Genomic DNA, 105,000 nt, shown 5'->3' on the forward strand with positions numbered 1-105,000 from the left:
TGGAGTCAGCCTCCACCACATCACTGCCTAGTGCATTCCATTTACTAACTACTCAGACACTGAAAAAGTTCTTTCTAATGTCTCTGTGGCTCATTTGGGTACTCAGCTTCCACCTGTGTCCCCTTGTTCGCGTCCCTCCAGTGTTGAATAGTTCATCCTTGTTTACCCGGTCGATTCCCCTGAGGATTTTGTAGGTTGTGATCATGTCTCCCCTTACTCTTCTGTCTTCCAGTGTCGTAAGGTGCATTTCCCGCAGCCTTTCCTCATAACTCATGCCTCTTAGTCCTGGGACTAGTCTAGTAGCATACCTTTGGACTTTTTCCAGCTTCGTCTTGTGCTTGACAAGGTACGGGCTCCATGCTGGGGCCGCATACTCCAGGATGGGTGTTACATATGTTGTGTACAAGATTCTGAATGATTCCTTACACAGGTTCCTGAACGCCGTTCTGATGTTAGCCAGCCTCGCATATGCCGCAGACGTTATTTTCTTTATGTGGGCTTCAGGAGACAGGTTTGGTGTGATATCAACTCCTAGATCTTTCTCTCTGTCGGTTTCATTAAGTACTTCATCTCCTATTCTGTATCCTGTGTCTGGCCTCCTTTTTCCACTGCCTAGTTTCATTACTTTGCATTTACTCGGGTTGAACTTCAACAGCCATTTGTTGGACCATTCACTCAGTCTGTCTAGGTCATCTTGTAGCCTCCTACTATCATCCTCTGTTTCAATCCTCCCATAATTTTTGCATCGTCGGCAAACATTGAGAGGAACGAACCTATACCCTCTGGGAGATCATTTACATATACCAGAAACAGTATAGGTCCAAGGACTGACCCTTGCGGGACTCCACTTGTAACGTCTCGCCAATCTGAGACCTCACCCCTCACACAGACTCGTTGTCTCCTGTTGCTTAGGTACTCCTCTATCCACCGGAGTACCTTCCCTTTCACTCCAGCCTGCGTCTCCAACTTTCGCACTAGCCTCTTGTGTGGCACTGTATCAAAGGTTTTCTGACAATCCAAAAATATGCAGTCTGCCCACCCTTCTCTTTCTTGCCCTATTTTTGTTGCCTGGTCGTAGAATTCAAGTAACCCTGTGAGGCAGGACCTGCCATCCCTGAAACCATGTTGATGCTGTGTTACAAAGTTCCTTCGCTCCAGATGCTCCACTAGTTTTTTTCGCACAATCTTCTCCATCAGCTTGCATGGTATGCAGGTTAGGGACACAGGCCTGTAGTTCAGTGCCTGTGTGTGTGTGTGTGTGTGTTTGTGTGTTTGTGTGTGTATGTGTACTCACCTAGTTGTGCTTGCGGGGGATGAGCTCTGGCTCTTTGATCCCGCCTCTCAACCGTCAATCAACAGGTGTACAGATTCCTGAACCTATTGGGCTCTATCATATCTACACTTGAAACTGTATGGAGTCAGCCTCCACCACATCACTTCCTAATGCATTCCATTTGTCAACCACTCTGACACTAAAAAAGTTCTTTCTAATATCTCTGTGGCTCATTTGGGCGCTCAATTTCCACCTGTGTCCCCTTGTGCGTGTGTCCCTTGTGTTAAATAGCCTGTCTTTATCTACCCTATCAATTCCCTTGAGAATCTTGAATGTGGTGATCATGTCCCCCCTAACTCTTCTGTCTTCCAGCGAAGTGAGGTTTAATTCCCGTAGTCTCTCCTCGTAGCTCATACCTCTCATCTCGGGTACTAGTCTGGTGGCAAATCTTTGAACCTTTTCCAGTTTAGTCTTATCCTTGACTAGATACGGACTCCATGCTGGGGTTGCATACTCCAGGATTGGTCTGACATATGTGGTATACAAAGATCTGAATGATTCTTTACACAAATTTCTGAATGCCGTTCGTATGTTGGCCAGCCTGGCATATGCCGCTGATGTTATCCTCTTGATATGCGCTGCAGGAGACAGGTCTGGCGTGATATCAACTCCCAAGTCTTTTTCTTTCTCTGACTCCTGAAGAATTTCCTCTCCCATATACCTTGTATTTGGCCTCCTGCTCCCTGCACCTATCTTCATTATATTACATTTGGTTGGGTTAAACACTAACAACCACTTGTTCGACCATTCCTGCAGTTTGTCTAGGTCTTCTTGAAGCCTCAAATAGTCCTCTTCTGTTTTAATCCTTTTCATAATTTTGGCATCGTCCGCAAACATTGAGAGAAATGAATCTATACCCTCCGGGAGATCATTTACATATATCAGAAACAATAGGACCGAGTACAGAGCCCTGTGGGACTCCACTGTGACTTCACGCCTATCGGAGGTCTCACCCGTCACCGTAACTCTCTGCTTCCTATTGCTTAGGTAACCCTTATCCACTGGAGCACCTTACCAGCTACACCTGCCTGTCTCCCCAGCTTATGTAACCAGCCTCTTATGCGGTACTGTGTCAAAGGCTTTCCGACAATCCAAGAAAATGCAGTCCGCCCAGCCCTCTCTTCTTGCTTAATCTGTGTTACCTGGTCATAGAATTCTATTAAGCCAGTCAGGCAAGATTTACCCTCCCTGAACCCATGTTGTCGATTTGTCACGAAGTCCCTTCTCTCCAGATGTATTACCAGGTTTTTCTCACGATCTTCTCCATCACCTTGCATGGTATACAAGTTAAGGACACTGGCCTGTAGTTCAGTGCCTCTTGCCTGTCGCCCTTTTTGTATATTGGGACCACATTCGCCGTCTTCCATATTTCCGGTAGGTCTCCCGTCTCCAGTGACCTACTATGCACTATGGAGAGTGGCAAGCAAAGTGCCTCTGCACACTCTTTCAGTACCCATGGCGAGATCCGTCTGGACCACAGCCTTTCTAACATCCAGGTCCAGCAGGTGTCTCTTGACCTCCTCTCTCGTAATTTCAAACTCATTCAAACTGTGTGTGTGTGTGTGTGTGTGTGTGTGTGTGTGTGTGTGTGTGTGTGTGTGTGTGTGTGTGTGTGTGTTTGTGTGTGTGTGTGTGTGTGTGTGTGTGTGTGTTGTGTGTGTGTGTGTGTGTGTGTGTGTGTGTGTGTGTTGTGTGTGTGTTTGTGTGTGTGTGTGTGTGTGTGTGGTGTTGTGTGTGTGTGTGTGTGTGTGTGTGTGTGTGTGTGTGTTTGTGTGTGTGTGTGTGTGTGTGTGTGTGTGTGTGTTTGTGTGTGTGTGTGTGTGTGTGTGTGTGTTGTGTGTGTGTGTGTGTGTGTGTGTGTGTGTGTGTGTGTGTGTGTGTGTATGTGTGTGTTTGTGTGTGTGTGTGTGTGTGTGTGTGTGTGTGTGTGTGTGTGTGTGTGTGTGTGTGTGTGTGTGTGTGTGTGTGTGTGTGTGTGTGTGTGTGTGTGTTTTCCAGTAATAGTTAATCTTTAGAAGGTGGGACTGTATCCAAGTGACTTGGTAAACAATCCTTTTCTCAAGATTCAGAAACATTTATTTCCCATTCTACTGACAATTACATATTTGTTCAACCACATATAATACGAGAGATGACGTGATCATGTGTATTTTCAAAGTCATTAGAGATACATTATTATTCAAAAACATCATGTGTGGACTCCACCTTAGAGATTAAAAAAGGCAATTTCGTTGAGAAGGAAGAGTTTGCTTGTGTGGTCCCAAGAGTTATGTCCTGAAGTGTTGAGAAGAGAAGTGAACTATCAGTTGAAAGTACCAAGCCATTACCGCTATATAGCACAGGGAAGGGATCAGGATAAGGATTTGGGATGAGACAGGAGGAAGGAATGGTGCCCAACCACATGGACGGTTGGGGATTGAACCCCGACCTGCATGAAGCGAGCCTGATGTACACAAGAGCCTGATATAAAGAGCCTGAAGCTTGTTTTTCCCCGAGCAGCAACAAGGAACCCGAAGAAATAAAACCATGACTTTCCTGTAGGGCAGTTGGCTACGTCGTTGCCTGATGACCAAAGATCGCGGGTTCAATCCCCCAGGGCTGGACAGAGGCGATTGGGCGACCTTTTCCTCCCACCTGATGTGTCTGATCATCCTGCAGTGAATGCGTTTTCGAGAGATAGACACATGTTTTGGGCAGCATCTTGAAGGTTAGTAATAGGTCTAAGTTTACTTTGATAAGACTCAGGACTGACTGGGCCAAACAAGAGGGGCCTGAGAGAGAGAGAGAGAGAGAGAGAGAGAGAGAGAGAGAGAGAAGAGAGAGAGAAGAGAGAGGAGAGAGAGAGAGAGAGAGAGAGAGAGAGAAAGAGAGAGAGAGGGAGAGAGAGAGAGAGAGAGAGAGAGAGAAGAGAGAGAGAGAGAGAGAGAGAGGGAGAGAGAGAGAGAGAGAGAGAGAGAGAGAGAGAGAGAGAGAGAGAGAGGAGAGAGAGAGAGAGAGAGAGAGAGAGAGAGAGAGAGAGAGAGAGAGAGAGAGAAAGAGAGAGAGAGAGGAGAGAGAGAGAGAGAGAGAGAGAGAGAGAGAGAGAGAGAGAGAGAGAGAGAGAGAGAAGAGAGAGAGAGAGAGAGAGAGAGAGAAGAGAGAGAGAGAGAGAGAGAGAGAGAGGAGAGAGAGAGAGGACTTATGGTAATGAGAGATAAACACTCATTACCTTCATGTGTCAGAGGGAAGCAAGAAATACACTTTCATTGTGTCGTTAGCGAAGAGGGGAATAAAGGAGGAATGGAGGTAGTGGAGATTGACTCCATCTCTGGATCCACACTTGAGTACGAAAGAGCTCCAGTGGCTAGCAGTGAACTATGTCAGCCCAAGAGCTGCAGCTCAACCCCTCGGACACGTCTAGGTAACAGTAAGATGACAAACAATGTTCACACAGAACGCGAAAGCGATGGGAAAAAATACCTCATATCTAATGTTCCTGAACTCTGGAGAAAAAATAATATTATCAATAAATATTTTAAAAGGAATTACATCAAAGACCTTCGTGAGAGGTTTTGTTGTCATGCAGCTTTGTTCTGGCAACCCCACGAGTCTCAGCTGGGAGACTACACAGGGGGAAGAGCTCACTGAGGCTCTTGAAATAGCTTTGTGGTGAAGGAAAGCCTATGAACACATCCCCAAGGGCCGTGAGGAGGATTCGAACCTACGTCCTAGAGGATCCCAGACGTTGCCTTAATCGAAGCCTCTCTTAATGCAGCGTCTGTTCATCTATATTTTTTCCGAGTAAATGGTCGTCTGTGTGTCCATTGTGTCCCCAGAAAGGCCGAATTATTTCCCTTAGGTTTCCTTTCTTGCTGTAAGTGATTCAATACATCCAGTTAGTGCAATTGAAAGTGATTTTATACGTTGTTATGACCCCCACATACACCAAGTACGGCTGGTGTATGATGTGATCATACCTTAATATACGATAGGCAGTGTAGCCAAGCCAAATCCACAAGCGCCGTGACGAGGATTCGAACCAGCGTCCGAGAGCATCCCAGACGCTGCTTTAATCGACTGAGCTACGACATTAATCGACTGTGTGGGCTAGCCAAGTGTCTTAAAGATTCGATTATATGTAACACGCTGCTTACTGCGATCTTAAGCTGTCCAGAAGATCAGTAAATATGCTAATTGTGATTCCAACCCCCAAATCCCTTTTACCCCTTGCTTAAACCCCCAACCCCAACCCCCAACCCCCTTTATCACAACTCTTTACCCCCAACCTCATACCACAGCCCCTTTCCTCATCAGCATAACTCATGTTACCTGTGCCTCACTTCGCCTCATAACACTGCCAGGTGAGACAATGCCTCACTCTGCAAGATTACGTTTTCCTTCTCCACCAAGAACCTATAATACTCTGTTCTAAAATTAATCATGCTTTCCCCGTCTCACTAAACCCCCCTTGTTTTTGCATGTATTTAAAGGAGGGTTCAGTGCTGTGGCTGCATTAATAGGAGCGGGTCTCACATACGTTTATTCCTAATATGTAGAACTATCTTGATCTACCAGGCTGTTGACTTGTACTAAGACATTATGGCCCGAGTAATGACTATTGGGGAACTCTACTCGTTACCTCTCTGCACTCTATTAGTTCGGCTCTAATTGTGATAATTAATAGTTAATAATTATCACAATTAGAAATAGTTCTAATTGTCATAATTTGCTTCCTTCCTCAGAGGTACTTCCTCACCCTCTACAGCACTTCTCTAGGTGCTCCAGCCTGATTCTCAAGGTTGATAGTAGGGCTGGCATCTGTGGGACTGTATCAAATACTTCCTGGCAGTCGAGTAATATGCAGTCTACCCATCTTCCTCTGTCTTCTTCTTCTTCGATCTCTGTTATCTAATTATAGAACTCTAATAAGTTTTTTTTCGATTGTTATATACGCGTTGGTGTTGAAGGAGTAGTTTTGCTATTGATAGACCATCTCAGATCAATCTCAGCATCAGATCAATGCTCAGTATCTTGAGATGCTCAGCATATCAGCATCAGATCAATCTCAGATGTAACATGGTGGTAGAGGCTTCTGACTGATATTGGTTTATCGTTCAGCGGTTCCTAGCGTCCTACAGCCTAAAAGGTTCTCCTGTTTTAGTCCAGTGTACGGTTCAGTACTGTAGTGATGGGACTCCATGTTGCGTCTGTTGATTCCTGTAGTTTCCAAGGCGATATCTTTGTCTGGTTGAATTGCTTTTGTCACATCCAGGTGCTGTGGTTGTTTCCTTATTACTTCTAGTGTCAAAGCTATTGTGTATGTGTGTGTTTACTATTTGTGCCCGCAGAATCGAGCCAGTAGCTCTTGGATCCCGCCTTTCTAATTATCGGTTGTCTAGTGTACTGACTCCCTACCTTCTTTTCTCCATCATATCTTCTACATGCATTATTTCTCTCTCTCTCTCTCCTCTCTCTCCCTCTCCTCATCTCTCTCTCTCTCTCTCTCTCTCTCTCTCTCTCTCGTCTCTCTCTCTCTCTCTCTCTCTCTCTCTCTCTCTCCTCATCTCTCTGTCTTCTCTCTCTCTCTCTCTCCCTCTCTCTCTCTCCTCTCTCTCTCTCTCTCTCTCTCTCTCTCTCTCTCTCTCTCTCTCTCTCTCTCTCTCTCTTCTCCTCTCTCTCTGTCTCCTCTCTCTCTCTCTCTCTCTCTCTCTCTCTCTCTCTCTCTCGTCTCTCTCCTCTCTCTCTCTCCTCTCTTCTCTCTCTCTCCTCTCTCTCTCTCTCCTCATCTCTCCTCTTCCTCCTCTCTCCTCTCTCTCTCCTCTCTCTCTCTCTCTCTCTCTCTCTCTCTCTCTCTCTCTCTCTCTCTCTCTCTCTCTCTCTCTCTCTCTCTCTCTTCTCTGTCTCTGTCTGTCTCTCTCTCTCTCTCTCTCTCTCTCTCTCTCTCTCTCTCTCTCTCTTCTCTCTCTCTCTCTCTCTCTCTCTCTCTTCTCTCTCTCTCTCTCTCTCTCTCTCTTCTCTGTCTGTCTCTCTCTCTCTCTCTCTCTCTCTCTCTCTCTCTCTCTCTCTCTCTCTCTCTCTCTCTCTCTCTCTCTCTCTCTCTCTCTCTCTCTCTCTCTCTCTCTCTCTCTCTCTCTCTCTCTCTCTCTCTCTCTCTCTCTCTCTCTCTCTCTCTCTCTCTCTCTCTCTCTCTCTCTCTCTCTCTCTCTCTCTCTCTCTCTCTCTCTCTCTCTCTCTCTCTCTCTCTCTCTCTTTCTCTGTCTGTCTGTCACACACACACACACACACACACACACACACACACACACACACACACACACACACACACACACACACACACACACACACACACGGGGCCTCGTAGCCTGGTGGATAGCGCACAGGACTCGTAATTCTGTGGCGCGGGTTCGATTCCCGCACGAGGCAGAAACAAATGGGCTAAGTTTCTTTCACCCTAAGTGCCCCTCTTACCTAGCAGTAAATAGGTACCTGGGAGTTAGTCAGCTGTCACGGGCTGCTTCCTGGGGTGTGTGTGTGTGGTGTGGGGAAAAAAGTAGTTAGTAAACAGTTGATTGACAGTTGAGAGGCGGGCCGAAAGAGCAAAGCTCAACCCCCGCAAAACACAACTAGTAAACACACACACACACACACTGGCCAAATACAAGGTATCATCTGGGAGAGGAAATTCTTCAGGAGTCAGAGAAAGAAAAAAGACTTGGGAGTTGATATCACGCCAGACCTGTCTCCTGCAGCCCATATCAAGAGGATAACATCAGCGGCATATGCCAGGCTAGCCAACATACGACGGCATTCAGAAACTTGTGTAAAGAATCATTCAGAGCTTTGTATACCACATATGTCAGGCCAATCCTGGAGTATGCAGCCCCACCATGGAGTCCATATCTAGTCAAGGATAAGACTAAACTGGAAAAGGTTCAAACGTTTGCCACCAGACTAGTACCCGAGCTGAGAGGTATGAGCTACGAGGAGAGACTACGGGAATTAAACCTCACTTCGCTGGAAGACAGAAGAGTTAGGGGGGACATGATCACCACATTCAAGATTCTCAAGGGAATTGGTAGGGTATATACAGACTGGCTATTTAACAGAAGGGGCACACGCACTGGGGGACACAGGTGGAAACTGAGCGCCCAAATGAGCCACAGAGATATTAGAAAGAACTTTTTTAGTGTCAGAGTGGTTGACAAATGGAATGCATTAGGAAGTGATGTGGTGGAGGCTGACTCCATACACAGTTTCAAGTGTAGATATGATAGAGCCCAATAGGCTCAGGAATCTGTACACCTGTTGATTGACGGTTGAGAGGCGGGACCAAAGAGCCAGAGCTCAACCCCCGCAAACACAACTAGGTGAGTACACACACACACCACATCCCCCAGGAAGCAGCTCCGTAGCAGCTGTCTATCTCCCAGGTACCTATTTACTGCTAGATGAACAGGTTCATTACACACAGCTCAAGTCCCTGTAACAAAGTAACCTTTAAAGTCGAGTTGTTCAGGGAAGGACCGCCAAGGCTGCCGTCTAATGAGGGGAAGGAGGAAGGTAACTATTCCTCCTCATATCAAAGACGATACTTCTTACCATACAGAAAACTCGATTAAATATTTCCTGGCAAAAGGAGATAATTAATTTGTTGATTTTGCAATGTTATTCTTGACATAATTACTTCATCGATGATTAGAAGAACTATAGAAGTGCCAGTCTCTCTCTTGTTAGGAACGAGAGCCAATGGCCGTGCAACCCAGGAAAAAATGATGATATTGATAACTTTATCATAAACAAATGCCAGACTGAAATTAAATTAATTGTCTGAAACTGAATTAAGCTCTAAATTAACAGCCTGAAACTCTAAATTAAACCACAATTGAAAACTCTAAGCGCAGTCCTGGACGAACGCCCCTTTTTAGTAATTAGAGAAGAAACAGCAAAAAAAAAAGACTTTATTTGTCACAAAGTCACTTTATTTGTCGCACATATTTTGGTTACAAATAACCAAACCCCGCACGTAAGATGATGACCATCTCTCTGCTGGGTCACTATATCTCACAGACAGACATACAGGGGTCGTTGTAGTGACCTGCAGGTCATAGGTCATGAATGTAAGGAGTGGAAGACATAGATCATGTCTATGGACCTGTGTTTCCCACACTCATAGACTTCCCAAAGTCTATAAGTCAACAGGTCATGTATGCAGTATAAGTAATAAGACATATCTTTAAGTGGTGGAGGTCAAAGGTCACGTCTATAAGTGGTGGAGGTCGAAGGTCACGTCTTTAAGTGGATGTCACTGGTCTCGTTTGTTAGGAGTTGAGGACAAAGATTAATTCTGTAAGAGGTAGAGATTAAAAAGTTTTATTTGCAGGAATTGCTGGCAATTCCAGCAATTAGAATTACATATAATTACTTATATAAAATTGTATAGAATTAAATAAAAAGGAAGGAAATTATCAGTTGAAAGCGCTAAGTTAGTACGACTATATAGTGTGTTTAGTTGTAGAAGTTCAATATATAATTAAAAAAAAAAGCTAAATCTGGAAACACAAAATTTTTTTCACTACAATTCTCTTCCCCACAAAAAAGTTCTAAATGTTCTAAGTAATTTAACATTTAAATTAAGAGTTACATTTATGCAGTTGAGTCCCTGTAATAATAGTCCACAAAATATGCATTTGCATAAACTTTTACATTTAATTCCTTGCTCTTAACCTCAAATGATCCGTGATTTAAAATTGTTCTGAGGATTTAGTTCATTTGTGAAGCGAAATGTTTACTACTTACTCATTGCCCAACTCACTCACTCACGCAAACTAGTCAGTAGTTGAGTGCAAATGGTCAATGGAGTGAGCACACACTCAAAGTAATTAGTGTTTTTCCCAGTAGTAGTTGACGTTAATTCAAAACTTTTCACAAGTTTGTGCTTCTTGGACTTGTTTAGAACACTTAAAATACCGTGATCACATACGGTAGTAATGATTAATAGAAGCTGCATGTAAACAGATGTTTTTAACAGATAGTATACACGCCAGTTATTAATTATTCATCAGATAGTTACTGGACCAATCCACACTCTTTATATAGTGAAGCAAATACATGTTTAGGGCCACGCGAGTAACACAAAAATTTATTTGTGTTACCCAAATGGCCCCAACATGTGACGTCATTTGATGAAATATCTGTCCCCAAAATTGACCACCGAGTGCTGTCGGGGTTTGGGTTAAAGTTTCTGACGACTTCCACTTCTTTTGAACAGTCGTGGTGGTCTAGCGGGTTAGGTGCTGGATACGCTAAGGTGCATTGAACCCTGGCTGTCTGGGTTCGAATTCTTTAGGGGGTGAGAAATTTTGAATAGTTAGTGAGTGCTAAAGCGCTTTCAACCCGGAAAAGTACTTTCTTCAGTAGCAAATGACAGATTCCTGGCAAGGTTGTCTATATATATATATATATATATATATATATATATATATATATATATATATATATATATATATATATATATATATATATATATATATATATATATATATATATATATATATATATATTATTAAATATGACCGAAAAAGTATGATTAATAATTCTAACACGAATTTTCTCAATCTTTCGTACATATCTTTTCACTGTTGGAGGTAATTCAAAAATCAATTCTCCAAAATTCATTTTTATTTCTAGTCTGACGCGACACAAGCGCGTTTCGTAAAACTTATTACATTTTCAAAGACTTTAGTTTACAAATACACAACTGAATAGAACTTACGCATCTCCGATTTTGTTTATATCTACATTTGAGTGAGGTGGATGGGGTGAGGTGGCATTAATAGGGTATTAATTTCATCAACACAAGACAGAACAAGAGGTGGCATTAATAGGGTATTAATTTCATCAACACAAGACAGAACACGAAACAATGGGTATTGAAATGGAAGTGATTGTAGAAAGCCTATTGGTCCATATTTCTTGATGCTTCTATATTGGAGCGGAGTCTTGAGGTGGGTAGAATATAGTTGTGCATTAATTGGCTGTTGATTGCTGGTGTTGACTTCTTAATGTGTAGTGCCTCGCAAACGTCAAGCCGCCTGCTATCGCTGTATCTATCGATTGTCATTGATCTGGTGATCCAGAGAGGAACAGCGCCTCTGTGTGTGTGTATTGTGTATGGTGTTTGGCCCTCAGTGTAGGTATACAATGTCTGTATATCGTGAACTGTGTGCGTATTGTGTTGTGGTGGCGGCTGGCGTTCAGTTTAATTTGTCTAAAGGTGTATAATGTCATTCGGGAGATTACGGCGACTGTGTACTAAGTCAGGACACAACTGGTGTTCTATGGAGCTTGTGAGAGAAAGGAATGCCTCAGTGCTGGAGGCGCTCTGTGGACCAGGTCTTTGAACTGGGACTACAGTATACTGGTATACCGGTATTGGGAGTCTATATCATACCAGTATACCGGTGTTGGGACGCCACCATACCACTCCACTACTATCCGGGTATCGCTTAAAGCGTTATACGGCAAATATAGTTATTGTTGAGTGAATCCGCTTACCCATCTTTATTATATAGGTAACATTCTTTATTCTAGTATTTTTACAACTGTTGTTATTACTCCTACAGGTGTTATACTAGTCATTACTGCTACGGGTGTTATACTAGTCATTACTGCTACGGGTGTTTTACTAGTCATTACTGCTACGGGTGTTATACTAGTCATTACTCCTACAGGTGTTTTACTAGTCATTACAGCTACGGGTGTTATACTAGTCATTACTCCTACAGGTGTTTTACTAATACATGTCACACCTTAAATTGTAAACTGTTCTATACTTTGTCAAAATTTCTCAGTTTGATTTACATTTCTGTCCACCTGTTCGGCTCAGCCAGAACTGTAATTATTTGCGTTTGTTGTCACGAAAAAAGCCTTTGAACCTAGCTTAAGAATTTTAAGCTTCAAATGAAGCTTAAAGCTAAAGTGTATGTTGAATATTGGCGCTGTTTGCTGAGTGATGATAACATCAACAAGTGTTGATGATCTGAACTGAGACATGTTGACTCGGGAAGCGGTCAGGAAGGTGTGGACACCGCCATTGTGTATCCATGCTCCTCCAAGAGCATTCCAGCTTCCAAGCTTGAATACCAATCTCCTTGCAATTCAGAAACAGACTGTAGGGGCACCGGAATTCGGCGTCAAATAATTTCATCGGGTGAGCGTGCATGGAGGGATAAACATCACTGTCTTGGGAAGCTTATAGGCATTAGGAGATGTAAGTCATCTGTTGGAGAGTCGAGTGATGAGTATACAATTCTCGACTTGTTGCTATACGCGTGGAAGACGATTTAGGGGAATCAACCGGTGTTGCAAACGGTGACGTATAGGAGGACCCCCTGGAAGTGGGGGGAGGGGTCTTCTTGGATAAGGGGACCCCCTGGATAAAATGGACCCCTCTGGATAAAGGGACCTGTTGGATAAGGGGATTTGACGTTACGCAGATAACGCTATCTCATTGCGTTACCTGTTATGCAATGAGATACCATTGATCTTCCAGACGACTCCTCTCCCTTCTTTGCAACAAGAGCCAATTGCTTCGAGAAAATTTCAGTGTGCCTCAAATACTACATTTGAGTAAAAAATGATTTGCAGAAAAAATTCAAATTTTTCAGGCAAAAAAATTTTTTGTTTTTCTTTTTGAATCCTTTTCAAAAACGATTCAAACCTCACCCAAGCACCCCCAACAATATTACCTATGAACGCTGTTTCCAGCCTCAGGCAATACAATCAGATTGCCCTAATAGTTACAAGTGTGCCCAAAATGTTTCGCAACCTTAGACATAGCCCTAGAACACTAGCTAGTTGATATACCAGCCCAAAACTCCACACTTCTCCAACTATTTATAAACATTGAAAGAAACAGAAGCGTTATATCTTCAACATAAAACAAATGAGAAAATGTTCAGTTCAACTGAAGCAGTGTGTCAAGGTTCAAGGCTAACCCAAGTGCCCTGGGCTTAGAGCACTGGGCACTGGGATTGGAGCACTAGGCACTGGGCTTTGAACACTTGGCTTAGAGCACTAGGCGCTGGGCTGAGAGGACTGGGGCTCACTCATGTCTGCACCACGTGTAGGAGCGCCGTTAGTGAGCATCGGGGAAGCTCAGGTCGGCAATAACCTCGAGTGTGTATCAATATGAAGCCCAAGAGGAAGCCCACCAAACATACCTCTCTCACAAACATGACACCGTCACTAAGTTGCAGGACACGTGAACAAAGAAGCTTCACTAACTAAGATGCAGGACACGTAAACAAAGAAGCTTCACTAACTAAGATGCAGGACACGTGAACAAAGAGGCTTCACTAACTAAGATGCAGGACACGTGAACAAAGAAGCTTCACTAACTAAGATGCAGGACACGTGAACAAAGAAGCTTCACTAACTAAGATGCAGGACACGTGAACAAAGAGGCTCCACTAACTAAGATGCAGGACACGTGAACAAAGAGGCTCCACTAACTAAGATGCAGGACACGTGAACAAAGAAGCTTCACTAACTAAGATGCAGGACACGTAAACAACGAAGCTTCACTAAGATGCAGGACACGTAAACAAAGAGGCTTCACTAACTAAGATGCAGGACACGTAAACAACGAAGCTTCACTAAGATGCAGGACACGTAAACAAAGAGGCTTCACTAACTAAGATGCAGGACACGTAAACAACGAAGCTTCACTAAGATGCAGGACACGTAAACAAAGAGGCTTCACTAACTAAGATGCAGGACACGTAAACAAAAAAGCTTCACTATGATGCAGGACACGTGAACAAAGAAGCTTCACTAACAAAGATGCAGGCTTGAAGTCGAGTTTTCTTGTTATCAAAATGTAAAAAAAATTACGCCAAGTCTTAGAAATCAGATAATTTATATTAGATAAAAAAAAAGTTACTTCTGTAATAGATACAGAAAAAAGGGTAAGAATTCCTCTAGTGTCTGTCATCATAAGATTACCGTCGCCCCTGATGTCCCTCTGACAGCCAAAACATGACTTCTATTTTGTTTCCCGATGTCCTAAGAGGCTTAATTCATTTCCGCTTCGACCTAAAATAAGAAAAAAGACGCTTCACGGCCAGAAAGCAATATACCGCAGCCTCTGAGACAGATAATATCCATCCTCTTCTGGCCATCATTCAGGATGTCTTGGAGGAGGAGATATAGGCTTTAAGATGATCGTTGCCTAAGGAATATAACGTAAAGGTTTTATCCTGGGACAATCATGTAACGTGTCTTAAAGCCTCTGGCTCTTCTCCAGAGGAAGAAGACCTTAACATAATATTTTTGCAGCGAGGGGGTTATAAGTTTAGGCGTTTACAGGAGGCTGTGAGCCCTTTGGGGCTCACAGGCGAGGTTGAAATATTGTTCCTGTCATCTGTAAACGAATGGTGTGGTCTATGAGCTGAGAGGTCTTGGCACATTGAGGTTGTTGGTCTTCAAGGAATGAGGACAAATTCTTCAATTTATGTCTCAGATGAAAAGCTTCCAAGGGTCAGGTTAAGACTTCTGGTGCAATGTTAGACTTGTCTGAGCGCTTTTAAAGCCTGAGTGTATATGTTAAATTGTCGTTGTTTTGTTTTTGTTGGTAGAATTTATGTGATTACTGAGTAGCGTGAGTTCACGTGTGAATTTGTGTGTATGTTTGTGTGTGTATATGTGGGTGTGTACTCCTCTATTTGTACTCATCTATCTGTGCCTGCTGGATCAAGCGTTGGCTCTTGGATCTCGCCTTTCTGGCCTCCGTTTGTTTAAAGCATCGATTGTGTGCACACAAGTCACACACACACACACACACACACACACACACACACACACACATACACACACACACACACACACACACACACACACACACACACACACACACACACACACCTAGGATGCAGCCCGTAGCAGCTGTCTAACTCCCAGTCAGACTGTCAAACTAACAGTAAACAGATTCCTGTTTACTGTTAGTTCAACAGTGCCGAGAACCTGGAATTCTGGTGTTTTTTAGAATTATCCTGGCAACCCAGTTGAGTTTGAAGCCCGTGATTGGTGGCTTCAACCACAGCCTGTGAAGCCTGTGATTGGAGGCATGTTGTCACCTCTAAACTCGCTGGTACCCCCTCCAACCCCTTCATCCAAACCAATCTGCCACTGTGTGCTAGGCACACCAACGTGGTGTAATCAACACCCCCTTTCCCTTCACCATGTGTGAAGTAAAGGTTGACGGTTGTTAACCCCGCCTACCCCTTGCCTCCCCCCCCCCCCACTGTTTCAGGTACAATTGGGTGTCGTTACACCCCCTCACCCCCCCCCCCCTCGGGGTGTCAGGCAGTGTGAGGGTGTGAGAATAACGACTCGTTAGCTCCATAAGGCAAGCAGGAGGTGGCCCCCAACACCTTAAGATCCTGTCACTGTGATGAATTGGTGTTAGAGTGGCTCATTGGCGGCTGTTGGGTGTAGACGTGTCGTTCATGGCGCTCGCCAGTTCTACCCTAGTGGCTGTGTGAGGAGGGTGCCTGTGACGGCTGTGGGGGTGTTGTCCCCGGAGGAGTTGCGGGGTGACCGCCGGCCTAGTCGGACGTTCCTGAGGTCTCTCCGCACTGGCTAGTGTTTACGTTGGGTGATCGCTTGTTTGCCCTGCTGGTGGTGGTTTGCCACTGACGGGGTGACGTTTGCTTCGCCATGGGGACGTTTCGCCCTCCATTGCAGAGGACGCTGTCAGCTGGTCTGGCGTTTACGGTGCCGGTGGACCATCCATTGGTTGGTGTCGCCCTAGTGGACGTGCTGCATTTGGAGCTGTCTGACCTGGTGGGCATCCAGCTGCTTCAGGGCCACCGTGCTGTGGTCAAGTTCCGCCTCCAGGCTGCCTTTCAGGCGTTTCTCGAGCGGTGTGAGGGGCGTGTTTACCCTCTCCCTGATACTGCTGGCTCCGTTAAGGTCGTGAATCTTAGTGTCACCTTGACGTCTGTGACGGTGCATGGTGCCCCCTTCGAATTTCAGGACGACTTTTTAACCTCCTGTTTCGAACGGTTTGGGACAGTGTTAAGTGTTCGTTGGAACAAGGTCGTTGCCGGGCACTGTGTTGGTATGCTTGACGGCTCCCGCACCTTGACGATGTCGCTGAAGGGTAGTGTACCGTCGTCGTTGTCCGTGTTGGGATACACGCTCCGCTGCCAGTACCGGGGTCAACCGCGCACCTGTTATCGGTGTGGTCACGAGGGTCATCTGGCTGCTGCGTGCGACGTGGGAGCGACTGGTCGTGTGCATGTTCTTCGTGCAGAGAATTTTCCGCCCCTGTTGCGTTCGGGCGGTGTGGGTGCTGTGCCTGAGGCGCCTGACTGCCTGTCTGCTGCTCCGCCTGTTGAGGAGAGCTCTCCGGCCTGTGCGACACGTCTAGTGCCAGCTGTGGCCCCTGGGGTTGTTCAGCCGGTGTGTGAGGGTGTCGGGCTGTCGCCTGAGCTGTGTGTAGTGAACGGTGTCCCGGTGGAGGTTCATGTTCCGCCCCCGCCTGTGGATGTGTTACCGGCTCCCGGGGACGCGGGTTCTGCCGTTTTGGAGGGGGTGCTTCGGCGTGGTGAGGTGCCTGCCGTGCCTGAGTGTGTTGCCTCCTGTAGTTCTGCTCTTCCCATTCCTTTGCAGAAGCGTGCGCGTCGGTGTTCTGAGGCTGTTTCCGTGGATGATGTAGACAGTGTGGGTGATGTGGCCTCTGTGGACTCTTCGGACGGTGCGGGTGTTGCCTGTGTGGATATGACGGTGGAGGCTGTGCCCGCGGCGGGGCCTGCTGGGCGTGGTGTGGTGCGGCCTGTCTCGAAGCGTTCGCGGTGGGCTCGGAGTGTCTCCCCCCTTCGTGGTGTGCCTTGGGAGGAGGTGGGGGAGTATGGTGCTCAGCTGGCGTCCCCCGCCGAGGATGATGGTGCTGTGAGGGGCTCCGACGTTGCTCCGTGCCCCCCCTCCTGCGTCTCCTGCTGTTGGGTCCCCGCAGTGGGGGGTTGTCCCTGATGGTCGGGACCTCGTCGTGAAGTTGCGGAAAGATGTGCGCCAGGGAGCCTTGGCTCCTGTGCCCTGTGGTGGGGTCGCTGCCGCGCCTGCAGTTCCCCCTCCTTCCTTGCCCCGGTCTGGGGGTTGCCTAGTCCCGTCTGCTGGGGTCGTGCCCTGTGAGGATCCGGAGTTGGGCCCTTATCGGGATGCCCGGGTGCTTCCGATCCCGTGGTGCTCGTCAACCATCTGGGTGTCGTCAAAGAAGGAGTTTGTTTATAGGGTGCCGGATAGGATGTCTCAGCCGAGGGTACAGCCTGATGGCCGGCTGCCCGCCGACCTGTGGGTGGTTTGGGAAGCGTACCGCTTGCGCTTTCCGTACCGTAAGTTTCCGGAGAAATATTAGTTCCCGTCTTGCGCGCACCGCTACGCCGTGCCTGGATCAGCTGCCACCGTGACCATGACGCCCCGCCCCCCGGTGCGGGGAGTCTCCCTCTGACGTTCGCCTCTGTTTTCGTCGCCACTCCTCTCTCTACGGCCCATCACGTCTACCGCTTTTGACTTTCTTCTCCTCTTTACCATGAACGCGTCTCCTTACATCTGTCCTGGTGCAGTCATCGGGAGGGTTACCCCTTCATGCAAACTGCACCTATTCTCAAGAAGAAGAAGAAGTTGTCCCCCGGGTGGGCGTGGTACGCCTGTTGAGGAGACATGGGGTCTTATCGGCCTCCACTGAAGAGGACCTCGTCGGCTGGTCTGGCTTTTACGGTGCCAGTGGACCACTTGTTGGTTGGTGTTGCCCTGGTGGATATTCTATATGTGCAGTTGTCGGAATTGGTGGGCGTCCAGCTGCTGCAGGGGAACCGCGCCGTGGTCAAGCTTCGCCATCAGGCTGCATTTCAGGCGTTTCTGGGGCGGTGTGAGGGGCAGGGCTTCTTTACCCTCTCCCTGATGCCGCCGGTTCTGTTAAGGTGGTGAACCTCAGCGTCGCCTTGACGTATGCGTCGGTGCGTGGTGCCCCTTAGAGTTTAACGACGCTCTCCTAACTGCTGTGTTTGGGCGGTTTGGTACTGTGCTAAGCATTCGTTGGGATAAGGTACTTGCAGAGCACTGTACTGGGATGCTTGACGGTTCCCGCACCCTGACCATGTCTCTGAAGAGTAGTGTTCCGTCCTCTGTGTCCGTGTTGGGTTACACGCTCCGTTGTCAGTATCATGGGCAACCGCGCACCTGTTACAGGTGTGGTAATGTGGGTCATCTCGCTGCAGCGTGCGACGTGGGAGCAACTGGCAGGGTGCATGTTTTTCGTGAGGAGGACTTTCCACCCCTGTTGACTTCGGACGCTTCTGAGGCTGGAGTGAGTGCTGTGCCTGAGGCGCCTGATTGCTTGTCTGCTGCTCTGCCTGTTGAGGCGGTTACTATGCCTTCTACATCCGGTCTGTTACCTGCTGTGGTCCCGGAGGTAGTTATTGCGCCAGGGTGTAAGACTGTTGGGCCGTCGCCCGCACTGCGTGTGGTGATGTCCCAGTGGATGTCTATATCCCGCCCCCCGTCTGTGGATGTGGTACCAGCTCCCGGGGACGCGGGTCCTGTTGTTTTGGAGGGGGGCTTCGGCGGGAGGAGGTGCCTGCCGTGTCTATGTGTGTTGGCGACTGTAGTCCTGCTCTTTCCATCCCTTTACAGAAGCGTGCACGTCGGTGTTCTGAGGCTGTTTCCCTGGATGATGTAGACAGTGTGGGTGATGTGGCCTCTGTGGAGTCTTCGGACGGTGCGGGTGTGGCCTGTGTGGATGTGAAGATGGTGGCTGTGCCTGCGGCGGGGCCTGCTGGGAGTGTTGTGGTGCGGCCTGTCTCGAAGCGTTCGTGGCGGGCTCGGAGTGTCTCCCCTTCGTGGTGTGCCTTGGGAGATGGTTGGGGAGTATGGTGCTCTGGCATCCCCTGCCGCGGATGTAGGTGCTGTGAGAGGCTCCGAAGTTGCTACCTGTACCCCCCCCCCCTCCTGCGTCGCCTGCTGTTGGATCTCCTCAGTGGGGGGTTGTCCCTGATGATCGGGACCTCGTCGTGGTGTTGCGGAAAGATGTGCGCCGGGGGGCCTCGGCTCCTGTGCCCTGTGGTGGACTCGATGCCGCGCCTGCATCCCCTGCGGTTCCCCCTCCTTCATTGCCCCGGTCTGGGGGAAGCCTCGTCCCGCTTGCTGGGGTCGTGCCCTGTGGGGTTCGGTGTTGGGCCCTTATCGGGATGCCTGGGTGCTTCAGGTCCCGTGGTGCTCATCCACTGTCTTTGAGACGCGGGTGAAGGAGTTTGTGTATAGGGTGCCGGATAAGATGTCTCAGCCGAGGCCACCGCCTGGTGGCCAGGTGCCCGATGACACGTGAGTGATTTGGGAGGCGTACTGCTTGCGCTTTCCGATATACAAGTTCCCGGAGAAGTATTAGTTCACGTCTGATCAGCTGCCGCCGTGACCTTGTCACCCCGCCCCACAGTGCGGGGAGTCTCCCTCTAACGTCCCCCTCAGTTTTCGTCGCCACTCCTCTTTCTACGACCCGTCACATCTAACACTTTTGCCTTGCTTCTCCTCCTTAACGTCAACGCGTCTCCCTACATTTGTCCTGGTGCAGTCTTCGGGAGGGTAAACCCTTCATGCAAACTGCACCTATTCTCGAGAAGAAGAATTGGTGTTGCAAAGTTATTATGGTCTTGTATTTTCCCCTCTTTGATGTTTGTAGTCTCTCTCTCTCTCTCTCTCTCTCTCTCTCTCTCTCTCTCTCTCTCTCTCTCTCTCTCTCTCTCTCTCTCTCTCTCTCTCTCTCTCTCTCTCTCTCTTCTAATAAAACTGCAATCACAGACTTGCTATCATCGGGTCTCGAAACTCTAAACAGACACTAATTTATTGCATGACCTTATTAATATTGTCCAATGGGAATAGACTTTAATGCAAAATTACAAAATCATGTAAGTACATGAATCGTCTTTAGTGAGGCTATAAATACTCTTATGAATTTTCGGAGAGTAAGTTCTGATTCTGATTTCCCTTAAATTTCATAAATGAGTCTGAATTCAATACAAAATATATTTAAGGGTTCTGGTTGTCCCTGATCGTCTTCAATGCGTCTATACATTCCAAAATGTCGATTTTATAAATATTTGAATTTTGATTACAATTATTTTTTAGCGATTAATCACTAAATAGTTTTTTTAGCAGTGATTAATCTTTGCACTGTTCCAGTCTTCTCGCATCTATTGAAAGGATTACCTAAATGCCAGGGACCAGATTCACGAAGCACTTACGCAAGCACTTACAAACCTGTACATCTTTTCTCAATCTTTGGCGGCTTTGTTTACAATTATTAAACAGTTAATGAGCTCCGAAGCACCAGGAGGCTGTTTATAACAATAACAACAGTTGATTTGGTAAGTTTTCATGCTTGTAAACTGTTTAATAATAGTAACCAAAGCCGTCAAAGATTGAGGAAAGATGTACACGTTCGTAAGTGCTTGCGTAACTGCTTCGAGAATCTGGCCTCAGAAACGATTTTGGCAACACTTAAGTTACCTGGTTACCTGGTTGATACCTGGTTGATGGGGTTCTGGGAGTTCTTCTACTCCCCAAGCCCGGCCCGAGGCCAGGCTTGACTTGTGAGAGTTTGGTCCACCAGGCTGTTGCTTGGAGCGGCCCGTAGGCCCACATACCCACCACAGCCCGGTTGGTCCGGCACTCCTTGGAGGAATAAATCTAGTTTCCTCTTGAAAATGTCCACGGTTGTTCCGGCAATATTTCTTATGCTTGCTGGGAGGACGTTGAACAACCGCGGACCTCTGATGTTTATACAGTGTTCTCTGATTGTGCCTATGGCACCTCTGCTCTTCACTGGTTCTATTCTACATTTTCTTAAGTTGATTAAAAAGCTAAGGGGGCGTATTTAGTTCCACATCCTGTTCCTAGATGGCGCTGCCGACCGTCTCCGACGTTGGAACGTGACGTTTTTAGAGCCCTAATTTCCTGCCTTGGTCATAACAATGACAAGCTCTCGCAGAACGACACGGTTAAGGACTGTACGATTGAGATCGTACTGCGGAAACGGTGGTATTGTGCTTCGTCCTAATTGATGATCTAGTGATGATTATACGATGATGTTGATCATCACTGATGATCTAGTGATGATTATACAAGTGTTGTGAGTATTGGTGGACGGTGCGTACATTATTGTGTTCGTTTATTCACTGTATATTCTATTATTCACTTTTGCCTCACCAGAAACGTTCGAATATAGAAAACCACGCGTTCGATTCTGAGAAGACGTCAATATAACGGTGTTCGAATTTGCGTTACAACCCAATAATTTTTGGTGTGTTAGTTGTGATGTTTTTTTAAGATGAGTTGATGAGTTGTATCGGAGTGGAGTGATTTGCATTGATAAGAAGCAGCTTATCTGATTAGCAGATTAGCTCCGTCGTGATACTAAATGTGTTGAAATAGTGACCACGTGTTTGTTTTGTTGATTACTGATATTAGTGGTGATTAATAAGATAATAGTGAATGTGGTAATATAAGATTATTTTCCATATAACTGAAGCCACTGTTTACGTGCAAACTATGTGTGTGATACGTGTTTACTTGACAATAGACATATGTATAGTGACTCACATTTATGTTCTACATACGCATCTTTCACATTACATGAAATGCTAAAACTAGTAGTAGTGATATCCCAATATGTAATTAAAAAAAAAGGGATCTTAAATTTTTAAAATGGAATTTTCAAAAAATTGGATATGGGTTAAACAAAAAAAAAAGGCAGAAAAATTACCCCGTGCACTCCATCCGGCCTACCATAGTCAAACAACCAGTAACCCACTGTCAAACTACCAATATTACATCACTACAACTTAACGACGGTGAGTAGAAAATATATTTTTTAGAAATCTATTTTTTTGGGAAACCATTTTTTTAGGATAATTATTTTTTTGGTATATAATGCACACACTCGGGAGTATAGATGCCAGTTACTGAAGCCCTGCGGGGCCGGTGAGTAGGCCCAATTGGCTAATTTTTAAATTGATTTGTTGAATTTCTGAGTCTGTTGCTGTGTAAGCCACAGGGGGTCATGAATTTATTTAATCTTTCCCATTGTGGACCACGATCGTCGAGGGCTGTTAGCGTTTCCTGAGGGGGGCTAACTGCGTCGATAGTTGACGTAATTGAGGTTAAGATCTCGTAAACGGAGATTTTAAGTAGGCTCGTAAGTAGGCTCATAAGCGGTTTGTAAGTGCTACTTTATTCTTAGCTCGTATTTATCACATTCACCTCGTTTCTCGCCAAGATTTGTTTTTCAAGATTTTTTTTTCAAGGTTTGTAAATGTGCTCATTTCCAAGCCTTTCATTGGGACAATTTTAACAGCTAATATTATTCGTCTTCAAGCTATCGACGTGACATTTTTGACAAAGCTGTTACCTCATATGTATTCAAGTATCCCCTGAAAAAAAAAATAGATTTTTTTTTACATAGTGTACAAAAAAATCCTATGAAAAAATCAGACAGGAAGAAAATTACAGAAAGGGCATGAAAGCGAGAGGAAAAAATTAGGTGAAGAGTGTAAAAAAAAAAGATCATATGGGGGTGGGGGGTAGAAAAGGGTAAGAAAGAAGAGGGGGGGGGGGATGGTGTTGTGGTGGTTGAGAAGAGGTATGAAATTAACTGCAATTAACCACTAGTTCAAATGGTGATGAACTTGGATCCAGCCTCTGAGTTTTCAGTCCACTGGTCCAAGAACTTCGTTGGTCTTTGGTACAACATCCCTTTGTCCAGTAACGTCATAAACGTCATATATACGTTTGTTGTGTATGAAAGGCCCCTCCTCTCCCCCTCCCCCTACAAAAAACCCCTCTACTCTCCCTTCCCCCCCGACCCCATTCTAGCCACTTTGCCACATTGGACAGCTGTTGCTTTTGTTGTCCAGAGTGTATAATCAGGCACCAACAAAAGTCAAGGCCTGGAGTACACAATCACTGCAATGTTTCTCGTTGCACAATCAATAACGGGAGAGAACAATCGCCGAAACGCCAAAAATATATGTGTGTGCCGATTGTTGATACAGCAAGTCTTTGCAACCGATTGTTGCCGTGGGGGAATATTTGCCGATTTTGAGATTGGAATATGAGTGTGTGTGTGTGTGTGGGTGTAGGTGTAGTGACTGTTAGTGACAGTCTGTGACTGTTAACTGGGAAAGTTTCTGTGGTGGAAGTATTGATGTTGGGGAGTGTATAGGTTCTCCCTACAGCCCAGTACAGTACATTACAGTGGAGAGGATAGATGGAGCTGGATGAATGTGTACTCCTATGGAGCTGGATGAATGTGTACTCCTATGGAGCTGGATGAATGTGTACTCCTATGGAGCTGGATGAATGTGTACTCCTATGGAGCTGGATGAATGTGTACTCCTATGGAGCTGGATGAATGTGTACTCCTATGAAGCTAGATGAATGTGTACTACTATGAATGTGTACTCCTATGGAGCTAGATGAATGTGTACTACTATGAATGTGTACTCCTGTGGAGCTGGATGAAAGTGTAGTTCTGTGCATATCGATGATGACATGTACAACATTAATGTCCAAGTTTCCATAAACGTAAATATCAAATTGTACTTGATGAAAAAATGTGAGAGAGAGAGATTGAGAAAGTGAAAGTGAGACAGAGAAATTAAATACTTTCACAAATGCTCTCAGACCCGAAATAGCCCATCTGACATACGCAGGAGCAGAATATTTAATTACAAAACATTGAAAAATGGCTGGAAGGGGAAAACCCCCCAAATCCCTAGAAATATGGCCCAATCTTGGATGTGGGTTGCTAAAGGCTTCCTCCCCAGGTGAACGGGTTCAGGGTATCTGGGCTCTGACATTGATTAATGGTTCCTTACATGCGTCTCATTCAATGTCTCCTTGTCCATCATTTTTGTGTTTTTGGATATTTTAGCAGTTTATTGAATGTTTCCTCTTGCGTAACATATATATATTGTTATGATAATCTCCTTCAAGAGAGATTTGGCCTGCTCTTTCCTATCGTCATGTTAGTTCAGTACATCTACAACATCTAGATACTACAAGCAAGTGTAGTACATATTTAGTCAAATACGTTTTGCCAGGCACAAATGTATCATACACTCGCTCTCCACCTCCCCCCTCCATCGTCGCCAATCACTAAAACTAGCATTTCCAGCCTGCCCGCTTCTGATTGGTGAATCGACGTCTGCACCACTGCACTTCTGCACCTCAGCCCCATCTACCTAGCCGATGTCTGGGCCTGCACCAGCCATTGGAGTCAGAATATCCTGTGCTCTCAAGCTGAAACAACCATCTGATATACGCTCTGTCTATTAGTGGATGTTCTCAGCCAGCGCTTTATTCTCAGCACCTGTTAATTTCATTTTGTCTTTATCCATTTTAGAGTAACGTCACCACTATATTATTTTATGTTATTTATTTTGAATTTATAATCTTGTGAGTTGGCACTGTACATAGCCAAGGAATTGTCTTATTCAAAATTTGTTTTCAATTTAATTAAAGTTTCATTGTTCATACTATTTGTTTTGCTTGTTTTGCCTTACTTTGCCACAGGACACAACAGCTACGCAGTCATCTTTTTTTTTCTTAAATGTGTTAGGCATTGACACCAGCCATTGGGAGGACTGCAGAACACCTACACTTCTTTTTTCCATCACATTTAATAGGGGCCTGTCCTAGGAGCCTCACTCAGGTACTAGTACTACAACATCAATTTGTGGTAAGTGTACTTGGCTTTGATACAGTTGCTTTTCAATATTTTCATAACTTTTAATATTTATATGATGCTGTGTATTTTGTGCTTTCCGAGGGTAGCATATTGTGAGTGTTGGATAACTGTGGATTACGTGGTGACTGGAGGCCTCAGTCATTCTCTTAATTGGTCATCCCTTCCTCAGTGTTTTTTTTTTTTTTTTTTTTTTTTTTAGAAATATACAAGAGTTGTTATATTCTTGTACAGCCACTAGTATGCGTAGCGTTTCGGGCAGGTCCCTGGAATACGATCCCCTGCCGCGAAGAATTGTTTTTTCATCCAAGTACACATTTTACTGTTGCGTTAAACAGAGGCTACAGTTAAGGAATTGCGCCCAGTAAATCCTCCCTGGCCAGCATACGAACCCATGGCGGGCCGCTCCAAGCAACAGCCTGGTGGACCAAACTCTCACAAGTCGAGCCTGGCCTCGGGCCGGGCTTGGGGAGTAGAAGAACTCCCAGAACCCCATCAACCAGGTATCAGGTATCAACCAGGTACGCTGGTACTTTGATTTGTCTTCGGGCCAAAGCACCCTATCTTTTGCAATCCGACCACGGGAGAATACAGAGGGCCATAGTTCCTCTAGCACGGAGTACGCTGTTGAGTTGGGACCTCAACAGCAGTTCTCGTCACCAGTTGACACTCGCACCCCTACACGCGTCGGTCAGAGATGATGATATTTACTCAGGTAGGGAATTAGCTTTCTTTTTTTCAGAGCACAAAGAACGCTAATTCTGCAAGTATCATATAATTAAGTAGGAAACCCCCTTGCTTCTGTCCTATAGAGACGCGGCAAGGTATCCCTACATACTTGGACTATCCTTTTCACTTTTGAAACAATTACAAGTTTCATTTGTTTTCGAAACTATCGGTTTCATTTACTTAGTAGGATTTTCTTGCCTTTATTCTCTTACATTGAGTACCGGGTACAAGATTTCCTCCGATTTTGATTGACTAATCATTTACCATACTAATATTAACGTTAATTGTTAACGATTAAATTTCCACAGAATAGTTACCAGTTGCCACGTCATCCTGTTACTGACACTTATAACATCACAAGTATATTCGTTGTACACTTATTTGTTATTTCAAAATGTTTCGTCTCTCAACATTTCGTAGTGATCCAGCAAGTGAAGTAGGGAACTTAAGTCGTGCCAGAAGGACCGAATTACAAACTCTTGCACACGAGTATCAACTAGGTGCTCCCCCTGGAGCCAACAAAAATGACTTGCACAATATTATCTTGGATTACCTCTTAGATGAAGGAATTATAGACTCTGAAGCTCACGAAAACTATTCTATTGCAGATAAACATTCTCTGGCAGCTATGAAGCTAAAGCTCGAACTAACAAAAATCGAGCGGGAACAACAAAAAGAAGCTCTCCAGATAAAGGAACGTGAAGCTGCCCTAAGGAAGGAAGAACAGGAACCGAAGGTGGCCCTAAAGAAAGAAGAAGCTGCCCTAAAGAAAGAAGAACGAGAACGCTAGGCTGCCTTAAGGAAGGAAGAACAGAAACGCGATGTTGCCCTAAAGAAAGAACAACAGGAATGCGAGGTGGCCCTAAAGGAAATCGAGATAGCCCTAAAGAAAGAAGAGGCTGCCCTACGCCAAGATCGTGAGCGAGTACAGCTTGAAGGAAGAAAACGTCACCTGGAGATGCAACGTGAACACAATAAGAAGCAAGCTGATATGGCTCTAGCATGTCGTCAACAAGAACTCATCTTGGAAACTACACACCACACTCAGCGCCAACAAGCTACCGCTAGTCCCCCAGTAAGTTTCAATGTCTCCCATGCAAGTAAGTTAATGCGACCATTCGTTGAGACAGAGATCGATGTGGTTTTCACCACTTTTGAGGCCCAAGCTAAAAACCTTAGCTGGCCTGAAGATCAATGGTCTACCCTTCTCAGAGTGCATCTCACAGGTAGACCAGCGGTTACTCTCAATACCTTAGCGTCTGAGAATGACTACCAGAGCCTGAAACAAACAATTATAGACGCCTACCTTCTCTCCACCGAAAGCTACAGACGAAAATTCCGTGATTATCTATAGGCAAGTACAACCACCTTTTTAGAATTTGCCAATACAAAGAAAAGATATTTCATGAAATGGCTGGAAGCAGCACATGTCTCTACATTTGCAGAACTTATCAACCTCATGCTAGTTGAGGAATTCTTTAGACGTGCTCCCCCTTCCGTCCGTTTATATTTAGCAAACAAAGAAGAAACCGACTACATCAGATGTGCGAAGTCGGCTGACACCTACAGCCTCATACAACGGCTAACACCAAACCCACCTTCCAGTAAGAAGTCTTGGTATAGTTATGACAAAGTGAGTACCGATCAAGCGAGCTCTCAATTGTATTGTAAGTATTGCAAGCTCTATGGACATACCATAGATAAATGTGGAAAAGCTCAATACGAAGGCTATAGTGAAACTCCTAAACCCAAACCGACGCCTCCAAAGTTCGGTAAGCCTGTGATGATAGTTGGTGTTCCTGTTAATGATCTTTATCTCTTCAGCAAACATCTGTATCCTGGAAATGTCTCTGCCAACGGTACAGATTCGGAGGGACGTTTCAAACTGAAGATCTTGAGGGACACAGCGGCTCTTCAGTCAATAATATTGAAATCGGCTGTGCCTAACATCACCTACATCGGCGAATCCGTCCTTATCACTGACCTCACTGCTACCACTCCGTATCCACTCGCCAGAGTTCACCTGGATTGTCCTTTCGTGACCGGACCGGTGAAGTCCAAGTCGCCATCAGGGAAAAGCCTTTTCCCATGTCTGGAGTGCAACTTCTCCTGGGCAATGACTTGGCTGAGGATCTGCAACCTTCCAACCTGATCATCATGGACAAACCCCCGGTATGTGACTCTGAAGTGGACAACCCCATCTTAAAGTATGTTCCAGCATAGGTTCAAGAAAGTGATGAAGTTTCTCCTCCGGTTTTGGTGACCACCGTGCACAAGCTGCACGCCTGCAACCAGCTGACTCTACTGCAACCGCTGTCCCTCAAGACCATCAGAACCTACCACAGAATCTTACTATGTTGGAGTTCGGTAAGTTACAGAGGGAGGATCCTTCATTAACACCATTATTCTTCCAGGCTGAGACTTAACCTGACAGTATCCCTGGGTTCTTCCTAGAGAATCAGTTGCTCTACCGCAGGTACAGACCCAGTAAGCTGACGGAGGATGACGATTTGGCAAATGTCGAACAACTAGTGGTTCCCACCAGCCTACGGCCCGATATTCTACACCTGGCCCATGGAACACTTTCACACTATGGTTTTACAAAACCTCTCACGGAATCAGGCAAGACTGCTACTGGCCAGGTATGGTTAAAGACGTCAAAAGTTACGTGCAACAGTGTCATATATGTCAGATGACAGGGAAACCTAACATCCCAATTCCCAAGGCTCCGTTAATTCCCATCCTGGTGCCTGCGGAACCTTTCCACAGACTCATCATAGACTGTGTTGGTCCTTTACCCCGGACCAGTTCTGGCAACGCTAATATACTAACCATCCTGTGTCCAACCACCAGATTCCCCATAGCAGTTCCTGTAAAGAACATTACGGCTGCTACGGTGGTAAAACAACTATTGAAGATTAAATTTAAATTTTTTAAATTTTGCCCCGAGGGGCGAGTTTATTGGGCAGCGCCACTCATCTTGTGAGTGGACATACCGCCATACCAGCATGTACAACACTCCCCAATAGGAAGAAAACCTACTGGGTTGTTCATCCTGTCACTTGTACCCAGACACAGCTGGGATTTACTTAACTGTCTCAAGTGAACAGCTCCTCAAACAAGAAGATTAACATCTATCAACCCTTAAAAGCTTACGTTATCTTGCGGGTGGAAAATGGGGAAATCTTTTAAGAACAGTATTAATATTTGACAAATAGTGTTTTCCTAACTCAAACAATGTGTGGTTTATTATTGTACACATACTTCTGATGTCTCTCAGGTGTTCACATTCACGTAGATAGTGGTCAAGGCGGTGTCCATCACTCTCACCACAGATTCTGCAACTTCGCTGATCAACTGTTGTTTTCCATTCCATATCTCCATGGATATCTGTATCCAAGACGGATTCTCGCTATTACTGACTCTCTCCCTCGTCCTCCTCCTTTTCGGCCATAATGATTGGGATTGCCAGCTGCAACCATGTTGTACCATCATCGTACAGATTCACTGGTTTGTGCTTCTATCCTCCTTTCCTCAGTTACCTTGTCACGGTGATGTTGCCTGACAATACCTCTAATTTGTAGTAGAGTCTTGGGTATGAAGTATTCAATATGGTCTCCTTCAGCAGCCAGCACATCTGCTCGTTCATTTCCACATATTCCAACATGGGAGGGGATCCACAGAAACTTGATGCCTCTTCCCTGATTGGTAAGTACTCTCACAGCTCTCTTAATTTCAGCGACTATTTGTAAGATTTTCTGCTCGATTTTTACTTAGGCTTTGCAGTGCTGCCTTTGAATCGGTGCAAATCACTGCACCATTAGTGTTCCGTTCAAGAAACCTTAACGCCATAACAATGGCAGTTAGCTCTGCTTGCGTTGAAGAGGCATAGTTCTCAATACGTGCTTTTTCTTCATTTCTGCGTTGGAAAGTATTATCCTTGATTACCGTGTATGCTGCACCAGCCCTTCCATTGTCAGAATTAGATGACCCGTCAGTGTATATTTGATCTAGTTCATCTCCGGCTTCTTTATAAATTTCCTCGAGATACTTGTGCTTCATTTCTTGTGGTAACATGTTGGATTTTTTCATTGCCATTTCATTGATGATGATCTTGCATGAGTCATCCTTCCAGAGAGGTAACCTCTCTACAGGCAGGAGCTCACGGGCTTGCTCAAGCAGGTGAAGCTCTTCGAGGTAGCAGACTGATCTGTGATGCCATTTTTTGCTTCTCTTGTTTCCCCCTGAAAGTAGCACAGAGCTCAGTTTTTTCTTAGCAATATCATTGTAATGGGGATCTCTGGCTATCCTAATTGCAAGCTTAGCATTCAGCTCCTTAATTCTGCTTTTAACACTGGGAAGGGACAACTCCTCTCGTAGATTAGACGTTTTGGCAGTTCTTGGAACTCCAAGAATGATTGTCATGACTTCATTTTGAATGCTTTCAAGCCTTTTCATATCGCTTTGGGAGTAGGTGCACAGAACTGGTGCGGCATAATCTTTGACGGAGCGCACATAGGCTGTGTACATCATTTTAAGCACGGCAATAGAGGCTCCATGTCCATTCCATGTCATAGCTTTCAGTGCCCCGACTTTTGCATGTTCCTATGAGTTGATTGAGCTCCTCTTTCTTCCCCTTGTTGGAGCCGACAGTGACGCCAAGATACCGATAGTGGTCAACCCATTCAAGTGTTACACAATTAATTTGCAGTTCTTCATTTGCTCTCCACTTGTGATGAGAGTATGCCTTCGTCTTGTTTGTGGAGAGTGTGAAACCGAGTTCAATACATTTCCTTCCAAGGAGTTCAATGTACTGTTCAATTTTTCCCAAGGTGGGAGCTTGTATTAGGACATCATCTGCATATCCCACTTGTTGTGTTCCTTCCGAAAAATCAATATTTGCAATGGCGTTCATAAGCACAATGAATAGTGTAGGGCTTAAGACTCCGCCTTGGGGGGTCCCGAGTTCCATATTCATTGTTCGGGAGACTGTTCCATTGAAGCAAACCTTGGCTTTCCTTCCTGTGAGGTAGTCTTCAACCCATTTCATGAGTCTCCCCTTGACACCTATGCATGCAAGCTCGTCCAGGATCGCAATCCCTTGTGCTTTGTCGAAGGCTCCTTTGATGTCAACAAATACAGAGTACCTAGCCGTGTCATTAGCCAAGTAATTAACTATACAATTTGCTGTGCTCCGTCCTTTAACAAATCCATTGACCCCCTCCCCTAACCTGCCTATTTTGTGCAACAGTCGGTTTAGGATGATCCTTTCAAGCATCTTGCAAGTGCATGACACGAGACTGATAGGTCTGTAATTACCAGGGTCATTGGGCTTCGATATGGGAACAATTATTGCGTGTTTCCATTGTGTGGGCAACACTCCACTTAGGAATGACTTGTTAAACAGGTGGAGTAGTGCATTCCCAGACACTTCACACAGGGCACTGAGTATGTCGTAGGCGATGCCATCTTCACCAGGTGCTGTACTTTTACCCTTTTTCATAGCGCCCCTTACTTCTTGGGCTGTGATTGGTTCCCCATATTCGTCATCACTAGACAGTGCTCTTGTTATCCTAATCCTTCTGTCATCATGTCGCAGGAGCTGTGCCCTGCTGATTTCTGCAGTGAGGGAGGAGGATGCTGCTGCATCATTCCACTTGTGAATTAGTTCTTCAGCCTTACCCTGGGGGTCTTTGTGAGCCGCAGGCCGGGCTCTGCCCCCCTTAGCTATCTGAATTTTTGCCCACACTTGTCTTCCAGATGTTTCCCGTCCAATAGAGCTAGTGAACTCAAGCCATTGTCTTTCCCGCTCTTTAATCTTCTCTTCCCTGGCTACATGACACACAGTTTTAAACAACTCTTGGTTACTTTCAGTGGGATGTCTTCGGTACTCTCTACTCATGTCTCGCACATTTATTTGCGTTAAGCATCTTTATGTAATCATTCTCATACCTTTTTATTTTCTTCCTCTGAGGGTTACTTCGCCCAGGCGTACGGCGCAGAACTCTTAGACAGCTCTCAATTTGGTGATTAAGGTCATCAACAAATGTGTCAATGTCTTCTGGGATTTGGTATTCCGTGAACCAGTCACTCATCCTGTTTATGAAGTGCGGCCTCATATCTGGTCCGAGTGATAACCTTTTTCTTTTATTCGTCTCTTTCCTTCTCTTGCTCATGTCGACGGTGGTAATCAGTGCCCAATGGTCACTACATAAACTGTGTACAATGTGTTAGTACTGGCATCCGTGTCCTATGCATTCAGCAGGAGAGCATAGTCCAATCTTCCTCCTCTGAGGTGAGTTGGCTGTTCATCACCCAGGACTCTAAGGCTTTCACTTCCCCTGACAAAGAGTGACAGTTTCCGTCCATTGACATTGGGCTGATGACAGTTGGCACCAAAGTGTGGGTGTCTGGCATTAAGGTCACCGACCAGCAGGGTAGGTTCTTCATTAACAAATTCAGGCAATGATCAAGTTTACTCTGTGGCACATATAGGTTGATTATATGTAGGGCATTATTGTTTAAGTAAAGGGTTACTCCCAGTGATTCAAACTCATCCCCCATGTGCAGGTTATCCATAATCTGTGCGGGAATGTTGTTATTTACAAAAGTGATGAGACCCCGTTTTCTTTCCCCAGTGGACAGGGAGAACTTGCGATAACCGCTGAACCTTGGGTTGAAGTCATCACCTACCAGCGTCTCCTGTAGCACTATGACGTCAGTTTGGTGTTCACGAGCGTATTGTATGATGTCATTAATTTTATTGCGAACGCCATTGCAGTTCCATTGTAGGATAGTGATACTTTCTTCACCGTGGTTATCCATCGTGGAGGTGTTGGTCATCAGATGTGCTGTGTGCGGTGTTGTTGCTGGTGAGAGTGTGTGCACTGGTGGTGTTGTATGTGGTGTTGCACCACCGTCATTTGCTGGTGGTACTGTTTGTATGGGTGCCAGTGGTCAATGGTGGTGTGTACACTAGTGTCGTTGTGTTCACTGGTGGTGGTGTTGGTGGTGTTGTGTTCGTTGGTGGTGTTGTGTTCACTGGTGGTGTTGTGTTCACTGGTGGTGTTGTGTTCACTGGTGGTGTTGTGTTCACTGGTGGTGTTGTGTTCACTGGTGGTGGTGTGTTCACTGGTGGTGTTGTGTTCACTGGTGGTGTTGTGTTCACTGGTGGTGTTGTGTTCACTGGTGGTGTTGTGTTCACTGGTGGTGTTGTGTTCACTGGTGGTGGTGTTGGTGGTGTTGTGTTCACTGGTGGTGGTGTGTTCACTGGTGGTGTTGTGTTCACTGGTGGTGTTGTGTTCACTGGTGGTGTTGTGTTCACTGGTGGTGTTGTGTTCACTGGTGGTGGTGTGTTCACTGGTGTTGAGATGTTCACTAGAGGTGTTGCGTTCACTGGTGTAGATGTGTTCACTGGGGCAGCGATAGCACTGAATCTGCTGCTGTGTGCCGTGGCTCGTGTTGCATCCTCACGCACCAAGTTGCAACCTGCTGAACTCGCCTGAGACAAGTTCAGGCCCTGCAGAATTTGAAGTATATCCTCCTGGGTCTTCTTGGTTGTACGTAGGGCAATCTCAAGTTTATTTTGCTTGCTCATTAGTTCTTGCATGAGTGGGTGATTGTTTATCACGTGGGTAATCATTGCTTCCATATCGGGCGGCATTGTTTCATCTGGACCCAGTGAGGTGTTGGCTGGTGAGTGAGGAGGGGGAGTGGTAGGTGGGGAGGAAGGGAGGGTCGCCTGAGAGGCGGAAGAGCTGGTTGACTGGGAGGTGTTAGGGGGTATGGGTGATGAGGCAGGAATGGGGTTGTTGGGTGGGGTAGGATTGGGGTTAGTGAGGGAGATAGGGTTGGGGTTAGTGAGTGGGGTAGAGGTACGTGGGTTTGTGAGAGGAATGGGGTCTGGTTGGGCGTGTGCGGGATGGTGGTGGGTCACTCCACCACTACCCCAGGCTGTCTGCCTACTGTAAGCTAGATCCTGGCTTGTCTGCCTACTGGAGGCTGGACCCTGGCTTACTGTGGTACTGTTCACGGAGCCATTCCCGCCCCTGTTCACTGGTCCACCTGCTGTCTGCGTCGGCGTCCTTCTCAAGCCCTGCCAGTAATGCCTCTTGCTGCAATACCTGTTCCAGGCATGATTGATGGGGCTGCTTGCAGTTGACACATATAGGTGTTACCCCGCCACCCCTACCCGCTGCAAGCTTAGCTAGGCACTGCTTGGTGTCGTGAGAGCCACTGTAACACCCACACCTAATTGGGCGATCACATTGCCACGTTCTGTGATCCCACCGTTGACAGTTGCCACATAAGGACGGGCTGCCAATATACCTCTCCACTTTGCACTCCCTCATGCCTGGTATTTTAATGACTGAGGGCAGGTCTCCCTTCCACATAGCAATTTCTTGATTTTTGGCCAGCCCCCCTGGTCCAGTGTTGCGCTCGACCCAAACAATCTGTTCATAGTCCTTGAGAAATTCCACGTCAACATGAATTCTATAGTTCTTAATTATAATTTTAGTTTGTCTTGTCTGTGGGTTTGCTTCCAACAATTTAACATCCTTACCTTGATACTTGAGACTGGTCTCTGTGAAGTACTTCAGGGCACTGTGCCCCTGCACCCGTGCACTAACATTGCCACCTATACACTTGGTCTCTATGCGATACTTTCCTCTGTGGGAGTGGGCGGCCTCAACAATCCATCTGAACTTCTCTGGTGCTGTCAATCCCATTGCAGGAAAAAATTATGTTACGACCCTCTCGGGACGCAACGGGGTTCTCACTCTGATGTTGTTAGAGTCAGATATATATATCCGTTCCCAAGCCAGTAGTGGCTATCAAGGGATGAGATCCGTGACGCAAGTAACTTAAAGGGGGTAGGGAAAGAAAGCTAAGAACTTAATATTATAATTTTCACCATCTCCGATTAAATATATAAAATAAAAGAGTGCACAAGGGGGAGGGATATTAACACTTGACAAGGGGATTCTTCACAATGTAGTCTTCTGCTGAGGACTCTGGATCCAGAAGCTAGGCGCTGAGTCCTTGGTGCTTTCTTCGTGGCCACACAACGAATTCTTCAAAGAAGCTGAGCCTACCCTGGCCACAGGTCAGCCAAAACACATGTCCACTGGGGGCACCGCCGTGGAGGCCGTCAACCACTCGTCCAGCTGGTCTGCTGGCAGGTTCTGAGCCAACAAGGCTGGTACGGCCACTCCACGAACGATAAAAGGGGAACGCCCTAGACAGGAGCCTCGTGTGACACCACAAATCACTCTCCTGTCTTCAGTACCCCTGTGGATGATCGTCTCCAACAGTCGGTCCCGGGTAAATCCTTTTACTGCCACTCCACTGGCAGGCTAACACACCACAGTGTTCTTCCGGGGGGACGACTTCACAACAGCTGCAGCAAGGTTCAAGGTATGGAGACTGGCTGCCTCGGGTAGACTGACTCCACTTCCATCACAGCAGTCCCAGGTCGGCTCTGTAAGCAGACACGTCATCAATAACTGGGACACTAAAACACCTCACTTACTGGCTCGGGCACAAACACCTGACGTATCCAGTCCATAGATGGCGCTGTCGTCGGAGCACCACCTCACCAGAGGTCAGGAGCGGCTGTGTTGTGAGCTGCACAGGACTGGAAACTGGCCCTTGTGGCTGGTACACCTTGTCCTCACCAGGTGTCGTCGTCCGTTTGGCGGGGGTTTCGGGAGCTGGCCAACAGATGGCGTGGTCGTTACTGCTCCGTGCTCGGACGCTGGATCCGGGTTCGTAACAAATTAGGGTGTGCCACTCACTGTCTTCATCTTGTCCTTGTTGTTGTTGTTGAGGTTGCTGCTGCTGTTGCTGCTCACCCTGTTGCTGTAACCTTTCCCGGTTCCTGCTGTTTCTGCCTTGGACTGGGCAGAAACCATCATCCCCTGTTGTAGAGTCACCTGTACCAGTATTGTTGGAGGGCCCCCGGGTTGGGATCGTCACCGGAGGGCCCTGGGTGGGGACCAGCACCCAGGGGGCCCCGGCGGGGACAAGAGCCCCCGCCGGAGGGGGGGGAGGGCGTTATGGTTTCCGAGCACACCAGCCATGGTCACTTGTCTCAAAGTCTTACTCCTCGTGTCAACCATCTATTTGCTGCGGCCCACTTCATGTGTTGTTGGGTGGTATGTCTTCAACACTGCACTCTGCCCTACACACACATGTACATATAGACACCTATAAGGCACAAGGTTTACACCTACACGTAGTGTAGGGGCACTATATGGGGTGTCCTGGCAGTCTCTTGTGTAAACGCACTAGTCGCACACACAAACCGCGACCTTGGGTAGGGAGGGCACAAAGACTGTTTTTCACGCGCGTGGTGCCTGAGGCTCCAGATACCATGGGGTGGCCACCTACCTCACGACTCTCCCTTCAGCAGGCCTCGGTATTGTCACATTAACAATTACTGCCTTAATTTCTGGCCAATCCACACATCCAGGGCCTACCACAGTTGGTAGGAGGGACGGTGCACACTTAGTAACGCTGTAGCTGACCTATTTGGCGCACTGAAGACTAGACCTTAGGCCTAGGTCTATGTCAAACAGGAGGACGGATACATCCTGCCTGCTCCTCCTCTAGCTTGAGGGCAACTGTACACTACTCTATGTAGTGCTCTGTACACTATGTACTACTATGAACTGTACACTACTCTATGGGCAACTCTACACTATTGAAGATCTTTACCCAATACGGATTTCCACGGGAGGTTCAAAGTGACTGTGGCACCAACTTCACCAGTAATCTCTTCAACAAGAAGAATTCAGCATCACTCAGGTATTGTCCAGCCCCTATCATCCTGCTTCACAGGGTTCTCTTGAACGTAGTCACCAAACGATTAAATCACTCCTAAAGAAATATTGCAATGAAACCATGAAAGACTGGGATAAACAACTTGACATCATCATGTGTATTTTCAGAAGTCTCCCAAATGAGTCTCTTGGAGTATCTCCGTATGAGATGCTCCACGGACGTAAGTGCCGTACTCCTCTCAAAGCTTTTAAAAACTCTCTACGTAATGTCACCTTCAGTGACCCTCAGCATGTGCCCCAGTTTCTTCAAAACTTAAAGCACATTCTAGAGAGAGTACGTAAATTTGCTAATGACAATCTATTGAAAGCTCAAGAGAGGATGAAGACTCATTTTGACCAAATAAGCAAAATCAGGAAATTTAAACCAGGAGACTTCGTGTTGGCATATTTTCCTATCCCAGGCTCTCCATTGCAAAATAAGTTTTCAGGACCTTACCGCATCAAGGAGTGCAGAAACAACAACAACAACTACGTTCTTGAGACTCCAGATAGGCGGCGGAGGACCCAGTTGTGCCACGTCAATATACTCAAGGAGTATAAAGGTATTTCCCCCACTGTGTTAATGTCACTCTCCACTTTCAAAGATCCATACCTCCACAGTGAGACCTTTCCTGCTTCTCCTCCGGAAAGCTCTGACTCTGAGTCAGTGCCTTCCAACTTTGAAATCCATAATGATCTTCCTAAAAATTTACAAGACTATAATAGTGCTCCTTTGCTATGTTCTGGTCCCATTCTCGCCTCTCCAGATATCACGAAGCCCTTCATCATCAAGGTCGACGCCAGTGGTACCGGCATCGGGGGCGTCCTACTACAACAGCGAGGCGAGGAGGTTCTTCCTGTCAGCTACCATAGCCTCACAAGTTGAAGCCTCACCAGAAGAACTACAGCACTATCGAAAGGGAACTCCTCTCCATCGTCCTGAATCTGCAACATTTCGAACCTTACCTACAGGGGAATCGGTCTATTGCCATCTACTCGGACCACAATCCCCTGCGGTTCCTACAACAGGCCCAATTCACCAATCAACGTCTTCTACGCGGGGCACTGTACTTGCAAAATTTTAATCTGGAGATCTTCTACATCACAGGTTCGGACAACATCATAGCCGACGCCCTCTCCAGGGTCTACGAGGTAGAGACAAATACTCCTACCTCTACACCAGCTACTGAAGTAACTTAACCCGTAAGAGCAGGCTTCGGGAGAGAGCTGTTACGATAATCTCCTTCAAGAGATATTTGGCCAGCTCTTTCCTATCGTCATGTTACTTCAGTACATCTACAACATCTAGATACTACAAGCAAGTGTAGTACATATTTAGTCAAATACGTTTTGCCAGGCGCAAACGTATCATACATTCGCTCTCCACCTCTCCCCTCCATCGTCGCCGATCACCAAACTAGCATTTCCAGCCTGCCAGCTTCTGATTCGTGAATCGACGTCTGCACCACTGCACTTCTGCACCTCTGCGCCATCTACCTAGCCGATGTCTGGGCCTGCACCAGCCATTGGAGTCAGAATATCCTGTGCTCTCAAGCTGAAACAACCATCTGATATACACTCTTTCTATTAGTGGATGTTCACAGCCAGCGCTTTATTCTCAGCACCTGTTAATTTCATTTTGTCTTTATCCATTTTAGAGTAACGTCACCACTATATTATTTTGTTATTTTTTTTAATTTATCATCTTTTGAGTTTGCATTGTACATAGCCAAGGAATTGTCTTATTCATAATTTGTTTTCAATTTAATTAAAGTTTCATTGTTCATACTATTTGTTTTGCTTGTTTTGCCTTACTTTGCCACAGGACACAACAGCTATGCAGTCATCTTTTTTTTTTTTAAATGTGATAGGCATTGACACCAGCCATTGGGAGGACTGCCGAACACCTACACTTCTTTTTTCCATCACAATAAATATATATATATATATATATATATATATATATATATATATATATATATATATATATATATATATATACATATATACATATATAATATATATATATGCGAGTTTTCAGTCGCATATAGTCCTGGGGACCATTCAGGCTTGTTCACATATATATATATATATATATATATATATATATATATATATATATATATATATATATATATATATATATGTATATATATATGTCGTACCTAGTAGCCAGAACTCACTTCTCAGCCTACTATGTAAGGCCCAATTTGCCTAATAAGCCAAGTTTTCCTGAATTAATATTTTTTCTCTAATTTTTTTCTTATGACATGATAAAGCTACCCATTTCATTATGTATGAGGACAATTTTTTTTATTGGAGTTAAAATTAACGTAGATATATGACCGAACCTAACCTAACCTATCTTTATAGGTTAGGTTAGGTTAGGTAGCAGAAAAAGTTAGGTTAGGTTAGGTTAGGTAGGTTAGGTAGTCGAAAAACAATTAATTCATGAAAACTTGGCTTATTAGGCAAATCGGGCCTTGCATAGTAGGCTGACAAGTGCGTTCTGGCTACTAGGTACGACATATATATATATATATATATATATATATATATATATATATATATATATATATATATATATATATATATATATATATATATATATATATATATATAATATATATATATATATATTTGGGTACCACCTCTGGTGCCAATGTGGGGACCCATAGCCTCGGAGAAGAAAATAAAAAGTTTTCAGAGGAGACCTTGTGGTTTCTTACTGAACACTAATATTATCTTCTCCTGCCACCCCCATTCTTTTGTATGTACACATATATATTTACTTTATTTGAACTTTGTTACAAAAAAGGAGTTACATATGGGTTACAAAGATGGTTATCATAGGTTGTCGAGTTCCTCCAGCTCCTCAGATGGCGGGCAGGAACCCTGGATGCAGTGCGCATTTCCCCTCTGTATCGCCACACTGAGGCCCTGGAAAAGAAAGCTTGCAGCTCTTGGGTCCCTTGTTGTTTCAATGAGCCTAGAACCTAATTCCTTCAAAAAACTGGTAGCACTTTTACCCCAGGCGCCGAGTGTCTCTGAAGCAATGGGGACAAAATTGTAATGGTGATCCAGTTCTCTATACTTACGGGATTTGGCTGCTTCCCTGTGGGTGGCAGCGCCACCTGGTTGTGCAGCACTGAGGTTAATGTAGGTGGTAGCCAGGGTTGATACGCACGTGTAGTTCCATACCAACTGCTTGCCATTCTTCCAGGGGTTCACTGTGATACCATCCGGGCGACCAATAAGAGCATCAGAGTTACGGGGCGTTAGGTAACGGGGCTCTCTTTCAGCTGGGCATCCAGCTGTAGTGAAGCTCCTCTTGATGATGTCGTTAACTTCACTGTGCCACGAGTGCCATCCCCCTGTGCTTTGGCAGAGTAGGCCATGGTGGCCGTACCTGTCAGCCACCACCTCGCCGCAAATACACCTATATCTGGTGTGGATTGGGGCAGCAAGGCGGAGGGCCACAGCAATTCGAAGAGCGTGTGGTGTGAGACGCGTGCCAGTTGCCGACATTGGGGTTGCTAACAGGAAATCCCCTGCATGTGGTGCTGCTACTGCTGTGAGGCGAGCAATGTCGTGTTGTGTTGTTGCAGCACCCAGGCACTCTGCAGCAACTTGGTCTACAATGGGGCTATCCCAGCTGGATTGCTTGTGGGCTTTTGGGGATGGTGGTTGTGGTGATGGGTCTGCACGAGAGACCCACTCTGTGGCACAGCGTGTAAAAAAAGGGATCATGTACACCTGCCAGCTGATGTAAGTGGGCAGGTAGAATTTCTATATATATAAATATATATATATATATATATATATATATATATATATATATATATATATATATATATTTTTCAGCACCCTTGAAAAGGAAAGTGAGAAATGGCTTAAAATTATTTTAAATCATAGGAAAACGAAAATGTATATTGATTTTTTTTATGATTTAGTTAATAAGAAGTTGAGAGGAGAAGTGAGCATCGCCATGCATGCGGTTATTTCTATGAGGAGAATGTGTAGCATTAGGTGTTACACATGTTACACATTGGGGGGGTGGGAACCGACCTGTGAGATTTATATTTATTTAATTTTTATGAATTTATATAGAATTAATATTTACGTTAATTTATATATTTCGATAGCAATTTGTATGATGATAAGTGGACTCTATATCTGCAATAATCTCCCAAATCGATCCACTGCACATTAGGGGGTTTATATTGAATTTATATATGCAGCCAATCAAACTACAGTATTAAACTACATATATTGTTAAACATTGAAGAGGTTCCTTATCTCATTGTACAGCAGGCCTTAGTCCACCAGATATAACTAAGATGTAGACACCAAATTATCCTCTTTGAGGTAGCTTCCATCACCTAGTAACTGATGCACAAACCATGCTTCCTCGTCTTGACCTGTCAAAAGGGCGCTAGCTGTAAAGCCAGAATCCTAATATATGACAGCTATATCAGAGAAAACACTGTACAAGGAACCATAAAGACCTAGGCTTAATTACCTTTTTTGAGTCGATCATTCGTGTTCTAACCGGTACGCCCTATCTACTGACATTAATGGCCAAAAATGATTAGATAAACGGGTTGCGGAAAGACACTTCCCTTGAGATTGATGATAGCGTGTTGATGATGGCAGATCACTACTCTGATCTTCCGTAACACTTCGTCCAAGAGAATAAATAGGAGCTGTTACTCGCTCCAACGACTCTGGTCTTAACAATAACAATGGCTGACCACTCCCTCCTCACTGACGCTACTGGCGAACATTGTCCAGATGACAGTGATAGAAGGGTCACATTTACTCTATTTTAATATTGATAATTAAGTTAATTTATATGAGATGTTTTATGATGGTAAAGTCCAAAGACTAATGTATTTAAGAATAATTCCCACCATAATAGGTGGTGAATTTATAATAATATGTGGTAATGATATCCCGTTTTCTATAGGCGGAAAATTCCACTACAAGTTACATTTTCTCTGGGTTAACTTGTTTATACAATGCAGCAATATTATCTGCCTGTATGATATTATTAAATGGTGTCGGATTTTCCGACAAGGGGAGGGTAGGGGCTGTTTACCCACAACAGAAAACGGGACAGTACGTCATTTACATCAGCCACTTTCATTTTGTACTGCGTCAATTTTTGGCCTTATGTAACGCATACGAGCGAAAAGCGACGTTCTTTGTCAGAGGACATGTTGCTATATTATGCACGCTGTTCTCTCTCTCTCTCTGCTACAGGTTTCGGGCTGTGCAACAAGAGTTTTGAGAGTTGTGAAACAACCTCTTGAGGCCTAGGTGTTTTAATATTCTCCTAACTGTGTTTTTATGATTCTCCTGGCTGGCTGCACCGGCTAGGAGAAGGGGAGGATAGGAAACACAGGGAGCAGAATTGATGTCCAACAGATATAATGTACAACATGTCATACGTATATATAACATGTATGTTATACGTGTATATGTCACGCATGTTGTATATGCCACATGACACACAGTACGTCAATAAACCAAAATGAGGACTTCGTGATGTCATATACACTCAAGATGTATGACATCATGATTATGTATGACATCACTCGAGACAAGATGAAGGTTTTTGACATTAACAAAATTTCCATTGTGTACCTGTGACCCGAATTGATTGATGATATGACTTGGTACGTGATCACTCTCGCCAGATGCACGTTTATAAAAACTCAAAACGCGTTTAAAAAGCTCCAAAACGCGTTTATAAAAACTCAAAATGCGTTTATAAAAGCTCAAAAACGCGTTTATAAAAACTCAAAACGCGTTTAAAAAGCTCAAAAACGCGTTTATAAAAGCTCAAAACGCGTTTATAAAAGCTCGGAACGCGTTTATAAAAACTCAAAATGCGTTTAAAAAGCTCAAAAACGCGTTTATAAAAGCTCAAAACGCGTTTATCTAAACTCAAAACGCGTTTATAAAAGCTCAAACCGCGTTCATAAAAGCCCAGCCGCGTTTATAAAAGCTCAAAACGCGTTTATAAAAGCTCAAACCGCGTTCATAAAAGCTCAAACCGCGTTTATAAAAGCTCAAACCGCGTTTATAAAAGCTCAAAACGCGTTTATAAAAGCTCAAAAACGCGCTTATAAAAGGTCAAAACGCGCTTATCAAACTTCCTTATTGAAAACATTTCTTTCGTCACTCGGTATTGGACGTTATTTTGTATAAAACAAATAAAGAAAAGCACTCGTGTTGATAACGATTTTTATTTTTTTAAGATTTTCTGTTTTGTCAACTGCAGTTGTATCTACATCGCCTCGTATGTATGTGTGTGTGCGTGAGTGTATTTGAACATATATGTGTGTGGGGGGGGGGGTGTTTGAAACATATTTACGAAACATGTGAGCAAATACTCAGCAGGTGTAGACAGCTGTCACCAGACAAGGGGATAACGAGGAGTGCCAAAGTGTTTCTACAAATCTTACATATTCTTGTGGTAGAGGGAGTGTCTGGTGACACTTTGCAAACAAGAGACTGATGCTGGGGTCCACAGGAGAGGATAGATGCTGGGGTCCACAGGAGAGGATAGATGCTGGGGTCCACAGGAGAGGATAGATGATGTGGTCCACAGGAGAGGATAGATGCTGGGGTCCACAGGAGAGGATAGATGCTGTGGTCCACAGGAGAGGATAGATGCTGTGGTCCACAGGAGAGGATAGATGCTGTGGTCCTCAGGAGAGGATAGATGCTGTGGTCCACAGGAGAGAATAGATGCTGTGGTCCTCAGGAGAGGATAGATGCTGTGGTCCACAGGAGCGGATAGATGCTGGGGTCCACAGGAGAGGATAGATGCTGTGGTCCTCAGGAGAGGATAGATGCTGGGGCCCTCAGGAGAGGATAGATACTGGGGTTCACAGGAGAGGATAGATGCTGGGGTCCTCATGAGAGGATAGATGCTGGGGTCCTATGAGAGTATAGATGCTGGGGTCCTCATGACAGTATCGATGCTGAGGTCCTTGTATAACTGTATAGTTGGCACACATCTTCTACCACTATGTAGAGAGAGCCATTAGGCCACATTGGCATTCACTGTGCCAGCCATGACAGGGGTGGCACTCTGGCATGGCCCAGAGTGACCCTGGCACCTTTCTGTGTCTTGGCTTTTTCCCTTCCGCTACAAAATATCGCCAGTCCTGAGAGCTTCACTTGACTGTTTATATGTAAATGAGACTTGGAGTTGAAGATGGAAAGGGATACTTAGGAAAAAGTTGGAAAGTTATGAACACATATAGTTTCTTTATTCTCGTCTGTCTGTGTATGTCTGTTTGTCTCTGTCTGTCTGTCTGTCTGTCTGTCTGTCTGTCTGTCTGTCTGTCTGTCTGTCTCTCTCTCTCTCTCTCTCTCTCTCTCTCTCTCTCTCTCTCTCTCTCTCTCTCTCTCTCTCTCTCTCTCTCTCTCTCTCTCTCTCTCTCTTGCGCGCGCGTGTGTGTGTGTGTGTGTGTGTGTGTGTGTGTGTGTGTGTGTGTGTGTATGTGTGTGTGTTTCCAGAGTTTGTTTATAATATTATCAACTCCTCGACCCCCAGCCTGGCCTCAGGCTGGGGTCGGGGACTCCTAGAACCCTCTCCAGGCAAGGTCCAGGTAACTACTAACTGAGCTTCTAAATATCTCTCTTCGAACTGTTTTTAAGCAAACTAATTGTTTAATTTAAAGTTTTCATTTCATTATGCACGATTCGATTTAGTTTCACCAAGTCTATTCCTTTAGGTCAGTCTTCTTAGTTCTGGGTCCAGTCGTGGAGCAGACTTCTGAATTGTCAACGTTCTGAATGAACAGACTTATGAATGGTCAACGTTCTGAATGGGCAGATTTCTGAATGGTCAATGTTCTGAATGGACAGACTTCTGAATGGTTAATGTTCTGAATGGGCAGACTTCTGAATGGTTAATGTTCTGAATGGGCAGACTTCTGAATGGTTAATGTTCTGAATGGGCAGACTTCTGAATGGACGTCTCGATGTGCAATCGCCACTTCTCACGCAACTGGTACATTTTTTACGTTAATCCCATGTTGTTGTTGTTGTTGTTGTTGTTGTTAAAGATTCGCTACCTGGAACAAAGCTCCAAGTAGCACGGGCTATGGTGAGCCCGTAGCCTAAATCCCAGGAAGCAACACCGTATATGCAGAAGGATATAATCATATATGTCCCCCCTCCTATACTTTTCTATACGAATCGTGACAAACAGCATCACTTGCGTTACTGTGGGGATGCTACACAGCACCACGTCCAGCTAGGACGTGTTGCTAGGAAGCAACTAGCTAGGTATCGCGGCCTAGGAACCGTGTGTACAATATTGTGTGTGGGGGACAAATTATAACGTGTAATTATTTAGAGAAAACCCGGATTAATGTCGAGTTGTTTGTGTTGATAGTTTGTTTTGTTGCAAGGACCGATGTGTGTGTGTGTGGGGGGGGGGGGGTATGTGTGTACTCAACTAGTTACTGGGAGACAGAAGAGTTAGAGGGGGGATATGATCACCACATACAAGATTCTCAAAGGAATTGATAGGGCAGATAGAGACAGGCTATTTAACACAAGGGGCACACGCACTAGGGCACACAGGTGGAAATTGAGTGCTCAAATGAGCAATAAAGACGTTAGAAAGATTTTTTTTTAGTGTCAGAGTAGTAGTCAAATGGAATGCATTAGGCAGTGATGTGGTGGAGGCTGACTCCATACACAGTTTCAAATGTAGATATGATAGAGCCCAGTAGGCTCAGGAACCTGTGTACCTGTTGATTGACGGTTGAGAGGCGGGACCAAAAAGCCAGACCTCAACCCCCGCAAGCACAATTAGGTGAGTACAACTAGGTGAGTACACACACACACTTCCACTAACTCGCACCCAACCACTTGGGCTGCACGGTAGAGCGACGGCCTCGCTTCATGCAGGTCGGCGTTCAATCCCCGACCGTCCACAAGTGGCTGGGCACCATTCCTTCTCTCCCCGTCCCAATCCTTATCCTGGCCCCTTCCCAGTGCTATATAGTCGTAATGGCTTGGTGCTTTCTCCTCATAGTTACCTATGAAAAAGAAAAGGCTTCTCGCTTCCTCCTCATACTTCCGTTCTCCCCTCAACCATACCCACGTCTCTCCCAATCTTTCCTCCAATACAGAAGTAATACGATAACCTTAGTATCTAAATGGTCATGAATACGTCTTGTACTGGTGTCGAACCTTGTACACCTGTGGAGGCAGTCAGCAGGTCAGCAGGTCTCTTCTATATGGAGATTAATGAGGTCATTTACCTGTATAAACAGTTTTCCCAATGAAGATTTACCGCCTTGTATAACTCTTCAGTACAATAAAGAAGTGCTTAAATTTCCCCAAAGCAATACATTACGTTGACAGCAACACACACACACTAACGACATGTTGCCCAACACACAAGCAGGGATCAGAGGCGTGGGACCCGGGAGCTAGACCTGCCGTTAGTCACCTTTAGGTGACACACACGTTACAATAACTCCCAGAATGTTTGTTGTTGTGTCCATAATCAAACACTCTGGCAACTGTGACCCCTGCAACTGATCGCTGCCACAAACTTTACAACCACCAACACGCCCTCTCTCCCAGGGTGTACAAGTTCTGTAGAGAACAATGTTGTTCTGGTCTGGAACTATTTGTTCTCGTGAGACGTATGGGAGGGGGACGCCGCACCACCCGAAGTGGCACATGTGACTGGCTTGCACGAGTCTGGCTTGTATGGGTCTGGCTTGTATGGGTCTGGCTTGTATGGGTCTGGCTTGTATGGGTCTGGCATGTATGGGTCTGGCTTGCACGAGTCTGGCTTGTATGGGTCTGGCATGTATGGGTCTGGCTTGTATGGGTCTGGCTTGTATGGGTCTGGCTTGTATGGGTCTGGCATGTATGGGTCTGGCTTGCACGAGTCTGGCTTGTATGGGTCTGGCATGTATGGGTCTGGCTTGCACGAGTCTGGCTTGTATGGGTCTGGCATGTATGGGTCTGGCATGTATGGGTCTGGCTTGCACGAGTCTGGCTTGTATGGGTCTGGCTTGTATGGGTCTGGCATGTATGGGTCTGGCATGTATGGGTCTGGCATGTATGGGTCTGGCATGTATGGGTCTAGCTTGTATGGGTCTGGCTTGTATGGGTCTGGCTTGTATGGGTCTGGCTTGTATGGGTCTGGCATGTATGGGTCTGGCTTGTATGGGTCTGGCTTGTATGGGTCTGGCATGTATGGGTCTACCTTGTATGGGTCTGGCTTGTATGGGTCTGGCTTGTATGGGTCTACCTTGTATGGGTCTGGCTTGTATGGGTCTGGCTTGTATGGGTCTGGCATGTATGGGTCTGGCTTGTACGGGTCTGGCTTGTATGGGTCTGGCTTGCACGAGTCTGGCTTGTATGGGTCTGGCATGTATGGGTCTGGCTTGTATAGGTCTGGCTTGTACGGGTCTGGCTTGTATGGGTCTGGCTTGCACGAGTCTGGCTTGTATGGGTCTGGCTTGTATGGGTCTGGCTTGTATGGGTCTGGCTTGTATGGGTCTGGCATGTATGGGTCTGGCTTGTATGGGTCTGGCATGTATGGGTCTGGCTTGTATGGGTCTGGCTTGTATGGGTCTGGCTTGTATGGGTCTGGCTTGTATGGGTCTGGCATGTATGGGTCTGGCTTGTATGGGTCTGGCTTGTATGGGTCTGGCATGTATGGGTCTGGCTTGTATGGGTCTGGCATGTATGGGTCTGGCATGTATGGGTCTGGCATGTATGGGTCTGGCTTGTATGGGTCTGGCATGTATGGGTCTGGCTTGTATGGGTCTGGCATGTATGGGTTTGGCTTGTATGGGTCTGGCTTGCATGGGTCTGGCATGTATGGGTCTGGCATGTATGAGTCTGGCTTGTATGGGTCTGGCTTGTATAGGTCTGGCTTGTATGGGTCTGGTTTGTATGGGTCTGGCTTGTACGGGTCTGGCTTGTATGGGTCTGGCATGTATGGGTCTGGCTTGTATGGGTCTGGCATGTATGGGTCTGGCTTGTATGGGTCTAGCTTGTATGGGTATGGCTTGTATGGGTCTGGCTTGTATGGGTCTGGCTTGTATGGGTCTGGCATGTATGGGTCTGGCTTGTATGGGTCTGGCTTGTATGGGTCTGGCATGTATGGGTCTACCTTGTATGGGTCTGGCTTGTATGGGTCTGGCTTGTATGGGTCTACCTTGTATGGGTCTGGCTTGTATGGGTCTGGCTTGTATGGGTCTGGCATGTATGGGTCTGGCTTGTACGGGTCTGGCTTGTATGGGTCTGGCTTGCACGAGTCTGGCTTGTATGGGTCTGGCATGTATGGGTCTGGCTTGTATAGGTCTGGCTTGTACGGGTCTGGCTTGTATGGGTCTGGCTTGCACGAGTCTGGCTTGTATGGATCTGGCTTGTATGGGTCTGGCTTGTATGGGTCTGGCTTGTATGGGTCTGGCATGTATGGGTCTGGCTTGTATGGGTCTGGCATGTATGGGTCTGGCTTGTATGGGTCTGGCTTGTATGGGTCTGGCTTGTATGGGTCTGGCTTGTATGGGTCTGGCTTGTATGGGTCTGGCTTGTATGGGTCTGGCTTGTATGGGTCTGGCTTGTATGGGTCTGGCTTGTATGGGTCTGGCATGTATGGGTCTGGCATGTATGGGTCTGGCTTGTATGGGTCTGGCATGTACGGGTCTGGCTTGTACGGGTCTGGCTTGCACGAGTCTGGCTTGTATGGGTCTGGCTTGTATGGGTCTGGCTTGTATGGGTCTGGCTTGTATGGGTCTGGCTTGTATGGGTCTGGCATGCATGGGTCTGGCATGTATGGGTCTGGCATGTATGGGTCTGGCTTGTATGGGTCTGGCTTGTACGGGTCTACCTTGTATGGGTCTGGCATGTATGGGTCTGGCTTGTATGGGTCTGGCTTGTATGGGTCTGGCTTGTATGGGTCTGGCTTGTATGGGTCTGGCTTGTATGGGTCTGGCTTGTATGGGTCTGGCTTGTATGGGTCTGGCATGTATGGGTTTGGCTTGTGTGGGTCTGGCTTGTACGGGTCTGGCTTGTACGGGTCTGGCTTGTACGGGTCTGGCTTGTACGGGTCTGGCTTGTGTGGGTCTGGCTTGTACGAGTCTGGCTTGTACGAGTCTGGCTTGTACGAGTCTGGCTTGTACGAGTCTGGCTTGTACGAGTCTGGCTTGTACGAGTCTAACTTTCCACAAACGAATTCCTCTTCGACGTCTCTGGCTGAGTTATTTGAGTTAGATGTAGATCTGTTGAGGATTTTTCAGGTATGGAAAACAATTCATAATTGTTTGTTATGTGCCATAGTTATGTGTTCTCTTATTGTGCCATAGGCACAATCAGAGAACACTGTATAAACATCAGAGGTCCGCGGTTGTTCAACGTCCTCCCAGCAAGCATAAGAAATATTGCCGGAACAACCGTGGACATTTTCAAGAGGAAACTACATTTATTACTCCAAGGAGTGCCGGACCAACCGGGCTGTGGTGGGTATGTGGGCCTGCGGGCCGCTCCAAGCAACAGCCTGGTGGACCAAACTCTCACAAGTCAAGCCTGGCCTCGGGCCGGGCATGGGGAGTAGAAGAACTCCCAGAACCCCATCAACCAGGTATCAACCAGGTATCAATTCCCCGAACACTATGAAGCTAGTGAAAAAAAAAAGAAACTGAAAACTTGAAAAAAACTTAATACTTTTTGGGAAATTGGAAATCAAAACCGATCAGAAGCAAGGTCAAAATACTGGCAGAATAGTTTTTGTAATCAGAGAGAAGCAAAAATTTATTTAATCTTGTTTAGATTAGAAATTAGAAAGAAATTAGAAAATTAAATTAGATTAGAAATAAAATAAAAAAATTTACTTAATCTATTGTATTTCTGGTATAAATAACGATAGAAATATAAGAGTTTATCTGTGTTCCATAGATTTAGTTTCATAAATCATGGATGTTATATTTGCAAAGATTTGCTTGTTAATTTTCGATATTATATAAAAATTGAAGTAACATAATTTGCCATGTTATAGTTAAAATATTAGTGACAACAATTATTAAATCGTTAAATGGGAGCAATTTAGACGTTCTGTCATTCTTGGAGCAGTCAGAAAAATTGGAGAAAAACGTTACATTTTGTAATCCAATTATGATGAGTTATGACCTCATTTAGAAGGCATCAAGTTATAATTACTTTCAGGCCTCATAGGAGCCATCAACGACGGAGGGTCAACTAGACGATAATCTGTATTCAAATGAAGACTATATTCAGATACACAGGAGTTATGTATAACCATTGACAATTATTTTCAATTAATCAATTATTGTCAATTTATCAATTATTGTCAATTTATGTCAATTATTGTCAATTTATCACTTTATATAATTCTACTGTACTGACCTAAATAGATAAATGTATATGTTTATCTCTCAGCCTGTCTGAGGCTGGAGGCCAAGGGTTTGGGGCCAAATTCACCCAATATTTCGAGTAATTGCCTTTAGGGACGTTTCTAACATGGACAGGTCTGACGTGGGGTAGACACACCACCAAAGGAAAGTAAATAGTTGTAAACAATCACAAACGGAGAATTCTCGGGAGTAAAGAGGAGTAAAGAGGCTCCCATATAAATGAGAATACCCACCGAGAGAGAGAGAGAGAGAGAGAGAGAGAGAGAGAGAGAGAGAGAGAGAGAGAGAGAGAGAGAGAGAGAATAAGAATTCACGATTAAATTAATAGAGAAAACCTTCTCACCATCAACACCACACCCAAGACAAGCCCCCAGACACGGGCTCACCATAGCCCGTGCTACATGGACACTTCGTTCTGAGTAGCTAAATCTGAAACAACAACAACCTCAGACACTCCCAGGGCCACAATAAGAGTCTGGAGACCGGGCCAAGCTGGCCCTATACACGCAGGTCTTCTCTATAGCACCCGCCTGGACCCCCATAAGCTCTGCTACACTCAACATTGTCGAATCTTTGGGGTCATACCGTAAGGAAAAATGTGCAGAGAAGCAGACATTGTGGACGGGTTTATCCCTCTGTAGGACTTCTCTTATAGCGTTATTAGAGGAGAAAAACATGTTATGGGAATGGAGGAGCTTCTACCTTACAGCGACCACTTGGGCTGGACGGTAGAGCGACGGTCTAGCTTCATGCAGGTCGGCGTTCAATCCCCGACCGTCCACAAGGGGTTGGAGCACCATTCCTTCCCCCCCGTCCACATCCCAAATCCTTATCCTGACCCCCTTCCCAGTGCTTTATAGTCTAACGGCTTGATGCTATCCCCTGATAATTCCCTTCCCGTTCTACCTTACAGGGGAGGAAATAGGACACTGAGGGAAACCTTTTTCCCCTATTCGGAAACCCTATTTTTTCTTTTCGAAAATGTCATTAGACCGCACATTATATTAAGTGGCGCATACATTCACATATATCAAAAACTAAATTACAAATCGCGTTTCAATATTTTGGATGGGTTTCAAAGGCTGTATTGAGTACGAAAAGTGTTTACGGAAGAGAAACGATCGAAATTACACTGATTTTGAAGCAAAGTTTGTGAAACATCTTAACACATTTCATTAAAATGTATCTTTATATCAAGTACTGATTTAAAAGATACATATAAGAAGCATCTCTTGAATAAATGAATTAAAAGTCAAGCAGACAGTAAGAAAGTTTTAAGATCTTCGTTAACTTATATTATCCAAATTCCGTGTTAAATTGTGCCAAGAATTTGAGGAAAACACAGGGAAAATGGACAATTTCAAAAGGTCAGCTATTTATCCTGTTGCCGGAGTCAGGCAGCAATCACCTCACCTTATCCTTCGCCGCTCCCTACGAATAAGGGGAGGTTAGGTGAAGCGTAGATTAGGGTGTACTCTCACCTACAAATATCTACATTTTTCCCATTGGACTTTATGGGTTCACTATAGCCCGTGCTACTTAGAAATTTTTGTTCTGAGTAGTTGAATCTAAAGCAACAACAAACTTGTAAGTTCACCTCCACGTAGGTTCCCATTAGAATCGACTTGAGAATGGTCTAGGACGGACCGAAACGTCGTCGTCCCTTCACCTTCTAGTGTGTGGTCTGGTCAACTTCCCATTAGATATTCCACTGTAAACAGTTCATGCTCATCTAATCCGAAGTAGGCTCCTCTGAGGTTCTCTAAACTAACCAATCAGTGAAAGTGAACCACAGCTTAACTAACTCATCGTGGACTGATCATCAGATCACCTAACTCATCGAGGCCGATGTCAATTAGCACTGAAAGCGTATACCCAGCCAAATCTTTTGCGTATATTAAATACCATTCAATTTGCAAGCTTGTATTCTTCAAAACGAGAGGATTTTAATACCCTTTTTTCTCTCTGGCCTTTTATTTTGTTTCGCATCAGCTTTTAAAACATCATCCAAGTAGAACACACATACGAGAGTAAACGAGTTGTGTAAACCAGGAACAATCATTCAATCCACTCTTGTGTTTCGTGTTTGTCAACAAATTACTCCATTAAACATTGCAGTTAAACCATTGTCGTTCGTAGGATTGAAGTATACAAGGTCTTCCTCAGGCTGTAATTACCTGTAAAATATTTACATCAAATGCAAATACTTACAATGAACATTGTTAACGTTCGTGAAGAGAGGGGTTGTAGCCATTCATTTATACATATATGTATTACACACATCAGCAGTGAGATATCAAACTTTGAGATATCATGGCCTTTGAGACATCAAGTTGGACAGATATTGGCAGAAAACTGAGGCATATGAACGCATATTGGAAGTTGATGATGGAAAGAGAGACTCTCGAACCAAATGGAAAAATGAGATCAAGAAGAAAAGGCTAAGAAATAAATGACGTGCAAAAAATATTTTCTGAATCTCTTTTTGAGATCACGGAAGAAAGTTAGTTTAAGACAGACAGACAGACACAGAGGGAGAGGGAAGTAGCAGTTGACCTGAATGATGACTGAACGAGGCAAGAAAGTCAGCAGGAGATGGTGTAAGATTTTTCAAGATTACATCACACACAAAAAAATAACCAAGACATTACTTAAATATTACACTAGGAAAACCTGCATGGATTATCGTACTTTAATCTCTATTACATCACTATCAATCGACTTGATAATGATCCAAGACGGACTGAAACGTCGTCGTCTCCTCATCTTCGAGAGAGTGGTTTGGTCATCACTTCTTTGTCAATATTGCATCGTTCTTATAGTTATCAATGTTTTTTATGATAATAATTATCATTATAATCGTTATTAGTTTATCCCGATAGTTACTTTGTTGCAAGTTATGACTACACTTTGTATATGGAGTTACTGCAATACGGGTATAAATATAATTTATTTGATATCATCTTGTGTTATTAGATATTTAGTGTATATATATATATATATATATATATATATATATATATATATATATATATATATATATATATATATATATATATATATATATATATATAAAAGTTTGTGAGGGTACCACCTGTGGTGCCGATGTGGGGACCCATAGCCTCGGAGAAGAAAATAAAAAGTATTCAGAGGAGACCTTGTGGTTTCTCACTGAACACTAATATTATCTTCTCCTACCACCCCCATTCTTTTGTATGTACACATATATATTTACTTTATTTGAACTTTGTTACAAAAAAGGAGTTACATATGGGTTACAAAGATGGTTATCATAGGTTGTCGAGTTCCTCCAGCTCCTCAGATGGCGGGCAGGAACCCTGGATGCAGTGCGCATTTCCCCTCTGTATCGCCACACTGAGGCGCTGGGAAAGAAAGCTTGCAGCTCCTGGGTCCCTTGTTGTTTCAATGAGCCTAGAACCCAGTTCCTTCAAAAAACTGGTAGCACTTTTACCCCAGGCGCCGAGTGTCTCAGAAGCAATGGGGACAAAATTGTAGTGGTGATCCAGTTCTCTATACTTACGGGATTTGGCTGCTTCCCTGTGGGTGGCAGCGCCACCTGTTTGTGCTACACTGAGGTTAATGTAGGTGTTAGCCAGGGTTGATACGCACGTGTAGTCCCATACCAACTGCTTGCCATTCTTCCAGGGGTTCACTGTGATACCATCCGGGCGACCAATAAGAGCATCAGAGTTACGGGGCGTTAGGTAACGGGGCTCTCTTTCAGCTGGGCATCCAGCTGTGGTGAGGCTCCTCTTGATGATGTCGTTAACTTCACTGTGCCTCGAGTGCCATCCCCCTGTGCTTTGGCAGAGTAGGCGATGGTGGCCGTACCTGTCAGCCACCACTTTGCCGCAAATACACTTATATCTGGTGTGGATTGGGGCAGCAAGGCGGAGGGCCACAGCAATTTGGAGGGCGTGTGGTGTGAGACGCGTGCCAGTTGCCGACATTGGGGTTGCTAACAGGAAATCCCCTGCATGTGGTGCTGCTACTGCTGTGAGGCGAGCAATGTCATGTTGTGTTGTTGCAGCACCCAGGCACTCTGCAGCAACTTGGTCTACAATGGGGCCATCCCAGCTGGATTGCTTGTGGGGTTTTGGGGATGGTGGTTGAGGTGATGGGCCTGCACGAGAGGCCCACTCTGTGGCACAGCGTGTAAAATTGGGATCATGTACACCTGCCAGCTGATGTAAGTGGGCAGGTAGAATTTCCTTCACAAGGTCGTCGGATGCTGATAAGGAGGACAGGAAGGCTGGAACAGCGATTTGAGTTACTGTTCGACCTCATAGGCCCCCAAGTCTTACGGGAAGAGAGGCTTGTTTCCACTGTAGGTCATCGAGAGAGAGGTTAAGGGTTTTTTCTAGCATTGATTTCAGTAACCGGTCATACTCACTTAGTTTTTGGCTGCTGTAAGATGGTGAACACCTCAGAAAGTAGGTTAACCTGGGGAGGGACAGACATCTGGTGATGAGGTAGAGTGCATCATGAGCATCAATATCCTCAATCCTCCCATCCATCTTCTTAAGGTCGGCGATTTTCTTATCAAGGACCTCATCGATGGCTTTCAACCCCAGGGGAGCTCCTAGGAGTGTGCTGTCTTCAGGTTTAGTTTTTATGGATATTTGGCAGAAGACCCTCTATTCTCTCTACGATGCCCTGGTTGGAACATATTATTTCACATTTAGAAGGGTTTAGGGTGAGGCCTAAAACTGCACCTTGCTCCTGGATTTTCCTGATGTCCTCCAGGAGGGAGTCTTGGGAACCAGCTAGGGTACCATCATCCAAGAACCAGATGTTAAGCTCGCTGGACAGGACCTCTGTGACTTGTTTGATGACTAAGCAGAAAAGGAGAGGAGCAAGGGGGTCACCCTGTTGGACGCCTTCTCGCGAGTCAATTTCATGTTCGCCAAAAAGTAGCTTAAGATCCATACTGTAGCATGAATGTACAAAAGGGCAGAGGGAAGGGAAATGACTATGAACCGCACGGAGTACAGCATCCCTCCGCACCAAATTGAAGGCATTTTTGAAATCTAGCTTGATAAGGGCCTTTTCGTCTGTGATGTTGGCGATGAAGGCTCGAGCTGCATGGGCTGCCGCCTCACACCCTTGTGGAATGCCAAACGCAAGCTGTTTTGGCTTCAGCATGTTGGCTGCTGCATCACTAACTGTTCTTGCAGCTGCTTTTGCGACAAGACGCCGGAGAGAATTGCCCACAGCTATTGGCCTGATCCCTCCATCCTTTTTCTTTAGAGCACAAAGAGATGCTCCAAAAAAGATAGGTCTTATGGACGCTGGTATGTTGCCAGCTAGACATGTGTTGGTGAATCTGGTTAGTTCCACCAAGAGGTTCTTTGCAATGTCACCCAGTGCAGGGTTGAGCATTTGCTTGAGGTGGTTGGGTTTTAGTCCTGTGAACCCACCTGCTGATCCTGTAGGGAAGGACATGGCTGCTTTATGGACCGTAGATTCAGCCACCCAGAGAGGTTCTGCTCCGGTAGCCCCCACTTGTACAATGTCGTCCTCACGCGGAGCCCTGGGTGGGTGTTTCTCCCTTAGGGCTTGAGCTGTTGCGGCATCTCTGTCGGCAATTGAGTCCTCACTGGTGATGACTCGTATTGCGCCAATAGTGTTTCCTTCCTCTATTTTCTTGGTGACTGATGTTCTGATTTTTGATGTCTCGGATATGCCACTGTTGCTCTTCCTTCCGTGGGTGTTTCTCGCGCGAGTGGGAAGGTGCACCTGGTTTTCCTCCCTGGGAAAATAATTTATAGCTTTGATGACTGAGGCAGCTAAGGTTTTGTCTCTCCTTGCAGGGGTGGCTAGACATATGTTGCCAAACTTTAGGAGGTTGTGCCATGCTTGGGTCGTTCCAGGAGAGTCGTTGACCTTTCTCAGGAGGGCAGATAATTTGGCTGCTGCATGGGGGCGGGCTGCTTTAGGGATGTGTTGCAAGGTTCTGGCCGATGTTGCTATGATAGCTTCTAATAAATTTTCTGTGGGAATGAAGGTCTGGGAGGTGTTTTGCCTTACGGACGGTGTGGGCTGTTGATTGGTGTTCTCCCTGGGAGGGCGCCCAGAACCCAAACACCTGATTCCGTTGTTGGAATGAAAGCGCACATTATCGTCCCTCAACCGGTTATAGCATACCCTGCCACACGTCTGACATCTACCGTGTCTATCCCTGCTTGATGGCTCATCTTGGCTTGGAGAAGCCTGGCTATCTGTTGAGAGCTGCGACATGGGCGGGCGCTGGGCGGGCGCTGGGCGGGAAGGTGGACGGCGGGTGGAGACTGGAGGGTGGGCGGCGGTTGGAGGCTGGGGGGATGATCAGCTGGGCGTGGCACTTACAATAATAATAATAATAATAATTTTTATTTAGGTAAAGGTACATACATAAAGAGATTTTACAATGTTTGTTGGCTTTATAGATAGAGCTAGTACATACAATGCCTAAAGCCACTATTACGCAAAGCGTTTCGGGCAGCTCAGATGAGTGGTAATACATGTACCACCTCTATACAAAGTGTGGGTATACACCCACTACACAATATGTGGGTATACACCCACTACACAATATGTGGGTATACATTGGGTGGGTGGGTGGCGTAGACACACATGGGAGCCTCCCGGCTTCTATGGGCGGGTGGCAAGGTGGCCTCGTGGGTGGGGAGGCGACGTGGTGGGGTGGGTAGGAGAGGGAGAGCAGGTACTTCCCGGCCTGGGCGCTGGGTGGGGGCGGGGGTCAGGGCGACACTAACACTGGTATAATTCCCCCGTATATCACTGCACAATAATGAATGAATCACACACTTGTAACCTGACTCACTGCACGTGTGATGTACTCACAATATGATAGATATGTTGCGTCAATTATCGCTGACAACGTAACTTGTTCAACAAAACTTTCAAAAAAGAAAAACACAAAACACTATTTGGCACACGCGTAACCCCCACCTCTCTCTCCTGACCACACAACACCCCTCACTCACCCCCCACCTCCCTATATATATTGTGACGGTAACGCGTTGGTGTTCGGCTGTTCAAAGCTAGGGGTATGGCCTCGTCACATAGTATTAAAAAAAAAATAGAAAATCTGGAACCTCGTCTGTGGTAAGGTAAGGAGAAGACACACAAAACACAAGTAAACTTTAACAATGAAATTTTAATTACGTTAAATAAACAAAACATGAATAAAATGGACAAACAAATTCGTATAATAAAATCAATCAATCAAAATAATAAGAATAATTAAATGACACAATGAAAAGTTACGTTAAGACAAGTGAGCAAAATAACAAGAAGTGCAATATACAAAAATGAGAGGTGCTGGAATATTGGCTTTAAGCTATCACCTCTCTCAGTATACGTACGCCAAAGCTTACGTCTAGCAGGGAGAAGTGTTAACTGTGTGAAAGCACGGAATATTCTGAGGACTGAGGTCGTGGCGGCCCCAGACATCAAGTAGTATGGGGGGGGGTGAGTGCAGTTGCAGCCAGACCGGCGACCAATCAGCGAGGAGCCGGCAGTAAGACAGGTAGTTTGGCGGTTTGAGTCTGAGCAGGTGTCCCTGGCTGCATACGTTTTGCGCTCTGGCAAACCTTGGAGATGTTGTTGTCTTGTTGGACATTTCTTCCATAGTAGTTTTATATATTTGTTGCGACGTATTTGTGGAGGGAAGAGCAGGCTCAATCTCTTGAAGGAGATTATCGTCACAACTCTCCCCCGAAGCCTGCGGTTCTGGAAGAAGTACGTCGTTATGTGGTGGAGTAATGGATGGAGTCGCTTCTACTTCATAAACTCTGGAGAGCTCATGGGCTAAGATGTTGTCGGAATCTTGGTATAGCGTGTCTCCAGGTTGAATTTCTGCAGTTATCAAGCCCATAGTAGAAGACGTTGAGATGAGAAGTGGGCGTGCTGCAGGAGGTGTAGGGTGGTGTGGTCCGTGTTGATGGTGGACCGAGCACTTTTCAGGTGTGGAGTGAAGTGCTGGAGCTTCAGGATGAGGAAGAGTAGCTCCTTGCCAATTGTTCCGTAGTTCCTTGTAGCAGTAGTCGCTGACAGGTGTATTCTCCTCGCCTCGTTGCTGCATCACGACACCACCAACGTCGGTACCACTGGCGTCGACATGGAGGATGAAGGGCTTATCTGACGAGGTGAGAGTGGAATTAGAATATGGCAAAGGAGCACGATTATTATCCTGAAAGTATTTGGGAAGATCATTAAGGATTTCGGAATTAGAAAGCGCTGACTCCTTGTCAGTGCTTTCGGGAGGAGAAGCTGGGAAGGTCTCACTGTGGATGTAGGGTTCTGTGAAGGTGGAATAGTTAATTAGGACAGTGGGAGGAGTACCATTATATTGCTTCAGGAGGTTGACGTGGCACAGCTGGGTCTTCCGCCGCCTATCTGGAGTCTCTATTACGTAGTTGTTGTTATTCCTGCACTCTTTGACGCGGTAGGGTCCTGAAAACCTGTTTTGTAAAGGTGAACCTGGGATAGGGAAGTATGCAAGGACGAAGTCTCCCGGCTTGAATTTTCTTACTTTGCTGGTCTGGTCGTAATGAGTCTTCATTCTCTCCTGGGCTTTCAATAGATTATCATGGGCAAAACGGTGGACTCTCTCTAGAATGTGTTGAAGGTTTTGAAGAAACTGGGGCACATTCTGATGCTCACTGAAGGTGGCATCTCGGAGAGAGTCTTTGAAAGCCTTAAGGGGAGTACGGCACTTACGGCCGTAGAGCATCTCATAAGGAGATACTCCTAGGGACTCATTGGGGAGACTTCTGTAAATACACATTATAAGGTCGATCTGCTTATCCCAATCCTTAGAGGTTTCACTACAAAACTTTTTCAAGAGTGCTTTGATAGTCTGATGACTACGTTCAAGAGAACCCTGTGAAGCAGGATGATAGGGGCTGGACAATACCTGTTTGATGTTGAACTCCTCCAGTGTCCTTTTGAAGAGATCACTGGTGAAGTTGGTACCACAGTCGCTCTGAATCTCCCTGGGAAATCCGTATTGAGTGAAGATCTTCAATAGATGTTTTATAACCGTAGCAGCCGTGATGTTCTTCACTGGAACTGCTATGGGAAATCTGGTGGTAGGACACAGGATGGTTAGGATGTAGGCGTTACCCGAACTGGTCCGAGGTAAAGGACCAACACAGTCTATTATGAGTCTGTGGAAAGGTTCCGCAGGCACCTGTATGGGAATCAGTGGCGCTCTGGGAATGGAGATGTTCGGTTTGCCTGCCATCTGACATGTATGACACTGTTTTACGTACTGTTTGACGTCATTTACCATACCTGGCCAGTAGTAGTCTTGACGAATTCCATGGTAAGTCTTGTTGAAGCCGTAGTGGGAGAGCGCTCCGTGGGCCAGGTGTAGAATAGTGGGCCGCAGGCTGGTAGGAATCACAAGTTGGTCGATGTTGGCCCAATCGTCCTCCTCCTTCAGTTTACTGGGTCTATATCTGCGGTAGAGCAAGTCGTTCTCTAGGAAGAACCCAGGAATACTGTCGGGTTGAGTCTCAGCCTGGAAAAACAATGGTGTTAAAGTAAGATCTTCCCTCTGCAACTTACGGAACTCCAACTTGGTCAGATGCGGGGGTAGTTTCTGAGGGTCTTGAGGGAAAGCGGTAGCAGTAGAGTCAGCTGGCTGTGGACGTGCGGCTTGTGCACGGGTGGTCACGAGAACCGGAGGAGAAACTTCATCACTCTCTTGAACCTCTGCTGGAACATATTCTAGAATAGGGTTACTTGGCACAGAGTTACACACCTGGGGTTTGTCCATGACGATCAGGTTGGTCGGTTGCAGGTCTTCTGCCAAGTCGTTGCCTAGGAGAAGTTGCACTCCAGGCATGGGAAAAGGTTTTTCCCTGACGGCGACTTGGACTTCTCCGTTCACGTAGGGACAATCCAGGTGGACTCTGGCGAGAGGGTATGGAGTGGTAGCAGTGAGGTCAGTGATGAAGACAGTTTCTCCGGTGCAGGTGATGTTGGGCACAGCCGACTTCAAGATGATCGATTGTAGAGCCGCTGTGTCCCTCAAGATCTTCAATTTGAAACGTCCCTCCGGATTTGAACCGTTGGCAGAGACAGTTCCAGTATACAGGTGGTTACTGAAAAGAGAAAGATCATTAACATTAACACCAACATTCATCACAGGCTTACCGGACTTAGGAGGAGTTGGTTTGGGTTTTTGTTGGTCAGTGGTTCCCTTGTATTGAGACTTACCACACTTGTCTATGGTATGTCCATAGAGTCTACAATACTTGCAGCACAGTTGCGAACCAGCTTGATCGGGGCTCACTTTCTCGTAACTGTACCACGACTTCTTACTGGAGGATGGTTCGGGTGTCAGCCGGTGGATGAGGCTGTAAGTGTCAGCCGACTTAGCACACTTCAGGTAGTCGGTTTCTTCTTTATCTGCAAAGTAGAGGCAGACAGGAGGCGGCACACGTCTCAAGAATTCTTCAACAAGCATCAGGTTGACGAGTTCTGTAAAAATAGAGACATGTGCTGCTTCCAGCCATTTCATGAAATACCTCCGTTTCGTGTTAGCAAACTCAAGGAAGGTAGTGGTACTTGCCTTCAGGTGGTCACGGAATTTCCTTCTATAACTTTCAGTAGAGAGGAGGTAGGCGTCCAACACTGCTTGTTTCAGAGTGTGGTAGTCATTCTCAGACGCCAAAGTACTGAGTGTGACTGCAGCTCTACCTGTAAGATGGACTCTAAGAAGTGTGGCCCATTGGTCGACAGGCCAACTGAGTTGATTAGCAAGGGTTTCAAAGGTGGTAAAGAACACATCAACTTCTGCTTCTACAAAGGATGGCATTAACTTACTTGCATGTGATATATTAAAACTGACGGGAAGATTGGCAGTAGCATGTTGGCGTTGAGTGAAGTGCGAAGTTTCCAAGGCGATTTCGCGTAGACGACACTCAAGAGCCAGAGTCGCTTGTTGCTTGTCATGTTCGCGTTGCATCTCCAACTCGCGTTGTTTGGTTTCAAGCTGTACTCGTTCACGTTCACGGAGTAATGCGACCTCACGTTCGTGTTCTTCTCTCCTCAAAGCAGCTTCGCGTTCTCTGAGGGTGATTTCTCGTTCTTGTTCTTCCCTCCTCAAAGTAGTTTCACGTTCTCTGAGGGTGATTTCTCGTTCTTGTTCTTCCCTTCGTATGGCAGCTGCTTCTCTTTGCTGCTCACGTTCAATCTTGGCCAGCTCTAGTTTAAGTTTCATCGTTGCCAAGTCAGTTTTATCTGCAATATAGTAAGTTTCATGAGTTTCAGAGTCTATCTTACCTTGCTCTAAATAGTAATCCAGCAACAGGTTGTATAGGTCATTTTTGTTGGCTTGGTAGGGAACTTCTAGTTGATACTCATGTGCAAGAGTTTGTAATTCAGTCCTCTTGGCACGACTTAAAGTCCCTATTTCACCTGCTGGATTTGCACGGAAAGCTTGGAGACGAAACATTGTGAAATTAGCAAATAAATGTAACACGAATATTCAATAGTGAATGTCAGAAACAGGACAACGTGGCAACTGGTACCTATCCTGTGAGATCTTTAACAATTAAAGTTAAGTAAAAGATGTTAAATGATTAATTTAAATCAAGGGGGCAGGAAATCTTGTACCCGGTACTCATGTAAGAGGATAAGGGCAAGAAAATCCTACTAACAAATGAAACAGAGTTTCGAAAACAAATGAAACAGTTAATTGCCTCAAAAGTAAAATTGGTAGTCCAAGGATGTAGGCATACCTTGCCAAGTCTCTATAGGACATAAAGCAAGTTTTTCCTACTGAATTTAATATGATACTTACAGAATTAGCGAACTTTTGTGCTCTGAAAAAGTAAGCTAATTCCCTACCGTTGTATGTATCATCATCTCTGACTGACGTGTAGGGGTGCGAGGTGTCAACTGGTGACGAGAACTGCTGCTGAGGTCCCAATTCAGCAAATAAAGTTCGAGCTAGAGGAACTATGGCCCTCTTTGTCCTCCTACAGTCAGATTGCAGAAGATTGGGTACTCTTGACCCGGGGCAGACCACAGTACCAGGGTACCAATATGATGATCTCTCAAAAATAAGAAATATCCAAGGGACAAAGATGGTAAACACGAGTAATAACACGGAGGGAGAGATGACCAATTAAGAGTATGACTGAGGCCTACAGTCACCACGTAATCCAAAGTTGTCTCACCTTCACTATATGTTACTCTCGTAATGCACAATACACCGCACCTTATAAAAAATGAAATTGAATATGAAAAATAGTAAAAGCTACGTTAACAAAGTTAAATACGCTTACCATTAATTACCACGTGGCACCAGTACCTGAGTGAAGCTCCTAGGACAGGCCCCCATATAATATGTGACGGTAACGCGTTGGTGTTCGGCTGTTCAAAGCTAGGGGTATGGCCTCGTCACATAGTATTAAAAAAAAATAGAAAATCTGGAACTTCGTCTGTGGTAAGGTAAGGAGAAGACACACAAAACACAAGTAAACTTTAACAATGAAATTTTAATTACGTTAAATAAACAAAACATGAATAAAATGGACAAACAAATTCGTATAATAAAATCAATCAATCAAAATAATAAGAATAATTAAATGACACAATGAAAAGTTACGTTAAGACAAGTGAGCAAAATAACAAGAAGTGCAATATACAAAAATGAGAGGTGCTGGAATATTGGCTTTAAGCTATCACCTCTCTCAGTACACGTACGCCAAAGCTTACGTCTAGCAGGGAGAAGTGTTAACTGTGTGAAAGCACGGAATATTCTGAGGACTGAGGTCGTGGCGGCCCCAGACATCAAGTAGTATGGGGGGGGGGTGAGTGCAGTTGCAGCCAGACCGGCGACCAATCAGCGAGGAGCCGGCAGTAAGACAGGTAGTTTGGCGGTTTGAGTCTGAGCAGGTGTCCCTGGCTGCATACGTTTTGCGCTCTGGCAAACCTTGGAGATGTTGTTGTCGTTGTTGGACATTTCTTCCATAGTAGTTTTATATATTTGTTGCGATGTATTTGTGGAGGGAAGAGCAGGCTCAATCTCTTGAAGGAGATTATCGTCACAATATATATATATATATATATACAACTTTAGAACACTTTCCCTCCAGGAGACTCGAACCCTAGCCAGCACAGAAGCCTTCCAGCAACTGGCATAACAGGTACGCCTTAACCCGCTCCACCACCAGCTCAGACCCTTAAAAGAGATGGTAATTTCGGAGTATTTAAATACCCCAAAGATCAACACCTCCCAAGAGCACCAGAGCAAGTGAGGGGTCATTTATACGTTAATTTCATCAAGTCCCTGTTAATATGGGAAGACACAGTGTCTCTGCTTAAGGCACAACTCTCCTAGACACGAGAGTGAAGTATACAACTTTAGAACACTTTCCCTCCAGGAGACTCGAACCCTAGCCAGCACAGAAGCCTTCCAGCAACTGGCATAACAGGTACGCCTTAACCCGCTCCACCACCAGCTCAGACCCTTAAAAGAGATGGTAATTTCGGAGTATTTAAATACCCCAAAGATCAACACCTCCCAAGAGCACCAGAGCAAGTGAGGGGTCATTTATACGTTAATTTCATCAAGTCCCTGTTAATATGGGAAGACACAGTGTCTCTGCTTAAGGCACAACTCTCCTAGACACGAGAGTGAAGTATACAACTTTACAACTTGAGAGTGAAGTATACAACTTCTGTGCTGGCTAGGGTTCGAGTCTCCTGGAGGGAAAGTGTTCTAAAGTAAAAAAAAAACCAGTATATACTTCACGAGAGTGAAGTATATACTGGGTTTTATGGAGCTTACAGTCCCCAAGTAGACATTTGAAGGCATAGACGACATTAGTCTCTTTTAAAGCGTTCTGTTTTGTGTCTGGAGAGTTTCTCATGAGTAGGCTGGCCGTTTTTCTGGTTTTATAGTAAATCGTCAGTTGTATCCTCTGATTTTTGTCTGTAGGGATAACGTTTCTATTAACAATATCTTTCAGGACCCTTTCCTCCGTTTTATGAGCTGTGGAAAAGAAGTTCCTGTAAAATAGTCTAATAGGGGGTACAGGTATTGTGTTAGTTGTCTCTTCAGAGGTTGCATGGCGTTTCACTTTCCTTCTTATGATGTCTTCCACGAAACCATTGGAGAAGCCGTTGTTGACTAGGACCTGCCTTACCCTACAGAGTTCTTCGTCGACTTGCTTCCATTCTGAGCTGGGAGTTAATGTGGCATGATATGTCTTATACCGTCCACAAGTGGTTGGGTACCATTCCTTCCCACCGTCCCATCCCAAATCCTTATCCCTGACCCCTTCCCAGGGCTATATAGTCGTAATGACTTGGCGCTTTCCCTGATAGTTCCCTCTCTCTCTCTCTCTCTCTCTCTCTCTCTCTCTCTCTCTCTCTCTCTCTCTCTCTCTCTCTCTCTCTCTCTCTCTCTCAATGAGATAATCACTCAAAGCGACTATTGTTGTTGGTCAACAAGCCCTGATCAGGAGAGTAATGACCAGGGGAACTAGCTAAGTGGTTAATGGCCTTTGTGCACCATGTGCACCTTTAATGTGCACCTTTGTGCACCTTTAATGGCACCATGAGTGCCAGGCCTTTGGCCTGGCACTCATGGTGCAATAACGTCTTTACCGCGCGCCTTGAGTGCCAGCCTCTTGTTAGAGGGTCTTTCACTACACTTAACCACCTTCAATGTTTTTTCCCCTTAACCAGGCTTAGAAAGTCTGGTCACGTGTGTGTCTGTTAATGGAGTTCTGTTGTTTGCTTTAGTTAGCAGGCTGGAGCTCTGTTGTTTGCTTTAGTTAGCGGGCTGGAGATCTGTTGTTTGCTTTAGTTAGCAGGCTGGAGCACTGTTGTTTGCTCTAGTTAACAGCCTAGAGCACTGTTGTTTGCTTTAGTTAGCAAGTTGGAGCACTGTTGTTTGCTTTAGTTAGCAGGCTGGAGCACTGTTGTTTGCTTTAGTTAGCAGGCTGGAGCACTGCTGTTTGCTTTAGTTAACAGCCTGGAACACAGTTGTTTGCTTCAGCCTGCTAACTGAAGCAATGTTGTTTGCTTCAGTTAGCAGTCACGGCTCTTCTCAAGCACAGCCTGAGGATGGTGGGGCAGGCCTGACTTGTGAGAGCTTGGTCAAACAGGCTGTTGCTTGGAGCGGAGCGGGTTTTCTTTATTCTTATAGTCTTATGCTTTAATAGTAGACTAAAGTAAACTCAAACGAAAAAAATCCACAAATATAAAACTAAGCCGCAGATATCTTTACTGCTCCAAAGGATATTAAACCCGTAATTCACTCTCCTGGCCAGTCACAGGTTAATGAAGAACAATAGTCAGTGTCAGGGAAAATATTATTCTTTTTTAAAACAAGTTGTGATGACTGTGTTAATTTATGTACCAAGCCTTACATTTAATGACTTAACTTGGGGAGGTGGGCTAATTACATGCAGATATAATGAAGGAATAAATATGTCAAGTTGTCATGTTAAATTATGCAAGGCTTAACCTTCTCACCAAGGCACTTGCAAATGATTAGTTTGTCTGGCACTCCAAACCCACTCTCGATTATGTAATGAGAGTGGATAATTGGGTAGCATCTGTATATCTATCTATATATATATATATATATATATATATATATATATATATATATATATATATATATATATATATATATATATATATATATTATAATTTGCTTGTGCAGTGCTCGTTCATTGCTTGTATAGTGCTCACAAGAGTGTTCACACAAGTGGAGTTAAGGACACTGCATGGAAGGGTTATTGGTCCAAGCAACACTACTTCATTCTTCTTACTTAAACATTTGGTTGCTAAAGCTATCTTATATACAATGCTACTGTCTTTGAAAATGTTGACACGTTTAACAAAACACATATCTGAGCGTCAGGCCATAATATAACTGCAAAATGAGCTTTGGAAAGTACATTTTTTAAACTTCCTTTTTAAGTGGACACAAAAAACTGGAAAAGATTCTCTCTAGAACCATTGATCTAAAGCTTTCTAGCACGAATGTTCTATATATTTACGTTCTTCCCATGAAAAAGAAGTGAAACATTAACTCCAAAGTTCCTTTCATAGTTTTATTATGCCTTGACGCTCACAGACGCATTTTAATTGATCTTGTCAACAATTTTCACGGCAGAGTAGATATGTATGCAATTTGGCTGGAGCCACCGTAATTTATAAGCATGAGTGAGGTTTAGCAGGATGTTGCAAGGGACTATAAAGGCTTTCTAAGTTAACTTACTTCCTATGTTCTTACGATAACTGGGGCCGTTTGCTGGATGCTCTTTCGTGATCCTGAAGATGATGAAATGTATCTCTTTGTTAGCCATCAGTTGATGGTTGACAGAGGTTGTTTAGGGTGTTGTGCTTCATCACTGTCTAATCTTCTACTGTCATTGTATCTCTCGCGTATATCTGTGTGGCCAACTGACAGTTATATTCTAACCATCTTCAAAAAACAAAATAGAATGTCGAGCATACTGTCCCAGCCATCATACCATTAGAAGTTAACGCTATCGATGTTGATACAGAGTTAATTACGTCGAGTCCTGGGTCTGGACTCGGGCCTGTCTGGGCCTGGACACGGGCCTGTCTGGGCGTGGACTCGGGCAGGGCCTCGCTAGGCCTGGCCACGGCCGGTCTGGGCTTGGACACGGGCCTGTCTGGGCCTGGCCTTGGGCAGGGCTTGGCTATAACTGGACACGGGCCGGGCCTCGCTAGGCCTGGACTCCGGCCTGGCTGGGCCTGGACTCGGGCAGGGCCTGGCTATAACTGGACACGGGCTGGGTCTCACTAGGCCTGGGCTCGGACCTGTCTAGGCCTGGACTCAGGCAGGGCCTGGCTATAACTGGACACAGGCCGGGACTCACTAGGCCTGCACTCCGGCCTGGCTTGTCCTGGACTCGGGCCTGTCTAGGCCTGGACTCGGGGAGGGCCTGGCTATAACTGGACACGGGCCGGGCCTCGATAGGTCTGGACTCCGACTTGGCTGGGCCTGGACTCGTTCCTGTTTTGGCCTAGACTCGGGCAGGGTCAGTCAGTACCTGAACACAGGCCGGGTCTCGCTAGGCCTGGACTCGGGCATGACTGGGCCTGGACTCGGGCCTGTCTGAGCCTGGACTCGGGCAGGGCCTCCCTATACTTAAACACGGGCCGGGTCTCGCTAGGCCTGGACTCCGGCCTGGCTGGGCCTGGACTCGTGCTTGTCTGGGCCTGGACTCGGGCAGTGCTTGGCTGGGCCTGGACCCGTCGGGCCTGTCTGGACCTGGACTCGGGAAGGGCCTAACTATAGCTGGACACGGGCTGGGTCTCATTAGGCCTGGACTCGGGCCTATCTGGGCCTGGACTCGGGCAGTGACTGGCTATAACTGGACACGGGCCAGGTCTCGCTAGGCCTGGACTCCGGCCTCGCTTGGCCTTTACTCGGGCCTGTCTGGGTGTAGACTCGGGCAGGTCCTGGCTACATCTGGACACGGGCCGGGCCTTGATATTCCTGGACTCGGGCAGAACCTGGCTATACCTGAACACGGGTCGGGACTCGCTAGGCCAGTATTCGGGACGACTTACTGGGCCTGGACTTGGGCCTATCTGGGCCTGGACTCAGGCAGGGCCTGGCTATAGCTGGACACGAGCTGGGTCTCACTAGGCCTGGACTCGGGCCTGTCTGGGCCTGGACTCAGGCCTGTCTGGGCCTGGACTCGGGCAGGGCCTGGCTACATCTGCACGTGGGCCGGGTCTCGATGGGCCTGGACTCGGGCTTCTCTGGGCCAAGACTCGGGCTTCTCTGGGCCAAGACTCGGGCTTCTCTGGGCCAAGACTCGGGCAGGGCCTGGCCATAGCTGGACACGGGCCGGGACTCGCTAGGCCTGGACTCGGGCCTGTCTGGGCCTGGACTCGGGCCAGTCTGGGCCTGGACTCGGGCAGGGCCTGGCTACATCTGCACACGGGCTGGGCCTCGATAGGCCTTGACTCGGGCCTGGCTGGGCCTGGACTCGGGAAGGGCCTGGCTATACCTGAATACGGGCCGGGACTCGCTAGGCCTGGATTCCGGCCTGGCTAGCCTGGACTCGGGCAGGGCCTGTCTATTGATGGACACGGGCTGGGTCTCGCTAGGCCTGGACTCCGGCCTGCATGGGCCTGGACTCTAGCCTGTTTGGACCTGGACTCGGGCAGGGTCTCACTAGGCCTGGACTCGGGCTTGTCTGGGCCTGGCCTGGCTACATCTGGATATGGGCTTGTCTGGGCCTGGACTCGGGCATGGACTGGCTACATCTGGACACGGGCCGGGTCTTTCTAGGCCTGGACTCGGACCTGTCTGGGCCTGGACTCGGGCAGGGCCTGGCTATACCTGAACAGGGGCCGGGTCTCACTAGGCCTGGACTCCGGTCTGGCAGGGCCTGGATTCGGGCCTGTCTGGGCCTAGACTCGGGCAGGGCCTGGAAATAGATGGACACGGGTTGAGTCTCACTAGGCCTGGACTCTTGCCTGTGTGGGTCTGGACTCGGGCAGGGCCTGGGTATAACTGGACACAGGCTGGGACTCGCAATTCCTGGACTTGGGCAGGGCCTGGGACTCGCTAGGCCTGGACTCGGGCAGGGCCTGGCTACATCTGGACACGGGCCGGATCTGGCTTGGCCTGGACTCGGGCCTGGCTGGGCCTGGACTCGGGCAGGGCCTGGCTATTGCTGGACACGGGCCAGCAATAACGGCTTTCGCCGTTTTCTGTAATTAGCATATTTTCAGTATAAAATATCGTAATTTGAAAATGAAAATAGGTGAAGAGAGTCAGAATTCCGCTCAAAAATCACGCTCAGGATTCAAATTTCCGACATTTCAGATATTTTAAAAACTGCAGGGGGGTTTGGGCAAAATATGATCCATCACGGTTTTCAGTAATTAGCATTTTTACGGTATAAAAGATCGTAATTTGAAAATGAAAATAGTTGCAGAGAGACAGAATTCGGCTAAAAAATCACGCTCAAGAGTCAAATTTCCGACATTTCAGATATTTTGAAAACTGCAGGGGGTTTGGTCAAAATATGACCAAATATGGGAAGCTGTGTTTCCCATAGTGGCATCATTATCGTGGCTCAAAGGCATAGTTATCGTCCTCCCAAATGGTAGTGCTGTCGCCCATAGGAACATAGTTACAGGCTACAAGGGGGGAATAGGTATCGCCCTTAAGTTTATATTTGTCGATCCCAGGGGCATAGTTGTTGCCACAGGGGCATAGTTGTTGCTACAGGGGCATAGTTGTTGTCACAGGGGGCATAATTGTTGTCACTGGGGGCATAGTTGTTGTCACAGGAGCATAGTTGTTGCTACAGGGGGGCATAGTTGTTGTCACAGGGGGCATAGTTGTTGTCACAGAGAGCATAGTTGTTGTCAGAGAGGGCATAGTTGTTGTCGCAGGGGCATAGTTGTCACAGGGCACAGTTGTTGCTACAGGGGCATAGTTGTCACAGGGGGCATAGTTGTTGTCACAGAGGGCATAGTTGTTGTCACAGGGGGCATAGTTGTTGTCACAGAGGGCATAGTTGTTGTCACAGGGGGCATAGTTGTTGTCACAGAGGGCATAGTTGTTGTAACAGAGGTCATAGTTGTTGTCACAGGGGCATAGTTTTCACAGGGGCATAGTTGTTGTCACAGAGGGCATAGTTGTTGTCACAGAGGGCATAGTTGTTGTCACCGGGGGCATAGTTGTTGTCACAGAGGGCATAGTTGTTGTCACAGGGGCATAGTTTTCACCTCAAGGGCATAGTTGTTGCCACAGGAGGCATAGTTGTTGCTACAGGGGGTATAGTTGTTGTCACAGAGGGCAGAGTTGTTGTCACAGGGGGCATAGTTGTTGTCACAGAGGGCATAGTTGTTGTCACAGGGGCATAGTTGTCACAGGGGCATAGTTTTCACCTCAAGGGCATAGTTGTCACAGGGGCATAGTTTTCACCTCAAGGGCATAGTTGTTGTCACAGGAGGCATAGTTGTTGCTACAGGGGGTATAGTTGTCACAGAGGGCATAGTTGTTGTCACAGGGGGCATAGTTGTTGTCACAGAGGGCATAGTTGTTGTCACAGGGGACATAGTTGTTGTCACAGAGGGCATAGGTGTTGTCACAGAGGGTATAGTTGTCACCTCAAGGGCATAGTTGTAGCCACAGGGGGCATAGTTGTTGTCACAGGAGCATAGTTGTCACAGGGGCATAGTTGTTGTCACAGGGGGCATAGTTGTTGTCACAGTGGGCATAGTTGTTGCCACAGGGGCATAGTTGTTGCTACAGGGGCATAGTTGTTACAGAGGGCATAGTTGTTGTCACAGGGGCATAGTTGTCACAGGGCATGTGAGAAAAGCTGTTAGGCCGGATGGAATCTCGCCATGGGTATTGAAAGAGTGTGCAGAAGCACTTTGCTTACCATTCTCCATAGTGTATAGTAGGTCACTGGAAACGGGGGACCTACCAGAAATATGGTAGACTGCTAATGTAGTACCAATATACAAAAAGGGTGACAGACATGAGGCACTGAACTACAGGCCAGTGTCCTTAACTTGCATACCATGCAAGGATGAAGGAGAAGATTGTGAGAAAAAACCTAGTAACTCATCTGGAGAGAAGAGACTTCGTGACAACCCATCAACATGGGTTCAGGGAGAGTAAATCTTACCTTACAGGCTTGATAGAATTATACGATTAGGTGACAAAGATTAAACAAGAAGGAGAAGGGTGGGCGGACTGCATTTTTTTTGGACTGTCGGAAAGCCTTTGACACAGTACCCCATAAAAGGTTGATGCATAAGCTGGAGAAACAGGCAGGAGTTACTGGTAGGGCGCTCCAGTGGATAAGGGAGTACCCTAAACAATAGGAAGCAGAGAGTTACAGTGAGAGGTGAGACCTCTGACTGGCGTGAAGTCACCAGTGGAGTCCCACAGGGCTCTGTACTTGGACTTATCCTGTTTCTGATATACGTAAATGATCTCCCAGAGGGTATAGGCTCATTCCTCTCAATGTTTGCTGACTACGCCAAAATTATGAGAAGGATTAAGACAGAGGAGGACAGCTTGAGGCTTCAAGAAGACCTGGACAAGCTGCAGGAATGGTCGAACAAATGGCTGTTAGAGTTTAACCCAAGCAAATGTAATGTAATGAAGATAGGGGTAGGAAGCAGGAGACCAGATACAAGGTATCACTTGGGAGATGAAATACTTCAAGAGTCAGAGAGAGAGAAAGACCTGGGGGTTGATATCACGCCAGACCTGTCCCCTGAAGCTCATATCAAGAGGATAACAGCAGCAGCATATGCCAGGTTGGCTAACATAAGAACGGTCTTTAGAAACTTGTGTAAGGAATCTTTCAGAACATTATATGCCACATATGTCAGACCAATCCTGGAGTATGCGGCTCCAGCATGAAATCCATATCTAGTCAAGCATAAGACTAAAATGTAGTGTAGATATGATAGAGATAGACAAGTGTAGATATGATAGAGCCCAATAGGCTCAAGAACCTGAACACCTGTTGATTGACGGTTGAGAGGCGGGACCAAAGAGCCAGAGCTCAACCCCCGCAAGCACAACTAGGTGAGTACACACACACACACATTGAACTACAGGCACTGAACTACAGGCCAGTGCCCCTAACTTGCATACAATGCAAGTTAATGGAGAAAATTGTGCGAAAAAAGCTTGGAACTTTGTGACACAGCACCAACATGGTTTCAGGGATGGCAAGTCATGCCTCACAGGATTAATTGAATTCTACGATCAGGCAACAAGCATCAGACAAGAAAGAGTGGGGTGGGCAGACTGCATATTTTTGGAATGCCAGAAAGCCTTTGACACAGTTCCTGACCAGAGACTAGTGCGAAAGCTAGAGATGCATGCAGGAGTGAAAGGAAAGATACTCCATTGGATAAGGGAGTACCAAAGTAACAGAAGACAGCTTGTCACTTTGAGGTGTGAGATCTCAGATTGGCGAGACGTCACCAGTGGAGTCCCGCAGGGTTCAGTCCTTGGACCCCATACTGTTTCATATATATGTAAATTATCTTCCAGATGTTATAGAATCATTCCTCTCATTGTTTGCTGATGATGCAAAAATTTTGAGGAGAATTAAGACGGAGGAAGATAGTATCAGGCTACAAGATGACCTAGACAGACTGAATGAATGGTCCAACAAATGGCTATTAAGGTTCAACCAGAGTAAATGTAATGTAATGAAACTAGACAGTGGAAACAGGAGGCTAGACACAGGATACCGAATGGGGGAAGAAGTCTTTCATGAAACGGACAGAGAGAAAGATCTGGAGTTGATATCACACCAAACCTGTCTCTGGAAGCCCATGTCAAAAGCATAACATCTGCGGCATATGCGAGGCTGGCTAACATCAGAACAGCCTTCAGGAACCTGTGCAAGGAATCATTCAGAACCTTGTATACCACATATGCAAGACCAATCCTGGAGTATGTGGCCCCAGGATGGAGCCCGTACCTTGTCAAGCACAAGACGAAGCAAGAAAAAGTTCAGAGGTATGCCACAAGGCTAGTCCTAGAACTAAGAGGCATGAGTTACGAGGAAAGGCTGCGGGAAATGCACCTTACGACACTAGAAGACAGAGGAGTAAGGGGAAACATGATCACGACCTACAAAATTTTCGGAAGAATTGACATTGTAGATAAAGATAAACTGTTTAACACGGGTGGTACGCGAACAAAGGGACACAAGTGGAAACTGAGTACCCAAATGAGCTACAGGGACGTTAGAAAGAACTTTTTCAGTGTCAGAGTAGTTAACAGATGGAATGCATTAAGCAGTGATATGGTAGAGGCTGACTCCATACACAGTTTTAAATGTAGATATGATAGAGCCTAGAAGGCTCAGGAATCTGTACACCTGTTGATTGACGGGTGAGAGGCGGGACCAAAGAGCCAGAGCTTAACTCCCGCAAGCACAAATAGGTGAGTACAACTAGGTGAGTACACACACAATAGAGTAGTTCCAGAACTATGAGGCTTGAGTTACGAGAAAAGGATGAGGGAACTGAACCTCACGTCGCTGGAAGACAGAAGAGCTCGGGGAGACATAATCACCACAAACAAGATTCTCAGGGGAATGCCGGGGGGTTGAAATAGCCTAAGCTACTCTATCCCATTGAGATGTATTTCTTGCTTATCTCAATAAACATACTTGAACTCAGGGGAATTGACAGGGAAGACAAGGATGGATTATTTAACACGGGTGGTACACGCGCAAGGGGACACAGGTGGAAGCTGAGTACCCAAATGAGCCACAGAGACATTAGAAAAAACTTTTTCAATGTCAGAGTAGTTATTAAATGGAATGCATTAGGCAGTGATGTGGTGGAGGCTGACTCAATAAACCGCTTCAAATGTAGATATGATAGAGCCCAATAGGCTCAGGAACCTGTACATCAGTTGATTGACAGTTGAGAGGAAGGACCAAAGAGCCAAAGCTCAACCCCCGCAAGCACAACTAGGTAAGTATACACACACACACACGTATGAGAAGAGTTGTGACAGATGAGGATTGTAGGGTCCTCCAAGAGGAACTGGACAGATTGCAGAGATGGTCAGAGAAATGGCTACTGGAGTTCAACACGAGTAAATGTAAAATTATGGAAATGGGATCAGGTGATAGGCGACCAAAGAGACAGTACACAATGAAGGGGAACTGCCTACCTGTAACGATTCGAGAGAGAGACCTGGGAGTGGACGTAACACACAATCTAACTCCTGAGGCACATATAAATAGGATAACGACAGCAGCGTATTCTACATTGGCGAAAATTAGAACTTCATATTGAAACCTAAGTGAGGAGGCTTTTAGGGCGCTTTACACTGCTTACGTGAGATCAGTCTTAGCGTATGCCGCGCCATCATGGAGCCCCCACCTGAAGAAACACATTAGATAACTGGAGAAGGTTCAGAGGTTTGCGACGAGGCTTGTCCCAGAGTTACGAGGGATGGGATATGAAGAGCGTCTGAAGGAACTGAACCTTACGACACTAGAGAAAAGAAGGGAGAGAGAGGACTTATAAAATACTCAGGGGAATTGACAAAGTGGAAATTGACTAAATGTTCACACGTAATAGTAACAGAACAAGGGGACATGGGTGGAAGCTGGAAACTCAGATGAGTCACAGAGATGTTAGGAATTGTTTTTTTAGCGTGAGAGTAGTGGAAAAATGGAATGCACTTGAAGAGCAGGTTGTGGAAGCAAACTCTATTCATAATTATAAAATTAGGCATGGTAGAGAAATGGGACAGGAGTCATTGCTGTAAACAACCGATGGCTGGAAAGGCGGGATCCAAGAGACAATGCTCGATCCAGCAAGCACAAGCACAAATAGGTGAGTACAAATACCCACGTGAATCAAATTTAGGTCTGATTAGGGTTCACATCTCTGGAGCATTATAACTGTATACAGAGAAGGCGTCCGTTGTCACAAGCTTAACGTTAATGGAGACAATATCTCTGGTTTCATTAGCCCGTTCATATTTACTTATCTGGAGTTATAGATAAAACCTTTTTCTTGATTAAACAAGAAGTTCTTGCATCAAATGCATTCATTTCTCTATATCACCATTCCTAGGAGAGTGGTGTCATTGCCGGCCATTTGAGCGTCGGGTAACGATCACTTCACAAATCTGAAATACATCGTAAAAGCTAATTGAATTTGCCGTCTCGTACCTAGTTGTTCTGTCTACCCGGGCCATTAGACAGGAGAAAATAAATTAATAGCCTGTAAAAGTTGTAATCAGTGCGGCCAGTGACCACGACCTTAACGTATCCTCCCCATTGTGACATTTTATTGCCACGATCAGACCAGTGATTGCATGATACAACAAAAGAACAGAAATCAGATACCAAAGCGACAAGGGGTTCTGATTGTCTGATATATTAGAGGTTGTGTGATTATCAGGATAACGTGCTTAGCCAGAATGTCATGACAATACTGGGAAGGGATATGGGAACAAGCAGCTGGATTATTAGGGTGACGGGATTGTGCCCATCCCCACGGAGTCTCGGGGGATCGAACACCGATCCTGCAAGAAGCAGATGGTCGCTCTATTGACCAGTATTAACGAATATATAAGCTAATATACTAGAAATAAACTAGTGGAATTATACAATAAATAGACTTGGTGATGAAAAAAGTCATGTTTTAAAATTATGAGTAATATGACTCAAGCCTCTGAGAGCAATGAGTGACAACGTTGACATCAATAGCCGTTCAGTGTAAGAGAAACTGTAAATGATCTTACATTGGTCAGCTCTTGTTGTACAATCGATCGCAGTAACGTTTCCATTATTATTATTATTATAAAACAAAAAAGAAAATTGCTCCAATCAACTCAACAACATTTCATGAGGCTAACCTCAAAATCATGAGTCAAAGTTATCTCGCAATCTGAAATTGAGTTTGATGCTAGGCTCAAAGGCCTAGCATCCCCTGAAGACTTCATTAGTTTCAAGACAATAGTTTACTTAGCAAGCAGCATGGATACTTAAGTCTTGAACATTTTACAGGACTAACGTTAACTTCATGTGACTACTTACCTGGAAGAAAATATCCCTATATATCAGAGAATCATAATAATGAAAAAGTGTTTTTAATGATATTATGATTAAGGGAAACAAGATTAGCCATTTTAATGTTGCGATATTGGTCAATGATAATTACCGGAATGTAATTTATTAGTGAATAATTTATTTACTAATTAGATACTAATAATGTAAGCTGACAGACCTCTCTTTCAAGCCAATAGTAAACATTATTAATGCCAGTTAAGCCTACTAATAGACAGCGTCCCGGATATAGGATTGGTGGGAACCAAAATAGCTCACAGTGAGCTTTTGTGGTAGTTTGTGTTAGCTGTGGTTGGTGGTGCTGTTAGTTGCGATGCTCTTACACACACACACACACACACGATTCCCGCACGAGGCAGAAACAAATGGGCAAAGTTTCTTTCACCCTGAATGCCCCTGTTACCTAGCAGTAAATAGGTACCTGGGATTTAGTCAGCTGTCACGGGCTGCTTCCTGGGGGGTGTGTGTGGTGCGAAATAAAAGTAGTTAGTAAACAGTTGATTGACAGATGAGAGGCGGGCCGAAAGAGCAAAGCTCAACCCCCGCAAACACAACTAGGTGAATACACATACACACACACACACTTATATATAAATATATATATATATATATATATATATATATATATATATATATATATATATATATATATATATATATATATATATATATATATGTATATATATATATTAAATATGACCGAGAAAGTAAGATTAATAATTCTAACACGAATTTTCTCAATATTTCTTATATTTCTTTTCACTGTTGATGGCAACTGAAAAATCAATTCTCCAAAATTCATTTTTATTTCTAGTCTGACGCGACACTTGAGCGCGTTTCGTAAAACTTATTACATTTTCAAAGACTTTAGTTTACACACACACAACTATAACTGAACAGAGCTTAAACATCTTCGATTTTATACCTGCATTTGGGTGAGTTGATATGTTACAACAGTTTTGGATGAGGTGAAAACAAAATTTCATCACAAGACAGAACACGAAACAATGGGTATAATATTTTGTAAGTTAAAGGGAATAGTGGAAGTAACTGCAAAGGGCCTATTGGCCCATATTTCTTGATGCTTCTATATTGGTGCGGAGTCTTGAAGTGGGTAGAATATAGTTGTGCATTAATTGGCTGTTGATTGCTGGTGTCGACTTCTTAAGGTGTAGTGCCTCGCAGATATCTAGCCGCCTGCTATCGCTGTATCTATCAATGATTTCCGTGTTTTTTGTTAAGACTTCTCTGGTGATGGTCTGGTTGTGGGAAGAGATTATATGTCCCTAATGGAGCCCTGTTGCTTATGCATCGTTAATCGCCTGGAAAGAGATGTTGTTGTCTTGCCTATATACTGAATTCTTTGAGGCTTACAGTCCCCAAGTGGGCATTTGAAGGCATAGACGACATTGGTCTCTTTTAAAGTGTTCTGCTTTGTGTCTGGAGAGTTTCTCATGAGTTGGTTGGCCGTTTTCTTGGTTTTATAGTAGATTGTCAATTGTATCTTTTGATTTTTGTCTGTAGGGATAACGTTTCTATTAACAATATCTTTCAGGACCCTTTCCTCCGTTTTATGAGCTGTGGAAAAGAAGTTCCTGAAAAATAGTCTAATAGGGGGTACAGGTGTTGTGTTAGTTGTCTCTTCAGAGGTTGCAAGGCGTTTCATCTTCCTTCTTATGATTTCTTCAACGAAACCAAAATGGAAAATGTCAAGACACATAAGCCTGGAAACCTACTTCGGCCAATCATCAGCCAGATACCCACACCCACGTACAGACTGGCGAAACGACTCAACGGCTTGCTGACTCCTTATGTCCCTTGCGCCTTCAGCCTGAAATCTCCAAAGGAATTTGTTGACTTACTGCGGGGAACACGAGCCACAGGGATAAGAGCCTCGTTGGACGTAGAATCACTGTTTACCAACGTACCTGTGGATGAAACAATCGGGATGATAGAGGACAGAGTGCATCGTGATCCGGCCTGTACTCCTCTTGACATACCAGAAAACATTCTAAGGAAACTACTCCAAGCTTGTACTAAAGAGGCACCCTTCTTGAGCCCGGATGGGCACATGTATAAGCAAGTAGACGGGGGCGCCATGGGTTCTCCCCTAGGTGTCCTGTTTGCCAACTTCTACATGGGTACCATCGGGCAAAAAGTCTTAGTCGACATGAACTTGAAACCGGCCATATACTGCAGGTATGTTGACGACATTTTTACACAGGTACCTGATGTCAGACATCTGCAGGAGCTGAAGGAGGCATTTGAGTAGAGTTCTGTGTTGCGTTTCACTTACGAGATGGAGAAGGATGGGAAACTGCCCTTTCTAGATGTAACAGTCATGGAAAGGAGCGGAGGTTTCCACACTGCAGTCTACACTAAGGAAACAAACATAAGAATGTGCCTAAATGCCAACAGTGACTGCCCAGACAGGTACAAGAGGAGTGTTGTTAACGCTTATGTCGACCGTGCTCTCAGCCACAGCTCAGGATGGAAGCAAGTCGACGAAGAACTCTGTAGGGTAAGGCAGGTCCTAGTCAACAACGGCTTCTCCAATGGTTTCGTTGAAGACATCATAAGAAGGAAAGTGAAACGCCATGCAACCTCTGAAGAGACAACTAACACAACACCTATACCCCCTATTAGACTATTTTACAGGAACTTCTTTTCCACAGCTCATAAAACGGAGGAAAGGGTCCTGAAAGATATTGTTAATAGAAACGTTATCCCTACAGACAAAAATCAGAAGATACAACTGACGATTTACTATAAAACCAAAAAAACGGCAAGCCTACTCATTAGAAACTCTCCAGACACAAAGCAGAACGCTTTAAAAGAGACCAACGTCGTCTATGCCTTCAAATGCCCTCTTGGGGACTGTAAGCCTCAAAAAACTCAGTATATACGCAAGACAACAGCATCTCTTTCCAGGCGATTAACGATGCATAAGCAACAGGGCTCCATTAAGGAACATATAATCTCTTCCCACAACCAAACCATCACCAGAGAAATCTTAGCAAACAACACAGAAATCATCGATAGATACAGCGATAGCGGGCGGCTTGACATCTGCGAGGCACTGCACATCAAGAAGTCAACACCAGCAATCAACAGCCAATTAATGCACAACAATATTCTACCCACTTCAAGACTCCGCTCCAATATAGAAGTATCAAGAAATATGGGTCAATAGGCCCTCTGCAATTACTTCCATTCTTACCTTCAATACCCATTGTTTCGTGTTCTATCCTGTGTTGAAAGTTTTGTTCACCTCATCCAAAACTGTTGTAACATATCACCTCACCCAAAATGCTGGTATTAAATGAAAAATGAAAGCTGTTTAAATCATAGCATAAGTAAGAACTCTGTTTAGTGTTTGCAGGTAATAGTTGTGTGTGTTTAAACTACAAGTCTTTGATAATGTAATAAGTTATTACAAAACGCGTTCAAGTGTCGCGTCAGACTTGAAATAAAAATGATTTTTGGCGAATTGATTTTTCAATTACCATCAACAATGAAAAAAAACATAAGAAAGATCGAGAAAATTCGTGTTAGAATTATTAATCTAACTTTTTCGGTCATATGTAATAATATATGTCTACAGGAAAGACTGCTACCAAAATATACTAATATATATATATATATATATATATATATATATATATATATATATATATATATATATATATATATATATATATATATATATATATATATATATATATCAATTGCATATGTCCTGGGGACCATTCAGGCTTGTTCGCATATATATATATATATATATATATATATATATATATATATATATATATATATATATATATATATATATATATATATATATATTACATATTTATGTCGCTAATTATGTGATGAAGTTCAACACTGGTTAAAAGTCTTTGGACAAGCTCTGGAAAATTTATTGAACTCTTAAACCGTGTGAATAACAACTCAGATGTATACTTTGAGCTTTGTTCAAGTCTCTCCACATAATGCAGGTTACCCCCAAAAATTGTACCTCCCCTATAACACGCTCCGGCTTGCTGGACAAGAGAGTGAGGCGGGGTAGTGAGTTTCCTCACAACAGAGACAACAAAGGTGAGGGGTATATTTGAGGCAGCAGACTAACCTGTTTGGCGGCTGGCTAGGGGAGGGGGAGCTTAATGATAAATGCTGATGAGTTTTGGTTCGTATCACTCCAGTAACGTTCTTTGTTGAAGAATGGGAACGTATTATTTTGTCAGGGGGTGGAGGGCTAGGGAATGGCGATAAAATTTTATTCGGAGTGTGTGGATGTACTCACCTAGTTGTGTTTGCGGGGGGTTGATTTCTGGCTCTTTGGTACCGCCTCTCAACTGTCAATCAACTCGTGTACAGATTCCTGAGCCTACTGGGCTCTATCATATCTACATATGAAATTGTGTATGGAGTCAGTATCCACCACATCACTAAGTGTGTGTGTGTGTGTGTGTGAACACGAGGTTGACTGCATAGATCTAGGGGCATCCTCATGAAAATGGATTCGTATTGAGTCACCTGAATAAGTCGAGGCGATCTTTACTGAGTATATGACTCAGCATGAGTCATACCTAGAATCGCCGCAGGGTGAGTATCGATGACTCACCCTGGAATGTAAACATAACTAAGAGTATCCAAGAACCTCATTCCCGAACTCAATTTACACATTGAGTTGAACAAAAAGTTGTTCAATTTAAACAACTGGTACGAGAAACCCCTGAAACAAAAAATATTACGCTCAAACAACGTAATTAAGGAGAATAGTACGGACATAATGAGATCATTTAGGATTCCAATGGTATAATGATAATGAAGGCTTAAAAAATCAATATTCAAACCCTTTCAGTAGCATAATGAGGTCTTAGAACCTCACAAGATGCCCACCTACTTGGAGTGGACGTTAGAGCGACGAATTCGCTTCATGCAGGTCGGCGTTCAATCCCCAACCGCCCAAGTGGTTGGTCATCATTCCTCCCCCCCCCCCCTCCTGTTGGAAATTTCCAACAGTTATTCTCATTCCTAATACATCAGGATGTATTTCCTGTATTAGGCTTGATACACATCTAATATTCAATTACTAATCCTTAGTACAATGGGATGTACTTCGTGTACTAAGCGTAATAATTAACTAACACTACTAATATGTAGTTTAGTATTGTAGAATTTACTGTATTAAGTTGTGGAACATCATGTAATTTCTCCTAGAATTGTGTAGTGTTGCGTCAGCCATTCACGGAGACTAAATTTCCACATATCAGTAGATTTAACACAAGTGTATCCATTTACTTTCCCTTATTAGGAATAATTATTTAGTAATCGGTTTACGTTTAGTATACAACAGTTTACTGGAATTTCTTTACCCAGCTTAATCGCTGTTCCAGTAAATAACATCATAATCTAACATCATTTCCACCACCAAGCAGGTATTTTTTTGTTTGTGCAGTCGACATTAACTGACTTGCACTGTGAGAATTAAAACATCACAACATAAAGTATTTATCTAAACCATCATGAGTGTTCATAAACGCCCCCTTCCCTATTTAGCTTTAATAAATATAATTTATGCTCGAATCCTCACGGTGAGCTATTGCGCATGCGCGACTTTCGGGACGGGGGGAAGAGAGGACTCTCGCCATATTCGATCAACAAGCGTGACGGAGTTCCGAAGCGAAGCGGTCAAACAAATCTTACCATTCAGACGGCATCTTTACATCCTTAGATGCTGGATTGAGGACGCAGCTTACCAGAATCACGGACACCAGTTCGGCAGGCATTCATACCTCTTAGTTTAATTTATTGAGCTCAAAGATTAACTAACATAGGTGGCCATGTCGTTATGCTGCGGGTGTAAAAGATAATCCCATGTAAGTGCAGCTCTTTCCCCTCCAGATATTTAGATATTACTTTTATGTGTGTGAATACTAGTTTGGGGTGGAAATTATGGAATTATCATTATTGCAGCATGGTGTAACACCCTTGAGGAAGTGTGTGACCGCCATACCACTCACGTGCTCCAAGTATCACTATCTCAAACTGTTGCCAGACTGGCGTACAGTGGACTGCATCTACGTCCCTCTGTCACAGCTGATATTTAATCAGTTTTTCATTGTAGCTAGTACTTTATTATTCAGAGTTCATATATTATGGTTTTACGAACCATGTATTACTTTTATGCATTATTAATCTTTACATTGCAGAGGCATTTCTTGCATTATATATTTTCTCATCATCTATGTGTGTGCATATTATACTCATTATTATTATTGCATAATATATGTTACATATAGATTAATCTCATAGAATACCCCCCCCCCCAAAACAAAAATGTGTCATGGGAGGCTGGTTCTAGAAATATATAATTTACAGTCATTGCTTAATAGAATTTATTCACATATAATCATAGATCTATAAGCCACTGATTTTTTCATTTCATTACTCATTCTGGTCCTTCGAGCTATCTTAGAATTAATCATTATTTTGCATTCTTATAATTATACATTTTATTAGTATTATACTGGAGCCAGAATTCCCCATACCCCCCCCCCATCTCATCACAAATCCTTATCCTGATCCCTTCCACGTGCTATGTAGTCGAATTGGCTTGGTACGTTTTCCTGATAGTTCCCTTCCCTTCCCACTAGATAAAGAGATTCGTCACAGAAAGATATATAAAACATATATCGGTGTCGGAATTATATATTGGTGAAATAGGCTATATTTATAGGAAATATAGGCTATATAAATAGGAAATATTACAGACAAGCGTTGGAGATAATTCATTAAATGTTTTGAAATTACGTATAATAAGAAAAACAAGATAACTGAGTTATTACAATAAGCTATAACAAGATAAATGAGTATATGTAGTGTCAATACTGTCTTGTGATTTCGGGTTTTGAACTTCGACCCATAGAAGCCATCTCCCTAGATCTTCACTTTTGATCAATTGCTTCGCTCTGGTCGTGCTATACAATTGAACCCCCGCACTTGACCCTAGATGTACGAGGTAACGGTCGTGCTAAACGGGTTATGGTAAACCCTCATTTAATTGTAAACTATAAACGGTTTATGGGAGTTTACATCGGAATGACTAGGTGTTCGTATAGCGACTTATCCTGTAGACTAAACATGCTCAAGTAACGTTTATTGACCTTTGATTCAGCATTCCCAAAGTTGCATTAACCTTTTCAACATTAATTCATTGTTACAATATCGTCATTTTCCTCAGATTGCTCAGAAGGGGGACTGGGAAGGGGACCCTCCCAAAAGGACCATTCCAAGGGGACCATTCCGAGACAGAAACCATATTTCCGGGTCCCATGTCCGAGGCTCTGATAGCATTGAAGAAAAGTATTCGAACCCGCTTTAGAGAACACGAAACGTTGCCTTTTAATGAAGTCCGAATTGGTATGTGAATCTCTTTTATGGCGTCATTAAGTAGCATTGAAGGCACTAATAGGAGTGGAAAGAACTCGGGGAAACTTGCACTCTTGGCATCGAAAGAGACACATTATTGGGTAAATGGAAACTATTGCATGAGTTCATTCACATGCATATTAGCAATGAATGACGAATAAGACATGTTAGTTGAGTTACAAGATATGAAGGAAAGTAATAATAAGAAATAAAAATGATAGAAATATGAATAAAGCATTAAAAATATTCCTTACCTATTCACTGAATTATTCACAATGCATTATATACAATCAGTAATAAACGTGTGTCACTACACTCCAGCCATTATCCACTACAGCAAGCCACTGTTGTACAAGATCAGGTAAACCAGAATAATGTATTTATTACTACTTATAATGAAATGAATAACTTACAGACATCCTTTATAATCATATTATAGCCAATAATTCTTCCTTATTCATAATCTACAATGATATCATACCTGTCAATAGGTATGTCAAATTTGACATCACAAAGGGAATAGTCAATAACTTTACACATATTTCAATGCTAGTTAACTTGAAGCCAAACTCCACACACACAGATTACTTTACTATATACATACCTTTACAGGTTCGAGGAAATCACTTAAAAATGGCCAACACAAGCTATGATTACAAAGAGTCAGTTTGAATGACTTGTCTTCCATGAACGCTCCACGATCCTTAAACTCCTTTTATCCTACAAAAGAAAACATGATAAATAACAAATAGTTAAGAACTATTTAATCTTTAAAGACTTTTACACCAACACTGAATGGGAATTAGCAATGATGGTCAACATCAATGTGTATTGTCCTGAAGTTCAAATAATTCTTGTCGTAATAGTTCCATCACCTTGTTTGTGTTCCAAAGTCTCCTGCAGATTGTAGTCACACACACACACACACACACACACACACACACACACACACACACACACACACACACACACACACACACACACACACACACGCTTTGCAGTCAAAGCGAAAAAGCAACCAAAATTACTACATAGCCATATAAGAAGGAAGATGTCGGTAAATGACCAAGTGACAAGACTGAGGAAAACAGAAGGGGCATATACAGAAAGCGACAAGGAAATCTGCGAGGTACTGAATGCAAAATTCCATGGAGTGTTCACAACCGAGCCTGAGCAGCTCCCATTGTTAGAAGAGATTACCCAAGATGAAAGACTATCGGATATAGAGGTGACAGCAGAGGATGTAATGAAACAGTTGACAACACTGGATGCAAATAAAGCTGTTGGACCAGACAAAGTATCACCGTGGATACTCAAAGAGGCAGCGCAGGCTCTCAGCGTGCCTCTGGCAATGATCTTTAATGAGTCACTTATGTCGGGAGAATTGCCCAGTTGCTGGAAGGAGGCAAATGTCGTACCGATTTTCAAAAAGGGTGATAGGGAGGAGGCACTTAACTACAGACCCGTATCACTGACAAGCATCCCCTGCAAAATACTTGAAAGAATAATTAGGCTAAGACTTGTTGAGCACCTGGAGAGCATTGGGTTTGTAAACAAGCACCAACATGGGTTCTGGACAGGGAAATCATGCCTAACAAACCTTTTAGAATTCTATGATAAAGTAACAAGGATAAGGCAGGACAGAGAAGGCTGGGCAGACTGCATATTTCTTGACTGCCAAAAGGCCTTTGATACGGTACCGCACATGAGACTGCTATACAAACTTGAGAGGCAGGCAGGAGTAAGCGGAAAGGCCCTAGTATGGGTGAAGAACTACCTAACAGGAAGGAGCCAGAGGGTAATGGTAAGGGGCGAAAAGTCGGACTGGCGAACAGTAACAAGTGGAGTACCTCAAGGATCGGTGCTGGGACCAATCCTCTTTCTAATTTACGTAAATGATATGTTTACAGGAGTGGAATCATACATGTCAATGTTTGCAGATGACGCAAAATTAATGAGAAGAGTTGTGACAGACGAGGATTGTAGGATCCTCCAAGAGGACTTAAACAGGCTGCAGAGATGGTCAGGGAAATGGCTACTGGAGTTTAACACCAGAAAATGTAAAGTTATGGAAATGGGATCAGGTGACAGGAGACCAAAGGGACAGTACACAATGAAGGGGAACAGCCTACCTGTAACGATTCGAGAAAGAGACCTGGGAGTGGATGTGACACCTAATCTAACTCCTGAGGCACATATAAATAGGATAACGACAGCAGCGTACTCTACACTGGCGAAAATTAGAACTTCATTCAGAAACCTAAATGAGGAAGCTTTTAGGGCGCTTTACACTGCCTACGTGAGACCCGTCTTAGAGTATGCCGCGCCATCATGGAGCCCCCACCTGAAGAAACACATAAAGAAACTGGAGAAGGTTCAGAGGTTTGCGACGAGGCTTGTCCCAGAGCTACGAGGGATGGGATATGAAGAGCGGCTGAAGGAACTGAACCTTACGACACTAGAGAAAAGAAGGGAGAGAGGAGATATGATAGGGACATATAAAATACTCAGGGGAATTGACAAAGTGGAAATAGATGAAATGTTCACACGTAATAATAACAGAACGAGGGGACATGGGTGGAAACTGGAAACTCAGATGAGTCACAGAGATGTTAGGAAGTTTTCTTTTAGCGTGAGAGTAGTAGAAAAATGGAATGCACTTGGGGAACAGGTTGTGGAAGCAAATACTATTCATACTTTTAAAACTAGGTATGATAGGGAAATGGGACAGGAGTCATTGCTGTAAACAACCGATAGCTAGAAAGGCGGGATCCAAGAGTCAATGCTCGATCCTGCAAGCACATATAGGTGAGTACATATAGGTGAGTACACACACACACACACACACACACACACACACACACACACACACACACACACACACACACACACACACACATACACACACACACACACACACACACACACACACACACACACACACACACACACATACATACACGGTCAAACGGCGGAAGTGTTGTCACATTCCATTTACTTGTGTCCCGCGAGGTAAATTTTGTGTTGTCTTTTTCTTCGCTTCACAGAAGAAGTGGAGGAAGGGAAAATGAACCACTAGAGGGAAGAAAAATGAACCACTAGAGGGAAGAAAAATGAACCACTAGAGGGAGGTAAGATGAATCACTAGAGGGTGAAGGCAGAATGAAGTACTAGAGGGAGGGAAGAAGAAACACTAGAATACGAGAAGATGAACCGGGAGTAATCTTTGAGATGGAAGATGAGGAAGAAGACAGGAAAAAATAAAGCACAAAAATGGATGGTATATGGAGAAGTAGGATGGACTTACTGCTTTAGTAAGAGAAAGAAAAGAGTGAGAGAGTTGACAGACTGGAAATTAGTGGGATGATGGCGGTTGATGAGGAGGTTATAAGGATGGATGGATGGTGTCAGATCCCATGTCACTGTCACCCTAAGCAAAGTGTTGGGACTTCAAAGGTGGATCAAACGAAAAATGGAATAAAATTTGTGTTTCCTCAATGAAATATTGAACTGTGTGTTGACTCCATGAACCGTTACCTCATTATCTTTTCTCGAATTCAATTCATTATGGAGAGGATAATATCAGTACTCACAAATACTTGTACACAATGTACTGATAAATGCAACCCGTCCTTCTAGGGTTTCCCAACGTCCAGAAAACGGTCAATGTACAGAGTCTTCTCCTAACTTACCAGAGGACCCAAAGCAGAAAACAGGACAGTACGTCACTTTCGCTAGCCGCTTTCCATTTTCTAGTACGACGATTTTGGACCGTATGTGACGCATACGAGCGAAAAGCGACGTTTTTTTGTAGGAGGGCAGGTTGCATGAATACCTGTACATCTTGCTCTAATAATGTTGGTACAAACACTATTTTGTAATATTGTAATACATCCAGAATCAATTTGCTTTTAATATCCTCGAATAAGGAAATGAAGAGCATAAATAATCCTAAATGGTTGATAGTGGAAAACGGGGCCACACAAGCCAAATACCAAGTGTTACCAAGACGCAGGTAAAGTGTTACCAGGACGCAGGTAAAGTGTTACCAAGACGCAGGTAAAGTGTTACCAAGACGCAGGTAAAGTGTTACCAAGACGCAGGTAAAGTGTTACCAAGACGCAGGTAAAGTGTTACCAAGACGCAGGTAAAGTGTTACCAGGACGCAGGTAAAGTGTTACCAAGACGCAGGTAAAGTGTTACCAGGACGCAGGTAAAGTGTTACCAAGACGCAGGTAAAGTGTTACCAAGACGCAGGTAAAATAGCATCATAAAGCCAGCAGTTGGATGCTGTTTCTGGCTCTCTGCCACTACTCTCTCATCTCGGAAAGAAGAGCATCAAGGGACCCGCCCAGGTCGCTGGATAGCGATCAATACTCCACAATGGAAAGACGGATTATGAAAGATTGGCTGACGTGTAGTAAAGACGTTTCCCGTTCGCGTAGGATGGAATGACAGATGATGATAAGGATGATGATGATAGGCAAGACGGTTGTGGATTGATACAGATTCAAGGCAAGGTGTATTATGGGTGAAGAATAATGCATCTTCAAGACAAGGTGTATGCAATTTCAGGAATGATAATGACTGAAAGCGAAATATGCTTGAGGAATTCTTCTCTAACTAGACAATTGAAAGCATGAAGGAACTAATATTTACAATTGGGTTAAGAAAGGCATAATTACTGATACATTATATATATATATATATATATATATATATATATATATATATATATATATATATATATATATATATATATATATATATATGTGTGTGTGTGTGTGTGTGTGTGTGTGTGTGTGTGTGTGTACTCACCTATATGTGCTTGCAGGATCGAGCATTGACTCTTGGATCCCGCCTTTCTAGCTATCGGTTGTTTACAGCAATGACTCCTGTCCCATTTCCCTATCATACCTAGTTTTAAAAGTATGAATAGTATTTGCTTCCACAACCTGTTCCCCAAGTGCATTCCATTTTTCTACTACTCTCACGCTAAAAGAAAACTTCCTAACATCTCTGTGACTCATCTGAGTTTCCAGTTTCCACCCATGTCCCCTCGTTCTGTTATTATTACGTGTGAACATTTGATCTATTTCCACTTTGTCAATTCCCCTGAGTATTTTATATGTCCCTATCATATCTCCTCTCTCCCTTCTTTTCTCTAGTGTCGTAAGGTTCAGTACCTTCAGCCGCTCTTCATATCCCATCCCTCGTAGCTCTGGGACAAGCCTCGTCGCAAACCTCTGAACCTTCTCCAGTTTCTTTATGTGTTTCTTCAGGTGGGGGCTCCATGATGGCGCGGCATACTCTAAGACGGGTCTCACGTAGGCAGTGTAAAGCGCCCTAAAAGCTTCCTCATTTAGGTTTCTGAATGAAGTTCTAATTTTCGCCAGTGTAGAGTACGCTGCTGTCGTTATCCTATTTATATGTGCCTCAGGAGTTAGATTAGGTGTCACATCCACTCCCAGGTCTCTTTCTCGAATCGTTACAGGTAGGCTGTTCCCCTTCATTGTGTACAGTCCCTTTGGTCTCCTGTCACCTGATCCCATTTCCATAACTTTACATTTACTGGTGTTAAACTCCAGTAGCCATTTCTCTGACCAATTAACGTACGTCATGAATACCTGTACATCTTGCTCTTATAATGTTGGTACAAACACTATTTTGTAATATTGTAATACATCCAGAATTTTTCTCAAATAGATGGTGTGTGTGTGTGTGTGTGTGTGTATCACGAAAATAAACATGTGATTAAAAATGTGACAGTGTCAGACCACGGAGGAAAATTGAAACAGGAATTTCCTTAAGTACTTTCGTATATTAATACATCTTCAGAAGGAGTGATTTTACAGGTCGAATACTGGACATAAATAGGCAGGAGAGAATGGTGGAGTGAGGTGACGTACAATACGTGGACACTGCTGAGGGCCTATTGGCCCATCCGATGCAGCAACCACACACAGGCCCACATATGGATAATCATAGCATAAAATAGTAAATATTTACAATGAATTAGTGAGACAAATGTGTTCCAATGATCTTACTTAAATCGCCCTTTAATTGAACTATTAAAAATGGATCTAAGTTATATATACCACTGCTAATGTTCAAATTACTTTCTTTTGTGATCTGTATCAAAGCAGATTCAATTATGTTTCTGTTATAGGTGCTATTACAATTCGTTATTGAAGAAGCCATCTCCCAATCAATTTGGTGAGCATCTTCTGACAGATGAACAAACAAAGCATTAGACAATTGGCCATGTCTTACAGAGTATTTATGTTGCGAAATTCTACATTTCAAATCTTTGGAAGTTTACCCAACATAGAACTTATTACAGTCTTTACAAGGTATTTTATAAATGACACAATTATTAAAGTAAGAAAAAGTAAGATTAATAATTCTAACACGAATTTTCTCAATATTTCTTGTATTTCTTTTCACTGTTGATGGTAACTGAAAAATCAATTCTTCTAAATTCATTTTTATTTCTAGTCTGACGCAACACTCGAACTCGTTTCGTAATAACTTATTACAATTTCAAAGACTTTAGTTTACACACACACAACTATAACTGAACAGAGTTTAAACATCTTCCATTTTATACCTGCATTTGGGTGAAGTGATATGTTACAACAGTTTTGGATGAGGTGAAAATAAACTTTCAACACAAGACAGAACACGAAACAATGGGTATAATATTTTGTAAGTTAAAGGGAAGAATGGAAGTAACTGCAAAGGGCCTATTGGCCCATATTTCTTGATGCTTCTTTATTGGTGCAGAGTCTTGAAATGGGTAGAATATAGTTGTGCATTAATTGGCTGTTGATTGCTGGTGTCGACTTCTTAATGTGTAGTGCCTTGCAGATATCAAGCCGCCTGCTATCGCTGTATCCATCGATGATTTCCGAGTTTTTTCTTAAGACTTCTCTGGTGATGGTCTGGTTGTGGGAAGAGATTATATGTTCCTTAATGGAGCCCTGTTGCTTATGCATCGTTAATCGCCTGGAAAGAGATGTTGTTGTCTTGCCAATATACTGAATTCTTTGAGGCTTACAGTCCCCAAGTGGGCATTTGAAGGCATAGACGACATTGGTCTCTTTTAAAGCGTTCTGGTGTGTGTCTGGAGAGTTTCTCATGAGTAGGTTGGCCGTTTTCTTGGTTTCATAGTAGATCGTCAATTGTATCTTCTGATTTTTGTCTGTAGGGATAACGTTTCTATTAACAATATCTTTCAGGACCCTTTCCTCCGTTTTATGAGCTGTGGAAAAGAAGTTCCTGTAAAATAGTCTAATAGGGGGTATAGGTGTTGTGTTAGTTGTCTCTTCAGAGGTTGCATGGCGTTTCACTATCCTTCTTCTGATGTCTTCAACGAAACCATTGGAGACGCCGTTGTTGACTAGGACCTGCCTTACCCTACAGAGTTATTCATCGACTTGATTCCATCCTGAGCTGTGGCTGAGAGCACGGTCGACATAAGCGTTAACAACACTCCTCTAGTACCTATCTGGGCAGTCACTGTTGGCATTTAGGCTCATTCCTATGTTTGTTTCCTTAGTGTAGACTGCAGTGTGGAAACCTCCGCTCCTTTCCATGACTTTTACATCTAGAAAGGGCAGTTTCCCATCCTTCTCCATCTCGTAATTGAAACGCAACACAGAATTCTGCTCAAATGCCTCCTTCAGCTCCTGCAGATGTCTGACATCAGGTACCTGTGTAAAAATGTCGTCAACATACCTGCAGTATTTGGCCGGTTTCAAGTTCATGTCGACTAAGACCTTTTGTTCGATGGTACCCATGTAGAAGTTCGCAAACAGGACACCTAGGGAAGAACCCTTGGCGACCCCATCTACTTGCTTATACATGTGCCCCTCCGGGCTCAAGAAGGGTGCCTCTTTAGTACAAGCTTGGAGTAGTTTCTTTAGAATGTTTTCTGGTATGTCAAGAGGAGTACAGGCCGGATCACGATACACTCTGTCCGCTATCATCCCGATTGTTTCATCCACAGGTACGTTGGTAAACAGTGATTCTACGTCCAACGAGGCTCTTATCCTTGTGGCCCGTGTTCCTCGCAGTAAGTCAACAAATTCCTTTGGAGACTTCAGGCTGAAGGTGCGATGGACATAAGGAGTCAGCAAGCCGTTGAGTCGCTTCGCCAGTCTGTACGTGGGTGTGGGTATCTGGCGGATGATTGGCCGAAGTGGGTTTCCAGGCTTATGTGTCTTGACATTTCCATACGTTTATCCAGGTTTATATTCCCCAATAATCTTTGGCAGGTGGAGTCCGGATTTCTTGGCGTTCACAGTTTCAATCAATTTGTTGACCTTTGCTTTCAATCGGAATTGAAAAGGGACCCATAGCCTCGGAGAAGAAAATAAAAAGTATTCAGAGGAGAACTTGTGGTTTCTCACTGAACACTAATACTATCTTTTCCTATCACCCCCATTCTTTTGTATGTACACATATATATTTGCTTTATTTGAATTTGAACTTTGTTACAAAAAAGGAGGTACATATAGGTTACAAATATGGTTACCATAAGTTGTCGAGTTCCTCCAGCTCCTCAGATGGCGGGCAGGAACCCTGGATGCAGTGCACATTTCCCCTCTGTATCGCCACGCTGAGGCGCTGGAAAAGAAAGCTGGCAGCTCTAGGGTCCCTTGTGGTTTCAATGAGCCTAGAACCCAGTTCCTTCAATAAACTGGTAGCACTTTTACCCCAGGTGTCGAGTGTCTCAGAAGCAATGGGGACAAAATTGTAGTGGTGATCCAGTTCCCTATACTTATGGGATTTGGCTGCTTCCCTGTGGGGAGCAGCGCCACCTGGTTGTGCAACACTGAGGTCAATGTAAGTGTTAGCCAGGGTTGATATGCACGTGTAGTCCCATACCAACAGCTTGCTATTCTTCCAGGGGTTCACTGTGATACCATCCGGGCGACCAATATGAGCATCAGAGTTACGGGGCGTTAGATAACGGGGCAATCTTTCAGCTGGGCATCCAGCTGTGGTGAGGCTCCTCTTGATGATGTCGTTAACTTCACTGCGCCTCGAGTGCCATCCCCCTGTGCTTTGGCAGAGTTCGCCATGGTGGCCGTACCTGTCAGCCACCACCTCGTCGCAAATATACCTATATTTGGTGTGGATTGGGGCAGCAAGGCAGAGGGCCACAGCAATTCGGAGGGCCACAGCAATTCGGAGGGCGTGTGGTGTGAGACGCGTGCCAGTTGCCGACATTGCATTGGGGTTGCTCTATATATATATATATATATATATATATATATATATATATATATATATATATATATATATATATATATATATATATATATATATATGCGAACAAGCCTGAATGGTCCCCAGGACTATATGCGTCTGAAAACTCACACCCCAGAAGTGACTCGAACCCATACTCCCAGGAGCAATGCAACTGGTAACTACAGGGCGCCTTAATCCGCTTGACCATCACGGCCGGACAAAAGGAAGTGATTGCCGAAGCTATTTGAAACCACTTCCCTGCCGGCAACTCGGATGGTAATCTTGGGCATAGCATTTTATCAAATCATCTCATTCTATGGGGCACACGTGAGGAACACAAATGCCGGCGGGGAATTGGTTCAAATAGCTTCGGCTATCACTTCCTTTTGTCCGGCCGTGATAGTCAAGAGGATTAAGGCGCCCTGTAGTTACCAGTTGCGTTGCTCCTGGGAGTATGGGTTCGAGTCACTTCTGGGGTGTGAGTTTTCAGACATATATATATATATATATATATATATATATATATATATATATATATATATATATATATATATATATATATATATATATATATATATATATGCGAACAAGCCTGAATGGTCCCCAGGACTATATGCGTCTGAAAACTCACACCCCAGAAGTGACTCGAACCCATACTCCCAGGAGCAATGCAACTGGTAACTACAGGGCGCCTTAATCCGCTTGACCATCACGGCCGGACAAAAGGAAGTGATTGCCGAAGCTATTTGAAACCACTTCCCTGCCGGCAACTCGGATGGTAATCTTGGGCATAGCATTTTATCAAATCATCTCATTCTATGGGGCACACGTGAGGAACACAAATGCCGGCGGGGAATTGGTTCAAATAGCTTCGGCTATCACTTCCTTTTGTCCGGCCGTGATAGTCAAGAGGATTAAGGCGCCCTGTAGTTACCAGTTGCGTTGCTCCTGGGAGTATGGGTTCGAGTCACTTCTGGGGTGTGAGTTTTCAGACATATATATATATATATATATATATATATATATATATATATATATATATATATATATATATATATATATATATATATATATATATATATATATATACATATGTCGTACCTAGTAGCTAGAACGCACTTCTCGGCCTACTATGCAAGGCCCGATTTGCCTAATAGGCCGAGTGATTTTCTTTATGTTCAATAAATTGTTTCCAGTTGGTTTATTTTAAATATTTTTATTATAATTTGTCAAGAACATAAATTATTGACTTAATTTTGTTTGTTTTGGTTAGGTTAAGATAGGTTAGGTTAGGTTTTTTTTTTTTTTTTTTTTTTTTTTTTTTTTTTTTTTTTTTTTTTTTTGAGATATATACAAGAGTTGTTACATTCTTGTACAGCCACTAGTACGCGTAGCGTTTCGGGCAAGTCCTTAATCCTATGGTCCCTGGAATACGATCCCCTGCCGCGAAGAATCGTTTTTTCATCCAAGTACACATTTTACTGTTGCGTTAAACAGAGGCTACAGTTAAGGAATTGCGCCCAGTAAATCCTCCCCGGCCAGGATACGAACCCATGACATAGCGCTCGTGGAACGCCAGGCGAGTGTCTTACCACTAAACGACGGAGACTGCTTAAGGTTAGGTAGGGTTGGTTAGGTTAGGTTAGGTAGGGTTGGTTAGGTTCGGTTATATATCTACGTCAGTTGTAACGTAGTTTAAAAAAATTAACTCATACATAATGAAATGGATAGCTTTATCATTTCATGATTTTTTTTTTAAATATTGAAAATCAGGATAACTTTGCTTATTAGGGAAATCGGGCCTTGCATAGTAGGCCGAGAAGTGCATTCTGGCTGCTAGGTACGACATATATATATATATATATATATATATATATATATATATATATATATATATATATATATATATATATATATATATATTATTATATATGACCGAAAAAGTAAGATTAATAATTCTAACACGAATTTTCTCAATGTTTCGTACATTTCTTTTCACTGTTGGAGGTAATTCAAAAATCAATTCTCCAAAATTCATTTTTATTTCTAGTCTGACGCGACACGAGCGCGTTTCGTAAAACTTATTACATTTTCAAAGACTTTAGTTTACAAATATACAACTGAATAGAACTTACACATCTCCGATTTTGTTTATATCTACATTTGAGTGAGGTGGATGGGGTGAGGTGGCATTAATAGGGTATTAATTTCATCAACACAAGACAGAACAAGAGGTGGCATTAATAGGGTGTTAATTTCATCAACACAAGACAGAACACGAAACAATGGGTATTGAAATGGAAGTGATTGTAGAAAGCCTATTGGTCCATATTTCTTGATGCTTCTATATTGGAGCGGAGTCTTGAGGTGGGTAGAATATAGTTGTGCATTAATTGGCTGTTGATTGCTGGTGTTGACTTCTTAATGTGTAGTGCCTCGCAAACGTCAAGCCGCCTGCTATCGCTGTATCTATCGATGATTTCTGTGTTGTTTACTAGGATTTCTCTGGCGATGGTTTGGTTTTGGGAAGAGATTATATGTTCCTTAATGGAGCCCTGTTGTTTATGCATCGTTAAACGCCTAGAAAGAGATGTTGTTGTCTTGCTTATATACTGTTTTTTTTGGAGCTTACAGTCCCCAAGTGGGCATTTGAAGGCATAGACGACGTTGGTCTCTTTTAAAGCGTTCTGCTTTGTGTCTGGAGAGTTTCTCATGAGTAGGCTGGCCGTTTTTCTGGTTTTATAGTAAATCGTCAGTTGTATCCTCTGATTTTTGTCTGTAGGGATAACGTTTCTATCAACAATATCTTTCAGGACCCTTTCCTCTGTTTTATGAGCTGTGGAAAAGAAGTTCCTGTAAAATAGTCTAATAGGGGGTATAGGTGTTGTGTTAGTTGTCTCTTCAGAGGTTGCATGGCGTTTCACTTTCCTTCTTATGATGTTTTCGACGAAACCATTGGAGAAGCCGTTGATGACTAGGACCTGCCTTACCCTACAGAGTTCTTCGTCGACTTGCTTCCATTCTGAGCTGTGACGTAGAGCACGGTCGACATATGCGTTAACAACACTCCTCTTGTACCTGTCTGGGCAGTCGCTGTTGGCATTTAGGCACATTCCTATGTTCGTTTCCTTAGTGTAGACTGCAGTGTGGAAACCTCCGCTCTTTTCCATGACTGTTACATCTAGAAAGGGCAGCTTCCCATCCTTTTCCATCTCGTAAGTGAAACGCAGCACCGAACTCTGCTCAAATGCCTCCTTCAGCTCCTGCAGATGTCTGACATCAGGTACCTGTGTAAAAATGTCGTCAACATACCTGCAGTATATGGCCGGTTTCAAGTTCATGTCGACTAAGACTTTTTGCTCGATGGTACCCATGTAGAAGTTTGCAAACAGGACACCTAGGGGAGAACCCATGGCGACCCCATCTACTTGCTTATACATGTGCCCATCCGGGCTCAAGAAGGGTGCCTCTTTAGTACAAGCTTGGAGTAGTTTCCTTAGAATATTTCGGGTATGTCAAGAGGAGTACAGGCTGGATCACGATACACTCTGTCGGCTATCATCCCGATTGTCTCGTCCACAGGTACGTTGGTAAACAGCGATTCTACGTCCAATGAGGCTCTTATCCCTGTGGCCCGTGTGCCCCGCAGTAAGTCAACAAATTCCTTTGGAGACTTCAGGCTGAAGGCGCAAGGAACATAAGGAGTCAGCAGGCCGTTGAGTCGCTTCGCCAGTCTGTACGTGGGTGTGGGTATCTGGCTAATGATTGGCCGAAGTGGGTTTCCAGGCTTGTGTGTCTTGACATTTCCATACGCATATCCAGGTTTATATTCCCCAATGATCTTTGGCAGGTGGAGTCCGGATTTCTTGGCGTTCACAGTTTCGATCAGTTTGTTGACCTTTGCTTTCAATTCGGCTGTAGTGTCCTTTGTTACCCTTTGGAACTTAGTTTAGTCAGAGAGTATGAGGTTCATTTTCGCCAGATATTCATCTTTTTTAAGAATGACATATATTGGCGACTTGTCACCTCTTCTGACAACTATCTCCTTGTTCTCACGAAGGCTTTTAGCTGCCGCTTTGAGCTCGGGGGACAGTATGGTGCTTCTGTAATTGCCTCGATTCTTTCCTCCTTCTGCAATAAGTTCTGCTTGTAAGGTATCTTTGGTAGTGACCTTTTGTGTCTCGAGGTCGAATATGTCGTCCAACAGAATTTCCAACTCTACTTTCCGGGCCATCTCACTCGGTCTGGACATAACGTGACAGTTTATGCCCAGATTTAGGAGAGTGACTTGGTCCTCAGTGAGGTTAATTCCTTCAAGGTTCAGGAAGCCATCTCTTGGTCGTGGAATTGCCATAGGTCCTCCATATAATGTTGTAAGTTTCTTGATAATCCTTGTTTCAGTGCTGAGGTGATGTTGGTCTGTGAGGATGTCGAGGTGTTGTTCAATGCGGGAACGGATACTTTCGTCGATGTTGCTATTTCTCCACTCGTTTGTAGCATGAAGTACTTGCGTTTTGTTGTCTTTGATTTCATTCTCTGCCTTGTATATCTGATCACGAATCAGATCCTGGCGATATTTTATCGTGAAGGCTTGATTCCTTGCTGCTGGGTCGTGCGCTTTAATATTAGTATATTTTGGTAGCAGTCTTTCCTGTAGACATATATTATTAAATATGACCGAAAAAGTAAGATTAATAATTCTAACACGAATTTTCTCAATCTTTCGTACATTTCTTTTCACTGTTGGAGGTAATTCAAAAATCAATTCTCCAAAATTCATTTTTATTTCTAGTCTGACGCGACACAGACTAGAAATAAAAATGAATTTTGGAGAATTGATTTTTGACTCCACCTGCCAAAGATCACTGGGGAATATAAACCTGGATATGCGTATGGAAATGTCAAGACACACAAGCCTGGAAACCCACTTCGGCCAATCATTAGCCAGATACCCTCACCCACGTACAGACTGGCGAAGCGACTCAATGGCCTGCTGACTCCTTATGTTCCTTGCGCCTTCAGCCTGAAGTCTCCAAAGGAATTTGTTGACTTACTGCGGGGCACACGGGCCACAGGGATAAGAGCCTCGTTGGACGTAGAATCGCTGTTTACCAACGTACCTGTGGACGAGACAATCGGGATGATAGCCGACAGAGTGTATCGTGATCCAGCCTGTACTCCTCTTGACATACCCGAAAATATTCTAAGGAAACTACTCCAAGCTTGTACTAAAGAGGCACCCTTCTTGAGCCCGGATGGGCACATGTATAAGCAAGTAGATGGGGTCGCCATGGGTTCTCCCCTAGGTGTCCTGTTTGCAAACTTCTACATGGGTACCATCGAGCAAAAAGTCTTAGTCGACAAGAACTTGAAACCGGCCATATACTGCAGGTATGTTGACGACATTTTTACACAGGTACCTGATGTCAGACATCTGCAGGAGCTGAAGGAGGCATTTGAGCAGAGTTCCGTGCTGCGTTTCACTTACGAGATGGAAAAGGATGGGAAGCTGCCCTTTCTAGATGTAACAGTCATGGAAAAGAGCGGAGGTTTCCACACTGCAGTCTACACTAAGGAAACGAACATAGGAATGTGCCTAAATGCCAACAGCGACTGCCCAGACAGGTACAAGAGGAGTGTTGTTAACGCATATGTCGACCGTGCTCTAAGCCACAGCTCAGAATGGAAGCAAGTCGACGAAGAACTCTGTAGGGTAAGGCAGGTCCTAGTCAACAACGGCTTCTCCAATGGTTTCGTCGAAAACATCATAAGAAGGAAAGTGAAACGCCATGCAACCTCTGAAGAGACAACTAACACAACACCTATACCCCCTATTAGACTATTTTACAGGAACTTCTTTTCCACAGCTCATAAAACAGAGGAAAGGGTCCTGAAAGATATTGTTGATAGAAACGTTATCCCTACAGACAAAAATCAGAGGATACAACTGACGATTTACTATAAAACCAGAAAAACGGCCAGCCTACTCATGAGAAACTCTCCAGACACAAAGCAGAACGCTTTAAAAGAGACCAACGTCGTCTATGCCTTCAAATGCCCACTTGGTGACTGTAAGCTCCAAAAAAACCAGTATATAGGCAAGACAACAACATCTCTTTCTAGGCGTTTAACAATGCATAAACAACAGGGCTCCATTAAGGAACATATAATCTCTTCCCACAACCAAACCATCGCCAGAGAAATCCTAGTAAACAACACAGAAATCATCGATAGATACAGCGATAGCAGGCGGCTTGACGTTTGCGAGGCACTACACATTAAGAAGTCAACATCAGCAATCAACAGCCAATTAATGCACAACTATATTCTACCCACCTCAAGACTCCGCTCCAATATAGAAGCATCAAGAAATATGGACCAATAGGCTTTCTACAATCATTTCCATTTCAATACCCATTGTTTCGTGTTCTGTCTTGTGTTGATGAAATTAATACCCTATTAATGCCACCTCTTGTTCTGTCTTGTGTTGATGAAATTAATACCCTATTAATGCCACCTCACCCCATCCACCTCACTCAAATGTAGATATAAACAAAATCGGAGATGTGTAAGTTCTATTCAGTTGTATATTTGTAAACTAAAGTCTTTGCAAATGTAATAAGTTTTACGAAACGCGCTCGTGTCGCGTCAGACTAGAAATAAAAATGAATTTTGGAGAATTGATTTTTGAATTACCTCCAACAGTGAAAAGAAATGTACGAAAGATTGAGAAAATTCGTGTTAGAATTATTAATCTTACTTTTTCGGTCATATTTAATAATATATGCCTACAGGAAAGACTGCTACCAAAATATACTAATATATATATATATATATATATATATATATATATATATATATATATATATATATATATATATATATATATATATATATATATAAATATATATATATATATATATATATATATATATATATATATAAATATATATATATATATATATATATATATATATATATATATATATATATATATATATATATATATATATATATATATATATATATATATATATATATATATTTATTGTTACAGTAAAGTCTCTAGGAAGAGATTCGGCCTACTCCATTATCGCCTATTCTACTCAATCACGTCTATGTAATAAAGAACTGCAGCCAAGAACAACAACAACAACTTCTTCCAGACGTCTAGACAATACCACCAGTCTACCAGTCCCCCTTCTGTACCAAGGCCTGCACCTGGGTTGCTGGGAGGCCACGCCCTCAGTAACAAGCAGTTAAAGGAGCCGGTTCATAGTTTAAAGAATACATCAGCGCCCTCTGCTCGGTCGATATTCTGTATATATAGGACTACCAAGTTCTCCAAGATTCAGATTACTCCTGTGTGCTCAGCTGAGTAGACCTGTTGACACATCTCGTTGTGGTAACAGATTTAGTCAGACTAGGTCATGGTATTCTGCATCATATATTATTTTGCACCTTAACGTAACGTAAATTTGATTATTCATATTGTTTATTTTGCACATTTTGTACTAAAGCCAAGCCTGGATATTTTTTGTAACTTGTTTAATTTATTTTTAAAGTAAAGTATTTTTAAATGTTTTTTCGCTCTGCGTTATCCTACAATTTACCACACTGTGAAGACACCTTTAGCAGTTTAATTTTTTTTCTTATTTTCTTTTTAAATATTTTGTGACTGACATTAGAGACTGCACCACCACCAACAATACCGTCACAATATATGTATGTATATATATATATATATATATATATATATATATATATATATATATATATATATATATATATATATATATATATATATATGTATATATATATATATATATATATATATATATATATATATATATATATGCGAACAAGCCTGAATGGTCCCCAGGACAATATGCAACTGAAAACTCACACCCCAGAAGTGACTCGAACCCATACTCCCAGGAGCCACGCAACTGGTATGTACAAGACGCCTTAATCCACTTGACCATCACGACCGGACAAAATGAGGTGATAGCCGAGGCTATTTGAACCACCCCACCGCCGGCACTCGGATAGTAATCTTGGGCATAGCATTTTACCAAATCACCTCATTCTTTGGGGCACACGTGAGGAACACAAATGCGAACAAGCCTGAATGGTCCCCAGGACAATATGCAACGGAAAACTCACACCCCCAGAAGTGACTCGAACCCATACTCCCAGGAGCCACGCAACTGGTATGTACAAGACGCCTTAATCCACTTGACCATCACGACCGGACAAAATGAGGTGATAGCCGAGGCTATTTGAACCACTCCACCGCCGGCACTCGGATAGTAATCTTGGGCATAGCATTTTACCAAATCACCTCATTCTTTGGGGCACACGTGAGGAACACAAATGCGAACAAGCCTGAATTGTCCTGGGTACCATTCAAGCTTGTTCGCATTTGTGTTCCTCACGTGTGCCCCAAAGAATGAGGTGATTTGGTAAAATGCTATGCCCAAGATTACTATCCGAGTGCCGGCGGTGGGGTGGTTCAAATAGCCTCGGCTATCACCTCATTTTGTCCGGTCGTGATGGTCAAGTGGATTAAGGCGTCTTGTACATACCAGTTGCGTGGCTCCTGGGAGTATGGGTTCGAGTCACTTCTGGGGTGTGAGTTTTCAGTTATATATATATATATATATATATATATATATATATATATATATATATATATATATATATATATATATATATGTCGTACCTAGTAGCCAGAACGCACTTCTCAGCCTACTTTGCAAGGCCCGATTTGCCTAATAAACCAAGTTTTCATGAATTAATATATTTTCTCTAATTTTTTTTATGAAATGATAAAGCTACCCATTTCATTATGTATGAGGTCAATTTTTTTATTGGAGTTAAAATTAACGTAGATATATGACCGAACCTAACCAACCCTACCTAACCTAGGTACCTAACCTAGGTTAGGTAGCCGAAAAAGTTAGGTTAGGTTAGGTTAGGTAGGTTAGGTCGTCGAAAAGCAATTAATTCATAAAAACTTGGCTTATTAGGCAAATCGGGCATTGCATATTAGGCTGAGAAGTGCGTTCTGGCTACTAGGTACGACATTATATATATATATATATATATATATATATATATATATATATATATATATGTCGTACCTAGTAGCCAGAACTCACTTCTCAGCCTACTATTCAAGGCCCGATTTGCCTAATAAGCCAAGTTTTCCTGAATTAATATATTTACTATAATTTTTTTTTTATGAAGTGATAAAGCAACCCTTTTCTCTATGTATGAGGTCAATTTTTTTTTATTGGAGTTAAAATTAACGTAGATATATGACCGAACCTAACCAACCCTACCTAACCTAACCTAACCTATATTTATATGTAAGGTTAGGTTAGGTAGCCAAAAAAAGCTAGGTTAGGTTAGGTTAGGTAGGTTAGGTAGACGAAAAACAATTAATTCATGAAAACCTGGCTTATTAGGCAAATCGGGCCTTGAATAGTAGGCTGAGAAGTGCGTTCTGGCTATTAGGTACGACATATATATATATATATATATATATATATATATATATATATATATATTATATATATATATATATATATATATATATATATATATATATATATGTCGTACCTAGTAGCCAGAACGCACTTCTCAGCCTACTATGCAAAGCTCGATTTGCCTAATAAGCCAAGTTTTCATGATTTAATGTTTTTTCGACTACCTAACCTACCTAACCTAACCTAACCTAACTTTTTCGGCTACCTAACCTAACCTAACCTATAAAGATAGGTTAGGTTAGGTTAGGTAGGGTTGGTTAGGTTCGGTCATATATCTACGTTAATTATAACTCCAATAAAAAAAATTGACCTCATACATAATGAAATGGGTAGCTTTATCATTTCATAAGAAAAAAATTAGAGAAAATATATTAATTCAGGAAAAGTTGGCTTATTAGACAAATCGGGCCTTGCATAGTAGGCTGAAAAGTGCGTTCTGGCTACTAGGTACGACATATATATATATATATATATATATATATATATATATATATATATATATATATATATATATATATATATATATATATATATATATATATTTAAGATGAATAGGAAAACCAGGGATATACTGAACATCTTGTATCAGAATCTTTACTTTAAAAAACATAACGTTTCGAATACTTCTCGTATTCATCATCAGATCTAAAAGAAAAAACAGAAATGACAATCAAATAGCTGGTAAACAAAGAACTCATACTGAATATAATTGCCTATCAAAGAAAGGAAAATGCTTAAAAAACAAAACACTTAAGCGCACTTAAATTATTAGAACCATTAACGCATAATGAATTTACTGTGAGAAATTCTCGGGATTTTGTAAAAGAACTTTCCTCTTTAAATTTTGAGTTCCCAACTATAATGGCCAGTTTCAATGTTGAATCACTTTTTACTAATATTCCTCTGTTGGAAACCATTGATATCTGTGTAAGTCAATTATTTGCGGACACTAACTTAGTGTCTGGATTTTGTAGTAAAATATTCAGGCGGCTGTTAGAAATAGCAGTTAAAGACTCCATCTTTATGTTTAATAATATTTATTATAAACAAATTGATGGAGTAGCAATGGGGTCTCCTTTAGGTCCTGCACTGGCTAATGCTTTTTTGAGTTTTCACAAAATAAATTGGCTTGATAATTGTCCTTCGGCCTTTAAACCAGTCTTGTACAGGAGATATGTAGATGACACTTTTTTGTTGTTTAGGGACCAATGTCATATTGAGAAATTTAGAGAGTATCTTAATGCACAACATAGTAATATACGGTTTACTGCAGAGTGTGAAGTTGATAATTCATTGTCGTTTCTTGATGTAAAAGTGAATAACCTCAATGGGTTCAACACTAATGTTTTTAGGAAACCAACCTTTACTGGTTTAGGTTTAAATTTTAATTCCTTTGTTCCTGATATTTTTAAGAAAAATGCTATTAACACTCTACTGAATAGGGCCTTTGTTTTATGTTCTAATTGGAATAACTTTGATCAGGAAATAAATTTTCTTGTGAAATTTTTTTCAAATAATGGTTATCCTGTGCATATGGTTTATACTTTTATAAGGAATTTCTTAAATAAGAAGTTTCACCCATCGTGATCCCTACAGTGGAAAGGGATCTTAAATATATTAAATTACCATTTTATGGCAGTATTAGCTTTTCTGTAAGGAGTCGTTTGAGGAGACTGTTGCAGCAGTGTTATCCTCAAGTAGACTTTAGATTTATTTTTATCAACACAAATAGCATAGGCTCTTATTTTAAATTTAAAGATAAAGTGCCTACCCCCTTGTGCTCAAATGTCGTATATATGTATAATTGTTCCAGCTGTAATGCTGGATATGTCGGGAGTTCCATTCGGAACTTTAAGATTAGGATACTTGAGCATCGGGGATTATCTTTTAGGACTGGATTACCATTGTCTAAACCAGCATTTTCGGAGATTAGAAACCATTGTTATGAGTTTGATCATTCTCTGCTGGAATCTGATTTTAAAATTCTGGACACTTGTATGAATGGCCAGTCAGATTTGAGAGTAATGGAATCCTTATATATAAAGGAGCTGCGGCCTCTGTTAAATAGCAACCTTTCAGCTGTTCAATTGTACACTGTATAGTGCACAGTAGGCCCTGTCATTTGATTTTTAGTTTATTTTGGTAGTTTAATTTTGTTTAGTTTACCATGTCTTTGCCCTTTCTTACTTATTTCAAGTCTTAACATTGTACATTAATATAATCTTTTATTTAGGATATATAACACATTTTTTGGTATTTAATTTTATTTAATATTTGAGTTTTTTATAAGATTTTGGTTAGTACTTTATAATTGTCGTTTATTCTGTTTGTATTTTACATACATTTTTTTGTAGATTTGTAGTCATTATATAAATATTTGTTATAGTGTTTAGTATCTATGTGTTGGGTATCAAGTTTCACTTCTGATCACTTCACGTAAGTTTAATGGAATGGTTTGTTTTAGTAGTAATAAATTTCATCTTGTAGTTTAATGGATTTTAAATTAGTTTTAATATATGTGACAGTTAATAAGTTTTATTTGTATTGATCACTTTAAGTGTGCTTAAGTGTTTTGTTTTTTAAGCATTTTCCTTTCTTTGATAGGCAATTATATTCAGTATGAGTTCTTTGTTTACCAGCTATTTGATTGTGATTTCTGTTTTTTCTTTTAGATCTGATGATGAATACGAGAAGTGTTCGAAACGTTATGTTTTTTAAAGTAAAGATTCTGATACAAGATGTTCAGTATATCCCTGGTTTTCCTATTCATCTTAAAATTAAGATTCCTGTTGACTGAGATATATATATATATATATATATATATATATATATATATATATATATGAATGAAAACTCACACCCCAGAAGTGACTCGAACCCATACTCCCAGAAGCAACGCAACTGGTAACTACAGGGCGCCTTAATCCGCTTGACCATCACGGCCGTCAAAAGGAAGTGATAGCCGAGGCTATTTGAGCCACTTCCCCGACGGCAACTCGGATGGTAATCTT

The 105,000-nt window shown here is 43.8% G+C and overlaps 1 protein-coding gene across 1 annotated transcript; it reads right to left on the reverse strand.

Annotated features, from left to right (window-relative positions):
- Positions 1-40,613: 40,613 nt before the first annotated feature.
- On the reverse strand, positions 40,614-92,414 carry LOC138364735 (uncharacterized). The gene is made up of 3 exons (XM_069324703.1): positions 92,278-92,414; positions 48,370-48,948; positions 40,614-40,668 (listed from the first exon to the last, which is right to left on the reverse strand). Exons 1-3 carry the CDS (start codon positions 92,412-92,414, stop codon positions 40,614-40,616), a joined length of 771 nt encoding a protein of 256 aa, XP_069180804.1.
- Positions 92,415-105,000: the final 12,586 nt, after the last annotated feature.

Source organism: Procambarus clarkii, chromosome 14 (genome assembly GCF_040958095.1).
Source record: "Procambarus clarkii isolate CNS0578487 chromosome 14, FALCON_Pclarkii_2.0, whole genome shotgun sequence".
In the NCBI taxonomy this organism is placed as follows: Eukaryota; Metazoa; Arthropoda; class Malacostraca; order Decapoda; family Cambaridae; genus Procambarus; species Procambarus clarkii.

What these genes read in the sequence shown, in the direction of transcription:
- LOC138364735 (XM_069324703.1), bottom strand. Translation starts at nt 92,414, where the DNA reads ATGTCGGCAACTGGCACGCGTCTCACACCACACGCCCTCCGAATTGCT. An exon ending in GACGAGGTGGTGGCTGACAG is followed by an intron (nt 48,949 to 92,277) that starts GTACGGCCACCA and finishes AATCCTCAACAG; the next exon opens with ATCTACATCTAACTCAAATA. An exon ending in GACCCGTACAAGCCAGACCC is followed by an intron (nt 40,669 to 48,369) that starts GTACATGCCAGA and finishes TTCTCCTCATAG; the next exon opens with AAATAACCGCATGCATGGCG.